Here is a 136,427-nt window from a genome sequence, read left to right as displayed (position 1 = left end):
CATTCATTCAAATCAGTCGAACCGAACCCAACGCCCATAGGTATGCTTCGGGTCCTATTCCGGGGTTCCAAGGGGCAATACTACAACACCGTTGGAGCGAGAACACAAACCGTCATGAACGCTGAGGATCAAGCTCAACAAGATCTTGTTCTTCCGTAACCCTCACGTTGCAATGCTTGAACGCCTAGACGCCAAAGAGGCTGCAGGGTTGGTCCCACAGACCAGCATTGCTTGTGGGTGGACGTGGTCGTAGTTGTGGTTGCGCTGACGGGCATGTGGACCTCATTTGCATTGCATTGTCCACCCAAGGCGGACCGTGTATGGTGATCATGGTCGTGCACTGGGGACCATCATCTCTCTCTCTCTTTTGTTGGCGTGTACCTCTTTGATCCTCTGGTAGATCAAACCGAAGACGGCGCGGTGAGAGAACACATCGACCAAATTGTAACGCCCCAAGTGCTATTTTGAATAAAGATAAGGGTCCAAATGGGAACCAGACTTCTGGGCTCTCCCCAATCCATCAACTTTTGTAGTAGCCATTGTCATGGTTCCTGTCTAATTAAGCCACCTTCGAGTAAGCCAACGTGAACACATACTGTCTGTTATTGAGGTTGGCCATGCCACTCGTGCCGCTTAACAGCCCCGCGAGTAAGTCGATGTGTATGTATTGTTTGCAGGCTGTTGTGTCTCTCCTATTTTGATCCACCCTGGCAGCTGTGTACAATAACAGGTGTCTCATCAGTAAGGCTTCTAACTTCCAGTAGTACAACACACAACAGTAGCTTCGGAATGCCTGAGTCAAGGGCATGGAGGAATGGGCATCAGTATTTGCAATCTTGAGGACGGTCCTCTGGCGGAGGCTTCAGGGTGTTGAATAACCCAAACTGGCTTGGTGATCGCGGCTCTGGCTGCCCGACTATTCCTAAGTGGTCAAAATAACTATGCTCGAACTAGTTAAGGTGGCAGCTGAGCTTCGAGTCACCTGAACGCACGGCGAGGGAGAAGTGCGATCGTGTGAGCTACAACTGGGGTTACTCCATAGGTAGCCTAATACTATTTGTACTTGATTGTGGGATTGTCTTTTAAGTGACTGCTGTCATAATGCAAGTATCGCAACGCCGAATTGTGTCATTGTAATGCGATTGTCAGTGGGTATAACGTCAACGTTGTGTTGGCACTGGAGGAACACGGCGGGTGTGGGAATTGCTGATGTCTTGTACGTCTAACTTGAAGGACTTACGATAACTTTTGACTGTTGCAGGCATACCAAGGCGGCTTCCTGTTCTCAGAATTTCTTCCAGATGAAATCGGGCCAGTCTCTAGGGTAGCATTCCTGTAGTTTATTGTGATTCTCCTACCTTGAGAAAGTGAGCGAGCTTAATGGCAGGCGAATAAGGGTCTTGAAGACCAGTAAATGCGGGTCTATCGGTCAAAGTAAGGTACCGATACTATCTTGGGAAACAAAAAAGCATGCTCTTGTGCACATGTCCAGCGAAGTACCTCTGGTGCATGGCTTTGTATCTTTTATGGGGTCAAGTCCCTTGCTTCAGTTGACCGTATTGATTGATTCGCCAGAGCGTCTCAAGTTAGGGCACCAAGCGGAGTCTGTTTAATACGACATTTTCGCTAGCGTACAGCTGCCATAAGGCCATGTTTGGGCTGGAAACCGGTTCAGTTCAGTGTTTGCTTGAACTTTTTTCCATGGAAGACAGGAGAAATCATGGATCGAGAACTGCCAGATTCTACACATGAACTTGCTCTTATTTGATGGTGTGCCCGGTAGAGTTTCTGTCATGGCCGGCTCCCGTAGCCACGACATGTTGGAGGGTTGACTCATGATATTACTGGAGCAAAGCATTTGTCGGAGGATGACGCTTCTGCGGGTAGCTGAAGCGTGACCTGATATGACCTGACCTGACACTTGGGGGTTATCCAAGACGGAACAGGGATGACCATCAACGCAGCATTGTGTGCATCGAATCGTGTGAAACGCGTTTTTCGACCTGCGGCGATACTCGAGTTTAAGCCACCAAGTTCACGGGAGCTATTGACCCAACATGAGACAAGAGAGCCTCATGGTAGATCTGAACATATTAGACCAGACCAGCAGCCCGACTCGTCCGAGTTGGGAGCAAGGTGCAAGGAAGAACAGTAGGGCCAAGATGCCAAACGGACCAAACAAAGATATGGTCATGCATTTCACAAGATAGTAGACAATCTTTGTGCAGCCTGTCGAGACTGCCACCTGTCGAAACGCTGTAACTGGCATAACAACATCATCTCGGGTTCTGTTCCAAATGGTGATCCACCTTGACCCATGCCAACTGAGTTGATCTTGGCCGCATGAGCACGGTGCAGACGTCGGCACTGGGCTCAAGCGAGAAACCAAGAACAAGGACTTGGTGGATAGTTCGGAAAGAAGCCAGAGCTCCCTTACTAGGACAGCAAGGGCCAGACACAGGAGGTAGATGGATGCTGGGCGCTGATTGGGTTTTGCGCAGGATCCTTGAAGTTGGGCAGATTGTTTTTATTATTAGGAGCCAATAGGTATGTCTGGTGGATGAGTTCCTTAGTTGAAAGACACAGCCCGCAAGAAGAGAGACAGCCGCCCGGACGACGAGCCACCAAGTCTTAAAAAGCAAGACTTGCATGTTTGAAAGCGCACATGGCTCTGGATACGTTGTGCTTATTGCAATCCCAGGGAAGCGCGAGGAGGTCAAATGCTAGGCAAGATTGCTCGGCAGAGTGGAGATAAATCCTGCAAGTGATTGGGGGGAAAAGGCGGCTTGGAGATCGATATTGAACATCGTTTCGAGACCCTGCACTGGTCTAGAAAAGAAAATCAGCGGACAAGAAACAGTGAAGGTTGCCTTCTATTTTGTCTTGAAGGGAGACCCGCACGATTGAGTCAGGGCGAGAGATGTGGCGCGTGTTGCTTGGCACAGTTTTCGATATAGTACACGGCCGAGTTCCATGGAAGCAAAACCGTATTTGATACGGGTAATTGAAATCGAGGGAGGATTTCCGTATTCAACAACGGGGCTCGATAGACCCAGCTAGCATCAAATAGCGTTGATAGTTGCACAGGCCTCTGTAGATGAGCTCAATTAGTCAAGGCGCTGGGGAGAAGATGTTCCGCGCTATCTTTAACAGTGATCGATGTCGTGAGTCCCAGGTTGGAGAAATTGGGGATTGGAGATCATGAAAGGAGCCGGAATTGCCCGTTAGGATGATAGACAGTAGCATGTATTGCGTGGTATGTGCTTCAGGCGATGGTGTTTGGACATGAGATCTGAAGCAGGAGAATAGACATCGTGTGGTTTAATTGATGGGGCCAAAACGGGAGTTACGGTGAGTTCCTTCTTTGACTTGACTGCCCTTCAACAGGACGGAACGGTAGAGGGAAGGATGGAAGGTACCGTCTGGGCGTGGGAAGGTACGGTCGAGTACGTGGGCCCTGAATGTGCTACTGCAATTTTGTCCGCGGCTAGCGTTGGTCGCTAAAGTAGAGTCAATCCAAATCCACTGGTAGCCGGCAGGTCGATGGGGCATCTGCAATATTAGTTCCACTTGTTTAATGCAGCACAGACCAGGGCATCACCCAGCAACAACAAGGAGTAAAAATTGGATGGAAGGACATTTTAGAATTGGTTGAGGAGAGACATTGAAACTTGAGTAATAGTTGCTGGGGAACCAAATGAAGGATGCGCATCATCTTTTGAGAGCCGCATAAGCAATGAGAGGAGGCTAATCCTTATCGTCCAGATCGATATAGTGTATCTCAAAAGATGGACGGGCTGTCATCCAATATCAATGGAGGAGATGAGAAGGATGCCCCTGCAATGACCGGCGAGTTGACGCGAGGGTAGCTAATGAAAATCTACCTAGCAGGCTACTAAGCCAAGGAGATCGTCCGTCGGTGCCAGGTGGTCTTGGAATCAGAGGCTCCGTAGAAGAGAACACGGTGAGGAGAGGAGAAAATAGAATAGTTGTGAATAGCCTCGTGAGGAAGATCAAATCCTGACATACTATATACCAATAGTGAAGCACAACTGCAACATGGATCGTTCTTCGTACGGCAGTACAATACAGTATTGATGGATACTACGAGATACCTACCTACTCAACATTTCAACTCGTCCACAGAAAGCTTGACAGTCATCTTTCCCCTAAAGTGCCCTACCCGGTCTTTAATCTCTTCACTCCCCCCTAATTCCCGCCCGCTTCTGCACACGCCCCGCCCTGACCCACGTAGTCAGTTTAGACCTGTTCACTGAGTGTGACCCTGAGTCTGCTAGGTACATTTTCCATCTCTGCTTGAGCAGGCTCTGATCCCTTTTTCACAGCGAGAGAGCAACAATAAGTACCCCAAGCCTCCCCGTTCTCTACATCCTCTCTCTCTTTCTTCCTTCCCCTCTACCTGCTCTTCAGCTCCATCTGAAACCCACGCCTTTTTTCTGGATTAACTTCCTTTTTTCTTTCCTTTTTTATACCAACGTCTTTGTTTGTTGTGATACCCAATCTCATTTGATACCCCCCAGAATCTTTCAAAATGGCCGAGGAACAGAAGAACATCGGTCTCCCCCAGGAGACCAAGCCCGAGACCACTGGCATCTCCGCCCCTGCTGTCGAGGCTCCCGCTGAGACCAAGCCTGTCGAGGAGACACCCGTTGTCGCCGCCGAGACCGCTCCCGCTACCGAGGAGAAGCCCGTTGAGGAGACCAAGCCCGTTGAGGAGGCTGCTAAGACCGAGGAGGAGAAGAAGGAGGAGGAGGCCAAGCCTGTCGAGGAGGGTCACCTGAACCACAAGGCCCAGGGCCTGAGCTTCCCCAAGTAAGTAGAAGCCCATATGCGAATGAGTCCGATGCCAAAGCTGCAAATCGTCCTATCGATGTGCAACTGAAAGCATTCGACTACAAACGTAACCCCTAAACAGGAGCAAGACGCTAACCGCACACCCCTGCAGGAACCTCATCCCTACCAAGGAGTTCTTCTTCTTCGGCACTGAGGCCGTTGAGCCCAAGACTCTCTCCCACTACCTGAAGAGCGAGAAGTCCGCTGAGACTGCTCACTCTAACATCGCCTGGGCCTCTGAGACTGGCAAGGGTCTTCTCTTCGTTGGTGACAAGAAGAACCCCTCTGGTGTCATCAGCCTGGTAAGTATTGGACCCACTATTCTCCAAATCTCAACTGCCGGCATATCGCAGCAAGCTAACCACCATATCCCCGCAGGCTGATGCCACTGAGCCCGAGATCGACGGCTCTAACAAGTTCCACCTCACTGCCAAGGGCAACAAGCACACCTTCAAGGCTTCCAACACTGCTGAGCGTGACAACTGGGTTGCTCAGCTGAAGCTCAAGATTGCTGAGGCCAAGGAGCTTGCCTCCATTGTTACTGAGTCTGAGACCTACAAGGCCACCCTGGAGAGCTTCAAGCCCGCCAAGAAGGAGGAGAAGGCTGTTGAGGCCCCTAAGGAGGAGACCGCTGCCGTCCCTGCTACCGAAGAGGCCGCTCCCGTCGCTGAGGAGGCCGCTAAGGAGGAGGAGATCAAGGACGAGCGCAAGAAGGACGTCAAGTCTGAGGAGCCCAAGCGCCGATCTGCTAGCCGCAAGCGAACATCTTTCTTCGGCTTCGGCAAGAAGGAGGAGGCTAAGAAGGAGGAGGTCAAGAAGGAGGCCGAGACCAAGAACGCTGACGAGGTCGCCGTTGAGACCCCTGCTGCTGAGACCCCCGCTGTTGAGGAGGCCCCTAAGATTGAGGAGCCTGCCAAGCCCGTCGAGGAGCTTCCCGTCGTTGCCCCCGTCGCTGTCGAGGAGCCTGCTAAGGCTGCTGAGGAGACCCCCGCTGAGGCTGTCCCTGCCACCACCGAGGAGAAGCCCCTCGAGAGCCCCAAGGAGAAGCCCACCGCCACCAAGCGCAACAGCTTCTTCGGCAACGTCTTCTCCAAGAAGGAGAAGAAGACCCCTGAGCTCAAGCCTACTGAGCCTGAGGCTCCCAAGGATGCCGCTGAGGCCGAGACCACTGCTCCTGTGATCCCTCCTGTTGAGGCCACCACTCCTCTTGCCGTCGATGTCTCTAACCCCGCCACTGTCCCTACTGAGACCACTGAGGCCGCCGCCGCTACCTCCCCCGCCCCTGAGGCCAAGAAGGACCTCAAGGAGAAGCGCAAGTCTTCTCTTCCTTTCGCTTTCGGCAAGCGTGACAAGTCTCCTGCCCCCGTTGAGGGTGAGAAGAAGGAGTCCCCCTTCTCCAAGCTCCGCAACACCATCCGTGGCAAGTCTCCCAAGCCCGCTGAGAAGCGTGAGGAGAACAAGGAGGAGACTGTCCAGGAGGAGCCCACCGAGGTCAAGGCCGAGGAGCCCAAGACCGAGGAGGTCCCCAAGGTCGAGGAGCCTGCTGAGGCTGAGAAGCCCAAGGACGCTGCCCCTGCTCCCGTTGTCACCGCCGCCGCCTAGAGGGCTTGGCGATGAACGTTACGACTCACTACAATGAAACAAAAATCCCACACCACCATACAACACGCGCATTGAAAGGGTTTGGGAATGGAAGGAAGGATCTGCATTTCTTCACAAGATACCGAGATACCCTGTCGAGACTGCTTCACTGATACCAATTTCCATAGCTAAGTTACTGAATATGAACGGAGGAGAGGAGGATGTTTGAGAAAAGTGATATCTGCCAACAGATATCACAAAAACACAAAAAAACTGTTATCATGGACTGGCCGACCTTGATGAGTTGGCTTGTCCGCGCCTTTGCTTCTTGTCTTTTCTTGTCTGATACCCGGAATGGAGATAATTAATACCTAATAATACAACTGCTGCGTGTTGAATAAACCTGTTGCCGTTTGTGAACTTGCTTGAGCTCAGTGAAATGTGTTCTTTTTTCCAATCTGTGCTATATATCTTGTTGCAACCAAAAGCGTCGCCTTTTCAACTATTTTCATTCTTAATGGTGCCGGACAAGGCATAGAAACTTCGCCTTGCTCTCATGAAGCCCGAATGGTATAATGCTGTACAGGTTGAGCGAATGGCATATAATGTGAAGTTTGTTCACGCTCCTTGGAGAATCTTACGTGTTTGGTAACTTGATATGTAATATTGTTGACAAAGGATCGGTCTTGTCCAAATATATGCACATGACAGCTGTAACTATCTTGACCATAGATCATTGTATACAGAAGGTAAGCCAGATATAACACCGGTCCATGTCTTGTCCGGAAATATCAGTCAACCAGCATCTACCAGCCTAGCAACGCCGGTATATTTATCCTCTATCGTATTTCGTGAGAATGCTCAGAGTATAATCCCTCTCCAAAAATGTTTTTGAACCCCATGTAACTCGCCCCGAGAAGTACTCACTCTTACTCGAGGGCCCAAACAGAAATGTCGCTATCATATTTTACAGTCAAATAATCTCGCGGGCTCGCCATCCCGCAAACCATCCAAGGTCTCTTTCCCCCTTTAAAAACGCCAAAACGGATATGAAGCAGATGCTACGTATAGCCGAATAATAGAATAAAATGTTGTATGTGGTAGTCAAGATATTATATCGGAAGGGCAGACCGTGCCTAGCCACGAGTGTCGAAAGATTCGTTAAGTTCGTTAGGCCAAGAGAATCATGGCCAGGGTATCAGGTGAGTCGATCGGTGAGACAAGCTATCTACAGCATCAAGCAGACACTGAAAGGTTTTTGTATTTGCCAACAAGCTCCTCGATTTTTGGCAGAAGCTCAGGGATCCGGAAAGGCTTGGAAATGACATCGTCCTGGCGCGAGATAGTTAGTAAGACGTATACATAGGATTCTCAATAACAACTTACAATTCCTGCAGCCTTTGCACTCTCGATCTGTTCCGGTCGAGCATAAGCCGTTACTGCAATAATTGGGATATGTTGCACAATCGTTCCCTCTCGTTCTAACTCCCGAATTCTTCGGGCGCAAGTCATTCCGTCCATGACAGGCATTTCCAAATCCATCAAAATGACCGAGATATCAACGCCTTCGGTTTCCTTTCCTGCCCAAAATCTTGATCGCTCGAGAGTCTGTAAAGCTTCTTTGCCGTGATTGGCAACAAAGGTATTGTTGCCACAGTTCCGCAACTGTCGTTGAAGAACCTTCTGATTCACGATGTTGTCTTCCACAATCAATACGTCGAACAGCTGGTTTGTTTCTTCGTTTGTTGTCGTCGCAGTTTTGGAGAGTTGACGGGTAAGCTCAGGCTTTTGTGGAATGCCTGGAGCGTGTGATTTTCGAGCGATCTTGAATGGCGTAACCTCTTCGAAGTCAGGAGGAGGGGTTAGAGAACGACGACACTTGATGTAGAAGCTGAAGCTGCTGCCGATATCACGTCGAGATGTAACGCCGATCTGACCGCCCTGCATCTCAGTTAAGATACGAGAGATGAACAGGCCTAGTCCTGAACCGCCATATTGAACATGTGTTCGTGGTGTCGCCTGTTGGAATCGTTGGAAGAGAAGCTTCATTTCTTCTTCGATCAACCCCGGACCGGTATCCTCAACGGTACAGTGAATGTTAATTTCCTCACCATGTCCCCACTCGTCTGTGTTGTTGATGTCGGTGACCGAAGCACGTTGATGATCAACTTGATCAAAATAAGTAATGCCCTTTCTGGTTACCTCAGATACATGCTTTGAAGCGCTGAGGCTGACAGAAATAGCTCTCTTCTCACGACCCTGCGTGAACTTGATGGCATTTGTCATCAAATTAATCAGAACCTGTCGTAATCTTGACGGATCAAGCTTCACCCACTTGATACCGTAATGATCGAAGCTCTGGTCCACATTGAATTCGAATTCAATATCATGAGCCACCAGTTCTGACTCAAACATCTTCAAGGCTCGTTGCACAACCCTAACAGGCTGTTCATCAATAGGCGTAACAGCCAATAGGTTAGAGTCCAATTTGGACAATGTCAGAATGTCGTCAACAATGCGCTTCTGATGGCTTGCGCAAAGGTTGATGGTGTTGGCAGCATCGAGACAACCGTCCAACAAATTTTCTACATCGGCTTTGATGGTGTGCGAGTCGAAAACCGTGATGTTGTTGGCAATCTGGTCGGCACATTGCAAAATTGCAGAAAGAGGATTGCGCATCTCGTGACTCGTGATATCGATAAAATTCTCCTGTTGACGCTTCATTTCGACTGCTTCTTCACGTCGTTCATTCTGTACCTTCTCTGCCCACTTTTGAGATGAGATATCGGTGATACAACCAAAAATCAGCTTGAGGTTGCCTTCTTGATTCTTTTCCGGATAGGCGCTCATGAGAACCCATGTGTCGATCGTGTTTCCGTCGCTTTGTTGACTGCACTTAAATCGGAATTCCACAGAAATGGTCACCTTTTCCCTAAGTAGCTTGTCCCAAGCCTCCTCCAACGCCGGCCGGTCCTCGTCTCGAACACTGTCCATCCAAGTATCCACCGAGTCTTCGGATCTGGAGTGCCTGGAGATCTGCCACCACATGTCGTTGCAATAGTTGATTTTACCTGCAAAATTGGCAATGAACATACCCACAGGAGCGAATTCAGCCATTCTGGTGAATCTGTACTCGCTCTCCACGGCTTCTTGTGTACGCAGGTAAAGTTGCATCGAAAGTTCTTGTCGGTCCAGCGCAGCAAGGCGAGCAGCTCTCTGGCCGCGTTTAATTTCTTCTTCGAATAGGACCACGGACGCCATTGACGTGGCGAGTTGACGGGACAAAAGGTGAATGAATAGCTTATAATCGTCATCGTAAGGTCGGCGAGGGTTGACACCCATGACGATGAATCCAATGACAGATTCGCCTGTGGTAGTTGGAATAACCGGGAATATCACAAGCGTTTTGGAGGGATCGCCGAAACCTCTCCAGTGAAGACCGTCGATCAAATGCATGGGAAGAGTGCCGTCTTCTTCAGAGAGGACAATTGGGACACCGCCCGCAGCCATGGACTGGCGCATATAGGGTGCAAAGCCATCGTCGGATTGCCGCATATCGAGGTGCGTAAGTGCTCCTTGGTGATTTTCTGGAGCACCGAGACTTCCTTCGAGGACTAATTGAGGTGAGTGAATCAAACTGCCAGAATGTAACGACGAAACCTCGCTCTCAGTATCCTCCCTCGCTGAATAAATCAAGGCAAAGGGCACATCGAACTCGTTGAATTCCAGTCCCTTTTGTACCTGAGGCCAGAAGCCCGAAACAGTAGTGGCTGCAGCTGTTCTCTCGCCAATCTCACGAAGCATGAGCATTCTTCTCTCATTGACCCGTCTGCGAGTGTTTTCGAAAGCAGGGTTGTAAAGTCCCATAATTTCACCGTTGCCGTCTACAAGGGGAACGATAGACCAGGAGAAGAATGCTTCCTCCAAAAATCCATGTCGGTTAATGAAAAGTTGATTTTCATGCTTCATTGTCGCTTGACCAGATTCAAGCGCGCTCTTAAACACAGGCTTGATTTCATCCCAAATCTCCGACCAAGCATCCATATAGCAAGCTCCCATCAGTTTGGGGTGTTTTTGACCAGCTAGGTCCAGATAAGCTTCGTTGTAGATGATCACAAACTGGGGGCCCCAGTACATGGCAGCGGGGTGTGGGCTGCCCATGATGAGATTAGACATGGATCTGAGGTCCGCGGGCCAATCCTCGATGGGTCCCAGAGGAGTCGCCGCCCAATCTACAGATCGGGCAAACTTAATGTGAGGAGGAAGTGAATCCGACACGGGTATTCTTGTCCAGTCGAATATCGATCTTGGTGCGGGCTGCGATTGGAAGACCTGATTTGTGAAATCGTCGGGATGTAATCTTGGTTCACCTCCCTCCATAACTGCATCAACATCGGGATTCCGTGTATCAAAATTAGTATCAAGAGGTTCGGCGTCACCAAAATAGTCAGGCGCATCAACGAGCTCGGCGTCAGGGGTGACTGGCATCCGCGGCGATTGTCCGACACTCCGCGTTTCTGAAGCAACCGTCTCATCGATAAGTGGTAGCGTGGAATTGGGCCTAGGAGTAGAAAAGCTGGCATGAGCGCTGACGAAGCGAAACCTTCGTCGTAATGTTGAAAGCGTCCATGTGATACCAGCATAAAAGTGAGTCGATGAGCCATCGGTCGATCCACGGCTTTTGAGCGGTGTCATAATCCATGACTTGAAGCGGCCAAAATCAGTTTCTGTGCTTGTATCCTCCTTGTCCACGGACAGGTACTGAAGCACTTCATGTGCCCCACGTAAAGAAGCATTGTAGTATAGGATGTGTAAACCAGCACGACCAGTATTGGCAGAGTTATCCAGGTCTATCAGAAACGTAGGCCTCTCGTCCTGCTCCAGGAATTCAATTACTCCCACACCTTGCAGCATCTGTAGCCCTGGAGGCAGACTGCGACTATCTGGAGTTGCAGTATGAGCTGGGACATCCATTGAAGAGCCCCAGCTGCCAGGAGTGCTTTCTGATCTACCAGGAGTGACAGAGTTTACACTTGCACGGGGCAACTTCAACGTTGTCACTCCGCCAGCCGGGTCCTCTCGCATACGTGAAAGCATAGAAACAGCAGGATCTGTCGCGGGAAAGCTAGCCGGACGATGGACATGCCTCGCCGGCGTGTGGGAGAAAAAGAGGGGTGAGAGGGGGCCTTGTTGCTTTCCACGTGCTGAAGGATCAAGATTGGCAGTTTTGTTAGGAAGTTCGACTTTGCGAGGTGGCGATGCCCCGGTGCGGGCTTTCTTGATGGGTGACGGGTGCATGACGGGTTCACCTCTTGTCGGGGCGGAGGGACGCTTCGCCGGAATTGGGGTCTGTGGGAGTCCTCGCGTGAATGCGCTAGGACCTCGCGGACTACCGGCCGTAGATAAACTCGACTGGTGAATAGCGCCGGTAGTCGAAGCTGTCGAGAAAGAGTTGACCAAGTCGGGCGAGGGCACGATGGAGGCCAAGTTGGGTAGGTTAAGGTCCTGCCGCCATGCTGGTACTTCTGAGGTTCGACGATAGTCGTTGGTGGTCCTGCCAGATGCTGCAACTCTGTCGTAAGCCCTTCCAACAGCGTTGTTCGCAGCAGCAAAAAGTGAGGCGCTGGTATTAAGCTCAGTGTTAGTAGTGTTGCTTGTGGCTGTAGTTGAAGTCGCAAATGTGGGTACCTCAGCCGAAGTAGAGGTAGAAGCAAAATAGTGATGTGGATGATTTTGATGACGCTGCTGCTGTTGATTTTTCTTTTGACCCTCCTCTTCCTGGTTGACAGAGTCTGCGTTAGGACGATTCGAAGAGGCAGAAGGAGATGAGGGAGAATTGAAACTAGAAAGCTGCTGCATGAAGGCGCCTGGAGAAGAGGACGGAATCGAAGCCCCGGAGGGACTGCGAGTCCTTGGCACCTAGTGGCTTTGGGCCTTGCGCAGCGGCCAGCAAGAGATCGAGATGCGACCTGGTTGAGGGGCGTGCCCGTGAGGTCGGGTGTGCGTAGCGCTGTACCGTATGCGTGGGAGACAGCGGGTGGTTGGCTGAATGAATGTGACCTGACTGTAACTTGTGCCCGTACTGTACCGTACCGTAAGTGGGGAGACGGAGCAGCGCAGCGCAGCAGCAGCAACGATAGCAACAGACCTGACAGTCCTGTGCTGGTTTTCTTTGGGTCGTCTGTCGGCCAGGTACCCTCTGCACGGCGCAGTTTACCAAGCCAGGTAAGTGTGAATATCCGTACAGTACAGTGAATGGTGAGAACGCCGCTGCGATGTCAGGTCGAAGGGGAGGGGAAAGAAATGTGACGGGGATCGAAATGGGCTATGGGATCAGAGGATGGAAATGGACACGGATGTGTTGCAGGGGGATTCGCAGCTAAAAGGTCGGCTGCACGGCGCTGTACGGACAGAATTCTAATATCGTCCGGGGGATGCTCCAGGGCACTTTCAGGCAGGGCAGGGCAGGACGTGACTCAGATGGGACGGGATGGATGCAGAACAACACATGTATATCTTTTGTTTGCTTTGACCGATCCAAATCAAGGGGAACAAAAGAAACCAATAGCGGAGAGGAACCCGAATAATTAAGTAAATTGACGGAAGCATTCGACCTTGTGGACTTGACGGAAACCGTTCAAGGTTTCGGAGTGGCGGACTCGGGTTCAAAAAAGGACGGGTCCTGGCATGAGATTTAAGGTAGGTAGCGTTGCGGCTTTCGAGTACCGGGGAAAAGAGCCGTATGTGATTGATTATGGAGCCCTGAAGTAGATAGTCGATAAAGAGAAGGCCATTGACGTCTTTATCAGCCGAGGACGAGGGCCTAGAAGGGATATTAGAATGGAGAGGTCATGTCTCAACGCCAGCAAGTCTCTACATACACGCAGATCAGAGGGTTGAAGAGAAGAGGTCTAATGCAGCAAGGTAAAGGTGGCAATAACTGAGATAAGTACTGCTTGTTAGTCTGTAGAGCTTAGGTAGGTAGTAGATATGGAGAGGAACTCCTCCGCATTTGTTTCTGGACGGATGATGGATAAGAAGAAGAAATGGTAAACGGAATTGGATGTCAAATGTCGTTCGTTGATTCAAATCAACCAACACAGCACGAGACTGACTGACTTGGATTAGGGGACTAGCCACTATTGATAATGACAAAAGGGGGAATTGAATCTATGACAGACATGTCTAGCCTAGAGGTAGAAAAGATCAACGTTGATCTCCTAATGCATCTTGAATTCAGCTTCAGCTAGGGCAGGCAGAGAGAATCAGTAAGCACAGGTACAGGTAACAACAGCGCAACACGCACAATACAACGCAGTACAGCACAGCACAGCCCAACAGCACATCAGAGCAAAGCAAAGCAAAGCAAAGCAAACTAAACTCATGGGCTTTCATAGAAACTGATGAACCGGGGTTCATGCTGGGGGTTATGGAGATTAGGACGGGGAACTGGCGTGCGGCGGCTTGCAAGTGGATGTCTTTTGGCTTGGCACCAAATAACCTACCCGCTTTCGAGGTCTAGGTCTTGAACTCTGCAGGGGAGTTGGACAGGGGTTCTGACCACTTTACAGTCGAGTACAGAGTACCTGCAGACCGGGTTCTAACCCGACGAAAACTCATGATTGTGGTGCTGATATCAACAGAATAGGTACCTAAGACTAATACGCGGGAAAGGAAAGAACCTAAGAAGGAAGGAACACTGGTGGTTACAGCACCCGGAAGGTTCTACAGAACAGCACCTTCTCCAAATCGAAACTTCGGTGGACATGCGCCAAGCTCGCCAAAACACCTCCAACTACGAATTTGGTTCTGAAGCTCTCCCTCCCTAAATAATCCGCGATCTGAACTGTCTCCACATTGGGTATGCGACCGGCCTCTTTTCTGGCACACAGAAACAGAATAAACCAAACAGATATCAGACCGGCCCTGGTCCGTCCCGCTCAAGACCGCCTTCGACCACTCACAAAAAAGACAAGGGCAGTCGAACAAGCTTTTGACTTTTGGTAAATCTTGGCTGCTACTGGTTCAGCTTCACCAGACGCAGGCCTTTCTTTTCCTGTTCTGTCGATCCTCGTCGTATCGTATCGAATAGATCCCGACTCTACTTGTTCTCGCGTGATTCGTACCTCGTCGTCGGGTTTTATCGAGATGGGACGCATTGATTGCAGAGAAGCGGATGGATAGACGTGCTTTACACCAGAAAATGCACGATGCCTTCAAAGATCCCTGTTTATTATAAACATCAACGGCGGCGGAACCATCGGTGCAACCTCTCGGCACCAATATTAGTGACCTTGGCTGCTTCGGCTGTCATTATAGGGTCATTCAATACGATGCAAGGATGCTGGTTCTTTCACTCCTTTCAATCCCACAGACTATATCAGACTGGAGGCTTTTGTGTTCTCATTTCACTTATTGAATGACTTGTCGCAAGAGTCAAACAGAACAGCCTCAAAAAAGGACCCTGAGGGACGCTGCAATGGCATTGGTAAAACCTGTCTTTGAGGCTGACAGGGGGTGGGGTGTTGGAGCAAAACGAAACTACCGAGGCACGCATTTCTTATTGCCGCAGTTTGTAACCTAACCTCTAGCTCAAGGTACGCATATGTCAAGAAAGGGGAATCCGTAAAGAGAAGATAACGGAAGTCCAGCCCAAGCTTCGAGGACGCGAGTGTCATCAACTAATTAAGAGAGCAGCTAAAAAGAACCAGAAAAAAGAGCGAGACAAAAAAAAGTTCCCGATCTAAAGCAATGAACGACGGGCAAAATGGTTGTGGAACGGATGCGTGGAACTCACTCTCCCACATCAAGAAATACCCATGACGATCGGCGAGGTCTAGAACGGTCTGTTTTACCACGCTTTGAGCCTTGAGAGCTTTCAAAAGGGCCCCATCTTGTCGCACGTCCTCAGTTGAACCCCCCTGTCAGAGATCCAACTTGTTCACAAGCGTCTTCAGAGAACACGGTCTCGAAGTCTGACCCCTGGTTCTTGGCTGCAAGAGAGTCTGACCTTGAATTTTGGCTTCAGAAAACGTCCATGAATTGAGCCTCCGAACGATTGGTGATATTGAACTTAAAGCCGAAGCGGGAACTTTTTACCATCTGGTATCCACGAAGTACGTAATGTTGAATCTGCTTCATCATCCGTCACTAATAGAGTTCGTTCGGCCGACATGGTGTCTTTCGTGCAGAATAATTGTCCGATCTATAGCTCAAGCTCAGACTGGACTTGGAGCTGGAGCCCCCACGGCTTTAACGGACAGAACAGAACACATGAAGCGCCCAGAACTTCCCAATTCCGAAGCGGTGTGGATCCTGTCGCTTGGTGATTGTGGTGAGACCACTGACTGGACTGGACTGCTTAAAATACAGTCATCAATCAATTCTTCTGACGGGTCGTTCCCGTTCAGCCACTCCGTTGATGCCGTGACGGCGGAGCTTCCACCGCACCAAGTGGTGATGTGACGTTGTGGCTGGTTCAAGTGCATTCTTTACCTTTCGCTGAGTTTGGTTTTTTTTTTCACGTTCGTGATTTCGCTTAGTCACCGACTCTTGGCATTCATGAGAGCTGTGAGGGAGCTGGGTCTCCTCCGTCGTTCGTTTGAGTACTGGAAGTATGCGAGCTGCAACAAGTGTTAAGGGTCTCGTTCAGGCCAACAACGGTGATTTTTCATGAACTTTTGATCGCAGGCAATTTCTTCTGATCTGTTCTCATGGCCAGGAAATTGGTGAGATATGTAGAGGTCTCAATGCATCCCAAACCAAACTTGAGAACACTGAGGACAACTGGGAATACCCTCACTCAGAAAAAAAAGAAAAGAAACAAGAGGTCCAGAAGCCTGGATTGACAAAATATATCAAGCCGAGATATTCCAAGTACAACTCTTGACTTTACGGTTGTGCAAGAACGTCATTGCTGCTACAGTTAGCCGCCAGATGACCATTTCACATTTGATGACTGAGGCAGGATCCTCATTATACAACATCTTAGTGCAGCTGTTTGACCTTCCTCATGGTTCAATTCACGGCTGATGGTTGTATGTTGAATATCACAACTGATGCCATTTCTGCTATCACTCGACTGATAAACAGTAGCAGGCGGCTAAAACTTAACAAGACTGGCCATGAACCAACATATGGATACAATGCAAAAATCGGTTCAAGCCGTACTTCCGGACGGGAAGATCACATCGGATTCGAATCTGCGAGCACTTGAAGGCAAAAGATGGCGGCTTAAATCCCTGCTGTGAAAGCAACCCGGACTCTGGAGGCACATCTTCAACTATACAACTCGCATTTTGATTGGCCAGTCAGACTCATGAGGTTGCAGTTCCAACCTCGTGCCCAGCCAATCGGGCCCTCTGGTCAGCATCGCGCATCTCACCATATTCCACCCGGGCGCTTAACAGAGGAGACGAGTGGTGATGGCCAAGCAACTCTGCAACACCATTGGCTACGCTTTAGATGCTGGTAGTGATTGGCATACTGAGTGTCACTGCAGACGCCCGCCTCTCGCCTTTTGGTTGCCGCTCACAGGCCCTTTTCACACGGCATCACACTTATTGCAGTGGTAAGAGCGGTTTTCTTCACAGGCCATGAGCCTCTCACAGCTGGGGAAACCCTTGCGGCCCCCTCACTAGTTTACTGTATTCGTATGCGGTTCCCTCTTCAGCCGATCCGTCGCACTTTCGCTGGCCGCCTTGAAGGCCCTTAAACGGCTGCCCACCCCCGACCTGGCCACCTGAACGGCTTCTTTTCATCTTCAACTGAAATCTAAAGCTGCAGGCCAGCCATAGCGAGGAACAAACTTGAAGAGCTTCAACTACTCATAAGGCTCTGCAACGATATCGCATGTGTAACCAACTATAGCTGCTCCGCTAGCAGCCAACGACGAACGAAACAACAGTCAGCCACCTGAACAAGATCAGATATACAACATCGACAAGATGAAGCTTCCCATTTTCGGCCGCTCATCTCAGGAGCACATGGATAAACCAGCAAAGTCACGGACGTATAAAATTCTCTTTCGAAAATGGCCCCGTCCAGCGAGGCTAGCAACTTGGTGGTTGATGGTTCTTGAGTTGCTCGGAGTTGTGCCCGCCCTGGTCATCTTTGGCATCTCTCAACCTGATCTCTACCGAAGCGATATGTGGAGGATTGGTTGGGAGCATGATCCTCCGCTCAATTCAAACCCTGCCATGATTCTTTACGCATATGCCAACCATCGACCTCTGCCCAAGGTTGCCCTGGTCTGGACAAGAACGTAAGTTGCCTTGAAAGGCCATCACATGAATACTGTATAACATGAACAAGGTTTACCGACTTCAATGTGGCCATCTCGGTCATCTCGCTCTTCTTCCTTCTCGGCAAGCTCACAGCTTTTATCATGAGATGCTGGTACCCGATCTTTGCCACTTTCATCAACGTGAGCTTGGTCGCTCTCTACACTGTCAGCACCTACGGAACTATCGGACCCGACTTTGCCGACCCACGATATCCTGCACCCGTAGCCTGGTACTACCGTATTGGGTGCGACATCTCAAAGCGTTATGGAAAGTACAGCAGCTGCATGATTGCCAAATACTCACTTGTGGTGTGTGTATACATGCTGTAAGTTGCACTTTAAGTAGATGAAATGGAACTGTACTGACAACTGTGTAGCGTTGTTTATCTATGCAACCTCGGCTTCTCAATCTACGCCCTGCTTCCTAATAAGATTAACGATATTTCTGACGATGATGAAGAAGAAGAGGGATCCACGACTTCGGAGCCGAAAGAGAGAGGTGTCTGGGAAATGCACAATATGAAGACAGCTGATGCTCAAGCGATGCCATACACTCCCCGAACACAAGCGTTCCACACTTTGGATCGCCAGCTGCCACTACGGGCACAACAGACCAGATACAGATGAACGAATATTGAGGGATAATGACTGGAAAATGTCTATGGCTGGACTACTATCCTTAATTAGCATGTGGTGTTTGGAGTTTGGGATGATATGGAATACCAAGAAACAATCTTTGAGGCCCAATGAGGCACAACTTTCATACTGTTATATACTATTTATCTATCTAGCTTGAAAAGACAAGCATTTTCTAAAATGTATCAAAAAGATGTCTCTAAGTTTCAGGATAACGGACACAATGGGCCCCAGGCTGCTCTACATTATAGTTAAACGGCCATCCCACTTACAAGCCAAGGGTTTGGATAAGTTCTCATGATCTATTCTTATGATGCTCTTATTCTTTATTAAATGATAAACTAAGCTTTATTATATCCTTATCCCTATGACTGAAGAGGCTTACCCATGCCTCCATATGTAATCATCTTTGTAATCTGGTACTCACTGGTACCGTACAGAGATCCCTCACGACCGAAACCACTCTCCTTAACACCACCGAAGGGCGCAGCAGCATCGGAGATGAGGCCAGTATTGACACCAACCATACCCACCTCCAGAGACTCAGCGATACGGTGCACACGCTCGAGATCGCGAGAGAAGAAGTAACCTGCCAGTCCGACCTCGGAGTTGTTGGCCATCTTGACGACCTCCTCTTCTGTCTCGAAGGGGAAGAGACCAGCGACGGGTCCAAATGTCTCTTGAGAGGCCATGTCCATCTCGGGAGTCATGTCGCGGATGACGGTAGGGGCGTAGAAGTTGGAGCCAAGATCGTTGAGTCGCTTGCCGCCAATGGTAATCTTTCCACCCTTCTTCTCAGCGTCCTTTACATGAGCCTCGACCTTGTCAATCGCCTTATCGTGAATCAGAGGTCCATGTGTGACACCCTGGTCGAAACCGTTTCCTACGCTGAAAGACTTGACCTTCTCGGTGAACTTGGACACGAACTCATCATAGATACCGCGCTGGACATAGATTCGGTTAGCACAGACACAAGTCTGGCCTGAAGATCGGAACTTGGAGGCGATAGCTCCGGCCACGGCAGCATCGACGTCGGCATCATCAAAGACAATGAAAGGAGCATTGCCGCCAAGCTCCATAGAGAGCTTCTTGAGAGTACCAGCTGACTGCTTCATGAGAAGCTTGCCAACTCCGGTAGAACCGGTGAAAGAGACCTTGCGGATGGTGGGGTCAGAAGTAAGAAGCTCGCCCAGCTCAGGAGTGTTTTCGTGAGAAGTCACAACGTTTACGACACCCTTGGGGATCCCTGCGCGGTGAGCGAGTTCGGCGAGGGCTAGTGACGTAAAGGGTGTCTCGGCGGGAGCCTTTGCGACAACTGTACATCCTGCGGCCATGGCAGGTCCGATCTTTCGGGTGATCATGGCAGCGGGAAAGTTCCATCTAGAGAGGTCAGCATCTAACTTCAAGTAAGAGGCAGGCCGTCTTACGGTGTGATCAGACCACAAACTCCAACAGGTTCCTTGATAGTCCAGACACGGTTTCCGGGCACCGAACTGGGGATTGTATCGCCGTATACTCGTGGAGCCTCCTCGCTAAACCACTCGAGGAAGTTGGCAGCATAAGTTGTCTCGCCCTTAGCATCAGCAATGGGCTTTCCATTCTCCCATGTAATAATTTTTGCGATATCCTCCGCGTTGGCGGTCATTTCGTCGTACCAGGCGCGCAGAAGCTTAGAGCGCTCACGGCCTGTCTTATTGCGGAAGGAAGGGAAGGCATCGGCGGCTGCGCGAATGGCTAATTGAGCGTCTTTGGAATCGAACTCAGGGCAGGTACCAATGAGATCGCCGGTGGAGGGATCTGCAGTTGTTAGTATGTGATGATACAAAGAGGTAGCGATTGAAGCGCACCATTTACTTTGAATGTCTTGCCCGACTTGGCCTTGACCCATTCGCCGTTGACGTAACAGACATCCTGCTTGAGAAGAGAGGGATCTTTGAGCTGGAGATTGTTAGTCTGTGTTCAACTAAATCAATTGTGAGCAGTCAGTTACTTGCCTTTGGAGGAGAAGCGTTGGATGATTTTCGCGTAATCATCAAGGTAATAGCTGGGGACTGTCGCAGCGCACCTCGCGCCGAGGGAGCAACAAGACGTTGAAGTAGAGCCATCTTGACTATCTACCTAACTGCCAATTGAGATTTTTGCAGTCAATTAATTCGAGATATCAGCAGTCAAGAAGGCCAGGCTATAATTATTGACTGTTGATGAAAGGAAATGTAATGACAATCAAGTTGGTTTAGTGATGGCGGGGTGACGTCTTGTTAAAGCTACCCGCCCGGTTCAGAGCTTGTGTGGGGTAACTCCCGGAGCCGGCATCTCTAATCTCGACACCAAAATCGGCTCCGGCAGAACCGGTAACGAGAGGCACGGCCTGTTACTGCCAGTCACCGAGAAATTCTTTTACAATGAGTCAGTATATCACATCTTTTTGCCCTTGCTACCGTTTATTAGCTTCCAGGAGTTTTGACACCGGCAATCGCTCAAGGTTTCCCCATATTTTAATGATTGACCGGGCCGTTCATATCGACAAAATAGGCAAGTATTCGCGAAAGATAAGTTACCATATGAAAATGTAGTAAGAGCGCAATTATGTTCTCCATGCCATAATTATTAGATCCTGCGTGCATATAGTTGTTAGGATACTGGAGAACTTGGCCGTCAGAAACTCAAGAGATGAGATATGTCTCCCGTGCGCAGCAGATCGGTTGAAGCCAGTAAAAGTATCTCGACGAACACATCTTCTTTTTCGACTCTGTAAGAAGTCTCTGAAACTAGCTTAAACTACGAGTTACTTGATTAGTTACTTTTGTTATCATGGCTGAACTCTGAAAGATGTCGGGCAAGTCCATCATGCTCCGTAGCATCAATCGTCAACTCAGCCTGAGGACTGACAGTGACAGCGGCAAGGTTTCCGGGGTTTTAGCTTTTCATATTACTTGTTTATAGTAATTGGCAGTTGTTTCAGTGATATCTCAATCGGTGAGCGCGTGGTGGTGCTTCGGACCTCCCGGGGCACAGAGCGTATATTCCACAACAAACAACACCATCTTAACCAGGTCGTGTGGTGTAGTGGTTATCACATCTGCTTTACATTCCTATGTAATTCGCAGCAGGCCGCAGGTTCGAACCCTGCCACGATCAGAGACGTGTATGATGTGGTGTTGTCTTGATGAAAGCATTCATATCATCCTTTTTGGCCACGTTGCTGAGTCTGCGGGGTACACCAACAGGGTGGTGTAGTAAGACTAATTGTGGGGGCCAAATGCATATGAATGTCGAATACAGTTACATAGAGCAGCTCAGAGTTATGACAAGAGCCAAAGTCTGAACTTGATTGGTTTGGGCTGTGGGCTGTTGTCCAACGATGAGTTGCTGAAGTCAACTGGACAACTTGAGTGGATAGCCATGTAGCAATAGACTGAACATCTTCCTCTTCGCCTCTTTTTTTTTTTAATTTTTTTTAGAGAAGAATAAAAATGTTACTGATCGCATGATCTACTAATATGAACTTCAATGCCATTGTATTCTTCCATCTGCTTCTGTGCTGATGATATGTTTGGAACACCTCCACTTACACTCTTGTCCTAGAATAGTATGTCTTATCTTATCACTAGCAGAACCCACCATCGAACTGACGTCGTGCAGGAATTTCGATCTTGACCAAGACCTGCGAAATACCCGAAACTGCTGTATCTGCCACACATTCTTTACAATGTCACTCTCACGAGCCAATGCACCTCTAAGGACCTGTCTGCGCCAGCTGGTGCGCTCAGAGGGGTATGTCCCGTCAAACATTGCTTCACTACGACCTCACTAAAATCATGCAATTGATCAACTGACAGTCAACTAGACCAGCTCCTCTCCGCTCGATAGCCGCCAGCCCTCGCGCATTCAGCACATCTCCCTCGCTTCTTAAGAAGCGAAAGATCACGGCGCCTGCAAACAGCCCCAACACTGCCAATGCGAAGGCGGCTGCGGGGTCTATGAACAAGGCTGAGTATGACACCGCAAAGGTGCCTATGCCTGACCCAGAGGATCCTCTCGACTTTACAGCTGTTATTGCTGCGTACCAACCCATCGATGCACACTTCAAGACTCAGCTGGCGGGTATGATTCATGGTGGACGATTTAACCCTACAAACTTGGGTTCACTACCCGTGGCTGTCAAGGATGAGGAGGGTGCCGATGCTACGTTTCCCCTCAGAGAGCTTGCTCAGGTTGTTCCTCGATCTGGCCGAGCCATTTCACTACTGGTCAACGATAAGGAATATATCAAGCCCATTATGTCAGCGGTTCAATCGAGCAAGGAATTCAACCAACAGCCTCAGCGATCAGAGGACAATGAGCTCGAGCTTCTTCTCAAGGTAGAGCTAGAACGCAAGGACGATGTCGAGCGACGAATCAAGGAGGCTGTTCAGCAGTGGAAGGACCGCATCCGCAATGCTCGATCACGACACGAAAAGACCCTCAAGGACTGGAAGAAGTCAGGCACCGTTCTCCCTGACATCGTCAAGAAGGCCGAGAAGGAGCTGCAAAAGGTGCAGGACAAGAAGATGAAGGAGATTGACCAGGAAGAGGCACAGACAATTCGTCAACTATAGATGCACAGACTGGGGTTGTAGGATAGATGCAGAATATTTGTAGTATTACATATCGTGACAAGTGTACACTGATCCTAAGATCTAATACAGATTTCTTTTAAGCGCGAGCCTTTCCACCTTTACCACCAGCTGCGCCCTTCTTTTCCAGAAGCGACGTCAACTTTGTCTGGAACGAGTTGACGTCGTTGGTAGAGTACGTCTCAGATCGGAGATGCCATGAGCGAGACACTCCAATGGGGTCTGATGCGAACTTAGGGGTCTCGTGCTGACCCTGGATAGCTCGCTGTGTGATGACCTGACGAATAGACTCCTCAGTGTCGGTGATGATGGGACCGGTAGACTCCTTGCCTTCGGCCTTGAGTTTCTCTTGGAGGTGCTCCTCAGCGGCCTTTTTAGCCTCTGGGTCGGCGAAGAAGCGAATACCACTGGATTCGATCTCGGAGGCGTAGTATCTAGCCTGGAAGGCATGTGGCGCACCGACGTGGTCTGCTGTGCCGAGGACGCTTAGGTTCTGGAGAACGGTGGCTGACTTTCCGGAGATAGTGCTTGGTGCAGCAGGGGCGAATTCGTTGATAGATTCAATTGTGAGGGATGGTCTGTACTCGGAGCGCATGCCGAATCGAATGCTGTCGTCGAACGACTGCTCATCGGGGTCCAGTTGGTTGAACTCGTTTCGGTCCCTGTTTCTATCCTTGTTTTCTTCATCGTCCCTTCGACCACCGGTTCTTCCTCCTCGGCCACCGCGTCCACCACGCCCACGGCCACCACCACCACCACCGCGGCCTCTACCGACAAAACCGCCTCGGCCTCTTGTCATGGGCGACCCAGTGCGAACAGGCGAGGATGAGCGATCTCCAGCTGAAGATCCTCCCCTGCCAGCGAATCCGCCTCGTCCACGAAGACCGCCACGAAGACCACCACGACCCCTCAGACCGCCCCGGCCACGCATAGGCAAATTCTTTATATCAAGGACCTTGGGACCACCAGCCTGAGCTGGACGGGCGGGACGAGCGGCCGGCTTCGGGGCGCTGGGACCATCGGCAGCCTGGATCTGTGAAGTCGAGAATTGGCGGGCATAGTTTCGGAGAGCATCCGAGGCCTGCTCGAGCTCTGGCCTTGTCCGGCTGCACACCGAACGGAAGGCGTGGCGTTGCATTTTGGCGGTGGTTGTCTGATGTGGTGAAGCTGATTGTCGGTAGTTTAGATGATCAATTTTCGACACCAAGAATTCGTGACTAAGCAGAGACACCCCGCATTGGCCAATCACAACTCTTGGCAGCATCTACACATGAGTTCACCATTTACCATGAAAGAAACAAGTCATGAGGAGAGAGTATATAAACAAGAAACAAATTACTAGAAATTGCTTGTAATTAATTCCTGTTGCTATGCACAAAAACCAAGATCCCAGATCTTGCTATAAACCCATGAATAACTCTATAGGATTGTACCCTTCCAATCCTCCCATCAATCAATCGACCGTTTACAAAGTGCGCCAAGCATAGGCCAATCGTTCCCAAACTCCAAAGCGTATACACAGCGGCGCTGTTCTGGGCCTTGCGCGCCGTTCAGCCATCTCAGGCTGTATGTTCAGGACAGTTACGTCCGTCACTCGGAGCAGAGACCATGACCTTTTACGGCTGTCACACCGTGATACTTGGCCACCGCGTGTTGAATGTACTTGTTCTTAGTACGAGGCCACGTGTGTAGACCTTATTCATACTCTAATTAGAGTTGATCTGTTTGTTTTGCGCTGTTTGTTCTGCTCAAAGATGACAGCATTTTCCGGGTTGCCCTCGAAGTGCCGTCGTTGGTGTAAATGAATGTTTCGTAATGGAGAAAGCTGGCATAAAAAGTCGGATACGTATTTGCGATATGTACATCATTACATGCTCTGAGGCTGGATCATGGCGGGCTGTGAAAAGTTAGTAGAAGCTCAGACAAGGATTAACTTTGTGACATACTGGACTGTTGAGCATATGCTGGCGCTTGTTTCGGCTCTTCTTGATATGGCTCTTGAGAGCGCTCGAGTCGAGAGGCTTAAGCAGCTCAAAGCTACAGAGCAACTCGGCTGATACCGACATAACGGCGCCCCAGTTATCAAACTCACCGCAGTACTAAGCGCGTTAGCCGTTGATCGGGGTAATCCGGGAGGGAATGACTTACATTGGGGGCACTGAAGACTGTCACCAAAACCCTATCGTTGAAGAATTCATAGCCATCCTCAACCACCATGTGTGCTCGACAGATAAGATCAAAATCGTGTACTGCCAAAAACTCCGTAATAACCCGTTTACCAAAACAATAACTAACGCCTCTTTCATTTGCTTCCCAATCTTGCTCCATGTCTGCGGGGTCTGACCAAAGAAGATCGTTGAGCAGTCCATAATCGGGGACATCAGTAGGTCGAGCAATGTTTCGGATGTCGTCCATATGAACTAGCGCTGGTGACAATCCTCCGTGAACACAGAAGATCTTGCCGGCGACGATCGCGGCAATAGGAAGAGTGTTAAAGCAGTCAATAAACGTCTTCCAGATTTTGACATTGCACCTTCGCTTGCATTCATCGTAAAAGCCGTAAACTCGTGTGACGTTGGCGCATTCGTGGTTTCCTCGGAGGAGGAAAAAGTTCTCGGGGAACTTGAGCTTGTAGCAGAGGAGCAGCAGGATAGTCTCGAGCGACTGCTTTCCTCGATCAACGTAGTCGCCAAGGAAAAGGTAGTTTGAGTTGGGAGGGAATCCACACATCTCGAACATCCGGATAACATCGGTGTACTGTCCGTGGACATCACCCACAACCTTGACAGGCGCATCCAACTCCAACAAAGCGGGCTGCGACAAGAAAACTTCTCGTGCTCTCTGGCAGATAGCAACAATTTCAGCGTTCTTGAGACAGACGCTCTTAGTAACCTTTCCAGCGTAGCCCGCATCCAAGAGTCTCTTAATGAAGTCGTCGAGATCGATATCCTTAATTTCAGACATGGCGACGTTGGAGTTGCCCTCAACCTTGGACTCATCAGACGGACTAGCGTTGACTGGGTTGATGGTGTTCTCGCGCTTAACCAGAATCGACTGTCCTGGAGCTTGCATGTGCGCATTGGCTCCAGCATTGACAGAGGGAGGCTGATCCGAAACGTGATCGACCTCTCCCGATGCTTGCGCGGCACTAACATCGTGGTTACCGCCTTTGGTGTTACCGTGGACGGGAGAAGGAGGAGGCTGGTCCTCCCCGACGGCGGAATCTGCAACGGCCGATTCGGATGCTGACATGTCTGTTCCGGCGGTGTTGAGGGGAGGGAGCTCGCTACGGCTCAATCGGGACGAGCTTGAACGTCCATGCCTACTGGAACGTCTTTCCTCGCTCTTAGATTCGGTCGGATTTTCGCCGTTGGACAAAACCCTTGAGTTCCTAGGGCTGTCCGACTTGCTGCTGCTGCGGATCTTGGATCCTAGGGAACGGAACGAACGAGAGGATTCCTTGGTGTCAGACCGACTAAAAGACGGGTAAGACTGAAGAGGTCCATCAGGCCCGGCAGAGCCCTTGGAGCCAGATCCGCCTTGGCTGGAGTTGTTGTTTCCCATGGTATTTGTTGCCCTCGACTATGACCAACGGACGACTCAAATTCAGGCTCGGTTGGTTGTTGGTTGGTAAGAGGCGGGCGGACAGGCGATGGGGTCCGATGATTCGTAACAATTCTTGGCGTCGACGCAGGTGAGATATCGCCGAGCGGTTAGGTCAAGGGAGGTGTTACGGAGGGTGAAAAAAGCGATCGAGGGTTAGGAAGAAGGAGGAGCGGCTTTGACTCCTTGATGCGTCCGTTTTGGGCAGTTTGACAAGATGCTTCTATCCGAAGCACTACTGTAGATAGTTACTTTTTTGTTGTAATCTTCAAGATGGTGTTGAAGTGAGTCGGCGGGTGGGTTTTGCGGCGGTGATGACGTCGTGGGGAGGTCCGTTAACGCCGGGATGAGGCCGGAGAGGATAGAAAGCGCGAACCGAAAGAAGATCGGAGATAGCGCTGAATGATCAAAGACCGAGTCGGAGGATCTAGAGATGGTCCACGTTAGGGTGACTCACTTTCTGAGAATGAGATAGAAGGTGAGTGAAGAGAGTGAGAGTGAGTGGGTGCAGAAGTTGCGGCGCATACAGCAGTAGATACCGTAAGTGGGAAAAAATAACCACAGTGTGGAGGATGAGAGATGGAGAGTAGAGTAGTAGAGTCAGAAGAGTTAGGTAGACATACAAACAAAACAAACAAAAAAAGAATTGTCGGGTATAATGGAGGTAATTGAGTAGCTGTTGTTTAGGTCGAGACTAACAACAAAAGCAACTATGATAAGACTGAAAAGTCAGATTGCCAAGGCGTTTTAAGGGCAAAACGTTGAGCGTCGGGGCGTTGGCGCAAGATGGTATCGGTATCGGTAACGGTATAGGTATAGTATGGATGATACGGCACAGGTAGAGAGGTAGAGTAGAAGTACAGGTGCAAGGTGCAAGGGTTCGTAATGATAAAGGCGATGTGAGGTGAAGGAAGCAAAGATAGGAAGGATAAGTACAACGGGCGGCGTCTATTCAAGGCGGTTCTCGCATGCGAATGACGTCGATTGGATTGAGTAGAGCAGAGCAGAGCAAAGCAGAGTAGAGTAGAGTACAGATGGCAAGGTCGTTGATAACGTGAATGATCAAGTGTCTGTATTAGACAATCAAACAGAGATACACAGTCAAACAGACGGTGATAAAGATAGAACCAATTGCGACGGGATGAGGCTCTTGTCTGGTGGGAAGAGAGTTTGTTGCAAGAAGAAGAAACAACAGACGAGACAAGTGTGTTGCAAAGATGAGATAGCTAAGGTAAGGTAGGTTAATAGCTAAGGCAGGCAACTACTCTCTCCACCTTTTGGTCCCTACTATTTACCCCAAGAAAAAGCCAAGACAAATCCAGAGCAAGGAAGAGTAGGTAGAGATAATGGACCTTGAGTTGAGGCCGGTCGAGAAGCGAAGCTCACCTCACCTACAGTGTCCACTCGCTACAGTAGAGTAGTAACGCCTAGAGAGACGAGGAGAGCGTATTATTAGCGGAACCGGAAAGGTCGAAGCGAAGCGAGTTAAAAAGTGGCGGCTCAGGTTCAGGCTATGACAATTAAGGTTCCACACCTTTTGTCAGTTTTCTTTTTCTTTGTTGTCAAGATAGCATAGTCGTCTGTGAAGTTGATATGTTCATTGACATGGAACTGAGAGACTGTACTACAGAGGTCACAGAAAGACTTCAACAACAAATACGACAGACCAAATCAAAACAACCTCCGATGAGAACCACTAAAGCCAAGACTTTGCTCGTCCGGGGTGGTTTTCTTTGATCGGCGCCCAATGGAGGGGAGAGCTTCAGTAGTGCGAGGTTGGGTTGGGTTGGCTGTAAATAGACCACACAGCAGGGGTATGAAGCAATTAGTCGCCTTGGTTGATACGTGCGAGGGTGAGTGTCAAGGTTAAAAAAGAGCCAAGACCCGATAAGAGTAATTAACACGCGTTAACAATCATCGGTATTCCTCCTCCGCCAAGGTTATGAAATCGTCCCATCGTTTGGTCTCGGGACCTGAATCAGTGTCTCGACAGATCAGATCGAGACTGTAACAAAGATAGACAGATCAACAGGTCATAGCATACATATACAGCACAGTACAGCATCTAGAGCTTTGATATGTAACGTCAAAACTCAACCCCTGGACGTTTGGAGTCAACCGATTGGCACGTGCAAGAGCTTGATTCATCTCGACCATTCACGATTCATTTCTCTGAGAAACAAGTCAAGGAACTCGGTCAAACGGTCGGACTCAATACAAATCAGTTCACATATCCATGTCACTTCCTAGGATAGCATACTATCCTACCTGACAACTCGATATCAACCACCACAACCAACACCACTAATGGCAAAAAGGCCAAGACTGAGACTACGAGGCACATGTTCAACCCCTCACTGTCAATCTCTTTTCTTCCATGACCGCAGAAATCAACATAATGATGTATCAAATTACTCCTCCTTCATCCATTTTGAGGCCGCCGTTTTCGCCTTCGTAGTGCGTCAGTAGCTCGCTCGCTACCTGCTCGGTATCACCATAACACAGACTTTGTGCTGTGACAGCTGACCATCCCTCGTGCTCCTCTCACCGAAACCCACCCCGCGTGGTCTTGACAGCCGCAGCCGGTCTGCGGCACACTATTCCTCTTCTGTGTAAAGGTGAATTGAGTTAGAGAGTACTGTGCATTTCACAACGGTGATACAATTTCGTGTAAAGAAAGACGTTCTGATAACTAACAACTCTGACATTATTACCACGACTATCTCCCATTCCGTGAAGTGTGCTAACTTGGTTTCATGTAAGTTCGGACGGGATGTTAAAGCCCTTCTGCTTTTTGCTGTCCCTAAATGGTGAGATGCGGTGCCTCGGGAAGCATTCCTAGAGCATGTTCATTCTGTTGCTGAATATCACTTGGATCGCATTGCCATGCTTCTTGTCGTCCCGCAGCCTCCAATGATGATATCAGCTCAACGGCAAACTACAGAGGCCTTGCAAAGGACCATCGTATCTTCGTAGTTGCAACCATCAGAATTTCCACTCTTTCTGAGGAAGGGCGACACGATGAAATCAACAATGGTCTGAGAAGAGAGTGTCTCGCTATACGCAAGAGCCTCCATCTTGTTGGCATCGAATCGCACTAGTCCCTGCTTCGATGGAACACACAAGCGGACCGCAAAGAACGCCTTAGACTTCATGAAAATCTCATCGAGTTCCAGCGCGTTTTCAAAAATATCCAGCATCCCCTGAAGGAAATCAATATTCGACTTGCTCAAGACTATGTTGCAAAAGCCTTTCACTTCATCCAATTCTCCCCTCACTATATTCTTCAGACTCTCCGGGTCACGTCTAGAGAGGTGTCCGAGGAGAGAAGCACCCTGAATAGACCACCTTGCAACGTGGTGGATACTTGATCCTGGCAGTCCAAAACGATGGATTTTGAAGGCATGGTCTGGGGAGTCATCGTCAGATTCCTCCTTGAGTATAAAGGTTATCACTTACTAAAAAGGTCTAGTCGAAGGATTTTCAAGCCTTGGACATGATCACCACCCCAAATTTGGCCTGACCCTCGGAAAACTCTTTCGCGCACAACAACCCATAGATAAGCCTGTATGGTCCATTCTATGTAGTCTTCATCGGCCAGCAGGCTCATCCAGTGGGAAGCTATGGTGGAGAACCGTATTTTGGTGCGATCAGTAGTTGGTAGGATGACGGGACATTTGGCCAACGCTTTCGCAAGGGAACGGATGTTGTAGTCGAGCTGCTTCCATTTGTCTTGAACATCGTCGTCTGATACCTTTACTGACCCTGCCCAGTCGTTACCGTCGCTGATGCGCTTGTATTCATCGCGCTCCTTGAGAGCTTTTGCGAGTCTGGAATCCGACTCTTTCAATTCTTGCTTTAAAGCCATGTTTTCTGATTCGAGTTCCCGGCTATGGTGTGTAGCTTGCTCAAGCTTGCTTTCGAAATGCTTGATTTGATCGATCAAATGTTCGTACTGTTGGTTATCAGGTTGGTTGCCTGTAGTCCTCACGAATGGGTTGATCCTGGCTGAGAAACGCTCGAAAACAGACCTCTGTGCTTCAGCAGTCTGCTCAGAATGTTGCGAAAAGGAATTCACTCGTGCTTGCTGATGATTCCAGGGTTCGTTCATTGGGGCATAGTCGGAGTAGGCCACATTGTGTTGCATACCCATGTATTGCAATGGCGGGTTTGCATGGCTTCGCAGGTCAACTGAATGTTGAAATCCAGGACCATAACGAGCGTTCGTAGGTACAGTAGTTCCAGGGTAGAAACCTCTGTCAGTTCCTCGTTGTCCGGATGCCATCTTTGTGATATTCCTGCTTGGTCTACTTGAGACAAATGACTGGCATTGTCGTCTGTTCAAAGTTCTCAGTTAGGGACGATTTCCAAATGCCGATGCTATAGTCGCAGGTAGGTTTGAGGCTCGCAAGACTTTCGCAGAGAGTAGAATCCTTACCTGTTGTATGAGAGTTCAATCAATAGATATTCACAGGGCGAAAGAAAACGCGGGCGTTTACTCTAAGAAGGGTGGATGCAGATAGGAAGAGAACAGCCACCGAGAAAATAAAAGCAATGCCAGTACTGCAGGCAGACATCTTAGCAGTAGGAAAACTTTGGTTAATGTTACCCCTATTGTTTCCTTTAAGAATATCTATGATTTTAGTGAATCACTGTGCGGCAGGTTCGTCAATATTATTTATTTTTATGCAACTGGCGAACACTGTCGAGAACTGCCAACACTGCAAATTAAAATTTTCCTGTATTTGACTTAATCACTCGCTGCCTAAATTTCCTTTCAATGTTCTTTTCTTCTCCTTCTTCCTCTCCCATCTTCAGCTTCTTCTTTCTTCACCATCGTCCCTCTTCGTGGCAGTCATCTCCTCTTCATCTACCACTACTACGACGACAGCAAGACCACCGGCAGCATGGCTGCGGACCAACCTCCACGAGATGTCATCATCATTGGCATCGACTTTGGAACTACGTAAGTCAATCATGTATTCGAGAAAATCTAGTGCCTAACAGTGTTTGGAGGTTCTCAGGTGTCGCCTGGTCGTACTCCAAAGAGCCCGACAATATTGAGATCGTGACCAGCTGGGATGCGGAGCTTCATTCTTGCTCCGATAAAGACAAGGCGCCCTCCCAACTGTACTTCGATGAGAAGAACATGGAAGTCAAATGGGGGTACTCGGTTCCTCTCAATGCTGAACCTCTAAAGTGGTTCAAACTGTTCCTACTTGACACCAAAGACCTTCCAGCTGAAGTGGCCTCATCAACTCACTTGCAGGAAGCTCTTCGAATTCAGAACGAAACCAAAAAGAGTTCTGATGATATCATTTCGGCTTTCCTCCGTAAACTCTGGAACCACTCGATGGAGTCCATCCAAGATGCTCTGGGTTCGGATGTGGTGGAGCAGTCCAAGCTGCACGTTATCATCACCATGCCAGCTATTTGGCCCGCCTATGCACAGAGTAGAATGAGAGGAACTGTCCGGGCTTCAGGTATCCTTGACTCGCGCCCAGCAGGCGCCACTAATCTTCGCTTCATCACTGAACCAGAGGCCGCTGCTCTCGCCACCCTCAAAGACGCTGCTAAACGATCGACCATCCAGGTACAGTACAATACGTGGCATTCTGGAGAATAAGTAAGCTAAAATACTCTCAGGCTGAGGATACTATCGTTGTTTGCGATGCGGGGGGTGGCACGGTTGTAAGTCCATCTTCAAGCCGAACTGTTCCCTGCTTACATGCAAAAGGACATCATCAGCTACATGTTCGAATCTACAGGCCCATGCAGCGTCAAAGAATGTGTGAAAGGCGACGGTGAGTCACCATAGCATACATCGACGCACTCATCTTCATTGTTTCTGAGTGACTGACCTGCAACCAGGCGATCTTTGTGGAGCGCTGTTCCTAGATGAAGGATTCGTCGAGCTCGTCAAGACCCAAATCCCCGATGGCACTTGGGACATGGTCAAAAAGTCTGATGAGAAGAAGTTTCTCAATGATCAATGGGAGCACGGCATCAAACACCAGTTCACTAATCAACAGAAACTCTGGCTGGTCGATCTTCCTGATGTCTGCAACAAAAGTTCATCCAAGGGCTTGAAAAGTCGCACAACTTTGGAGTTCACCTCGTAAGAATGGAACATATAGATGATTTTCGACTTACTGATTTTGTTTATAGTGGCGAGATCTTGTCTGTCTTCTCCCCAATCGTGAGCAAGATTGAGGCCCTGGTGAATCGGCAAGTCGATGCTATTCAACAGAAATACGGCAAGGCACCCAAGGTATTTAATTCTTGAATATTTAACTACAATCAATCGTTTAACTTAAATATCCAGTACATCGTTCTTGTCGGAGGGTTTGGTCGCAGCCGATATCTCTTCAACCGCCTTCGGGACCGATTCGAGCCAACTGTGCTGCAGTCACGCGGAACCAAACCGTGAGTATTTGTGCTTCGATAAGCCAGGCATCTGTGTTTCTTCATGACTAACAACAATTTAGATGGACTGCTATTTGTCGCGGTGCGGTCATCCAAGGTCTTATTCAACAGGGCCTCTCTACCACTTTGGGGATGACTATCGCATCACGCGTCGCTCGGATGAGTTACGGCATCAAATACAAATGCACATTCATCGAAGGCATACACGATGCTTGTGACAAGGTTTGGGATGAGAAAGAACTGGAATACAAGGCCGACAACCAAATGAGATGGTTTCTCGAAGAGGTAAGCGAACCAGGAAGATGCGGAATGGTTCAGAACTAATGTGCCACAACTCAGGGTGAAAACATCTCCTCCAAACGGTCGGTTCACCATAACTATCACCGTTGCTACCCAAAGTCGAGCAGAAAGTTTCAGCGAGTTTCAATCAAGATCTTCTGCACGACAGAATTTCCTCCGCCTCCAGTGTACCGTGCTTCGGGATCTATTCGACTACTTTGCACGGTCGACTGGAACAAGCAGATCGATATCAACACCCTGCCCAGGTACACCAACCGCAAGCAAGAGACTTTCCCGAGGCTTTCCTATCGGATCCAGATGGATTGTGAAGATGGGACTGTGAACTTCGCGGTCTACTACAAGAATAAAAGAATGGGCGCTCATGATGTTGAGGTTCAGTTCAACTAGGCCATTGAGGCAAGTATTCCGGGGGTGGTTGGCAGATGATCGGATCATGAATGCACTTGGCATACTGCTTTGGAGAAAGCAGCCAAGAGGACACGTTAACCCATGGGTATTGGGGGTACGATAGTAAAATGGATTGTGTAAATAAGAGTTTTGTAAGAACTATGCACTTTAGAACGATTATCGTGAACATAAGTCATGATCTCCATCCATCGGTGACATTATACCAACAGTTCTTTAGACATCGGGCGCTTTTGCTCGACTGCCAAGTCCATAATCTCAAGGCCCAATGTGTAGGCAGGTTAGCAATAGAAGTGAAGGAATTAACATGGTCACTGAGGTTGTGATAACCAGCTAGCTGTATATGGAAGAAGGACTTTGGGTGTTGAGATGAGACTCCAAGTCAGCGGCGTCCAATACATTTGATGCGCTTGTATGGGTCAGCTTAATTTTCGCAAGGCCTGCCTGTAATTAAGTGCGAGGCAGAAAAAAGGAATTCATAGGATTGCCATAGGATGATGCCGAGACAAGATGTACCGCGGCAGGTATGCCTCTTTATGGCCATATAAGCGAAGAATGTTGGCAATTGAGTTTGACGTTGAAATAAGACGCGACGCAGATAATCATCGGGATAATGTTCAATGTCAACGGGCCTAGAGGGCGGTGCACGAAAAGGATTGATTATTAAAGTGAAGATCTCATTATTAACATTGGGCTGAGCGAGGCAAAAAACGCGGCAGTTCTAAAATTAGATAGAGTATGTTCTGAAGCTACCCGGGACGAGACTAGCAATGGGCTGTGTGCTCTTGGGATGGAGTGAGGCTTTGCTTTGCTAGTCAGGCCAGGGGAAACGTGTTTCGTGAAAGATGTCTCTCGTTTCGTAGTAGTCACCAATTCATAAGGCTGTGCGATTGAGAAAGAAATGGCGGGCATGTGTCTCGCTTGTTTACGTTAGTAGAATGTCTGTGAGTAAGATGGACGATGGATGCTGACAGTGGAGGAGGAGGAGCGGTTCAAATGTCCATCCTTGACCGTCAGTTTATCTGTCAGCCGCAGCCCAATTCAGATCCAACGGGAGCTTCCATACCATCCCATCCCACATCCCACATGCAATTTGTCACTATAGTAGCGGTAACTCAATCTCAGCTCAACTCAACTGAGTGCAACTACCGGTGAATATTATGTACTTTGGTGATGTATTGTATTGCGTTGTTCGTGTTACAGTACTACAGATAGTCCCACTTGATTTGTTTGTCTCTCACATGTTGATCAACTGGGGAAAAAATCCATCGTAAAAAAAAGTGGTGGTGGTGGAGGTGGATCGAAATCCTAGCAGGTGTCGTCAGCACCAAAATGTATTGCTGTGCATTCAGGGTCCTTGCGTTCTTTTCGTTTGAGTCTGCAAGGATCATCAAGACCCATGCTAGGTACCTATTGGGCTGAGTTGAGAAATAATACGGAACAGTGAATTACCGTTGGAGGATAGGATTGATCTGATGGAGCCATCAATGTCATCATGAGCATCTCAGCGAAAACGGAACTTCTACGGAGGCTCCCTGTCTATCAATCAAGGCTTGTTCCATTCAATGGGTTTCGGCTGCCGGGCCAATGACATGATCGTCATGCTGATCGTTAAGATAGAGAGTTTGCATATGGATGTTTACTCTCTTTTCTGTCACTACTTGTGTCCTATTGTCAGCCAACATACCATCTGATTGTCTATTCTTCAGCCGTTCAGCTAGTACAGCCTGATCGGAGCAAATGAGAAGCTGCGCCCTCAAGGTTGGACAGAGTGAAAACAAAAACAAAAAGGCAGCGAAAGCTTCAGTGGCTGAGCGGCGTCCTAATGTCTCCACTGTGACCTTTTTAGTGGGAACCTGACCTCAAGCTGTAACGACCTGAACCCGGGCTTGGGATGGGAGTCGTAAGCACGACGCCTCCAACACAAGGCTTACTTTTTGGACACTGTACTCCAGCACAAAAGTCTGTATAGTTACAGTGTGTATCTCACCTCACACTATAACCGATCTCAACTGTCCGGGGTATCGACGCTGCGCCACTCCACTCCTCCACGTCAAAGGGCCAAGCCAACCACCCCCTCTTCTTACAGCTCATGGATGCGGACCTGATGCTGCTGGGCTTGGGTTTGGGCGTTGTAGGACGGGCTGTATCACTAAAAACTAAACGTACCTTAGTGCTCACGCCCAGCACCAGCCCTGGCTTCAGCTTTTTATAAAACCACCGCTCTCTTCCTCCCTCTTTCTTCTTGCTGTATCTCGTCTCATCTCATCTCACCTTTTCCCTTTTTTTATGTTCGCGTCATCTTACCTGTCGCGTTCTGTTCTACTCACTCGAATAGAGTCATTCGCTTATAATAGCACTCGTTCGCTGCTAACTCAACTTACGTCATACCGATTCGACCTCCGATATCGAAAAGACGTTTTACAAAAACATCCCACCGCATAATCAACAACCACACAAAAACTCAATCTTACAACCGCAAACTATAATCGAAAATGGGCGTCGGTCGATTTTTCTGTGTGCTATTGCCGTTCGCACTTACTGTCGGCTCCATTATCTTCCTCCTCGTCGGTGCCCTCGCTGGTGTCGCCGACAAGTCTCTCTACATCTTCCGAGTCGATGTTGAGAACCTCAGCATCAACCCCGCCGATGTCGACAACATCGTCGACAACCTAAACCTCGACGAATTCAAGGTCAACACCCGTGATGTGCCCCAGCTTTTGACTCGTGCCGAGGATGGTGCTCCCATCAAGGATAACATCACCGCCAAGATGCTCGGTCTCGACAAGTACTACGACATTAACCTCTGGGGTTTCTGCAAGATCGACAAGGATGGCAAGCGAAAGTGCGAGGAGCCTGAGTTTGACTGGGCCAGCAAGTCTCTCAACACCTCTACTCTCGTCGGTACCAACAAGAACATCGCTATTGAGCTCCCCGATGAAATCCAGAGTGCTCTCAAGGCCTTCCGAACTGCCACCAAGTGGACCCAGGTCGTCTACATCGCTGCCTTCATTGCTCTTGCTGCTGAGATCGTTCTCGGAATCTTCGCCAACTGCTCTCGTATCATGTCCTGCTTGACATGGGTCGTCGCCGGCCTTGCTAGCACCCTCGTTATCGGCGCCGTTGTTCTGTCTGGTGTCCTGGCTGGTACTGTTGTTGGTGCTGTGGAGGCCTCTGCCAGGTTTTATGGTGTCCAGGGTCACATCAACGGCCGATTCTTCGCCTGCGTCGCTATTTCCGCCGCTTTCGCCCTTGGTGCCGGTCTCTTCTGGATGTTCACCATCTGCTGTTGCAAGCCTGAGAGCCGATCCGACAAGAAGAAGAACCGCCGATCTGACGGCGAGAAGCTCCTCGGTGGTGCTGGCAACAAGCACGGCTCTTACGCTCCTCTCAGTGACGACCACGAGATGCAGACTGGCTACTACAACCACAACCAAGGCCACTCCCAGTACGGGGCTCCTCGCTACCCCGCCGGTACTGCTCGTTCCGATCTCGCCTACGAGCCCTACTCTCACCGTGCCTAAACAGGCGCGCGAGTAGTTCTCACGACATGATTCTCTAAGTTTTAACTTAACCTCTGATGATTGCATTAAAGGCGTTCTGGTTTTTGGTTCTGGGAATGAATGATAGGATATCGTTTGCTACAGTACTCATGCTGTTATGAACTGTTTTTGTTTATGTTTACGGCTCAGCAATGGTCGTTGGGAGATATCGGTGAAGGGGAAGATGCCATGGAAAGGCATGATACCCAAAGTTATTATTTTTGGTTGGGCAATGGGATGAACATACGTAGCTTGATCTTATACTCGCCCTTTTTATCGTTAAAATACAAACAAATTACTTCATTATCTGTCTCATCATTGTTTATTGTGATTGTTGTGACTGTTATGAATTAGGTGAAAGCTTCACTCGTTATGGGTCATTGATGAGCAATTACTAGAACCAGTCCAAAAATTTTCGCTCATGGCTGACTGAACCCACACCAAACCTCACTCATACAAGTGCTCAATTCCTCTCCTCCACTTGACTCATCCCAGTAGCAGTGAGAGGTTACATCAAAATACACATGTCTTGGAAATATCAGTGAACGTTTATTGTAATTTTCTTTTTGTCTCAAATTTTGTGGCCATGACAGAGGTAAGTTATTGTGCTGCCCCTCCCCCGCTATCATGAGCTCACGCATCCATAGTCACGCCTTACCCGGGGATTTTTCCAGGGTCCCATCACTTCACTCGCATTCTTCAAGGATGCAGAGTATCTTCTCGCTGGCGAGGATACTCATCTAGCCCTCCATGATCTACGACTTGGGCATGCTGTCCGTGTAGGCAGTGTCCGCGTCTTCTCAGCCCAGCCTATTCATGGAATTCGTCTATTGAGCAATGGAAGGGCACTCGCCTGGGGCGCCGCGCAGATCGCTGTTATCTCGAATATTGAGAGTCTTATTGATGGATCAGATGACTCAGTGGTGGTGAACAAGACTGCTGCTCCAGATTGGGTCTACGATGTTGCGCCGTCACCATACGATGACTCTTCGGCGGTTCTTGCCACAGCTCATAACGAGGTTGTTCATCTGAAATTGAACGGTGAGGATGCTCCTGTTATTGGTGCTGTTGTCTCGCCTTCACGACCGATTCTTTACGCTGCGAGATTGAAATGGCTAGACCAAGACTTTGTCCTCATGGCGGGCGGTACCATCTTTGGCGAGATTTTGGTATGGCGATGTCATGTTTCAGAGAGCCGATCTGAACTTCTCGCCATTCTCAACGGCCACGAAGGATCCATTTTTGGTGTTGATATCTCAGAAGAACTACCTTGCGAGGATGGGTCGACGTTGAGGCTTATTGCCAGTTGCAGTGATGATCGTACGGTGAGAATCTGGAATATTACCGGACAAGAAGGAGGACACGAGAAGAAGCACGACTTCGCTGCACCAAGAGAGACTGGCTTCGGATCAAAAGCAGGTCTGGATGAGGGTCCTAGGGCCGAGGAGCTGCGACCTGTTGCGACTATTATGGGCCATTTGTCGAGAATCTGGGGTATCAAGTTTGCTACTCTGACAGAAGGGCAGACACTACCGAAAGCCCCTATGTCCCTTTACTCCTTCGGAGAAGACTCTACCGCCCAAAGGTGGCAGCTCAAGATCGATATCTCGCCAGAGAAGGTATCCGGATCTTTAAAGCACATCGAGACATATGCTGTGCATGATGGCAAGCATCTCTGGGCACACGCTGTGGTCAACCGAGGAGACCAAACACTCATAGCGACGGGAGGAGCTGACAGCAAGATCTCGCTCATCACCCAACCTGCGTCTTTGACAACTTCTGGGTCAACATCGATAGACGAATTGAAGGGACTTGACTTCCAGGATGTTGCAACCGTTTTGCCGAGTCTTCGCGAGCTCAAGCCTCTCCGCGCAAAAGAAATATTCAGCCGTTACGATTTCATCTCTGATGATCGTGTGTTGGTGACGACGAATTGGGGGCGGCTCCTTGTGGGTGTTTTACAACCACATCTCGAGTGGGAGGAAATCGAGCTGGAGGAAGAAGTGAACGCTGAGTTTCAATCATGCTATACACTCAAGACGATTGGCGAGGGAGCAGCTATCCTAGGAACGACCAGCGGCAAGTTATACTATTACTCTGAAGCCCAAGGAGTTACACTTATAGGCTCTGTGCCCGGCAAGATTTTCAACATCTCAATATTATCAACTACTGGCGAAGGACCTACAGAGCTTATTGTTCACCTCCACGGCACTTCGGACTCCCAGTATTTCTCTATCGATTGGCGCACAGGGACTGTGGAAGCCACGGCAGATATCCGTGGCATTGACAAGAGATTCGTTGCCATCTCTGCCGCCCGCTTCAGGAGTGACCTGATCGCCATCGGATCACGACACGGCTTTATCTCAATATTGAGACAGACTGGCAATGAATTCCGTCCTATTTTGGACTTCAGGTTCAACACACGAGACGCCATCACCAGCCTGGTCCCTCTGCCAACTACCGAAGGACAAGAAGCACCTCTATACTTCCTGGCTACAAGCCGAGATACCAAGTACAGAATCTACGAAATCGAAGACCTTGGCGAGGAAGTCCGCTTGCACCTCCAGCATGAAGTCGCTGCCCCTTCTGGTGCAGACATAGAAGGGGGTTGGTTCACACAAGATGCGTCCCCCGAATTGATCTTGTACGGCTTCAAGAGCAAGAACTTTATCGTCTGGAATGAAACACGACGCGAAGAGATCGCTTCGATTGACTGTGGAGGTGCTCATCGGACATTTACCATTGCACATGATCCTGTTGACCACAACAAAGTTCGCTTTGGATACACGAGGGTCAGCAAACTTTACATCTTCTCGCAGCACACGCCGATGCACCGACCGCTCAGGTATGGAACACACGGCAGAGAGATTCGGGGTTTGAGTGCAAATGGCCGATACATTGCGACCGGTGCGGAAGATACAACTGTGCGCATCTGGGAGTATGAGGATCAAGAGTCAGGAAAGAAGGACACTGGACTACGATGTGTCGCCTCTACAAAGCTACATATCTCAGGTTTGCAAAAGATCCACTGGGTTGGAGATGACTACCTTCTCAGCAGTGCTGGCTTTGAAGAGTTCTTCGTGTGGTCAGTTCGAAGACTAGACTCACAGTACAAAGGACTCGGTATCCTGTGCGAAGGTATTCTTGACGACAAGAGTCCTGCCGCGGATCTTCGAATCATGGACTTTGACGCTTGCAAGGACGCCAACGGAAATATCATCATCACCATGATCCTGTCCAACTCGACCTTGAAAACATACCGATACACTCCAGGAAAGGGCTTCCATCTTCTGGCTCGCATGTCGTACACGGGAGCTTGCTTGACACAGATTCGCTATCTCGGGGTGGACGAAAAGGGCCTTTCGGCACTTACAGCTTCTACCGATGGACATCTGACTACTTGGGAAGTGAACTTTGATGAGCCCCTGGTATCCAGTCATGTGCTTGTCCAAGTCGCCCCCGTGCATCAAAGCAGCATCAAGTGTCTTGATCTCCACCCCACCCCAGAGGGCTTCTTGGTTCTTACAGGTGGCGATGACAACGGTCTCGGTGTCACGACCCTCGCCGCCATGTCAAACGAGTCGGGTAACCGCAGATACACAACCTCGAGCCGTGGAATAGTGCGCAAGGCCCATGCAGCAGCGATCAACGGTCTTGTGCTTGTGCAACGCGAGGCGGAAACATTCGGCATCACTGTCAGCAACGACCAGCGCGTCAAGGTCTGGAGTGTACAGCCTGGCAAGGTGAAGCTGGTAGCTGATGCGTATAGCGGTGTTGCTGATCCTGGCGATATCGCTATCGTGGGAGAGAGTGATGGTGAGAAGCTCAAGGTCGTGCTTGGAGGAGTGGGTGCTGAGGTCTGGTCATGGTGAGAGATTGAGTTTGGCGTTATTGGGGGCTTGGAGTTTGTTTAGATTTCATGTGAGAGATTTGGCTTGTGGGGATGAAAAGTATCATAGAATGTACGGCCTTGATGTTTTATACATGGCGAGTTTATACTCGGTTCGACTATGCTATCGCTGTCTTATTTCGACACTCATGATCAGATAAATGAGGAGGCTTTTGCAGAGGTGATCCAATGATTCTACCACGTGTTACTTCTCAAGAGAACCCAAATGTGTCGTCTCAGTGATCTGGTTGGTGAAGATAAGTGTTGGGAGATAGGGGAAGCCGAACCTCCACAATGGACATATGCTTCTGCTTGGTGTTGACATTACTGTCTCGGATGAACCTGATTCTGGAGAAACCTTTATTGGCACAGAGCAAATGTCATAGCGCATTAGCTCAGTGGTTGATTACTGCTCGCCTATCTCGTCTCTATCTGTTTGTTGTATCTACCTAAGCTGCGATTATGGACGTATCCCTTCTCCGGCGTTGAAACGCCACCGTGGATAGTCTTATCAGAGTTTTGATAATATAACTTTAATCGAGTATATGAATTATATGTAGAATCTGCTGGGACCGGTCCATGTTACTTCAATTATTACTCTAATCTAATACCTTCTATATCTACAAACACTTCTACCTATTTCATCTCAGGTCTAATCACTCAAAGACCAACTATCTCCTAAGCGACCACGACGACCAGTTCTTCAACTCAACCTCTACCTAATATGTTCCGGTTTACGACATACCCAACACTCCGCTCTACACTCAGAGTCCTACAAACACCAACACTTAGACAAGCAAGACTGTACCGCACAAAATCACAACCTCAGAACACAACTACCGAACATACCTGTACGAACGAGCAGAGGATACAACTTCCGTCGAAGCACATCAAGGAATCATTCGCAGCATCGGGGAAACAAGCTTGTTACGATGGACTTTTTGACGTGTGGCTACTGGCGTTTCTCAACAATGTGTCGAAGAATGCTTCTGGGAATCCGGCTGTGGGGATTTTCAGCAGACATTATCCTAGGGTGTTTTTGAACGAGGGAAAGTAATATGCGAGTGGTCTGTGTATTTGGCTGCACTACGGATATAATCCACAGAGACAAGTACTTTTGTCGTTGCCAGGATAGCGAGGACATGTATCAACATTCCACTTCTCTACTCTTCATATCGCTAGTGGTCGAGACATGAGAGAAACGTGGTATATCTGGGATAGAAGTGTCTAAGCTTAATCAGAAGTGGAGCAATAGAGAAATGCCAAGACATTTCTTGATATGTCGCAATTGAAGGTCCCTTGCATTCTCAAGATTGTCCAACGGTCGAGATCGGCAAACTACAGCCGAGGAATCTGAGAATTAACCGATATAAAGTGACAGGACCCAAGTAATCCCGTCAATCAAAGCAGGTCAGCGCAATGACTCTGTTATAGAAGTGTTTCGAGATTCCTCGCCAAAAAGCACCAGCCAAGTGACTGCAATTCGGATTGAGGGTAAGCATAGGGCTGAGCCAAACTAGAAACAAGAATTAAATTTGGAATTGGCGTTTATTGTTTCGTTTGTCATGTCTCATGATTCAAGTCTAGACCTTGTGGTTGTGAAACAGTGTCTGTCTGTCTTTCTTTCTCTTGATTCATGTCTCTGACCTGATTTCTGGGAATGTGGGCGCATTGTCGCGTCCCGAGAGATAGTATAAGTGATACACTACACTTCGGTTCGTTGTAGATCGTGATAATTAGAGAGAGAATAAAAGGGTCGGCAGTTGAAGATAACAGCATCGAAAATCCAATTGCAAGGTTCCATCAAGTTGATTGTGACCCCAGGAATAATGACGCAAGTGGGCCCTTTCCTTGTCGTACCTGCATTAGTGCGAGAAGGACCCAAAACTGAAGCCCAAAAACCAAGGAATTAAAAAGGGAAGGAATGTTGTTGATGGATCGACTATCACGAAAGAGAAAAAACTTCTTTCATTCTTCTTGCCCGGAGAAGAAATCGCCGGATGCAGTTGCCTTTTTCTACCCTGTCAGTCTTGGCAGTTGCACCAACAGACTCCACTGGCCCAGGCTTTGGCTGTTTGCAAACATCCATTGCATCTCCCTTGAAATTTTGTTCAATTTATTCTGCAGTGCTTCTAATATAAATTTCAGGCCAAAGCTCGCCTTTTTTTTTCCTTTTCCCGCTCTTCAGCTTTTGCCCAACGTCACTCTTTGTCTCTTCAAGCTGTTGTCATTCTTTTCTACAAATAGTCACTCTTTACCCAACGCCTACACTCTTTACTCGACCAGAAGTCGTCTATAACTACGCATTTTTTACTACTACGACTACTATCACTGACTCTATCACCACCATCACCATGAAGTGGTTCACTCTCGTTTTTGCTGCTTCTGCTGCTTTCGTCACTGCCTCGCCTATCGCAAGATCCTCCATCTCGCCAACTGGACCTTGCCCCGAAGTGAGTACCACAAAGAAACGCATAACTGTACCCAAACTTACCAAGTCTTCCAGTCCAAAGTCGATGCTATCCTCAAAGGCGAAATGGATGCCTCCGAGTGTTGCTCGTACGGCAAATGCAAAGGCGATGTAGTCGTCTCGGTTGGCTAAAAAGCCCACACTCTTTACCAGCACACATATGCACACACGCATGCATGGAAGATTTACGACGTTATGACAAACACCACTGGATTACATCCATACATATTTCCTACAACTGAATGATAACCACCAACGAACCAAGAGAGAATCCGACTCGGCCTGCAAAGACGGGTTTTACATACGGTCTTCTATCAAGAACATGTAACGGAGAGGACAATCTGATCGAGCTGTCCTGTGGTCCACCTGAAACTGTTTCGAGATGCGCTAGACGCTGCACGACATAGTGAAGAAGCGGTTGGATTCAAATTAAGATCATGTACGATATTGAACCCATTTGCACGAAATGCAGAAAAGGTTCAGTAGCTGGGAGGAATGGTTACGATTTGTGTTTACGCTGCAGATAGTCAATACCTGAGCTGAATGTGAAACGATTCCCAATTTACCGCCATCTTATGCTGTCCGGAAACAGTATCTTCAACCCCCGCAATACCGCTATGACCTCTTGGGGAAACCTCAAACTAAACGGAACAGACAGTGACATTCATGATCAGAAGGATATCAAACGACAGAGACCCAAAGTGCCATAATAGTAGAGACGAATAAGAAGCGACAATCGTTGTTGGTGATGATGATCGACTTTGGTGGAAGCGGCCCGCAGCCAATTCTGATTTGTTATGCACAGTTCTAGATCTCATCAGTTGCTGCCGTTGATCTTGATCCTGATCCTGATCAACACAGTTCATGAGCCTTCGGAAAGTGACGTGAGCAGTAGCAAGTAAGAAAGCTTGAATAGCTGCTTAACTACAGTAGTTGGCCAGTCTACAGTAGGTCTAGGTTAAAGTAGAAGCTAAAAAGCGGAGTCAAGCTCCGAGCCTAAGGAAGCGGAGTCGATCTTGATCCGGTCCCTTAGTTGAGGGATCGTAAGGCGTTGCGTAGAGTGACAAGAGGAGGTGGTCACGAGGGGGCAGTTTTTGGGGCTGGATTGAGCTACGACATGCAATGACGATGTTGCTTGTCAGTGGGAGAAGGATGCTACCATTGAGTTGAGGGGTACAAATACTGGGTTCTCATTGGAGAAGTGTGCTATACCGGGTACGGGGTTTAATGAATGATTTCTCTTCCCCAATTCTGTCATTCTCTACAAAACACAATTTGCCTCGGATGCTGCAATTGTCCCTTCTTGTAAGTTATATTGCAACGTCGAATACTTGGTTCATCGCCATTCACCTGATGTGATCCATGGATGTTCTGATATCGTATCCTTCGGTTGGTCGGGGATGCGTCGGTGGGGCATCCGTGTTAGCAAGGTCCCATCAATATCGATTCTCAAAGTGTGGAGCGTCCAATCCGCTCTCACTGTGACTGCAACTAACTTGGACCCAAGCCCTGTAAGTACAGGGACATGCACACCACCAGAGGCGAAGGGTCATTGCAGAGGTTCAAATCACTCAATCATCTATTTGGATATCATCTTATGATATATGTTGTCTCCGGCAGTTGATTCAGACAGTGAGATGGATATCAGATCAAGTCCAAGATCATTTCATTGTCTTCACTGCTGTACCACGCTTCAAACACTGCTCCAAGACTCCCCTGATCGTTCAGCCTCCAAATACTCCCCAAAAGGTGTGGAACAGAACCTAACATCACGTCACGTCAGAGGCGCTTTTCTCTCCGCATGCACATACAACTCAAGGTTGATTGATGCATGCAACAGACACCTCCGACTCCCAATGCTTCTTGCTTCTTGCTTCTCCTCGCACATCACGAGCTTAGCTTCTCGGCTACCCTACGGAGAATAAGCATTCATCGACGATTGCCGCTGCAAGAATTCAAACCCATCCAATCCAATACGATGGCCTGATATGACACGACACCAGGTTCAGAAGCTTAGACCCCTTCAACGGTTAAAGCTCACGGACATTGTGCAAAAAGCAATTGCTTGGCCTATTAAAATTGTCAATGGATCTGTCCGAGAAAAGCCCCAAGATACCTTGTCTTAAGTGTCCAGGGGTATCAATATCGTTCGTAACTCGACGTCCTCTTCAGGGTCCATTTATCGTCACTCTTTCCAGAGAGAGGCACCGAGTAATGGATGGATGGGTGGATGGCACAGAAGCTGAGGCGTTGTCGATGCCATCCGTACAGTACATAAAAGTCTAGGCCAGTCCAAAAATTGAGTCTTTCCACGATACCTCTCTACCTTGCTGCATCTCCATGTAGGATCAACCATACGTGACAATTGAGTCGAGGTAACCCAAAACAATTGATTGGGTGATTCAACGCCGTCTTTGTTCCATCCAATTTATGGTTCCCTTACCCCAGCTTTCACTCTTGCTTCAATTGGAAGTCTCCATCCACCATCCAATCTATTCCTCTTAAGCTGCCTTAGGCTCGATACTTTCACCTTCACCACCATCACTTGGCTGACACCATCTTTTAAGGCGCCCCCCTCTTCTTCCTTCCAGAGGATAAAAAAAAACATATCAATATCCTGTTTCCCTCATTGGCAATTTTCTTTGATTCCTCTCGCCTTACTGTACCTACAGAGCTTTGTGGCCATCGTCTGTCTTACTGTACGGCCCAAGTTAGCGTCGACTACTCTACCGGTACCGGCCTGGCTGCCGAGGCGACGAAGTTAATCGCCCGCCCAGCTACCAGCTACCGAACTCAAGCTAGTGGTTCTACGGATAGCTCTCCCCAGATCACCGTCAAGTCCCCGCCGCTTTCTTTTCTGAGACCTCCGCCAACTTCACATCTACTGTACCACGTTTCCAGATCGAGTTATCGCTCAACACTGGTAGACCTTTTACGCAACATATCTTTTCTGAAAATCCAGGTAAGACCTTTTCAGTTAATTTCTGTTCATCCTTTTCTGTGTGACGACGCTGCTTCGCTCAAAGCATCCATCAGCCCGTCTAACCGGCGTTGCGTTGCTCGAGCCACCAAAACCCCCAAGCTTTCCGCAAGCAAGCTCTACCCAGTCACCAAAAGTATCGGTACCTTGCTCTAGGGCTTTCGCTAACGCATCGTTCTCCAGCTTTGACTGGCAAATGGACTAGGGGACAGAGAGTCTCCTGCCTCGCTCGTAGCTCGCCTACCCCTCAGCCCAGTCCCGTCCCCTGATCAGAAGATCACATCAGTCGGGCTCTGAGGCTCTCCCCACTTCGGTACTCTCCACAGCTTTCTCCTCGCTCCACCTTCTCTTATTCATTCATTCATCATAAAGGGTTGTTGCGACTCTACGGATAGTCTAGGTCAATTTTCCTCCTGTCCTGTCCTGATCTGTTCTTCTTTGTTCAGTCAGGCCAGTCAACTTTTGCGACGTAGTCCACGGCGCGCTTACAGCTAGGAAGCCCCCTCCCCTGCTGCGCCGCCTAATTACAACCTAAACTCCCAAAGCTTCTCCATTCAAAGCTTCCGCGCCACCCTGGTACTTGCTACTAGGTGCGAGAGGAACGGCAGTATTAACTGGAGGTTCATACCGCCCAGTTAGAACCTGGTCTCGTGTGAACTGAATCCCGTCTCGACAACTCGAACACTCGGCGCATTATATCGCATCGAAACCTAAGAGCAGCCACGACAACCAGCCGCCAACAGCGACAGAAGCAGCAAATACCTATCGCGACACAACACAGCACTGCACACTACAACGCTGTTCCGCGACACGCGACACCCATAACTATCCCCTCCTCCTCCCACGCCTCTTCACCAAAACCATCTTTACCCACTACCGCCTCTTTGCAGCGCGCCGCTGTCATTCTCCCCCGCCTTCCGACTGCATTCCGCAAACTCTCTCGGGCTCTTCCCCCGTTCCCTCATTTGACTTGCACACCTTGTGCCCGCCCGTCACCAACTTTCGCGATCAACCACCCGCCTTGATCTTCAACAAGACTTCTTGATTGTCTACAGGGGTCGACGCAGGTTTCAATCTGAGAGTTACGATACAGGCCTTGTGATCGCTAATTGTTCGCCACCGCCGCCGCGCTTCTTGCCTTGTTGCCGCCCCCGGTGCAGCATTAACCCCGCGTCACTTTGGGTGTCGGACTTCGCGCGCTGCTTTCGAGCTCTTTCACTGACAATGGGCCACGATTGAGTCTCCTTTGTCGCTACAGCCTATATCAGTTCTCACGCAGCCCTCACTCCCACGGGTATTTATCTGCGCCCTTTATTCTCATCCGACAACTTGAATCTTCTGTTTGCGCCTGGGGTTAGACGCGCTGGTGTTTAGATATTCTGTCGCCTTCTTCCAAACTAATCATCCACCTTGGCTCAAGCCGCACTGGTATATCGCAACCACACATCTGCGACTCTACCGACATTGCAACCCAACAAGGCTGCATTTCCCCGACACCGATCACTGAATCAGTGTCATTTTTCCTACGTTTCATCTGTTTTTAACGATCTAGAATTTGGCACGTGTAACGACCTAGTCTTTAGATATACTTGAGATCTACATCTCTGGTAAGTTTCACTTGTTGCACTGCAGCTAATCTGGGTCATTTTGACCAAGATTCTGCCTCATTTCTCAGGTCTCCTTTTATGCACTCTCTTTCTTTTGGCACCATTATCTGTATTTCCTTCTCCTAATTTTAGAGGAGCCACTTATTTGCCGTTTTTCATGACACTCTATTCATTGTTGAGCGCTCCGCTAATCATGTGCAGTTGCGTTTATTACTTCTCAAAGAATCCTTTACAGCCTACAGCTTTATTTCGGCATCGGCTTTGTTTCTCTGCGTCTTTCGAAACACGATCAACTTGTGCTAGCTAATTTGCCGTAAAAACCCAAAAGCTCTCAAATAGTAGAGCAATATCAACCAGCTGCTTTTGTGATTTCAAATTCATACAGAGAAAGAAACACAGGCAGTGTGTGTTCTAAACAATGAGCTCCGGTTCTCTCAAAACAGGGCCGTCTTCAAGACTCGGTCAAGGGTCTCATCCCACCACTCCAGGCAACAACCAGTCATTGCTGCTCGATAAATTGCATGCAAGGACCTCTACGCCCGATTCCGAGGCTCTCGCTAGTTCAGACGACGAAGGCGATCATCGATACGAATCTGCGCAAGCAACCAGCCAGCTCACATCATCTCAACCACCTAAGCCCGTTCGACGACCTTCGTGGTTAAACGAAACCTCTCAAACTCTGGGTCGTCCTCGCAGAAGCTCAATTGCTAGTAACTCAATGTCGCCAACGACTTCGCATCCCAGCACGCCATCTGGTGAAGCTGGTGCTGGAGCCTGGGGATCTCACTCAACTTCATCCGTGATGGGTAGACAACCAGGCGCATCCGCTTTCCCATGGAGTGGTACTATCTGGAATACAGATCGTAAAGACCCCCCTGCGCGGCTCAGTGAAGTGTTGCCCTCACCGACATCAACACTGCCGCCCGGTGGCGGCAACTCGTTCTTTAACTCGGAGATACAAACATCTCCAGTTTCGCGAGACCCTGTCCCTAACGCTCAAATCCCGTTTGCTATTCCACTCCACCCCACTCCTAAAACGTATCGATCGCAGTCTTATTCCGTCGGGCAGCTTGACCCTGAGAGCAATGCCGCGCCGCCTTCGATGAGCTCCTCGGCCATGATGGGACGTGCTCGCCACCCTGCGCTTCAACATCGACCCTCACGCCCTAGTATGCTGAGCGAGATGGCCAACGACGGCACAATGCTTGGCAAGGTCAAGGAAGTTGAGGACGATGAGGATGAGAGCCCGAGTGAATCGATGCAAAATTCTTTTCATCAGTCCTCAGATGCTAAAACAATTGAAATGCTGGCACGCGAAAACGCCATGCTACGCCAACAGCAGCAACAGCAACAGCAACAGCAACAGCAACAGCAACAGCAAACGCAGTACAACTCCCGCATCAGACCCCGCGCAGTCACTGGTAACTCCTACACTGGAAACGGCTATTCCTTACGGGAAACGGTTCCAGAAAATTCCGATTACGCTATTGATGAGCTCGATGAAGCAAACGAGTCTGGGGACATGTTGGCCAAACGCGCAGCGAACAGGCGCATGAGTGAACTTGGAGCGGGTTTCCGTTCGCCTTTTGGTGATAACCGAAAGGCAGAAAACGCCCACCTCAAGAAAGCTGCCCTTGGCTGGTCCAGCTCTCTCGGCTTTTCCTCTTCTGACATCTCGCAGAGCAGGAGACATTCTTTTGCTACATTGCCCACTCGACAAGGCTCTATCAGCTCTATTCCTGATTCCGCACTAGAACCTTCCGCACTCGACATGCAGCAATCTCAGGATTATCCTCCGGGGTACCCCGATCCTGCCTCTTTCGGGGCCACTTCACATGGTATGCTGGAGCGCGAGACAACTGTGGATCCTTTGCTAACACCAACAATAGCTAACCAGTATTTTGGTGGAGGGGCCAACATTGGAGCGAACATGGGGAACGCCTACCAGGCTGGTTATGCCAATCAGTACGGATCTCCCTATGGTTTGCCCAACCCCTATGGCAACCGCGCGCCTTCTCCCCATCGCAATGTTTATAACATTGCCCAGCCCCGCCACAACCAGCTCCTTCATATGGTACTGTTCAAGTGCGCTCGAGCCGATGTGTTCTATATCCAAGAGGGCACTGGTCTCAACGTCAAGCCTGGTGATCTGGTGATAGTCGAGGCTGATCGCGGCACTGACCTGGGAACTGTAGCTAAGGACAACGTCGATTGGCAGGCCGCCAAAGACCTCAAAGAACATTACGCCGAAGAGCAGTACAAATGGCTCATGATGTACTCTCAAGGTGCTGCTGCCGCGCAGGAGGGATCTAGTGCAGGTCTCCTCGCCTCTTCCACCGGTCTTCAAGGAAGCGCGGTTGGAGGCATGGGACCTCCCAGCCAGCACCATGCGCAAGAGCCCAACGCCGGTGAACTTCGACCCAAGCTCATCAAGCGACTCGCCCAAGCCCACGAAATCCATGCCTTGCGGGACAAGGAAGGCCAGGAGGCGAAGGCGAAGCGTGTTTGTATGCAAAAGGTCAAGGAGCACGGTCTTAACATGGAGATCCTTGATGCTGAATTCCAAATGTGAGTCTTTCCACCATTCGTGAACCAAACGCAACTAATATGGTTTGTTTTAGGGACTGGAAGAAGTTGACTTTCTACTACTTCGCTGATTCGTACATCAACTTCAATTCCCTCGTAACAGATCTTTTCAAGATTTACAAGACGCGAATCTGGATGTCTGCTATCAACCCCGCATCATTCGCTAGTCCTACTCTTGGTATTCAGGCCCCTAGTGGTATCGGCCCTGGTGCTGTGAACGCCAACCGTGGTGCGGGCGGCAATGATCGTCGCCAGAACCAGCAGGTACAGGAGCCTCATCAGGCATCTGCCTTCACTCCTGGAGGCCGAGATGGTCGCGGGTACCGCCCAACCTTCAGTCAACCATTTGGCAACGAAAATCGCCTTCAGCAGCAACAGCCGCAGGCATCTGGGTACCCTCCCTCGAACTATCCTTCGTACCAACAGTTCGGTAGTCCTTTCACTAATCCCCGAACCAACCCTGGTTATGGTCCAGCTGCGATGGCTTCTCTTGAGGGTTATCCCGGAGCAGGTGTTCCCCAGCTTGGAGAATATCAGCCCATGCGTCAGCGGTTCCCTAACCCTCAGTCAGGACCAAGCCCTGCGCCTCACTCTCAGGCAACTTCCCCTCTAGCCCCTCAGAACGACTGGGTCGGAGGATTCCAAGGTCTTTCACTCAACACACACTGATCGTGTTGCCGCATACGTTTGGCGACCATGAAAAGTCTCTTCTCAATTCGCTCCTTTGCATCAAGACATATCGCAGCAATCTCTTTTCAATGGAAGAGAAGCAGTTGATATCTAAACAGTGGAGTTGTTGGCCAGTCTATCAGATTCAGAAGAGTCAGGACTTGCTTTTACTGGACTCAAGAAACGGATATTTGCGTGTGTGTTTAAGTATCGCATTAAGATTCCGGCATTCCCTTTCTATGATTTATTTTTGGGCGTTTACAGGCAACTCTCTTTCAACACTCGAGAAGTACGAGATTGCTCAATAGCTGCTTTCTATTTCGATATCGCTTTGTTCAGGATCAGTGATCCAACGGCCGTTTACGACAGGGAGTAGGGGAAGAAGACAAGACGACACGGATGGCATGGATATTGCTTTTACAGGTTGAGATTATAGACAGAAAGACCTAAGGGTTTCGCATTTAACGCTGTAACTAATATGCGATGAAAAAGGGACACTTGGAGATATAGCCGGAATCATGTATGACAAAGACTTCGTTTACTATTCATCTGCTTTTATACGTTTGCTGTTTTCTTTTTTCCCCCCTTAGTTGGGTTTGCTTTCGAGGGTTGCGTGCTCGGTTCGAGGCCTGAAAATGAGACTCTGTATGTGATAGATTAAATTGGAGCTCAGGTATCACTCATACATAATCGTTTCCCACAATGAAGCCGCAGATCTGATTGTGAAGAACGTGTTCCAAGAGAGACGGGTGCCTGCCTGTACAGGATGCTGTGTGTAACAGCTGACTTTTAAGAGGAAGGTGCGGGCGACTCTTGATTCTTGCCAACCTTTGGTAAGAGCGAGGGCGCACCTTCCCTCCAGCCCCGGAGTATGCCGTTCTCTTCCCAAAAAACAAACAAGACATTCTTTCTACACCGAGTCCAACCTATCAATTATCTGAGTCTGAGCACTTTTCTTTCCCGGCAATTGTCTAGAAGTTTCACATTGCATCTCAACATGCCTCAAGCTCGCAAGAGGAAGGCGTCAAGCATGGGTAGGCGCTTCCTCATCCTCCACCTTACAGTCAACTAAATATTATATAGAAAGAAATGATCCCAAAGATACGCCTCCAAAGAAAGCAGCTCGTGCGCGGAAGCCGGCTGCAACGACGACGCAACGGAAAGGCAAAGCTGCTGCCAATAACTCCACAACTACAAGGGGAAAGCCACAGCAAGGCAATGAGGCGAAGAAGAATATTCAAAAGCAGGCAGATGATCTTATCAAGCTGATTGATGAGGGGATCCAGACACGAACGTATGGGGTTCCTGGTGCTCGCATAATGAACATGCTAACTATAATAGCCCTCGGCTCGACCGCAATGCAATCATGAAAGAGTTCCCTTCGGGCCTTGCCACTGTTCTACCTTGGATGCACTCTACGCCAGCTTCAGCAAAGAAGATCCCAAACTACTCACAGCTGATGCTGAAGGCACTCGACAATCTGCGTAGCCACGTCGATGCCTACGAAACATTGGTTAAGAAAGATACCGGAATTGAAGTGCCGAACTGGATGCGCTGGAGACAAGATGCTAAAGACATGGAAGATTTGAGCGAGTGTAGCCTTGAGATGGTTACACAAATCATCAATCACATTGTCATGCCTCACATGTACGAACTCCCTACCGAGCCTGAGGAGACTGAAAGTGGCGTCGAGGAAGTAGCATGGGAGTTCATCAAGGAGGTTCTGCCTGAGACGTCTGACGATGTATGGGGGAATCTTGCCCAGGGTCATTTGAAGGCTTTTACAGAGCTGTTGAAGCTGTTGCCGAAGGAAGTGGAGAAAGAGGAAGAGGTTTGTTTGGAATGAGCTGTGTGAGCTACAATCTGGGTGTACGGTGCATCTTGGAATTTTTCCGATGGAAGTGAGAAAGATTAACTATATTGATCGTCGATCTGTAATAGAGAGAACATAATGGGATTCAAGTAGATCGTTCTTCAAACATGGCTTCCAGCCAATCACGGCACGTTTCTAACTGTAACGATCTCGAACAGTTCTTCGAGTGTCAGCACGTGACTTGTCAAAGCACAGACCATGTTTTCAACGCAGCCCTGGATGAGTAAGCGGGCTAGCGCATCGCTTAACCCACAGGCCACAATTTTCCACAACGGAAACTGAGTTATCGGTGGTTCTTTTCCTTCTTGAAAATCTTCGACATCCTACTAACCACCAGGACCTCGACCAAGCCGGTATGTGAACCCCCCATTCCCCCTACCAATTCTCCTTCTTGCAAGCCTTTTGTTTTTCTCCTTCAATTCCTTTCGCTAACCTTTACCGTTTGCCTCGACAACAGCCAAGATGGGTGCCCTCAAGTACGTCGAAGAGCTTCAGAAGAAGAAGCAGTCGGATGTCGTTGCCTTCCTCCTCCGAGTTCGCTGCTGGGAAGTACGTTAAACCACAACAAACACATGCACAAGATTTCTCTCCCCTGTGGACGGCGGTCAACCTGCTCTCGATCTCTTGTTCTCTCGCGTGTTCGAAACAATCGATTTCTGGGTTTCTGTGTGGGATGTTTTTTCCAAGACTCCACAATTGGATGAAAATTCTCAGAACGAAAGAATCAGCACATTGTCAAACAATGCGTACGCTTGGACACCGATGAAGAGAACTCGAGACGAAGCAGGCTGGTTTTATACCCCGTCTCTGCTATACACTCGTTGAACATTTGCTGAGAGTGCATCAATATAGCTCCGTCAATTGAACGTCATCCACCGCGCCTCTCGTCCTTCCCGTCTGGACAAGGCTCGCCGCCTCGGATACAAGGCCAAGCAGGGCTATGTTATCTACCGCGTCCGTGTCCGCCGTGGTGGCCGCAAGCGCCCTGCTCCTAAGGGTGCCACTTACGGTAGGTTTTTTCTCGAAGCTCCAAAGTGAGGGAGTCAGATTCTAACGTACCACCAACAGGCAAGCCCACCAACCAGGGTATCAACCAGCTGAAGTACCAGCGATCCCTCAAGGCTACCGCCGAGGAGCGTGTCGGCCGCCGCTGCGCTAACCTCCGAGTCCTCAACTCTTACTGGATCAACCAGGACTCTACCTACAAGTACTACGAGGTCATCCTCGTCGACCCCCAGCACAAGGCCATCCGCATCGACCCCCGCATCAACTGGATCGTCAACCCCGTCCACAAGCACCGCGAGGCTCGTGGCCTTACCGCCACCGGCAAGAAGTCCCGTGGTCTCAACAAGGGTCACCGTTACAACAAGACCAAGGCTGGCCGCAGAAAGACCTGGAAGCGCCACAACACCCTCTCCCTCTGGCGATACCGATAAACAGCTCGCCCCATGCTATGGGCGGCTGGTACGTTTGTTGTTTTCGCATTACGGCTGTCTGGTTGTACGCGCGATTTCGATTTGGGAGGGTCTGGTTTTGGCACTGCATGCTTGGACTCTGGGGAGTCGGGAACCTTATTCGGTAGCACAAAAAATGGAATCAAAAGTAATTCCAATTTCATGATTAAGATTAACAATACCTACGGTTTCCTGGCTGAATACTGCTCTCTGATATGTGATGTGACACTGGCTGTGATTCAATGATGCGACATCAAACTAAATAACTACTGCAATTATCCAATGCCTTCAAAGCCTTTTCTTCTGGTCTTTTCGGGGTCTTCCTGTTACTGAAATTATTTCTTTTGCTGCCCCTCATATTGGAAAATGTTGCACTTTGTGGGGCTAACTATTCAAGATCCACTCGCAAGCAACAGTCTTCCGTTGCTGTTCCTGGCAGTCCATCATTTCAGATTTCATCTGATCAACGGGTACTTCCTGTCTCCTTCTGCTCCTCAATCTGAATCTCTTCAGCATAGATTAAATACTTCACTACTTCAACATATAAGATAGTTGATTACCCTGCTGCAGCAACTTCTTCGGCCGTTACAATTCTACTGGACTAAACCTCAACGTGTACTTGCACTGCCATCAAGTGTCTTGGCTCTGAAGCATTCATGAAAATTGTAAAATTTTGGTCTTGTTTCATCAATAAGGTCTTGGTAGATTCTATTTTGTGAAATTGATGTGGCGTTTTGGAATGTGGCTTGACCTCCAATTAATTAAGCGCGTCATGTATCTGTGTTAGCCGCGTCTATCGTAGTCACTTAACGCGTGACTTGCAACCTACCATCATCAAATAGATCACTAAACCAGAAATAATAGAACACAAGTGTGTTTGTTGAATCACGAAGTGTCGGATTCTTGTGGCCTTGTCTATTTGAGTTTCTAGTTGGGTGAGAAAACTTTGTAACAACTGCCTATCTTACTCGACCCATTGCCTCATACCTCTTCTCTCACTTACACTGCACTTTCATTCACACATACACCCATGTCTCATATATCATCGTCCTCATGACAGACCTTCTCCAAATCCTCCCCTCCTTTCCCCTTCGACCTTTCGCAGCTCTCATCCCAACAATTGAGCAAAATGCGCTCTCGACAACAGATCTTCTCACTCTTCATCCTGCCGACATCGCAAAACAGACGCGCCTCCCTATTCTCGATCTCAAGCGCCTCATAGCTGCGATACAAGCCTCTCTCTCCGACGATCTCAGTGCGCAACAGCCGCTTCTGGAACCTGAACTTGAGCCTGGTTCTGTGCCGGAGAAGAATGTTATTAGCACTCTTGATGATGGTCTTGATGCTGCGTTAAGGGGCGGCGTGCCTGTGGGGGTAGTGACTGAGTTCACCGGTGAGAGCGGCGCTGGAAAGACTCAGGCCTTATTATCTCTCTGTCTAGCCGTTCAACTTCCACCTCCTCATGGTCTAGGTCGCGAGGCTCTCTACATCTCAACAGAAGCCGCAATGGCAACGAGTCGTCTTGCTCAAATGCTCAAGCATAATCCTATTATACAGCAATACGACGAAGATGCTCGCCCTTCGCTCGACGCTATCCACAGCGCCGTGACTCCGGACTTGGAAACACAAGACCACATTCTCGCTTTCCAAGTCCCAGTTCTATTATCCCGTCACAAGATAGGACTCATCATCCTCGACTCAGTGGCCGCCAACTACCGCGCCGAATTCGAGCGCCAGGGTTCTCACGGCTCTAATATGGCCGCTCGAAGCGCTGAACTCGTCCGCCTCGGCGCTCTTCTCCGCGATCTAGCTCGCAGGCATAATCTTGCCGTAGTGGTAGCCAACCAAGTCGCCGATCGTTTCTCCTCCAGCTCAACACCACGACGCGCACCTCCTAGAAGCAGTGGTGTCGTCTACGAGAGTCCCCTTGCTTCACGTAGTATGCCGCCCCCTTCATCTACAAACCTCCCCGGTACACCCTCATCATCATTACCTTTCGCTTTACAAGACCCCGAAGGCCCACCACCGCCTCCGGCATTAATGCTTGATCATCAGCAGCGCTGGTTCACAGGCTGGGGTGATGATCCTCACGCATCTTACTCGCTCAAGACGCCCAGTTTGGGTCTCGTTTGGTCCACGCAGATTGCCTGTCGGGTTGCGCTATTCAAGCGACCTGTTTATGGGCGCATAAGACAAGCTGCGCCGATAACTGCGGAGGATGACTCTGACTTGGCGGCTCCAACGCTAAGAGGATGGCGAAGATGGATGAAGGTTGTCTTTGCGCCACACGCACCCTCAACAGGCCAGGGGCTACATGGAGCAGTTGAATTCGAGGTTACGATGGGGGGACTAAAGACTGTTCAAGCCCAAAAGAAGAAGTGATAGCGATATGTTTGTATAAAATGTGGAATAGCGATATGTCTTGTCGCGTCTACACAGTTGTCAGGTTATGAGACATTGGTGCAAATGCACGTGCACGAATAGATATAAAATAAACAATATGATACCTCTCCTAAAAATAACTATGCTGTGTATAAGGTATACAAGTTCCTAAACTCCATTCTTATGCATATCTACACCGTGCAGCCGTTCATTACCTGGGATGGGGAAACTCGTCATCCATCTGGAGTCGTACACCAACGTTCATACTGATAAGCTCCTGCACAAGCAGCTTCGCTGCGTACGGCATCGTCATCTTGGTAACCTCCCTGGTGCTCTTGCATGTGTGACAGTAACCCTTGTATCCGAACAAACCACATTGCTGGCAAATGTCAATCTCGGTACCATCCGAGCTGATCATAAGTCGTTCCAGCAGAAGTTGAGAAGCACCGTAGGCGATCAGACAATCACGTTCCATTTCTCCCAGACGCAAACCACCGTCTCGCGAACGACCTTCTGTAGGCTGACGCGTCAAGATAGCTCGTGGACCTCGAGATCGAGAATGCATCTTGTCCTGCACCATGTGCTTAAGTCGCTGGTAATAGATGGGCCCATTAAAGACATAAGCTTCTAACGGTTCTCCAGTGATACCGGATGTGAAGTAATCCTTGCCTTCCCATGAGAATCCATGGTCGACCAGCACTTGACTCATCTCCTCCAGTGGGTGAGAGCGGAAAGCATCACCGAAGCCATAATCAGGTCGACCGTGAACAATAGAAGCTTTTCCTGTAAGACACTCGAGCAGCTTGCCGACAGTCATTCGGGAGGGGAAACCGTGAGGGTTCATAATAATGTCAGGGCTCAACCCGCTGTCCGAGAAGGGCAAGTCTTCCTGCTCTACAATAATACCCACAACACCCTTCTGACCGTGACGAGACGAGAACTTGTCTCCCAGCTCGGGTCGTCGAGTCTGTCTGGTCTGGACCTTGATGACCGTAGTATCCTTCTCAGTTTGAGAGATCATAACCTTGTCGATGTACGCGGGATCTGCGATTCGGTAAGAGACGGACGAGTCGCGGAACTCGCCGGGTCCGCGGTCCAGTCCAATACCAGTGCTTGTTTGATCGAGTGGCGTCTCCTTCTTGACCATAGCTTCGCCGCTGTTCACCTTATAACCAACAATTGCCAGGCCGTCGTCGTCTAGAGCCTCGTGCTTAGCGATGCGACGTTTGATCTTGCCTTCGCCTTCGTTCTCAGGATCTCCGATACGTTCTCTGCGTCCGTTGGGGTATTTCTGCAGTTCCGTAGTGTATTTTCTGAAAACTTGACATCGGCCAAAACCTCTGTCGATTGACGCCTTATTCAGGACCAAAGCATCTTCAATATCGTATCCTGAGTATGACATGACAACAACAGTGGCGTTTTGACCTGCGGGAAGCTTGTCGTAGCCAATAAGTTGAATCGTCTTGGAAATAACCATAGGTCGTTGAGGATAGACGAGAGTATATAGCAGAGTATCGATACGGTTAAACTGGTTATAGGCGATGGCTCCAATAGCCTGTTTACCCATAGCACATTGGTAGGTGTTTCGAGGCGATTGGTTATGGTGAGGGAAAGGAATCAATCCTGCAACGGCTCCGAGGACAGTAAATGGCTCGATTTCCAAGTGAGTGGTACTCTGAGTCACTTGGTGTTCATAAATGGTGATGAGTGCGTCGTTCTCCTCGTTCACATCAAGGTACTCGACAATTCCTCGGTTCAGGAAGTCGTCGAAAGTGGCCTTACCCATCTGAAGTAGTCGCAAATGCTCGGGCTTAAGCTTCTGCTTACCGTTCTTAACAATGATATAAGGTCGGCAAATTCGTCCTTCATCGGTAGCAATATGAACGGCGTTGAAGTGGGTATTGATGTTAATACCAACAAAGGGAGAGATCCATCCTCTTCGACGCATCGTTCTGAACTTTTGAGCAAATCGTTTTGGATATCGAGTCAACGCGAACGGTGTACCATTCACATGGATGATGTAGCTCCCCTCCCGATGCATCTCAGCACCAGAGAAGTTGCGGATAGGCTCGACACCAGCATCAAGTGTGAAGATCCATCTTTTGACAGGCTCTTCGTCCACATTGGTGGTGATATGAGTCATCAGAGCCAAGTTCTTTACCAAACCACAGGCTTCACCTTCAGGCGTATCTGACGTACAGAGCATACCCCATTGCGATGGTTGAAGCGCACGAGGACCGGAGACCTTTCGTGTTTTTTCGAACTGACTGCTAATTCTTGTCATCATGCCAAGAGCAGCGATATAACTGAGTCGACTCAGAACATGGGTGACACCCGCTCGGTTCATATTGAAACGTTTGACATTCCAGTTTCCGGTCTGAATGGCGCGATTGATTCCGTAACCGATGTTGTTCGCGTGGTTGCTAATCATATTGACAGCATCGAGAGGGACAGCCCTATTATTTTTCTTGAGAAATTTATCGATCGACATCTTCACGTTGGTGGTGAATTGCTTGAACAAATCTTCGAACAAAAGTGAGAGAAGTTGACCAGCAAGCTCAAGTCGCTTGTTTCCCACGAAATCTCGGTCATCCACGAGCTTAGGGTTGTGAGCAGCAATAAGAACCCTTCGGGTCATCATAGCCACATAGATAGCCTTTGGATAGAAATCGAGTCCTTCGATGGGTACGTGAGCAATAACCAGGTTAGCCAGAGCATCAAGCCCTTCTTCGACGTGGTTACGGCGAACCTGAGGACCAAAGATTCCTCTGCGAGGTGCCATCTTGACTCTGGCTCCGATGTACTCCAAGGCTTGGTGCTGGGTGAAAACACCGACCTTGGTGGCTTCGTCAAAGTTTACAAGGAATTCGTCCTGGTATCGTCCATCGGATCCTGCCACGAGCTGCATGATTTCCATGTCTGACAATCCACCCAGCGCCTTCAAGATGATAACAATAGGAATCCCCTCAACCAAAACGTTGTGTGTGAGGAGAATCCTGTCCTTTTTCAGCGTAACGTAGGTTTTCGATTTTCGCTCGTGTGTCGAACTGGTGACCGAGGCGGAAATAATGTTGTTCTTCTCGTCTGCTTCGACAATGATACGGTTCTTGCTCAGCTGCTCCTGGATGAGAATGACTTTCTCTGTTCCACCAATAATGAAATAACCACCAGGATCAAGCGGGCATTCATTCATCTCCTCCATCTGTGTATTGTTCGCTTCGAAAAGGCGGCATATGGAACTCTTGAGCATGACTGGCATGCGTCCGAGGGGCACATTCTTACGTACGATCCTCTGCTTGTCTCGGATGTATTGAATGTCGACGGAAATTGGTGCAGCATATGTCATATCTCGTAGGCGACACTCCATGGGAGTGACTTCGGTGTGTGATTTTGCATCTTGCCAATCTTGACGCCGGGGCTTGTCGACTCGAATGTCTGTGAACCTGTACAGGCGGTCAGTATGATGATTTCAAGTCACTCTTTAGAGAACATACTCTAGCCAAAAGTTGCTGTCTACTTCACTTCTGATCGTTCGGTTGGCGCGTACAATGTCTTTGATCTCCTGCTCGACGAAGAAGTTGTATGAGTCAATGTGCCTAGATATTTAGTCAGTAACTGCAGGACACGACAGGCTTTCGCTTAGACATACTGCTTGACAAGACCTGAGGAGAAAATTAGTGACGAGACTCTTGGACCGGATCGACATTCTTACCCTTGACTTTGAGGAAGGCGGGCAAGAGCTGGAACTTGTCTTCCTTTGTAGAAATGGGATCTGTGAGCTTCTTGCCATTGTAGAATGGCTCTAGGAGAGCTTCGAAGCCATCGTCGACCGTAGGCATCTTGAATGTCACCTAAGAGCGCGCATCTATGACGGAAGATTCGGGGCGTGTTTGTGTTGGCGCAGACTGACTACTTTTTTTCTGCGGCAGCTTGCGATAACTACTAAGCTTTCGCAAAAAGTTCTTGCCCCGCGGTCATAGGTGGAGCCGACTCGGTCGGTTGTGCCACGGTGGGGGACGAGCGCGCTGTGATAAGATAAGAATCACGTGTGTCTCTTCGACTCAATGTAAAGATCTGAAAGCCTTACTGTTGGTCTCGACATTGGTCAATGGATCATAGCAAGTTGCGAGAAACACAGAACTGCTAAAATCATTAAATACATCTTAGATGCTTTTCTCGTTCTCCAATTGTTCGTTGACCACTTCATGTATAAACAGAGACAATCGTCCTGGCAGTTGAGCTTACCCTATAGTTGCTGTGAAACTAAACGTTGAACTCAATGTCCTATTTATCTACCCCAGACAGTCAACGTTCGGGTGAGTATAATTACAGTGATACTTATTGCTAGATCTAAGTGTAAGATCACGCACTTGAAGCAGAAGTCAACGAGGTCAAGGCAACTGTCGTTCGCGGATCCAGACGATATGACCATGGGAAGTCGGTAATAGTAACCTATGTTGCGAAATACCAGGCATAAACAAAGTATATTCATTGGATAGCTGTAAAATTAGAACATAATTCCCTTCAACCTAGTAGTAAATGCTCTGCCACCACATTGGATACTGAAATGACCAATGTATTGCGTGAGTAATTTACGTGGCATCCACGACCCTCGAACAATACAGTAGTTTGAACTTGATGTTAGGTATGCCACGAAACCCGTCTTGTTTGAGTGGTGAGCCCATTACAAAGAGTTTCAGTCATCATTTCAAATACACAGCAATTGCAGTATCATGGGTGAAACTCTCACTTATATTCAGCGGCCACAGCGGGATAAACCACCAACATCATTCTTGGCGCTGGCAATTATCCCCCTACAGCAAGTTGATCGGACCCTGACTTCTCGAGTTACGACGTAGTGAGGTGGGACGGCGAGGGGACTAGGTAGCTTGATGGACCACTTGTAGCGGCAGGAGATAAAAGTCGGTGAAGGGGAGTCTCTTCACAGTGAGGGGAAGTCGAGCGAATACCAACCAGAAGAACAAACAGCAGCAGCAAGTGGTGGTGGAATTTGGCGTGTCTCGTGGATGCTATTAGTTCGTATAGTTAACTACTGTTATCTATCCACTGTTAGGTTGATTTCAGACAAGGTCTTTTGTCAGAAGCGTCTGAGCTTAAGTAGGTGGTACGGGATAGCTGACCGTCGGAGTCGGCTACGAGTAGCAAGGCCTAGAGAAATGATCATATTACGGCTTTAATTATGCAACGCTGGGTATTGTTCGCCATTGCGTAGGAACAGTTCCTGATAAAGATACTTGCAACTCTGTCAATCACAACCTACCAGTAGTGACGAAACTACAGCAGTACTAGTTGTAGACTACCTTCATGTGTAACAGTGCGGTCGAGGTGGATCTCGAACCAAGCCGAGGGTTTTATATACCCCCAATATCGATTTCAAACCAATGCTCCCGTGATTTTGCGGATTCTACCATGGTATGGAAAGCTAATTGGCTTACACACCAGCGACATTCTGAAGGTGCTACCGCGGAGGTCAAAGGGAAACATGACGCCAGGTGCAACGCAGACCAAGGTTATGGCGGTCCAGCGATCGGTTCCTGGTCAGGCTCCATCAAGCAACGATGCGAACCCAGCATAGAGTCACGCTCCATCAGGCTGGGTCCTCACAGGTAGCTGTGATAAGCTCTGTAGCCTGTTGAGGCTGAGGTCGAACGAGCGTAAGCCCGTGAAGCCCCCGTGTGAATGAAGTTTCGAAAGCGGTGAACGAAACTAACAGACCATGATCGTCATGTGTCAAGTGTTCGTGGCGGATGGCTGAGGGCTCAAGGCACATATGTTGTTGTAAACAAAGTGGCGATGCCTATGGCCGTTCAGTCTGTGACGAAATCGTGGGCCTGTTAGGTTGAACAAGCTCCTACGCCTGGGAGTTCCTGGTCGATGCATCAAGGGCAATCTGGGGACGTGTTAGTTTGACTTCTGCAGTTCAATATGGGTTTTTGGGTGACGTGCAGGAAGGATAACAGCACTAACCAATCGGCGGCGTAGATTGAAAGTGACTGGGATGTGCGCTTGGTCCACGTCTTGCGTGCCTCTGGAGGACAAGGGTCCTGAGAGATATCAATCGCTTCCACTTCCCTTGGAGGAGCGCGGTCTGTTGATGCTCATGTCTTGGTTGTTAAAGATCTCGTCATCCCCACACCTGCTCTGATTGACGATGAGTGGGCACCTGTTGCGTACCTAGTTATCCTAAGATGAGTTTAGAGGAATTGTCAAGTCGCAAGCTCGGAGAATCCAGGCAATGGCGGCTTGCTATAATCTTCTCGAGGTTGAGCGAATTGATGGCAGAGGGACCCATCCCAATCAGAGAGAAGGAACCCAAGGCACGACATAAGCTATCCACTGGCAGGCGTGATCTGAAGTCTGTAGCTTCCTGTTGTGGGGGAGAAGCTGAAATGTAGGATCCAATAGCATCTGCGACTATCTCACCTTCCTTCCCTGCATGTCTCACAGCTTGCAATTCGTTCTTGCCTCCATTAGCTCAGGATATCAACGAGTGACGATTTAGTGCGACACTTGCAGAGGTCAGGAGGGATAAAAACTCCGGTAAACATTCACGGCTAAACAAGCCTGGAAAGAAAGATAGCGACCCCGACTGCTTCTCCATCGAGGTAGGGAAGGTATGGAAGCTACCAAAGCCAGGGACCACCTATGATGCATACCTGCCTACAGTAGGCAGCTAATCCCTGCAGCCCTCCATGCTCTGTCAAGCTGTGGTCCCATGCAAGATTCGACCCGAAGTTGTCATCCATATCTTTGACACCGGATAAAACGATTCATCTACAGACGGTATCACACGAACAGAGACAACTGGGAAGGAATAGCCAGAATTGACATTAATGTCTCAACATACGACAGGCCTCAGCACATCTTCTGGCCTTGTACCACGCTTTTTAATGCCATAACCCACCTTGGAAGATATTGTGTGGATTCGGACGAGAATAGCCCGAAGTGTTTCTTACTATGGTGTCAAGATATCGGGCCTTGTCTTGAGCACAAGCTTCTTGTAAAAGACTGCGAACTTACTACGAATTGAACCCTTTATTCAGTTCATTCTGGAACGAAGCCGACAGACCAATAACACACCACTATTGCTAGTCGATGTGCCTAGCCGTTGAACGAAGTGGACAATGTATCCATCCATCCATCCCTCCGTCCCGTCCCCTGGCAGCTGGAGAGTTGGCTTTCCATGGTGCCTGATTTGGGTTCCACTGATGGTCTTGTTAGTGGTTCTCTTGGGCGCGGATGGATCACAGCTACGTCTGCAGCTGTTCTTGTAAAAGTTTCATGTGTCTTGATTGTGTTCATACCCGTAACTACAGTACGACGCTGGCGTTGTTGAATTCAAGGTTGCGGGTTGCCTGAGATGCATATCTACTGTAGTCTGGACCTTGTGGTGAAGAGCTTCAACCCATGTCGAGCGAGATAGCCCCTGGCCAAATGACTGTTGTCAGATACTTCGATATTGGCAATGAGATCTGTTTATATGTTTCATGTGTTGTCAATCTCTAATACGCAAACTTTGTTGTAAAGAGGGAAACTTTACAGAGGTATATTCCCCAAATCCATAATTGAAACCTTGTTCGTTCCCTGCAGTTCTTTGCCGTTTCTGGGGGTGTGTCCTCGTTCATGCTTCATCCTGGACCTGTAACTGAACCCTGCGTCTCGGTGCTTCAACGACTTGCCTTTTACTGTTTGCTAGGCCCTGTCTCGTGTCCACAGCTCCCCACGTCTGACGCCGACCGACCTTCAAAGCCGAGCGCCAAACAGCCCGCCTTAGGCCAGGTTCCCATTCTTCTAGTGAGGTCCCATCACCGACTGGACACTTTTTTCTTCTTCTCTTTTACTATCAACCTATCCTTACTCTTCTATCCATCGATCGCATCTCGCGCCGTCCCTCCCTTTCCTCCAGACCAGCCTGTCGCTCCTGGCTTTCCAGGGCGCGCTGTAAGAGAGAGAAAGCGTGTAAACCGTACGTTGTACAGATACGATACCTGGCTCCAGCTACCTTACTCGCTATATTCCGCTCTTATTACCACCTAAGCAAGACACGCGCCAAGTGTCCGTCCGTCGTTGTACATCCGATTGTTTACTCCCACCCACGCACTGAGCGTCATTTCAAGTCCAGGTTGGTTCATCTTTTTTGTCCAGAGCTTCCGTCTCTGGTTCGTCGAGGCATCTCGAGGAAGGAAGCAACTGTACCTCATTCTCCCCACCCTCCCGTCATTCTCGTACCTGCCCTCTCCAGCTTCCATACAAGGTCGTCCATCTATAGGCGCGTCGCCTACCTTTTCATAGCATGAATGTACTATCGAATCTTGGTAATCTGCTCTTGTCTGTCTCTCCTGTCCAGTCGGATTATGTCGTCTACTCCCTTTTTCGGCCAAGGGTAGCATAGCGCGGCGAAGACAAACACCTACGCATCCCGACCTTCCACCGACATAGCGCAGGCTGGTATTCGTCCAGAGCATACATTTGGCAGATGTCCGTTCACATCGCGGCACGGCACGCCTACTGGATATAGATCGCACGCCCATGCTACCTTAATTCCGAAGATGATGACCCAGACGAGTCCTCGCAGCATGTCGCCGGAAGATAGAAGACAGCCAGGAACAGGATATCAAGATGAGGATGCGTATTCATATTATGCTCTTCCTTTTCTGTAACCATACATACTAGCACCGTTGTCGTCCTCAATAACACCATCTCCCTCACCCTACCGTTTCACTATTGGTACTATTCCTAGTTGCACCATTCCGAATTCAATACTTTAACTTCTGAGCTCTACTCTTCTTCAGGTCCACGAGAAAGTCCCTGTGGTTCGTGTGGCTTGAAGCTTCATCATCCCTTTCAAGTCAACTCGTCTCCCCCCATTCTAAACGTCCTACCTTTCCCTATGTGTTCTGTATACAGTACGGATACAGTCACATGCTACCTATCATCAACCTGCTCGAGTCCACAGGCCATTTCAGTTCTAGTCGAGGTGTACCAACTCAGCGCCCACGAACCCCCTGGACTACCTACATTACCTGTAGGAACCCAGTCCCAAAGGACACCCCCCATTGCCAGGGCCATATCCACACTGACCACGTCCACCCCGCCTCTCGACAACGTTCCATCCATCGCCTTCGGCTCTTTTTGCTCTTCCTCTGCCTCATCTTACATCTTATACATTCGCGTTTACTAATACTTGTCTGTTTCTCTCATGTCTTTAGTGTCATAGACTGAGACCGCTTGCCAATTCGGCGTGTACTATCTTGTATCTATTAGCCTGCTATGGACGAACTGCGCTTTCGCTCCCAGCAGTCCCCGCGGGGAAACGACCCGGCCATGCATTCGTTTGTCTCACCTCCACGAAATGCCTCCAGAATGCCGGCTCCCCAAGCCCAAGCCCAAGCCAACCCTCACGTCGGAGCTCACGACCATCGATCTGGCCTTCCCCGCCGCTTCACCACCGATTCTGGTCGAGTCCCGACACTATCTACCCTGGGTGCTCAACGAGTACCAGAGCCTTCCCAGGATTATAATGTGAGTAGTCAAGATATTGAAGATTTACCGCCTGTTTGGCGCCTCGAGACTCCCGGTGACTTGCTTCCGTGTCAAGATATTTGGTCGCCAACATGTAGTAATGACAAATGCTGATATAATGGTTTATAGGCAATGCAGAAGGTGCAATTGGTACGTTCTGGAATCGCTTTCCTGTCCTTCATCACATAATCCACCGAACGTATCCCATGTGCAATAACACCGATGTCCGAGCGATGCGAAACCTACCGACATGAACTCTGATCGTTGACTAATGGCAAACGTAGATTGAGAAAAAGAAGATGGAGTACGAGCGAATCAGAGAACAAAGGCGGCGCTTTGAGCTCGAGATGCAAAAGTTGGACCAGCAACAACGACGAGAGGCTTTGGAGCTTGCTCAGATGGAGGAGGAAGTGGGTAGAATGGGTGGCCACCAATCTGAACCTACAACACCCCCAGAATACCGCGACAACTCTGGGTTCCCTACATTTCTGTCACGGCCGAGTCGATATTCCATGTCCAGCTTGACCTCCCCTCCAGGTCTCTTCAACCGCCCCATCCGATCTGGTTCTCAGCTCGCCTCTCCCCAATCTGGTATCAGACAAGCGCGATACGGCTTTGACGACACCACAACCCAAATGCCTTCGCGCTCTGTCCCAACTACACGTCGAAATAGCGACGACGAAAAGGAGGAGGCCGTTCGACAGGACCCTAGTAGTCATCGTTCGGGCAATGCGTAAGTGAATAAGCTGCTGTCGTATGCATTTGTATTTCGTGAGCCCGCATCTTTCCAAGCGGTGATTGCGGTTGGCCTCTGAAGTCAGGCGGTCCAGAAGAGTCTCATCAACGAGTTGGCATAGAGATGTAAATCGTTACGATCTAGGATTTTGGTCCTTAATTCAGGTCGCAGACAACCATAACAGATCGAACTTTGTTATAGCGAACGGGTCGATTTGGAAACCGGGCCTGCGGACTCTTCTAAGCTTTATCACTTTTCTCTACCCAGTGGGGAAGGGAGCCCAAGGCAGTGAATCACTCTCGGTTCGGTTCTTGAGGATATAAAAGCTTCTAGTTGAACCTCTGCTTGAGTCCTAACCAACTCTTCTTCCACTCAACAACACTTCTCACAACAGCACTTCTCATTCAAGCTACCTTTTCCCTTTCCCAATTGCTTCACTGAAAAAGAAAAGAATTTTCGAAAAGAACCTTTTCGTTAGCATCAGCTCAGATTTGATTACTGTATTGCAGTATCGAGCACGCTTTCGCAACTCACTTATACCAATCACCCAGAAGTTTCTCTACAAAGCATTCAAACAAAGCTAACCATGTCTTCTAACGATAGCATCAACCGTTACTCTATGCCTGTGACACGTTCGCGTACTGGATTGTACGACGTCGGTCTTGATCAGACGAACACTACTCGTTTCCTCTTTGGCGACGAGGATTCAAATGCACTGGCCCACAGTGTTCCCGACGAAAACTTCCCGACTCTTGTTCGCCGTGATGATCAGATGGTGAGTTCAGTTTTTCATCTTGTCTGTAATTTTCGTCCCAAACAATCCTCACGTTGCCATTCTCGAAAAGCTGGCACCGCGGGTACTGGGAGGAGACTGTCTTTCAGAATTTCATACAGCTTCTCTAAGTGCGAGACTCACAACTGAGCTCCACATTTCCCCCGAGGTGCATCTTCACCGGAGCCTCTCCCCTTACCATTGACCTATTGCGTCTTCAACATTTAACTTTTTGTGTACAATCCTATTCTGCCTCCCTGGTCAATCTGTATTCTTTGTCCCTTTATCATTGGGCGACTGCGCAACAATACTCTGAGCTCCTGTTCGTACCCTCGAGCGCCCCACCTTAGAATCTATGTTGCTGCTATTGTTGCTTCATTGTCTGAACAGCAACCCTACGCTCAGCTCTCTGCATCCTCGGCCGCTTTGGATCTTGCCCTATCACTTCTCCTCAACCCGAAACGAAATATTCCTCTATATCTTGGACCTATCTTGCTAACCATCGCCGCGCTCAGCAGAGTCTCCCTTCTATCAACGGAAGCTCCAACATTGTGAGCGATCTTGTTGGCCTTGCCTCTCGACCAGCCTCCCTCCGCCACTCCATTGACCTCAAGTACATCTCCGAGAACGCTATCGAAACTGGTTCTATCATGTCCTCCACTGGCAACGGCAACATGGCCACTCCCCCCAAGCTCCAGAGCTCGTTCTCTTCCAACGATGTTCCGACTGTCAAGAGCCCCGGAGGGTCATCTTCAAAGGCCAACACTCACGCTCAGCAGCATTTCCACAACCATAATGCTAGCCTTGGCCGCATTCCTGCTGGTGCCGTTCACCGTGGTCACAGTCGCGAACTTTCTTCAGACAACACTGCTGTTAGCCGCGAGCAGCCCTCCTATCCCTCCATCCAGTCTGCTCTGCAGGCCAGTGCAGCTCCCTTTGGGCCTAGCACCACAGCTCCTGCCCCAACATCCGTGGGCAACAACACTCCAGGTGGCGCTCCTACCATGGGCAACAACTTCAACAACAGTGGGTTTTACCCCATGAACGGCTACGGTGTTCCACAGGGCGTTCCTCAGGGTGCTGTTCCTCAAAACCACCCCCAGGGTGCTACCCACCAGCCCGGTGCCTACAATGTGAATATGCTTGCGAATAGTATGCAGCAGATGAACATGAATGGTGTCAATGGTGGTAGCATGTACCAGCCCCAGAACTACAACGGGTACAATGCTGGTCACTATAGCCAGGGCAACCAGCCTCGAGACAGCCAGGCCCGCGTCATGCAACATCGACGACAGCTTGACAACGAAGGTTAGTGATTTTTGGAGTGACTATGTGTACCTCGTACTGATTTCTTCATAGCGATGTCCCGCTACCAGAACGTGTCCCTCGAATCCTTCCAGGGTCAAATCTACGATCTTTGCAAGGACCAGCATGGCTGTCGCTACCTCCAAAAGAAGCTCGAGGAGCGCAATCCCGATCAGGTTCACATGATTTGGAACGAAACCAACAAGCACGTCATTGAGCTCATGACGGACCCGTTTGGTAATTATTTGTGCCAAAAGCTCCTTGAGTATTGCAATGACGACGAGAGAACTACTTTGATTCAAAACGCTTCGCAGGATATGGTCCGCATTGCGCTCAACCAACACGGCACACGTGCGCTCCAGAAGATGATCGAGTATGTCAACACTCCTCAGCAGATTCACATCATTATCGAGGCTCTTCGTTTCCAAGTCGTCGAGCTCATCCAGGATCTCAACGGCAACCATGTCATTCAGAAGTGCCTCAACAAGCTTGGCTCTCTTGACGCCCAGTTCATCTTTGATGCCGTTGGCAACCACTGCGTCGCGGTCGGCACTCACCGACATGGCTGCTGTGTTCTTCAGCGCTGTATCGACCATGCATCGGGCGATCAAAAGCTTTGGCTCATTCAGCGCATCACCGAGCATGCGCGAATCCTTGTTCAGGATCCCTTCGGCAACTACGTCGTTCAGTATATCATTGACTTGAACGAGCCTCTCTTTACTGAGCCCATCGTCCAGACTTTCAGAGACTGCATCACCCAATTGTCTCGACATAAGTTCAGTTCCAACGTCATCGAGAAGTGCCTGCGCTGCTCTCTGCCTCCCTCCAGGGATCTTATCGTGGATGAACTTCTGCGCGGACAGGAGATGGAACGCCTTCTTCGCGACTCTTTTGCCAACTATGTCATCCAGACAGCTCTAGAGTATGCAACCCCTTCTTACAAGTACCGTCTTGTGGAAGCTATTCGCCCAATCTTGCCCCAGATCAGGACCACTCCCTACGGTCGTCGTATTCAAGCTAAGATCTCGGCCTTCGACAACCGTGGCAGCGCTGCATCCAGCGGCCAAGTGACACCAGCCGATAACACACAGGGTCAGATCCCTCTCCGGGCTGCTCACTCTCGTGGCCTCTCCGGGAACGGACCTATTCTGCAGGGCAACGGTATTCCTCCCAACGGTCCTATGCCCGCCATGCGCCAAAACATGCCTGTCTACTCCCCTAACTCAGCCATGAACGGCCAGGCTCCTACTGCCGGTGTACCTGTTCAGCAACCTCACTATGGACAGGCTCCTGGTAGCTTCACCCCCAACTCCGCTTCCAACGGCGCTGCTAAGGGCAACGCTGGCCCTGATACTCCTGCCACTGGTAACACCAATGGCAGCGCGGGCAACACCGGGGAAGCTAAGTGGGTTTAGACTGACAAGTCTGAGAATTAACCTGCTTGTACAGTGACGCTCATGACGGTCTTCAGTGGTGCCGTGGTGTTGACACCGCTATGATTCACGATTTTCCTTTGATCTGTCTCAGAAACTAAGCCAAAAGGGCGCAGGCCCAATTCGATCGATTGACACGACACCCGCCAGAGTTGGTCGTGTGTAACATTATCAAAATGGCGCTACAGGACAGCCGCTTATCCTGACGTCTTCACTCTGGTATGCTTTGCTTGGGAAGAACGGCAGCGTATATAAAAGGGCAGACATCACGATTTGGGCGTGTACATGTATTTGGATCGCTACGATCACAATCCTCGGCATAGACGATTTTATCCTATTCGGCTTTTGTTTTTCCACTAGCTATTTGCGCTTTCGACTAGGGGCAACGATTCATGTTTGGGTTGTATGATTTCAGGGACTGCTGATTTATTGCTTTCTATATGGGGCATGAGAGATCCTTGTGGGTTGGCCGGCAGACTGGCCTAGAATGAGAGAGAGAGAGAACGAACACCCAAGCCTGTATCTAGACTAGGTCTTTGAAATTCAGGGTTCCCTATTATACTTGTAGCTTCCGGCATGTGAAGTCCACGAATTATAATGTGCGATGACATGTGAATAGCTAGCCAAAATATTCGACTAGGCTTCACCATGCTATCGCATGGCCAAAAGCTCATAAGTCATCGCAGCACGGACAAATGAGAGCGGAAATCTATCCCTTTCTTGTGTATAAGCACCGGCGATGTTGGATCAGTAGCCGTATCATCCAATCGTTCATACCAAATTGGCGTTCCTTTAGATAAAGGCGAAAGCATAGTTTGTTTTATCTGTCCAGGCGGTGCTTGCTCCATCTCTTGTATGTCTTTCAAAACCTGCACAATCAGCCTGGGTCTAGTTGATAGAATGGAGTCAACACTTAAGACACACGAATTCGCTCTGAGCGCCAAGGAAATTGCACATTTGCCTTATTCGAAGTTCTACCTATTCTGATATAACACATGAGCCCCTATAACTCCATGCACTATCCATGACCACGCTATGCTATGAAATATGTATGATTTAATGCTCAGTAATCACTCAATCTCAACTTCTTTCCAATGTCGCGACGACGAGCCTGTGCGGCAGCAGCTCTCTCCGAGGTGCGACTATCGGAGGATTCAAAGTGCTCGCTGCGAGCCTTGAGGGCTTGCAACAGCATGCCGGCATCGAAAAAGCCATCTGAATGTCATGTTAGTAAACCATCCACAAGAAATTCCAAGGATGGGTAAACTTACATCCGCCCATTTCATCATCTTCACTAAAGGTACTGCTCTCATTTGTTGGTGACGTGGTACCAGTGGCTGAGCGCAAGCTTTCAACTGCAGTAATAGGCCGTCCTCGAGATTTGATGCGATTGAGAAGTTTGGGACGTTCTGTTTCCACCTCACGAGCACGGCTTGCTTTGCCGATAGACATCTTGCGGTTACCAGCGCGAAGGACACGGCGGATCTCTAGGAGATAACTCTCGAAAGTGTCGACAAATCGCTTTGTCTGACGATGTTTGCTAGCAACGCAAATAGCAAGTCCTTCATCCTTAATAATGTACCCAATACCAAATCCATCGCCCGACGTGGGACCGAAGCCGAATTGGCGAAGGGCAGGATTGCCACAGTTAGAAGTCGAAAGGATAGTGTTGTTAAGCTTATCCCATCCAGCATCAGAAAACAGAGCTGGGAGAGGGGCTTGGTCTCGCGATCTAGAGTTGACGCTGTAGCCACGATCCCGCGTGGGCCTCACCTCGACGCCATCCACAGCAGGGTGTGAATCCTGCGCAGGACTGCCAATAGGTGTTCCGGCCTGGTCAGAGTATTCATCACCAGGGCTAGAGTAGCCGTTGCTGTAATCAAGGTCATCGTCCAAGCTTCTCTGCCAAACGGAGAACAAAGCGTATAGGTGTCGGTCACAGCCCTCGGCCTTTGCGCATTGCCGGGTGTTCGCGGTATGCTTCTGGCAAGCCTTCCTAAGCGCCTCGATTTTGGCTTCAGCAGGGTTCTCAGCCCAAAAGGCCTGGACAAAATCGACCACTTCTTCTGAGACCGTCCTGATTGCTTCTGTTCGGCCATGCAAGAACATCTTGGTCATGGCGGGCTCATAAGTACACTCCACACGGCCATAGAGCCCATAGTAGGCGGCCTGAAAAGCCATCTGAACAAAAGCATCCGGCGAAAATCCCATCGATGTGATAAAGTTCTTACCATAGTGGCTAAAGTCCAATGTTCGGAACTCGTTCTGCTCAATCAAATCGGCCAAACGGGTCTCGGCGAAGCGAACAGCAACACTGAGCTCGGGAATCATGTCCCATTCCAACTTTCGCGGGGTAACACTGACATCGCCAAAACTCTCGGGATCGCGCTTAGATGGGTCGGGGCTAGAAGAGGCCCAGAGTGAAGGGGCCATACCGTTGATGGTGCGGGCGAATCGAAGAATAGTGTCGGTATAAACGTCACTGGCGAACCGTAGAACTGTATGGCCGTCGACGCCAGTGTGTTCGAAGTTGATGCCAGCACTTCCGTTCTTGCAGACAATAATCTGGAGTTTATCGTACCACCGGTTTGTGCAAGTGCCAATCTGAACGCCCTTCTCAATCTCGCTCGTGCCACAAAGCATATTTTGGCAGAGCGCTGCAGCATCAGCAGGCTCGGCGTAGTCCAAGCAAAGAACAAAGAGAGCTGAGTCCACGATTCCCAGAGAATCAGCATTGTTGGAGCCTGGCTCACTGGTCAGAACATCTCGCAGGCCGGACCAGACCTTGCGGTTCTCAGTGCTCAATACTCCCAGTGCCCCCTTTGCAGCATCCTGGATCGGAATTTGAGTCGCATCATCGACGATAGTCTGGAGGTTTAAGGTGATATCTTTTTCGCTCATGATAACATCCGAATTATCGTCCAATACGTCAAACCAGTAAAATTGGCCGTGGCACATGACGACAATGTGTTTCGATTCAGGATCTTGTTCGATTTGACAACCTTCCTCAGTGGGTACTCGAGCAGTTCCAAACAGCCTTGAGAACTGGTACATGCAAAGAGGAGTCCCCTTGATCTTGTCTGGGGCAAGTTCTTCCTTGCGTACGGCACGGACAAATTCAAGTGATGAGACGACCAAAGAGGCGGCACGAGTGACCTGATCGTTGCGAGCGGGGGTCGGATCATCCTCCAGGAGGAAGAAGGGGTTCAGATTGAGAACAACAGGATTGTCGAAGTTGAGGTAAGAGTCGTACCCTGTGGATGTTAGTATATGGTTGTCAAACGGGCTTGGTGTTACTACTTACAGAACTGTTCGATATAGCTTGTCTTTCCCTGGGCGTATGTCTTCAACTTCTCCTGCAGCTCGGGGCCATCACTCTTGAGAAACTCGTTTACAGCATACTGTGTCTGCGCATGCTCCCGCGCTGTTTGCAGCGGCTTTAGAGCTTCCAGGTACTTCTTACAGCTGGATTCTAGCTCGGGAATGGGAAGTTTTGGCAGTTTGTCTTGGCCTGCGAAGGTGATTCCACCATCCTTCCTTGATTCACTGGCCATTGGATAGCGTTTGTAGTCGCCGTTGAGTCTTGGGGGAGAATTCCGTCGTGGTTGAGATAGTTCAGGGATGTCAGGCAGAGTCCGAGGAACAGTAACGCCTGCAGATGTGGGTGTAGAAGATGGGTCAGAGAGCCTCTCTCCAAGAGACTGGGGAGGAGTGAACGTCCGAACTTGAGTCATAGTGTTAGTAGGTAATGTTGGAAATCGAGTCTAGGCGTAGATAGGTGACACGCTTGTGCTAACGTTGAGTCCGCGAAGAGCGGTTCGGTAGAAATAGTGACAGTCTTGTTGAGGGTAATGGTATGGCATAGATAAGATTGTTTCAAATGGGAAGAGATGAATGATTGATAACAAAGGCCAAGGCAACCCAAATGAGAGGGCATATGGCTCTGATATAAGCCGAGTATTGTGACCTCGCTGACTTAGACAAGAGTCAAGTGGACCCTCCACGCACCCCATAGTGTACACACCTTCTGCAATGCACCTTCACCCTCTCTGTATGTAGTTGATTGGGGTAGCCGAGACTCCGGTAAAGAACCTGGGGTCAGGACAGCCGGGAGACATGATAGGGCAGAAGGGCTGAGTACACGGGTTGGCAATGGTGAAACTTTTCCGCAAGCCCGATACAATGCACTCGGTGCCGAACCGTGGGTTCAGGGAACGTCTAGGTAGAATAGGCCAGGCACAGTAACTTACCGAGATTGAGATACGAGGTTTGATTCAAAAAAGCGAGAAATCGCCGAGTAACGAGGACCGGTAGAACTGGAGTCGGTGCCGAATCTGGAGACCGTAACGCGATGGTTATAAGAGGATACGGCTACCATGATATGGATGAGGCTTTCCAGTAACGCACCTTTAAAGAATAACCGAGCGGCGTGCAGAAGCGAAGCAGGTGCAGTACTACGTAATAGGCCAGAGGCGCGAACCGTTCGCCACAAAGTCTTATCCGATCTGAGTGTTTGGGTTACCGTTGCGGACGATTCCCGAACATAGAGTATTGAAACTAGAATTCGGACGACGGGATGTTCAGAATACGGTTGCGAGCCGCAGCCGTGACGACAAGGAGAATTGATAGAACCAAGCCTAGAGCCAAGAGGATCCACTCTTGAAGCAGTTTGGGGTATATCGAGTGCTTTTGAGTGGCCGGGTATTGTAAATCATCGATGCTACCGCCCAAGCCGTAACGGAGACTGCCCTGGTAAAGCCTCCTACACCAAAACCCCAAACCCCAGATTCTAGCCTGCAATCAATGTGAGGGGTCCTTTCACGTGGCAAAACAGCATCCTTGCAGTCTGACTGTATCTCTTTCTGCCTGTAGGCATCCTCGAGCTTTCAAAAAGAAAAGATCGAGTACCACTGTCTAATCAGTCTGGCGTCTTTCATGTGCAGGTTAAAGCTGGTTTATGGTTCATGGAGGGGACGGCCCATAAGCATCATGTGCCACAATCGAAGTCTGGGCTGACGATGGTCAGCCAGGCACGTTCTTTAATCATTTCTATATTCTTCGAGCAATCTAAAAGTCGATATGCTTTGCGCACAGAGGAATATTCTGCTTGCGTTGGAGGTGCTAGGATATTTGAAATATTTCAGTCGTTAGATTTCATCTGTAGCAGTATATCCCATCTCGGCAGTATTATCGTAAACAAGACATTGTGAGTAGATACTGGAAGGTATGCCAACTAGCTGCCTAAAAGAAGAAATTGTGATGTCTTTAGGTTGGTGGCCTGGGCACATGTCATAAGCAAATGACAAGCCAGAATAGGATCAGTAGACAGGCAGCTCTGGTCTCTTGGCATTTCCGAGGTTCAAAGGAGCCGGCTGTTGGCTGGTCCTGTAGCGAAGAACAAATCGAGGATATTGTCATATTGTACAGTATATGCGGTTCTGCAGCGGATATAACCATCGGTGAAAGCCAAGGTTTATTTTCGGTTCGGTCCAAGGGACGACGATGCTGTAACAAATGGAAGCCGTAGATATGGAGGCGCTTCTGGGTTTCGTCATAACCATGGCCCCTGTTGTTCCCGTAGTGGGGGAGCAGCAATTAGAATGCGGGATCGTCGCAGCCAAGCGCACATATGAGTGGTCAATGAATTACTGTAGACCTTCAAGGGTCTCGAGGTTCTTGAAAGACAATAGACAGTGTTGTAGAAATTGTCGATTATTCAAGATAGAGAATCGGCAACAAAAGTGAAGAAGAGATGGAGACTTTGTACTCCTGCCCTAATTTGCTGTAGGCTATAGGAAAGCTCCTGCCTTGGTCGGATTTAGGGGAAGTCGGGCAAGTCCCGACCACAAGGACTTCCTTCCTTCTTTGCAGCTCAAACTCGTTACGCATCTCATCATAAATTTTATTTCGCCCAGCTTCCACCTACCTACGGTATTAAAGGGCACCTATCTTTCATGTGGTCGCAACAAGAAGTCTCGTTCATTGATCAAACCACGCTACTTGATCAGCCGCCCGGCATTGTTGTTATGCCTGTGCATGTCCTCAAAGGGCCGGGTCCGCATCGAGACGAGCTTCGGCTCCGTTGTAGACGGAGGAATGGTAGCCGTTCAGTCTCCCGCAACGCCGCCCTCAATATACCCAACCTTCCTTACCTTACAACGTACGCCTGCGATTGATTTCACATGCATATCTGATCAAAAAGAAATCAGTGATGACAGTTCAGCGATTTCCGGCAATTGACATAATGTTTGATAGTGTTCAAGGAAAGCATTATCAACCTTCTACTATGCAACGCCCAAAGATCACCGCCATTTCGAAACGAGTTCCCCTTTGATCACGAAAATTCCACATTTGTTTCTCGGATCCATGAAAAGGATTTGATGAGGCTCTCGGCTACCAACTGCCGGATGGCTCAATCCAAGTCATAACCCTGTCTATGTTCCTCTCATTGTGGGAGTTCATTCGAGCTGTCAGCAAAGATGGGTCAGTCTAACCGCATTTGGTAGTCCATTCGAATTGAATTCGGAAAGCTATGCGATGCGAGGGTCCTGCAACAACACAGCCCTACTATGTATAAGGCTCGCATCTACTAAACTAAACCGTTGACGGACAGATAATCTGACCGTGTTTCAATGACGTTGGCCCTTTGCTATTGGTTCTCACTCTTCATGTTCATCCCAAATAGGAAACCTCATTCGAATTGACCCGGTTCAAGAGATGATTGACTTACTTCGCCTTGTTGCCCCTGGTTGAACATACATGATCCTTCAGGATGAACTGGCTGGAGAAGGCGTTCAAGCCGAGAACATTGCAGATCCTTAATAGATAAATATATCCTGCTTCGCTTCCAACAACTGTTCCCAGTATTCGACACACACCAGTCCTTGAACACGCAAGTACCTGGTTCAACGTTCGACTTCCCAGCTTTCTTTCACAGCACTTCCTTGTTGAGCTGGAACAACATGATCTCGCTAGTCAGGAAGGCCATCAAGGCCAAGCAAGAGCGCGAAAAGACAGAATTCCCCTCTGAGTCCATGGAACTGCAACAGACACATCACGACGCACCCCAAGAAAAACAGCTTTGCCGGCATATGGACGCCTACGAGACTTCGACTGTAAAATGTGCTTCGTGTGCATCAGAGAAGAAGGCCGCAAGGGTATACCGATGGAAGATCATCCTCGGCCTTGTGGCACCTTTTGCCCTGCAAGCTCTCGACTCGACGATGTAAGAAAGAAGTTGACAGTGTCTACATCAAAAGCTAACTGAGTTTAGTATTGCAAGTGCTCTGCCGTGGATTGCATCTGATTTTGGGGAGGTTTCACAACTCAACTGGATCGTCTCAGCCTTTAATCTCACATCCGCAGCGTTTATCCCATTCTGGGCTCAGATGGCCGATGTCTTTGGTCGAAATGCATCGCTAAATGCTGCCATCGTTCTCATGCTTATCGGTAGCGCTCTCTGTACTGGAGCTCCCACTACTGCCTTTCCGGTACTTCTCTTGGGTCGCGGATTTCAAGGACTCGCTGCAGCTGGCCTAAATGTTGTTGTTCGCACTATTCTTGCTGATAAGGTTTCCTTGCAAGAGAACGCGAAGAACTGGGCCATCTTCTCGCTTGTTGGTGGAATTTCATATGGACTTGGCCCGGTTATCGGAGGTAGGCCATATCCAGTATCTCCAGATCTGCAAGAACATAGCTAATATGCGATATCAGGATACCTTACAAGAGCAGACTGGAGATGGTGCTTTGGTATCAACCTCCCCATCGCGGTTCTCGCCCTGATCGTTGTTTTCTTCGTCCTTCGCAAAGAACTCCTCGGTCCCCAACCTATTTCTGAGCTTAACGAAACGGCCGAAACTGGCAGACGTACTAAATTCATTGCACGACTTAAAACAGTAGACTTTGGCGGTCAACTTTTGTTCATTCTCGGTTTTGGACTTATCATCCTAGCTTTGACCTGGGGTGGAGCGACATATCCTTGGTCGTCACCCGCTGTCATTGTTCCTCTGGTTCTCGGAGTCATCTCTGCCGGCATCTTCTTTTATTGGGAATACTTACTAGCCCCAGGCAATATGATGGCTGAGAAGTTGCCTTGGCAAAGAGCAATGATCCCTTGGGAACTGATCTCGAACCGAGATATGGCTCTTCTGTTCTATTGCGAGTGTGCCACGGGTATCGGGATGTATGCAGTAAGTTGAATGCACTACCTCTAGGGTTCTCGATGATCTGACCTCTTTAGGTACTCTATTTCTGCAACATCTACTTCATTACAGTGAGGGTAAGTTAATGCATCTCTAAATTCGAATCATTATTGATTATGTTTGCAGGGATATGACTCTGATGAAGCCGGCGTGCAGCTTCTTTACTTTGTTCCCGGACTTGGAGGTTAGCTCACCAGATATCGCTGGGTGCATGAGAATATGCTAACAGTCTCTCAGTTGGTGTTTACATCTGCTCCTTTATGTGCAACCGCTGGCCTCGCATGACATTTCCTTCTGTATTTCTCGGTACACTTACTGAATCCGTTGGTTTGGGCGTTCTAGCGTGGGCCATCTGGGCCGATAAAGTGAGCGTCATCTACGGCATGATGGCTCTTGTGGGATGCGGAAGCGGGATGCGCTTCATGGCGTCGCCCCTTCACGGCATTGGTATCTTTCGTCACTTGCGCGCTTCAGTCATTGGACTCATGGCGGTCGCCATTCCTTTCGGCGGTACCATTGGTTTGACCATCATGTCTACAGTCTTCAACAATACCTCGGGGCTTGACTCTCATAGCGGGGGATTCGACCATGTTCAGTCCAAATCAGGGGAGGCGAATGAACAAGATATTCACCAAGCTAAGATGGGTGTTGTTTGGGCATTTGTTGCCGTCACTCCCCTTGTTGCTCTGGTATGTCATTCACGATCCTCATTATCTTGACATAAACTGACGTCTTCTCAGGCATTCCCACTTTCATGGTGTATCGGCAACGTCAAGCTTGGACAAGGGCCTCCTGGAGAGGATGGTCCTACGGATATTGTAGTGAAGGGATCTTATCTCCTCAAGCTATTACGAGGCCAGGAGAAGCTGAGGGTCGAGAAGAATGCTTACCGACTTAACAGCTCGCACAGCGGAGCGTGGTCGGGCAGTATAGCCTCGGAGCGGAGCGTTGACGTCCCAAGGCCGGTACAAGGTTCGCAACAGGTTTAGCTATTTGGCAATTGTACACGGAGGGAATTATATAGGCGGGGAACATTGGAATGGGTTGTTTTTATTAGCGTTTAGAATCAGAAGATACCATGATAGATTTCACTCAGCCAAGATCATTTCGGCCATCTGCTATATCGCTCCCGCTCTGGGTCCTACCATGTAGTTACTTGGACAATACTACTGAATTGGAAAAAAACAATAGAAGGAAACAATCGTAGCAGCATGGGGATTCCAAAAATCGTAGAGGTTCATATGACGTTGGATAAATATTACCGCCGGTAGAAGGATGAACCGTTGCATCAACGAATCACGTACGACGTATGACTTGGGGTAGTGTAAGTCCGGAAGTCAATCGCCTGACCTGACTTTTGACTCTCTCTACCTCCTGCCAGAAATCTCGCGGCAAAACAAGAATGCGTCTTTGTTTTCATTTCTTCTTGATTCTTCCAACTATCAATTCTCTCTGTGATTTCATCTGGGAGCTTTCTGATACGTAACTATTGTGTCGTACCGCACCTCTTATCTAGACAATTGATTGCTACACCTTTCCTCGACCGCCACCACCATGAGCGATATCGAAGTTGAAGACGAACAAAGCCCCAACCCAAGATTTTGGCTCGAGTTTCGCACTTTTGACGATGGCTTCTCTTCAAGATCCAGCTTACCGTCGTCAGCGCTCACCGCATTTCCTCAATTCGCACAACTCCCGCCTGAATTGCGCCTGCGAATCTGGTCATTCCTCGTCCAACCCCGCATCGTCGTCGTGTGCTGTCTTCAGCGCGATGAGCGCCTGGACCAAAGACGCTATGAATTGAATCAGCGGTCACACGGTAGCTCAGTGCCTGTGCTTCTGCACATCAATCGCGAAGCGCGCTACCTGGGCCTGCAACACTATGAGCTTGCCTTTGGATGGCGCATTTCGAAAATACTCTCTGATACACCCGTCTCTGAGCCGCCACGAGTCTGGTTCAACTTCGACCTCGATTGCGTCTATCTAGCAGGTGAACTAGAAGCGTACGACATCTACGGGTTTAACTCGGCCATGGTATACTTCCTACGCCGGGAGGACACGCATAGGGTTAAGCATCTAGCATGTGTGCTTTCAGAGCTGGGCTACGCGGAGCAGGAGAGTGATCAGGTGTTTGGGTGCTTGTGGCATGTTGTTGATGGGTTTCCTGCTGCTAAGAGGGTGTTGCTGACGGTTGGTGAGGGGGATGAGGAAGCATTGAAGGGGAGTAAGTTGAGGAGTACAGATAATGTGATGCAGAAGATCTGGAACGGGTTTCTGGGTGGATCTGCGAAAGAGAACAGTTCGAGGATGGCGGATAAGTCGATGGTGATGATCGAGGAAGAGAATCTACCAGAATTCGTGGCAAGTCACTAAATTGGGCAAAGAGGACTACCCATGAACAATATTAATACTAATAGCTGCCTCTCCCGGAGGTCGGTCACCCGGAGGTCAGCTGAGTGGGTTGAGCTGATAGCGTTACTATACGCACCAGCTAGAGGCAAGCAGGCAAGTTGCGAACGCAACTGGAGGTGTGGGGGCTCGATAACCTTGTTTGAAGGGGAAATATTCTAGAACTCTATTAAGTCTTTGTAGTTATTTTTATCTCTTCGTGGGACAGGTTTGGGCGGATCCATGTTCGCAACGGTCAGACATGCAGATGTGTTTAGGCATGGTCAGTTGAGCGACCTTGTAACGGCCGACAGGTCTAGTGGCTCGCCCGTCCCCAATCAGCAAATATATAAGTTTGATTGAGACTTCAGACGCCTTTCTGGCTTGTTTGTATTATGTGCTACTATCGTTTACATCTACATGCTGGTCATGGTAGGGTTGCTTTCAAAGGTGTTTAGATGGTGATGGCTTCAGGTTAACTGACCCTCGGAAGACATGACAACGGGCCGTTAGATCCAGTTTCCCAACACGGAAACCATCATGTTCGTGTCATCTCGTTTCGATCTAACGCATGCTAGTGCAAGGTACAGCTTGCAGTAGAATCGGCAGACCTGGAAGTCTTCATCACGATGGACGACGGTAGCTTCACATCGAAGCTCCAGGGTAAATGCAAGTCAGAAGCGAATGCTATGCAACCAATCAAACAGTCGAACGTGCTTGGAAACCATTATGGAGCTAATCATGACATGGGGCCCCACATGAACTCCAAAAGTTTGGAGTATGCGTCGCCTCCGACTAGGATTAGAAGCTGAGAGGCAACAGAAAGAGAAGGAAGTGGAATAGAGAAGACGATAAGATGAGGCGAATACGCAATTACAGACAAGGGAGTGACAAATGTGTTGTTGTTATTGTCAGATTCTGCCTGTAAGGTACACGAATCGTCTTTGCCTGCCTTTGGCGCCTTGAAGAGTTTGCAGCAGTGAAACCTGAAAACCCAACCACGAACTCGCAAATACATTGACTACCTAACACAGCAGAACAAAATCAAACCAAATCAACATCGTCAGGGGTTTTCTCGGTTACCTGACAGACACCCCAGACAGTTACTCGTTTGGGTATCAGGGGCATTCGGATTACTACGCCACGCCTCAGCCCTGGGGCCCTGTGAGCCCAAGTGGATGCGCAGAGAGTCGTGGAAGCACTAGGAAAAGAAGTGATACCATTTGCCGTTGCGAGAAGAGACGAAAAGACAACAACAGAAAGAAAGAACCCACTTCGGTTCGGAGTAAAAATATGGGGGTTGACGAGTGATTCGAGATCCATTTGCATGCAACAGCCCAACCGACATCGTCAGAAGCAAACTTGAAGTCAATTGGAGTTGGGTTTACGTCTTACTGATTCCAGCCTGATGCTATGATCGAGTTGAGACAAGACCAGTAAGCAGTGGCCAATCCTCCGACAGGCTGTAGACAGGCAAGACAGGCTAGATAATCCATTCAACAATGCTATCGCCTCATAATGATACCTACTTGAGAGTCCTCTTCAGATTCATGTACCTGAATAACCGACATAGTGCAGTTGTTAGCTACGTGGACATTAGTAGCACCAAAACCAACACCAAACAAAAGTAAATCAGGCAACCTGCATCGCCAATGCACCTAATATAATCCAATCACTTGATAGGTACGTTCAAAGTAGCGGTAGCCAGCGCATTGTTGGACACCAAGAACAAAGCAAGGCATCCATCCATCCATATCCGAAACCCAGTATCTGTCCGATATCTCAATGACAGCACCGTCGTACGATAGACATCGATACAGTACAGTATAGTAGAGCTAGAATATCAGAAAATTTCATTCAATTGCCACAATATAGCACAGTAGAATATTTTCAAGATCGTCTAATGACGTTCGGTGATGGAGAGGCAACCTAGAGTTTTCGCAGTGCTAAACCCCAGGGAGAGAAGAGCGACAGAGAAAAACTGCAGCACCAGTTGAGGAGGGGCAACAAGAGGGAGCTATCCGGTCGTTTGGTGGGGCAAAGTATTGGAAACTTCTGACTGGGTGCAATCTAAGGACGCATCCAAAGTACTCTCGACTTTGAGCTTGCTGACCCTTGCTCGGATGCCCCGCGCTGGAAATTTTGGGAAGCAAAAAGTTTATGAGGACATGACATCAGTGAGATCCTCAAGCGAGTAGAGGCTGAGAAAGAGAATGAGCGAGACAGAACATAGCAAACAAACGGAAGCTACGGGAATAAACATGAGATTTCTCGCTGTCAGTGGAGATTTCGGCTGCTTCGCAAGCACTCACTCGCCTTCAAGAAGCAGCCAGAATCAGATCCAAGATCCATCTCGACACCCATCGTCTAGGAGACGGCCTACGGGGTCGCATATTGCAGTTTTTTTAGTGGAGCAAACCCAGATCTGCCAGGTGCACGCAGCTGCTAGACGCTTCTTCAGACCCCCCCATTTGCGGCTTTGCCTCTCCAAACACACCCCCCACTAATGCCTAGCAGCGCCCAGAAAGCGGTAGACGCCCCTGCAACTCTCGAGAAGCTCTCCAAAGTGGGCTCCTTTGGAACAGCGCAGAACCGCATCGAACCTTGGCAGCCGCCTTTATTTAGATGCTTTGCTCAACTGCTCTTGCTTCCGTCTTTCTTTTCACATCATCATCACAATCCAAATACCCTTCAAAAGACTTCAAATATCACGATCTCCCTTTGAAGCACACTGCGTTTTCTTTTCCTTTTTTCTCTCTACGCCATAATCTCTCTCACCTACTCTACACATTAAATCACATACACATCACACAAAATGGCTCCCGCCGTCGGTATCGATTTGGGTACCACGTACTCTTGCGTGGGTATCTTCCGTGAGGACCGGTAAGTTTTCTTGACATCTCAGATCTATAGATCTGCCTATTTTTCGCTTGAGCAAGACACTAACTTTTACCCCAGATGTGATATCATCGCCAACGACCAGGGTAACCGAACTACCCCCTCATTCGTCGGTTTCACCGACACCGAGCGTCTGATTGGTGATGCCGCCAAGAACCAGGTCGCTATGAACCCCCAGAACACCGTCTTCGACGCCAAGCGATTGATCGGTCGCAAGTTCGCCGACTCTGAGGTCCAGGCCGATATGAAGCACTTCCCCTTCAAGATCGTTGACAAGGCTGGTAAGCCCGTCATTGAGGTTGAGTTCAAGGGCGAGACCAAGAACTTCACTCCTGAGGAGATCTCCGCCATGATCCTCACCAAGATGCGTGAGACTGCTGAGTCTTACCTCGGCGAGACTGTCAACAACGCTGTTGTTACCGTCCCCGCCTACTTCAACGACTCTCAGCGTCAGGCTACCAAGGATGCCGGTCTCATCGCCGGTCTCAACGTTCTCCGAATTATCAACGAGCCCACCGCTGCCGCCATTGCCTACGGTCTTGACAAGAAGGTCGAGGGTGAGCGCAACGTCCTGATCTTCGATCTCGGTGGTGGTACCTTCGATGTGTCTCTCCTCACCATTGAGGAGGGTATCTTCGAGGTCAAGTCCACTGCCGGTGACACTCACTTGGGTGGTGAAGACTTCGACAACCGTCTGGTCAACCACTTCGTTAACGAATTCAAGCGCAAGCATAAGAAGGTACGTACGAGTTAGCATTTTTGTATTTGATTTTTCTAGTATAGTATTTCTTTTGTTTTATCATCGCAATAAGGTATCAGGTATCGCAACGAAACAATCAGGTGTTTCAATGAAGCATCATCACCCGACATCATTGTCTGGTTATTACTGGCGCTTGTCTTCTTTCTACCATTCCATGGTTACTGCAGCTCGACATCATCGACTCAAGACACAACAAGACACCATCATGGCGCTCTTCTGGTAAGTCCTGGCAATGCATGGCACTCAATGATTCTTCAATATACTGACTCTTTACCAGCTCATCATTTCAAGCCTGGCAGCTATTCTGGTACTATTCCTGGCTATTACTGGTCGTGTCCACTGGCATGGGATGACTCATTTTGCCTGAGGGTCGCTCCTTCCATGCGAACTTCTTGCAACTCAGCCCCCACCCTACCCCAACTCTGCACCTGCCATCCCAACCAGTATCACCAGTCATGACTGCCATACCTGCCATCCTTCAGCTAGCTCCTGCCAGCAATTGCCAGCAATCCTCAGCCCATGCCTTCCCATTGAAACAATATGGCACTTAAGGTCTTCTGGCCTGAGCATGGCACCCAGAACTTCTCTTCCCATCCTCAATCATCCCAACCCATTCGCAATGGCTGAGCAAGACACGTCCTCGACAGGCCTTACCAGACTCATTACTCTACTCTGCTGGTCTCACCTCTTTGTCCGAACCTATGTTCATCCCACGTTTACCGTTGTTGTTGATTCTTTCAGCACTCTCACTACTCTCTACGATGCTGCTCAACTCGCCTTCTGCCCTGGTCTACTGGACACAATTTGTATGGCCGCTCCGCCTTCTTTTGTCTGGTTCAAAAGCCTGTCCTCCTATATCCCTGGTAAGCTCTGGGGTATCTACGTGCTTGTGCTTAAGAAGCCTGGCTGTATTCCTGGCATCTACATTGGTTGTGGAACGGACTCTAGTACAGGAGTGTCTGGACGTCTCAGTGGTCATCGGAATGGTCGACAGTGTCCACAGTATGTCGACAAAGCCAAGCGAGATGGGTACACTATCACTCATATGGCTCTACTTGTTTCCTGTCCCATGCCCGCTCCAGCTGATCGTCCTCGCCTACGAGTTCTATTCCTACTCCTGGAAGCTGCATTTACTTGTATATTCTGGGCCCTTCGCCGCCGGGATACACCATATGGGATTGAACACTTGGCTCCCTGGTCTCAAGATCAGTATGCATGGGATGGCCTGTGTTCGCATAGTCCTATCACTGAGGGAGCAGAAGTTCGCAAGGGAGACCTTGATCTTAGCCCTGAGGAGCTCAACCAGATGGACGCCATCATCAAGGACAAGAACCGTACTTACCATGCCAACTACGGGAAAGCTCTTCGTGCCAATCCCACGCCTGAGCACATTGAGCGTAGTCGAGTCAACAATATCAAGCAACGTCCAGCAACCATCGCCCGCCAGCAGGAAGCAGTGGCCAACCAGACTTACCATTGTTCTGTCTGTGATGTGTCCTGTCGCGATGCTGCGATGCTGGCCCGCCATAACAAGACAACGCGCCATAAGAAGAAGATGGAAATGGGGGACTCTGATTATGTTTGCGAACCTTGCGATGTTTCTTTTAAATACCGTTCTGCTTTCAAAGCTCATCAGAAAACGAAGGGCCATATCGCGAAGACTAGAAGTAGCTAACTCGTACCAGGATCTTGGTACCAACGTCCGCGCTCTGCGACGTCTCCGAACCGCTTGTGAGCGTGCCAAGCGAACCCTCTCTTCTTCCGCTCAGACCTCCATTGAGATCGACTCTCTCTTCGAGGGTATCGACTTCTACACCTCCATCACCCGAGCTCGTTTCGAGGAGCTCTGCCAGGATCTCTTCCGATCCACCATCCAGCCCGTCGACCGTGTCCTTACCGACGCTAAGATCGACAAGTCCCTTGTCCACGAGATCGTCCTCGTCGGTGGATCTACCCGTATCCCCCGTGTCCAGAAGCTCATCACCGACTACTTCAACGGAAAGGAGCCCAACAAGTCCATCAACCCCGATGAGGCAGTTGCCTACGGTGCCGCTGTCCAGGCTGCCATTCTCTCCGGTGACACCTCCAGCAAGTCCACCAACGAGATCTTGCTTCTCGATGTCGCCCCTCTCTCTCTCGGTATTGAGACCGCTGGTGGTATGATGACCAAGCTCATCCCCCGTAACACCACCATCCCCACCAAGAAGTCTGAGGTCTTCTCTACCTTCTCCGACAACCAGCCTGGTGTCCTTATCCAGGTCTACGAGGGTGAGCGTCAGCGCACCAAGGACAACAACCTCATGGGCAAGTTCGAGCTCACTGGTATCCCCCCTGCCCCTCGTGGTGTTCCCCAGATTGAGGTTACCTTCGATCTTGATGCCAACGGTATCATGAACGTCTCCGCCGTCGAGAAGGGCACTGGAAAGTCCAACAAGATTGTCATTACCAACGACAAGGGCCGCCTGTCCAAGGAGGAGATTGAGCGCATGCTCAGCGATGCTGAGAAGTACAAGGAGGAGGACGAGGCCGAGGGTAAGCGTGTCGCTGCCAAGAACGGTCTTGAGTCCTACGCCTACTCTCTCCGCAACACTCTCTCCGACCCCAAGGTCGAGGAGAAGATTGAGGCTTCCGACAAGGAGACCCTCACCGCTGAGATTGACAAGGTCGTCCAGTGGCTCGACGAGAACCAGCAGGCTACTCGTGAGGAGTACGAGGAGCACCAGAAGGAGCTCGAGGGCAAGGCCAACCCCATCATGATGAAGTTCTACGGAGCTGGTGGTGAGGGTGCTCCTGGTGGCATGCCCGGTGGTCCTGGTGGCTTCCCTGGTGCCGGTGGCCCTGGTGGTGCCCCCGGCGCTGGTGGTGACGATGGTCCCACCGTCGAGGAGGTCGACTAAATTCTTTGATACCCCAATAACATCAGTCTCGACTTCTAGAGCAGTCATGTATCCATGGGTACAATGCGGAGGCTAGTGGTTTTTCATGGGATGATGAGATTAGATTTTCTATTTTTGTTTTTGCGACTTTCACGGTTATGAAAAGCTCAGGTGGTTTACACTCATGTATTTAATGAATCAATGAATCAAACATTCATAAAAAACTTTTGCCTTCTCCATCGTGACATAATTCGGTCAATTACCATCTCAGGTATTAGAAGAATTGTAACCCAAAAGCATAAGAGACCAAACAATTTCGTTCCTTTATGTAAATTTAGGTTACTACTTGGGCTACAGCTTAGTCTAAGCCTTAAGGATAATTCTTTTGCTTCCCCCGCCAGGTGTCAGTAATTTGAAAATTAGAAAAAACCATAAAGGATGAATTTGATGTACAAGTTGAAGACCATACCCAGATTTACTAAGTTTGATCAACTGCAGTACAAGACGAACTCTGCCAATTATCGACATTCAAATCTTGCTTACGCCATGCAGTTCTGTATGATACTTGTTAATCATCAAAGACTTGCGTGCGAGTTGTGTCAAACAGCCCAAGACCACAGATGGGTCATATGTCTAATTTGCTGCAAGAGTTTCTTTCTGTTAATACACTATGATAAGTTCGTTATTTAATCATCAATCGACTGAGTAAAAAATGTCCCCACCTGCACCTTCTCCCCTCTACTCTCCCACACATCCTCACTACTCGGTTTTCCTGGTCCATACTTTGTAAACTCCTTCGCGCGATAGTGCTCCTTCACAGCCCTCTCTCGCTGCTCAGCAGAATATCCCTTCGCACGCATACAGAACCAAAAGTCATCCCAATGCTCGCTGCACGAGCGCATCTCTCCGTAACGGTATACCGCTGTGAATTGGCCGCCCATGGAGTTGCATCCCCATGCTTGGTCGAAGGCTTGACGGCAGGACATGTCGGTGGGCAGGAGGGCTTCGGAGAGAGCGTCGCGGGGTGGGATGTTGGAAGGTGTAGGGGCGGTTGAGCGGGGGGACTTTTTAAGGGCGAGCCATGATAATGGAGAGGAGGAGGAAGAGGAAGACTGTTGTTGTTCGTCTTGTGTAGGTGTTGGTTTGTTCTTTTCGGCTTCGAAGAGCTCGAAGAATTTCTGAATTTCGGGGTCGGTATTCTGGTTGGAGTTGGAGTTTGATGAGTGTGTTGGATCTGAGACTGAAGTCGAGGTAGTTGATTTGGTAGAAGGTGTTTTCTCGACTGGCGTCGCTGTTTTATCCTCCTTGGAAGGCGTCGAAGACCATAGCCAACCCATTGTGATGTTGTGTAAGTGGTAAGAAGTACTCGGAATATCTTGAGGTTGATGCTCTTGATCCCAACGTTGCCGAAAGGCAATATTATTTGTGGCTGTCGATGAGACCGGAGGAGTTGCCTTGCTGATCGTAAATCCAACAGTAGATGCGAGTGATTCAATCTGGCTGAGTTTCGTACTGCGAGCGAAGTGGTTTGTCAATTGGATTTTCGAGATTTGGAGAAGATGCGCCGCTAAGTTGAAATCTATGGGGGAAAATAGATCTGCCGGGGTTCCGAGATCATGACATGATAATTGTTACCAACGGTACAGTTATGGCAGTTTGCAATGTAAATTAAACTCAATCAAAATATGTAATATCAAGTCAGTATCAGCTGCAGGCTCTCATCGAATACCGCAGCAATACGAGTAAGGTTGGAGTGGTTAATGGTGTGTCGCAGGTAAGGGAGCATATCATGTAAGTTGGGAAAGATCAAGTAGCGGGGTTGGTATTTTTTTCTAATTAAGCATAAAAAATGATACAATGATTTCGTCTCTTAGGGTATATAGACTAAATCATCCCGTCTCTTATGTTCTCATTTCGTCTTTTATACACTAAAATTCCTCGCTGAGAAGCTTCTTCAGTTTGGTCATCTCCTGATCCCACTTGGCGATCTTAGCCTGACTGTCTTCAAGTTTGCGAAGCAAGAAGTTGATACGACCGGCGGTCTCTCCTGGCTGCTTAGGCATGGTGCCCAACAAAGCCAACTCATTCTCGACCTTTTCAATTGAACGAGCCTCAGCCTTGGAAGAGTCGTTGAGAACATCATAATCCATCTTGGCGCGGAGAACACGATCCTCGAGGAGGACAGAGAAAGCTGCTTGGTGCAGAGGTTTGCCAGCTGTAATGGTCATTGGGCGGCCCTGGTGAGTCTTCACGGCAATGAGCTCCGCGCTGACGAGGCTGTCGATGGCAGCATCGGCATTGGAGGCAGCTGCCGGCGCGGCGGAGGAAAATGGTGCGGAAAGAAGGACTTCGTTGTAACGCAGCTTAGGGCTCTTCGCAAGAGACTTGATCAAATGCCAGGCCTGTTGAGAAGAAAATTTTTTGCCCTCAATATCAGATGGCTTGCCAAGAAGGTAAATCCTAACGATGTCGGTAGCTGTCTCGGAAACGATTTCGTCCATAGCCTGCTTGGGAGACTGGCCAGTTCTAAGGCGTCGAGCAAGAAATTCCAAATCCGTAAGACGGCCGCCAAGTGTATCAATGCACTGGTCGAGCTCCAACATGTTGGGTCGTGGGATAGTTGTCTTTGGTGGTGCGTCGTCACCCAACTCCTTTCGTGCCTTCTCGTCGGCAGCAAGTTGATCCTTTAGACGGCTCAGAACAAAGTTCTTGGCCACCTCGGGTGCGAGATCACCAAGGGAAACGGTACGGAAGAGTCGATCAGGGAGGGCCTTGTCAAGAGGCTTCGAGTAAGCTGAATCAGTGGTAAGGAAGATAACATGGGCGACATTGTTCTGGACTACAGTGGCAGCCCACTCAGCGATTTTGTCGTAGATAATGCTGTTCTCCTCGCCCTTGTGGAGGAAATTATCGACAACAACGACGGGTCTGCGTTCGGGGTGAGCTTCCAACCAAGCATCTTCGGAAAGCCTGTAGTCACTGTCTCTTTTGCTGCGCGAAGAGACAGCAACATCCTTGAGGGCGCCGGTAGTGGTTTGCATTATCTTGTTGAGTTGAGATTCGAGAGTTTCCGAGAAGCCAGCCTTGACACCAGTGGTGCTCTGAACAGCAAGGTCAATCATGCTGCTCATGCTGTTTGCCCAAGAAAAGACAGGACGATAACCAACAGCCGTTGCTAGACGCTTGATGGTACCTGCCTCTCCTCTTGCCTCGACGATACGTCTGCAGTCAATCTTGAGCACATTCTTGCGACCTTCCAAAGCCTGATCCATTACCATTTCAACCTTTCCGGAGCCTTTGGGACCTGTGACAACGATAAAAGTGTCAGAAGTCTCATCAAGCCAGCCTTGCACTTGTACAATTGCGTCTCGTCTGTGGTTCCAGACTTCCTCAAGACCATCTTCACTCCTCGATTTCTGTGAGAGTCCGAAATTGCCGGATTGTTTCTTGAACCACTTGTAGACACGCGAATCCTTGAACTCCAGAGAGTGCTGGATATGAAGCTTGATGAAGAATTCTCGGATCGGGTCAAAGATCAATACTGAGAGACCGGCAATCAGGGCAGCGAGAATAGGAACAACAATACGAGGATGGTTAGTCAACCAGTTCCAGATGCTGTGTGCCTTAACACGCTTCTCAAAGGATAGACGAAGTTTAGTCCCTTTGCTGCCACCTCCCAAGACCTCACTCACTATAAAGCCATGCATACAATTGCGAGCTGTGATCGCATCCCTTGTTACAGGGAATTGGATGTGGGCATATCGTGGTGTGATCTTTGAGTCAGTGGGCTGCGGGGTAATATCTGCAATCTTTCCGTATTTGCGGAACAAAGAGTAAAGTGTCTCTTCGGGAAGCTCTTCAGGAGTAATGCCAGGAGATGGAGGAACGAATTCGATTTTGACAAAGCTGGTAGGGTACCTATACAGGTCCTCTAACCAAGGTGTGCCTTGTACAAGACGAGCGTTTACAGGACGGAAGATGGAGAACCATGGTTTAATCGGCTTTTCTCTCAATCGCTTTCCCAATTGAGCTTCGATCTCGGCAGGATCTATGCTGGAATCATATTTGAACTTGACATATGCGCCTCCATCTTTGAGGCGTGGCAGGATTTCGGTGACTCGGATAGGTAGGTCTTCTGGGATGGCAGTCTTGACGAGGCGGATGGGGTCTAGGATTCCCAACGAAGACGTCTCGAACCGTCTTAGAAGGTCGGAAACGTCGTGGTCCGATTTCCAAGGACGGACAAGTACACTGCTGAGCTTGAGAGGGAAAATATTGTCGAAGAAGAGGATGGCCTCATTGGATTCTGTCGTGATGTGACCACTCTTGTCGGCCCCTTCTTCCGCCGAGGAAGCAATTGGGGGGTTCGCTGCAAGGTCCCCGGGGTTGGCAGTCGTAATCCACACGCGATTACTTCCAGTTTGATTCTGGTGGTGTATTCTTCCTAGCCGTTGTCGAAGAAGTGATGTCGCGCATCTTGAAGTGAGAGGGGGCCGCTGGGTTGCGAAAAGCGCCGCCCTGGCAAGGCCTCGGCTTGGAATCATCATGAGAAGGTTTTAGTGCCCCAAGGGCTCGATGCCCATGCTGTGAGGATTCGAACTGAGGAGAAATTGTGGAAGATCTATGTTTATGTTGTGGTGGGACAATGACTTAGCTGTCTCAGTCTGCACAGCTAGCTTCCCGTGATGAGGTCATTGTCCAATAAAGCATTTTAACTACCAAGGTACGGATAGAATTATCCTCTGCTACATAGGGTGCTCAAATAAAGTAGCCTAAAAGCTAGCCTAAGCTAGCCTAAGTTTTCCGAGTTATTTCGTCTCTTATGCTTTCGGCGGCCAATTCTTCCAATACCCTAACGGATGGCATAAGCTGTTGCAATAATTTCATCTCTTATGTTCTGAGGTAGGTTCTTACCTACGGAAAGCGCGCTAAGGTGAGACAGCTGAAAACGATGAACCCACCCATGAACACTCAAAGCAAGGACTCCTTGTGAAGATCAACCCCACTATGCGCGGAGAAGAACGTGGGACATTCAAGAGGAAACACGACACAAGATAATGTGGGACATTCTCTGCACCTGCAACAGTTCTGCATTGAAATCATCTCATGAATGGTATACAACTAACTCACAAAGCGCCATGAACCGTACATGAATCATAAAGCCGGCCAACAAGATATACTCCCATCAGTGGATATTCCCCTTCCCATACTTTTCGCCAAGGGATGTCCTACAAAAGGGTCCCCAACAAGAATGGCCTTTGATTATGCTGCAAACTGATGGAGCAGCACGAATTTCTATTTATTTCCCAAGCATGATGTTGCTATTCTTAAGCCATCATGGATAGTTGTGACTGATCTGCTTCTACCGGCTGTGCTGATATCTCACATCCTTGAGTAAAGAAGATTCGTGAGTCTGTGTCGTAGTCATTTGTTATGCTGTAATAGTTTCCTATTTACCATTAGTAAGAGCGGATATTAAGAGCGTATAAGGGACATACCTCTGGGAACAAACCACATGCCTCCAGCACTGAGGCGGAAAGAGGCCTCGTTCACAGTAACGAGCACCTTTCCAGTATGCACAAAGAAGACCATGTGCATCTTACGCGAGTTCTTGGGTCGCTTCTCAGATCCAGCAGGTAGATCAACGACACCAGCACCCAGAAATGGCGTTGTGAGCGTCTTTGCCATGCGGAAAGATACATTCTGAACATCTCGTGTTTGAATCGCGGAGCCTGATATGGCGATTCGATCATCCATCACTTCCACTGGCTCTTCGTCACCAGGGGGGTTCCTCTCATGCTCTGGATCCCATAGAATGACTTCGCCGTTGACAACACCAGGATCAATCTCCCACTCTTCGGGCTCGACGGTTTCCACCTCTCGAACAGCCTTTGACTTTGCCTTGCCTGGGCGACCTCTGGACTTGGCTGGTTTTGAACGCACTTCCTCTACAGGAGCACGGATGACCTCTTTGATGGTTGAAAGCACGAAGCGATCGCGACCAGAAACATCCTTGAACTCCTCTTCTTCCTGAACCACCTTGTCGCCTGCCCACCAACTGAGCGGCTTGAATGAGTGTCTTCCAGATCTTGTCGTTCGTACTTCCTCGGCATCGTGTCGCACAGAGACAAGACCACGCTTTTTGGGTAAAGGAGGTCCACGTTGAAGCGCTGCGAATGATGTCTCCCCGACATCGTCCGCAGCATCGGCTGCCGCTTGCGCCTTGGGCTTTCGACCAGGCCGCCCTCTTGGCTTTGCCTCTGGTTTTGTTGGAGCGGTCTTTGATGGTACAGGTTTCGTCGGTTTCGATGGTTTGGGTGCTTCGGTACGTGGCTTCTTGGTTTGCCTAAGGGGCTCTTGCTCTTGTTCCGGCTCTGAAGCTTCATCTTCCTGCTCTTCAACCTCTTCTTCCTCCTCCTCCGGCGCTGGTCGTTTCCGTGATGCGGGCGCCTTAGGCTCCTTTGGCTGAACAGCGTTCTTGGGTTTTCTTCCGGGTCGACCTTTAGCGGGTTTAATGATCTCCTCTTGCTCTTCCGGCTCTTCCTCAACTGGCTCCTCCTCAACCGGCTCTTCTTCGACAGGCTTCGCCTTTGGCGGTCTTCCGCGTCGCCCTGGCTTTTTAGAAACTGCGTCTGTTCGCTCTTGGTTGGATTTGGCTGATGTTTTGGTGGCCTTTGGTGGAGGCGCAGGCGCCGGCTCGGACTCTGCTTCAGATTCCGGTTCGGATCCAGGTTCTGATGAATTGCCGCCCATACCATCTACCAGTTGAAGCGACTCATTGAGCAGGTCCATGTTGTCCTCCACCTCGTCGTCACCTTCAGGCGCATCTTCCGTCTCCTCGTCATCCTCCTCGTCATCCTCCTCGTGAGTTGTGCCATTGACTCCATTAGCCACAGCCTTTCCGCGACCCGGGGGTTTTTCTCCAAAATCGATTTTCCTTGTCACGGTGTTATCGCGCTCTTTAGGACCAGGTGATCGGGTTGGCGAAGAGAGGTGTTCGAGATTTGGATTTCGTCGAGGAGAAGACAGCAGTGTAGTCTTCACAGGCGAGCGACTTCGAGGTAGAGGAATGATGTTTCTCCTAAGTACAGTCTGAGGACCTGGTCCAGGATCTAGAGTGGTGTTAGTCATTGGATCTTATTGCAGCAAAGCTCAATAAGCTAACTTGTGTCAATTTCCATGTCCTCGCTACCTTCCTCATCATCATTGTCCCCGCTTTCGTAATGGTCGTTAACTTCATCGTCGTCGGAGTGTCTCGGTGGTGATTCTGTTTCTTTGTTGTCTGGCGAAGAGAGGAGGTCGTCAAGAGGTTGCATTCCATGCTCGTCGCGATTGCCTGTGTCTACTAGTGTGACACCAGTTTTGCTGGGGGAAAAATTAGAATTTTGTTTACTGCGTCGCATCGAAGGCATCTCCGCGATTGAGATGCGCAAGTCGACTTACCGACCACGAACACCCAGAGCATGGAAAGCTTGCGGCTCAGCGACTTCGCTGCGCCTTGGACCACCGCGAGGGGCCATTTTGCTTTTTATGCTGTGATTAAGTGTATCGTATTTCAACTAGTTGCGCAGTATAGTCCAGAGTTTTCTTGTATTTCGGAAAGTTCTGGCGGTGGACTATACAGTTAGAAGTGTCAAAAATGTGACGCGACTGGTGACGCGGGTGGTTTGTGTTGTTGTCGTTGGGCGACTTTTTAGCGGTCGCGAGTAATTAGATGAAGTGGGCTAGGAAGCTGGGGGCGTGTTTGGAGGGTCGCATTTGGCCCGGCCCAGTAAGAGCGCTGGACTGACACAGTGGGTTAAGGTATCATTCAGCAAAACCGGTGACTAAACCCTTTCAGTAGGGCTTTTGATGTCTCTCTGGTTGAGAAAGGATGGTCTCGAGAACATCAAGAATCCAGTCAAGTTATAATTATCAAATGTCTTCAGACAGCAGGTATGTGTCGACACTTGAGGCTTCCTGCATGTGGCCTACTTTGTCATGGCTCCGTATAAGTGCCTTGATTTTTCAAAGAGCATACAATGTGAGACGCAGCTTTGTATACTGACATTATATAATGGAATAGAAGTAAGCGTTATGTCTATCATGATCTAAAGTACGGCTATTGAAGATGTCAAAGATGCCGTCCAGTATCAATTTGATAGGATATGGCTAATACCTGGAAAAGTGGAACCCAAAGTGCTTAACGCGTCCAAACGCGTCTCCTAAAGATATATCCCATCCTCAACACCAACCAATTTCTTTACTTTCGCCTCCAGGACAACCACTAATACCACAACTGCCAATTGACCCAACTTCGATCATCCAAACTTCACATACAACGCAAAACCACTACTGAATAATAACGACTCCCAATTGCATCATGACAGACTCACCGGCCGAAGACGTCCCCGAGACAACCCGTCCTTCCTCCGGAACCTATATTCCACCCTCCGTCCACGAAACAGCCCTTATTGCAGGCTCATCATTCACACATATCTCAGCCGTTCCTCCATCGCTGCTTCCTACCGATCCTTCAGACCCATCTTCCGGAACACCATGCTGTCTCGGTGTTGACGAAGCTGGCCGTGGCCCCGTCCTGGGCCCTATGGTCTACGGCGTTTTCTTCCTTCCCATCTCCCTCTCCGACTCTCTTCTCCGCGAGACACACCACTTTGACGATTCAAAGGTCCTGAAACCTGCTGTGCGCTCTGATCTTATGCGCACGCTGTGTACGCCTGGTTCAGACCTCTACGAATCATGCGGTTGGGCTACGGCCTCGTTGTCGGCAAGGGACATTGGTGCGAACATGTATCGACCTACAACTGCGTACAATCTCAATGCTCAGGCTATGGACGCCACGGTCGATCTGATTAAGGCTGTGTATGCTCTTGGTGTCAATCTCCAGGAGATTTACGTTGATACCATCGGTCAGCCCGCTGCCTACCAGGCCAAACTGCAGCGTGTATTCCCTACGGCAAAGATCACTGTCGCTAAGAAAGCAGATAGTCTTTACCCTTGTGTTAGTGCTGCCTCAGTTTGCGCAAAGGTCACTCGCGATGCCGCGCTGGAGGTGCTATTTGAAGCGAGGGCAGATGAGGAGGAAAGGGGTGGTGAGGGAATGGCTTGGGGCTCAGGTTACCCATCTGATGGAAACTGTGTAAGCTGGATGAAGAACAACATGCACCCTGTATTTGGGTGGGGTCCAGAGTGTCGGTTCAGCTGGGGCACAGCGAAGGATATGCTCGAGGGCAAGGGAAATGGCGTCAAGGTCGAGTGGCCACCAGAGGACGATGGAGAGACAAGCAGAGTCACTGATTTCTTCGTCGCGGGAGACAAGAATAAGGAGTCCTCGGAATTGGGCAATTGGTTTGGTACTCCTGCGGATTTGGAAGCATTTTAGATACCCCTGTAATCTACAAAGGAACAAACTTGGTGTCAAGGATATATGCATCATGGCGCTAGTGTAAATGGAACATTTGTTATTTGGTCTTTTTTATAGACATTATATCCTATTCGCTAATCATATCTTACTCGGTCTGGAGCCACTCCTTACGAACTCCGACACATCCTTTTTAAATCAAATGTCATCAAGGTCGTCCTTCTCGGCAGTCGAGTTGTTGGCCTTCCTTCCTCGGCTATCCAAAGTGTCCATGCTGATGTTATCGCTGTCCTGGCGCGCAGGCATGCCAACAGCCTGTCGTGCGGTATCGGAGTTGGCAATAAAGTCTCGGAGCTGCTGCTTGGCAATCTCGACACCCTGTGTCATGGCAGCATTGCTCATCGAGAGCATGGGACCGAGCAGATTAAGTTTGTATGCCACATATGTACCTCCAAGAATAACTAGAATAAGGACGCAGAGGAAAGGATTTCGCAGAACTAGAAGAGGTCATTAGTACAAGCAAAATAACAGCCATATGCAATTCAAACTTACCAGTCAAGATCTCATTCCAGCCGAGAGCAAGTAGCAGGCCGTAGAAGTACCACGGAACCTGAGAAACTCCACCAATGGCTCCACGCTTGGCCTCGACGTACACTCCATCCGCGGTCTTCTTGAATCGTACAACAAGATCCTGGCGCTTGCCCTCGCTGAGCACAGTCATCTCCTCTTCGAGACTCTTGCCATCTTCCTCATCGATACCACCAATAGGTACCAAATCTTCCTCATCACCAGCCTGAACACCGCTGGGCTGAGGTCCAACAAATCCTGGCAGGTCAGGAGGCCCATATGTCTCTGAAAGTCGGAACCTCGAAAGAAGAGGAACCAGGGTGAGGGTTGACTCTCTCGCCTTGGTGTAGATACCCTCGATATCGTCGCTAGGTCGCCATATTCTTGGCACACCAGCCTCGTCATATCGGAACTTGTCTTCGAAGTTCTCTCGGAGCTTCAGCAAAATATTGCCCTCCATAACCTCTTCCTCAATCTTCTCGCGAAGGGCGTTCCAGCTCTTTCGGCGCAGTCGCCATGTACCAATGTCGACCTCTTCGCTGGTGGCATCGAAACTCTTGGCACGCTCAGCAAATCGAACCTCAGCCTCCTTAACGATGCCTGTGAAGACTTTCCAAACTCTGTCCCAGAGATCCTTTTCGGTTTCGGGCTTCTCGCCAGTCTCGGGGGCACCAGCACCGCCTCGTCCGCTGCCAAGCTTGTTGAACTCAAGGCCAACAGCATCGTTAAGTCGAGAACGGACCCAACGCTCAACACGAGTCGCCAGTCGTCGCATCTCCTCCTTTCGCAACTTAGCACTCTCCTCGTCGAGTTCCTTCTCAAAGAGCCTGGACTGCGACTCGAAATTAGTCCACGCAACGCCCTCAATCAGCAGGCTCTGCGCCTCAACGCCAAAGATATCCAGTGTCTTTCGCTTCTCATTGGCAACAATCTCAGCGAATTCGTACTGGCCACCAGCCTTTTGACCAGCCTTAACCTTGTTGGCAACAGCCTCGCCAAAGGCAGCAACACCAGCCTTATGAGCAGCAGCCAGCTGGCTTTGGTAAAGAGCCTTGAGACGAGTATCGATCTTGCCCTCAAGCTCGTGTCGCTTGCGGGCGTAGACGCCCTTGTGGTATCGGCTAGCTTGAACCTCGAAAGCCTTAATGCACTTCAGGCGAGCGTCATTTCCGGCCAGACCAAGGTCAGGGAGGACAGTTGGAATTCCAAGCTTGGAAGCTTCGCTCTGCTTCTCCTCAAGGGGTGCAATGACCACATCGAAGTCGATCTGAACCTCTCGGGAGATCTCGTCACAACGGAACTGGGCAAGGAGCTCCTGCTGAGTAGGCAGATCCAGGTCCTTGTTGTTCACGATCTGATCCCAGATACCCTCAGCATATACGGAGAAACCATCGGCAGGAATGCGTCGGTGGTACTCAGAGAGGAAGAGACCGCCCTCGAGCTCTTGGTCACCGTGCAGACCAGGTTTGCCGTGTCTGTGGCCAGCTGTGAATCGAGCTCCGAGCTTCTGGACCTCCTCGGTGAACTTATCAGCCTGGAGAATCTTGTGGGGCAGAGCAGCGAAGCCGAAGTCGAAGTAGTCTTCGATGCGTGAACCCTCCAATCCCTGAGGCTTAGAGATAGACGACCAAATCTTGGTCAAGTCCTGAATCAAGGTTGTTCGAAGGTTACCGAGGGGAGTGGTGCCGAGGTGATCGCGGATAACGAAGAAGAGTAGAGATCGAGGAGTTGATCTGGACAGTGTTAGTTAGTAATCGCGCATATATGGGCTATCATGAGTGGTTTGGCTTACTGCTTGTCCTTAAGGAAGAGCTGCAGGTTGACCTCAAAAACGGTCTTGAGAAGACCCATGTTGGCACCCTGGTACAAACCAACCTGGTGCTCCCAGATGTTGACGATCAGGACCTCACTGGTAGCCAGCGCAAAAAGGGCACTTTTGCGCTCAAAGTCCTGGTCCTCACCACGCTCTCGGCCGTCTGTACCCTCAACATCCATGACGAGGATGTTCTCCGACATTGGGGTGCCTGCGCTTGTCTCCTTCTTGTTCTTGGACATCCAGATACCCTTGGTGGTTTGGCGACGCTCGGTTTCCGACATGACGGAGAAGTCGGTGCCAAAGAGGTTGTTGAGCAGGGTGGACTTTCCGGTGGACTGGGAGCCAAAGACGGAGATGAGGTGGTAGTTGAAACCCGAGTCGGCAACATTGGTTACTTGGAGATACTCGTTGATGTGGGTGCTGCATTGTGTGTTAGAGAGGCGTCATGATGGACAAAATGGCGGAGAGAGGAATTGTTCTCTCAACATACTTGAACTCCTTATCCTCGTCGATAACCTGGACGCCATGCTCATAGCTTCCAGCCCCCGGCGCTTCGCCGACGGCAGAGAAATGGCCGTTCATGGTATGCGATTGTTATATATATCGAGAGGTGAGATGATGTAGGTGTAGGTATGGTTACTCGAGCTCTGGGAGGTGCATCCGTGGAAAAGTACGGGTGGCAACCCTCGATAACTGTGTATGCTATGTTATTGTGACAGTGTTATTGAGAAATAGATGGAAGAACCACGACCTGGTTTTGTTTGTATATAAGAAAGAAACAAAAACAGGATCGAGAGTTGTTGGGGCGAATAAAGAGCAGTCGGACGACCAAAAGTTGTGACCACCTGGACAAGACAAGAAAGAGACCTGATGGGCCAGATCCTTGTGACGAGATCCAGTCCAATTGAGGTACGTACTTTTGGTTAGGACATTTGTTAGTAGAGGTTCCACTCTTTAACCAAACCAGCCTCCTTTATCACCTATCAACTCCTTTTGTATGCAGGTAAAGTCAGGCCCAAGTCAGGGCATTTGTTTAATTAACTGGAGTCTTTCAAGATCCATCCCTGCCACATGTTCTGCATTCAACGGCTAGCTGACTTGTTGTGTTTAAAAAAGGCGGTCACACCTAACAAACGGCAAGCAGCTGCCCTTGTACGTCACATGCCATCTGTTGTTCTCTCTGGTCACTGTGACGGTCTTCTTTTGAAAACATGTGCTTATGCTTACGTACGTGCTCAATAAACGAAGGTAAATAGTAAGGAACATTTACCCAGTAGCGATTCTAGCGGCATCGGACCTTTGTCATAGCGGATAAGCTGATGAAGCTTGAATCATATCACTCTCAGCCAATCAGAAGCCTTCCGCTTGAAGGATGGATGTATGTAACACCCCGCCGAGGGGCATCGAGGGGAAGGAGCTTGATAATGATATGAGCTTTCGATGATACAAGTTCAACGACAACAATACAGCTCACTTTTTCTTTTTCAACTTTCACATAATTCTGATACTAAGAAACAACCGCCAATATGCTGATCAAGGAGTCTCACGTTGATGTTCCTGTCGGTGCCAATGGCACTATGCGTAATTCTCACTCTCATCTCATCAACTCATGATACAAGACTTATATGTGGCCAGGTATCTTTGTCTTTCATCCTACTATTCCTGGATACCCCAATGCGTAAGCTTTGTACAGTCGCCCTGGTCTCTTACATACTGATCATTCATCCAGACGATTCCCTGGAGTGAGTCTCTTCAGTGAGATCTACCAAGGTAAGTCTTGAATTCACAACTCCAGAAAAGGTCCATCTTCAACACAAAACTCCAACTTACACCTCTAGTCACCGGACCTGTGGCTCGCTTCGCCCGTCAAATCGCTGGACAGGGCTATATCGTTGCTGCCCCGTCATCATACCACGACTTCACAGGTCCTGAGGCGCTCAAGTATGACGCCGAGGACACTGACCGCGGCAACAAGTACAAGATCGAAAAGGTAAAGTCAACTTACACCATTCTACTCAAATATCCCTCCTGCTAACTTGAATCAGACTCTTGAGTCTTACGATGCCGACTCTTATGCCACCGTAGACTATCTCCTCTCACTTCCCACTTGCACAGGACGCATTGGTTCTACAGGCATGTGCCTCGGTGGTCACCTTGCCGTCCGCGCTGCTGTAAGTCCTTTTCCTTCATGATACCTGCCTCAACACTCACGCTGACTCTGTACCCCAGCTTGATCCTCGCATCTCTGCTTGCGTCGGTTACTTCGCTACCGATATCCACTCCCGCACTCTGGGTCCTTACGATGCCCCAAACACTTCTTCCACTGCTCCTCCTAACAGCAACCACACATTGGATCTGTTCCATAAGTTCAAGGGCGAAGTTGCCATGATTTTCGGAGTCAAGGATACACACGTCCCTGACGCTGGCCGGGACCTCATTCGTGCCAAGCTCCGCGAAGCTGGTGTTGTCACGAGTTTCTACGAGTTTGCCTGGGCTCAACACGCCTTTATTCGTGACGAACTCAGCAAGGGTCGCTACGATCCTGCGATTACCAAGGTCTGCTTTGAGGTCCTGCTTGAACTCTTTGGTCGTGTTTTGAAGACCGATTTGGGAGCCAAGGATGGCGATGTGCCACCACCTGAGCATGTATGTTAAGTCAGAAGTCATTGACTATCAAAGAATAAAAGACTATCTTGAAAGTATATGTAAAAGGTGTAATAATAATCTATTTTCTTTACTTCGTGAAAAAATGAAACCTGCTGTCTTGCAAGTTATGGCTGACCTCATAAACCGGTACACCTGCCCAATCTTTTTATGCGAATAAACCAATCTGAGTGGTAAAAAACGAGATGACTGCCCTAGTCTCTCAAGTACACCGAAAGCCAACATAGAAAATTCCAATCCAAACCCATATGGCCTCTTCACTATTACTACTAACAATACATAATGCTCAGCCGTTACAATTCGTCCGTCTCACTTCCAGGTCCACTAGCGCTGGGGAGCGGGAGGTGGTCCTTGAGGAGGTGGTCCGGATGGTCCTTGACCAGGTCTTGACAGAGGGTTGTTGGTGTTGTATTGGCTGTTGTTGTTGTTGTTGCTGCTGCCAGCATAGGGTTGGTAGCCTGTAGAGCCCCGCTGGGAAGCTGAAGGAGCGAGGTTGGAGTGATAGGGTGTCGAGCCCATGCCAGTCTCAGCCTCCTCGTCGAAGGCACCATACTGAGGACTGCGAGCGCTGCGAGGGCTTGCTTGGGTCAGTTGGATACTAGTGCGAGGAGCTGTCTCAAGCGAAAGTGAAGGAATAGCTTCACCAGCCTTGCGGCGGCCGCGAGTGCTCTCACGCTTGAGATCCGTGCGCAGGTTTTCAATATCTCTGTTACGGTGCATCTCATCGTCGTGAGAGCCCAGCGTGTGGTTGTCGCTGTTATCCCAGACACCAAGGCCAGCGGCAGGAGGACGCGAGTTAAAGCCTTCAGCAGCCGCGGCCTCAGCTTCAGCGGTGTTCTCCTGCTTTGAGGTTGGTACCATACGAGCTTCGTCAGTGGCCTTGGCGGCCTCATCACGGCTGTTCTTGGCAAACTCATCGGTGACAGTGACAGAGTATGAAGGGTTGGTAGGTCCACCGAGAGGCTCACCGCCACCACCAGGCGCAATAAGAGGAACCTTCTTCAGAGCCAGGGCCAGAGCACACATGAACTTAGAGCGACGGCTGGCACGGACAGAGTCGTTGTGCCAGTTGGACTTGTGAGCGATGGTAACATAGAGCAGCAGCTTATCGAGGTTACCGACACCGCCGACGCTAATGCTAAGATCGGGCTGGAAGTCACGGGCGTTCTCGGGCAGACGGACGAACTTCTCCATCTCAAGGCGGAGCAGCTCAATATCTTCGAAAGATGTGTCGAATGAAACGTTGACTTCGATAGTCTCGTGCATGGACTTACTACGAGAGATATTCTCGATCCACATGTTGTTGAGTTGAATGTTGGGAATCTGGACGGTCTGCATAGTGTCAAGGCGGTGGAAGACCGAGTACAAGAGGGAGATCTTGTTGACGACCATCTTGGTGCTGGTGATGTCGACGCGGTCACCGACATCGTAAGGGTGCTTGACGAACAGGAAGATACAAGAACCGAGGAACTCCTGGGCAGTAACCGCGAAGATGAAAGAGAGTGAAAGAAGGGTCGTTCCGGCAGTGGTGAGAGTCGCGATGAAGCTGCTCTGGAAGAAGGCGAGGAAAACAAAGATGACAATCAACAGGACAACGACGAGGAGAATCTTATCGAAAGCTTGAAGAGCTTGACCGATGTCCTTCATACCCTCGGCGATGGCCTTTCGCTCGACACCAATCTCGACCGTCTTTCTAACCATCTCGTCGAGACTGATATCACCGTTGTCATCACCATCAATCATGAAGAATGCCTCCTCAGCCTCTTCCTTGTAAGCAGGTCCGAGAACCTCGTGGAAATCCTCCTGAGTGAGTGATTCGTGACCCTCAACGACGTAGGACATCCAAATACGACGACCCATGGCCTCTGATGACTTGGCCTTCTCAAGAGCTTCAATAACGATGGAGTGAGCCGAGTTGGGGTTGAAGACTTGCTTTCCAGCGATCTCCGAGGCGAGGTTACCGAAAACGGAGGCGACCTTGTCTCCAACCTTTCCGACCTCTCCAATGAGTTTCATGGGAGTAGCAGAGCCATTTCGCTTGTGACCCTTCTTACCGCGGAGCAGCACCTCAATGCTATCGTTGATGACGGCATCCTCATCGGCAAATTCTTGACAGTGAAGAGGGAAGAGAGTTCGGGAAGCATCGAAAAGAAGTCCAAGAAGATGAACCTCTCGCTTGGACTCCCTGATACGGTTGGCGAAGGAGCGCTGATGGTATGAAATACCAATGAGTTGCACAATTGCCTTTTCACCAAGGAAGACGGCGGATGAAACAAAGAGAGCGCCCAAGACACGACCCATGGTGCGTACCCAAGGAACATAAGTCTTGCTTCCATCCTCATTCTGCCATAGGTTCTTGAAGGTGACATAAGAAGCCAGGGCCCAGAAGAAGAAGGAAAAGGGAAGGATAAGGTTTTGAAGAACAGTTGCGTACTTGCGAGTGCCCTTGCTGACGACTCCAGTAAAGAACATGAAGATGGAGGGCAAAAACCAAGCAACAACCTTGGCAGCCCAGCACGACAACCACATAATAAGAACCCAAAGGAAGATCTTGAAGAGAGGAGGACCGTCATCACCAGCTCGGTCGCCATCGCTGGCGAATTTACCAATAGGAAGGGCGTCCTTCTTGCCAATGGCAGCCAAGACAATTAGGGGAATGGCCAGGAGAAGACCGACGGGAACGACGTATACGAGGTATCGAGTGACGACAGAGAAGCCAATAATCTTGTTGTACAGTTTGCCCATTGCGTTCAATGAAGCATCGCCATCGGTACCGGTGCGGGTGAGACCCTCGCCCATTCTTCGTCGACGACCGCGGTGTCCTGGGCCGCTGTTGAGATTCTCCTTCTCGGTAGGGGAGCTATCATCGGGACTCGAAGGTTGGCCCATATCGGCTCTTCTGCGGCCGCTGCTGCGGACAGAGACATTGCTCCTGACCGTAGTGAGCTGAATGCCTTCCATTTCGTGTTCGTTTGAGTTGTTGCTGTTGCTTCCACCAAGAGGAACAAAGCCTGAATGAGAGTGGCGCGAGTTGCGAGGTGATAATGAGACGTGGTGATTAACCATTCTCGTACGCAATTATATATCGAACTCCTACCGGGGAGCCGAATACTTTAAGAGTGCTGGGGAAGGTTGACTAGCTGAGTAGCCCGAGTCGAGTAAAGGCTGATGATGAAACCGATAGTGGTTTTAGGATATGAAAATCGGGGAATGCTAGACAGGGAGTGAGACGGCGGTAGGATATCAAATCCTTAGGCGCGGTTGATCTTCTCTTGTCGAGTCTAGTGAGGTACAGTAGGGGGGAAATAGAAAAGGGGATAATTATCTATCTGCTGGAGACTGGCTCGAGCTAGATGATGCCGAGAGGCGGGCTGGGGCAATTGGTGAATGCCGATGATGTATGTAGTGGATTCAAGGAAATAAATGCAGACAAGACGCTACAACAATCCAATCAGTAGGTACCCGTTCTGGATATTCTCGCTAGGGCGTTTCTCTAGGATGAAGAACGAGGGTAACTGTATGATCTGCCGTCTTCTCCAGCGAAGAACGAACAAGAACAAAACAGGTTGGCGAGTGGTTGGTGCTACCTAGGACAGACAAGAGCTGATGGGAGGAAGCGAGAGAGAGAGACAAGAGCAAGACTAGGGAAACAAACAAAAGATGGGAATGGGAAGCGATCTAAAAAGACAGGATTAGAGAGCGAGAGGGGATGCCGGGGTGGTTATAGGGAAACTGGAACGAGCGTCTGGTGGAGAATGAAGAAGGAAAAGAGAGAGATGTGAAGGAGGAAGATAGTTAGAGCAGAACTAGAGACCAGAGGTTGAAGTCAATCAGTCGTCCATCGACGAACGAGATTTCGGGGATCATGGATTGGGTGGAGGTTCCCTGCTCCTTCCCTGTCAGTTCTTGGCCGGTGCTCAAGCTCGTGTGAGTGTGAGATATGGACATAACACTGTGTTTAACACTGCGCTACAGTGCTAGGTCTGTTCTATTTGAGGTTTGTCCGCCTTGCCATCCAAGCACATCCTAGAAATACCAAGCCGGGACTCACAAACCGACAGTCCCGTAAAGGTCTGGCTCGCGAAAGGGGCGCCCGTGGGTTCATGTTTCTTTAAAAAGTTTACCTAGTCTCCATCTTCAGTGCTTCCACCAGACCACAGTCCCAGCGGGCCGTAAAGGTCAAAGTCCCTGAAAAGAAGGAGGCGATTATTATCCACCGACGGAGAGGTGAGAGCCACTTGCTCAGGTTTTTCTCCCCTCTCTCTTTCTGTTTCCAGCAAAGTAGCCAAGATCAATTGATTTCTATTGGGTCCTTCCAGGGCCTCTCTCCCCTACGGCGCTGGAGCACAGAGGAGAAGAGCCCTACCAGCTGAAAAAGGATCCGCGGCAGGGTCCCCAGACACACTCCTTGAAGTTTTTTTTTTCGTTCGCTCTCTTTATTTTCTTTTTTTCTTTCATCTGCTGTGCTGCAATGCCGACCTTTCAGGGGCATCCGGCCCCTCCCAATCGAGCGTCGTCCTCCAATGGCAGAACAGCAAAACAGCGTTTTTCAACGCCGGGCCAGGGGGAGGCGCCGCCCCCGGCAGCCACAGACAGCCATTGACAGGTTGTAACTGCCCCCTTTGTTTCACGTCTCCCAATCGGGCTCGAGGACTACGCGGCCACTACGAAGAAAAATTATTAGACCCGACCTCATGGTGACTGCAGGTTCAGGTTCCCTTGGCTAAATACAGTGCCGCTTATTCTATAATCTAACTTGACAGCCTTTTAAATACTGAAGGATCAGACAAGACATGGATCATCTAACGATGGGCTTATACGAACCGAACCAAACATGACCGTGACAACGGGCAGGCAATTAAATGCATGACATTTTCCCTATGGCATATTTAAGTTTACTGGTCTTTACTCATGGTCCGGGTATCAAGAAACAGCCCATCATCTTACACCGCAATGCCCACGGACAAGAACATCTTTTTCTCTATGAGCACACGACATGCCATGGAACAGAGACAAGCAGATACGAGAGATCAGTCAAATCATCGGCTAGACAAGATAATAATAACCATATCTTCTCCATATTTCGTTCCACCTTTTCCTTACCCACCGTGAAAAGCTTCGTCCTTTCCTACTAAACTAGACTAGAATAGACAAGCCCAGCGTCCAGCTCTTCTCCCATCATGGAAAAGATGGACACTTGAGATCTCGAGTGGTCCATCTCCCGATCCCGCATCGGGAGCTGACGTTTGGACTTTGGACTGTAGAACACTGTATAAGGTACTGTCTCAAAGTCTCACAGCGTTCGTTGGTGTTGAACTTTTAGGACAAGTAAGCTGTTGAGCAGCAGCGACATCATAAAGACATCTTATTCGATGTTCTATATTCGTTCAACTTGCACATGTAACGGCGGCTCAACAACTCCTACACTAATGATTAACCTTTTCGACCCTTCAACGGCCGAACTTCCCCTTTGTGTTGTTGAAAGAGCCCGGCTAACCCAACACGTCTTGGGACATCGTTTGACGCGCAATTCCCGCGATCAAAACAAAAAAAGACAAGACGAAACAAACCAGCCACTTCCCTATTTTCCTTCTCGCAAGTTCTAGCGTATGTGGTTACGCCGCTAACAGAACAGGAAGGGAAAAAAACACGAATTTGTGTTGATGGTTGTCAATACCTGTGTAAATCTGATCGAATAGCATTGACAACAATGCTAAGGGAAAACATTATCCATGACGCTCGCCATGGGTCTTTAATGCTTCGACCTCCTATTGGCATTGATGATGTGTTTTCTCGCTGCTAAAATCTTGGAAGTTTGTTTACCAAGAGAATGATTTCTTGCTCAATGGGCCCATCTATGTTGCCACTGGCTGAGAAATAATAGCGAACCATGGCCACGATACAGCAATGATTCAGCTGCTACAGAAGCCCCTGCAGACACGAATCGACCGGCGTGGATACGCACCGTTCCAGTTAGACTCTGCCAGCGTGTCGTGTCAGAGTTATGAATAAGGGTTGGCGATGAGAAGAAAAAAAATCAACGCTCACTAGTTTGACATCCGCATTGACCTCAGGGTCAATTCCAGTAAAAACGAATGTCTAGACTTTGTTAATATTTGCTTCTTTTTATGGTTTCATAACGGTTTGCTACTAATTGTCGTTCGTGATGAGAAAGTTCCTCCTGCATATGTGCAGATGAATATGAAACGCTTCTCACTGCTGCACTCTCCTTTTCTGCTCGCAATGTGACACTTGATTGGGGTTCATGGACGAATACTGTACTGTATCCTGTTATACTGTACTGTCAGGGTCCCTGCGCCAAGGTTGTCTTGCTGTAATGCAACCCTTTGACCAGAGCTTGACTTTATGTGTGACCGGAACTGGGACTGAACCTGGACCTGGACAATGACTGGAGAGGACCGACAGTTTGGGTCACAAGATCTCGCTTCAAGTAACGACATTTGATACTCGTAACTACAACTTCAACTTCAACACAACCGCGAAGGAAGTAACAGTGAATATTCACATTCACATTCACATCCAACATCAAATTCACAACGGCTGTCATCCATTCCAGACTCCTCTTCTAACCGCTGAACCCTTAATGTCTCACTAATCCTCCCACAGTATCCATACCACCAACCTCTTCCAGGAAACATCTCCACGTCGTAATGTCGATCTCATCATTCACCTAGAATCCACGCTCGTCGATCATCTCAAAGCTTCGAGCAAGAAAATGCAACGTGATCTGATCGATCACCCATCCCCCGGAAAAGCTTGGCCGTGCTGTGCTGGTCAATGTACTGTAATCCAGCTCCGTACAGTACTGCAACAACGCCCCCAGCTCGTATCGTATTGCAATTGTGTCATTCAATATCGGGTATCGAACATAGATCGCGGTTACGTGAAGCGAGATGCTCATGTGTCGTCACCTGTAACACTTGTGTTGCAATAGTAGGCGCGCGGCATAAACACCATGACGTTGAATGTGCCAAATCTCCCAATATTGTGCTAGTGATTAGACGCCTAAACTCTGCCTCGGCAACTTTGTCAACTCTTCCTAATCCAGAATGTCAACCGCGTTTCGGGCCATCCTCGCTGGCCTCTTTCTTCCATCCCAAATGCTGATCGCTGAACAGCAAAGTGGATATTGTCGATCACCAGTCTTGTTTTGATTTGTTTCTTTCGCGGGGCCCATTCCCAGTCCCATTTCAGTTGATGACGGAATTTCGGGGTCTTGGTCTTGCCAGAGCCAAGACGGTCCGTCTCAATAGTCCAGCTCAGCTCGCTTCTCGGATTCCACAGACCACATTCGGAGCCGCTTCACGACGTCACCGGACAGTTACTAAAGAGCTCGGCGCATTTCCACTTCACCTTGGCCCTGTTGGATTTTGATGAGTAACTCATTAACGACCCAGAAGATAATTGAAGGTGGCAGGCAAAGAACCTCTTGGGCCACTATCATAATGACTTGTTCATCTCCCTGACGTCACATCATTAAAGATGCCCAATTCATTGACTAGCGTTAGGGGAACTGGGGGCTTCATCTCCGTTCAAATAAAAGACATTGATCCAATATCATTTCGCTTGCTACTTTCTCGTGCAGGGTATCATAAAGTGCAGTGCAGTACAGTACAACCAACAGCAGTACTAACCAGACAGTTGTTCCAAACCATGTTGTCCCATCTCAAAAGCAAATCCATAATCAAACGCCAGAGTCGTTATATCACCCGCTCCACATCCAGCCTCATCATCTTGTCGTCTGAACTCCTGACGTAAGTCCAATGTTGTCTTTCAGCTCGACTTTTGCTTTGTCGTTCTCATATCCAAAATCGCTGCCGTGGCTGTCTTCCGGCTCTCCAACAGTATCGAACTGGTATAAGGGATCCAACCTGGCCTCTCGCTGGAATAAGATCCATCTCCTGACCCACCAGGGAAGGACTTGAGTAACTTGGTATCTCACAAAGACTCGTGTTGGCACTGCAAAGATGTAATCAAGCTCCTCCAGCGTACGCTGCTTTGTCTCAGGTAAGAACAAGAAAATCATGAACAAAGCAACAATGTTGAAGCCCGCATACATCCCGAAAGCTCCAATGGCATGCAGCCTGGCCAAAATCAAAGGGAAAGTGATGGACAGCACAGCAGCCCAGAACAGACATGTTGCTACAGCCCATGACATGCCCACTTCACGATGTGACAAGGGAAACACTTCTGCTGAATATGTGAAAGGCACAGGTCCCTCTCCAGGTGAGTAAAAGGCCGCAAAGAGGTATACAAAGAGGGCCACCAGTGCCATATGGAGTCCGCCCGTGCCCGGAATCAAGGTACAAAGACCTGCTGCAAGCAATGTCCATGCCATCTGGGGGAATGTGAAGAGCAACAAAGATCGTCGACCAAAGGTATCTATCGTCCAGATTGCAGGCCAGGCAAAGACGAAATTTACCAGTCCAAAGCCCATCGACGCCAACAGAGCCTGGTTATCACTGGCTCCTGCGTCTCGGAAGACACTTGTGGAATAGAAGGCAATGATGTTAATTCCACACATCTGTTGGGCAATCATCACAACAAATGAAGCCAACGTGGCGCGACGCACACGGGGTATCGTAAAGAGTTCGATGAATCGTTTCGCATAGTTTCCTTGGCCGATAAACTCGAGCTCAACTTCAAGTTGCGCATGAATATAGTATAAATCGCGGGCGGCTTGTATCGGATGGTTTCGTAATCGTAGTAGGGACTTCATCGCATCGCCGTAACGGTTTTTCTTCATGTACCAACGCGGGGATTCTGGGCAAAGGTAAATTAGGAGCATCAAAGGCACGGCTGGTATAAAGGCCGAACCCAATTGGTATCTCCATGCATTGTGGCCGATTTTCGTAACGGCGACGTTTGCACAGGTTCCGAGGAAGATACCAAAGGCCGTCCACATCTGCCAACTCATGACAAAGGCACCTCTGATCGGGGCAGGTGAGTTTTCGGCAGCAAAGATGGGAACTATCGAGCTTTGTTAGTTTCTACACCCACAGCATGCTCTGGGGGGTATATAAACAAAGGGGAACGTACCTGTCGAGGCTTTGGTACCCATTCCAATACCAAGGAGTATACGACATGCAAAAAGCTGCCTCCAATTATCACAGAAAGCACTTCCAAGGACAGGCCAAAGACAAAAGTTTGCCGAGAAAAATATAGTGCCGCGACGTCCAAAACGTGAGTTCAGGGGATCCGAAAGCCAACAACCAAAGAGAGCTGTTCCGATATATGGAGCTGAGTTAACGAGACCGACGAGTAATTTGTCATGTATACTGTCACTGCCGATGCCAAAAGCATAAGGAAACTCGAGATTGGCGCCGTTTGAACCTGTCTGATCCCAACCTTGTACGGCAGCACCGATAGAGCATGTTGCAACGGTCAAGTACAGAACAAATGGGACTCGCCACTTATGAAGAATCTCGTCTCTCAGTGCTTGAATCTCTTCGTCGTTAAGCTTTTCGTCTCCTTCGATATCCTCATAGCCGGTAGGGTCCTGTGCGACAAGAGCACCCTTACGAATGAGAGGGCGATAATGGTCAAGGTCTTTTTTACGGCAGAAGTCATCTACATCAGCTAAGAGTCTTGCTCGAGGAAGTCCCCAAAGAGGGTTCTTGATTCTTTATTGATGTTAGTATTGAAGGATGACAAGAAAGTGGTTTTAGTGGACATACTTGGCTTCAACATTTGCATGCAGGTTAACGTAAGCTTCTGAGGGACGCCGTGCATGTTCGATCATGGAACTGGAAGGATATTCATTGGTAGTTCTTGATAGACTGAGTTGGAGAATTGATCAGCGTTGGGATCGACAATACATCAGCATGGGTAGAGTCCATACCGTTCTACATCGTCTTCGCCGCGATTCGGCGCCATATTGGGTAGTGGACGGACCAGTTAGCAGTGACGCGATGGTGATTGACTTGAATATGAGATTGAACAGGCGGATAGAAGGGCCGTTGCCCAAGGGTGAGAAAGTCGAACCAGCAGAGAACAAATGGTTGTTCTTGTATAGCGCTTGATTTGCTGGTGAATGAAATTGGCGTCAGCTAGATTGATTGTCGCGACCGTTGAGATGAGATTAAGTTGATGAAATGACGATAATTCCTAACGGGTGTCGTCGGGCGATCGCCTCTCGAATGTGGGGTTGGAATGAGGATGAGGCACAGTCAAAGCGAACCGAGAGCTGTCTGGTGGTCGCAGGAAAACAGGATCGGGTGGTGAGAACCCTTAATCAACCGGGATCAATTGCTGAGGTGGTTTTCTGATGATTGAACAGAGGAGCAGGTCGAAAAGTTGGAGGAGGCGAAGTCGAAGAGTAGAGTTGAGTCGAAGGATCCAGACCTTTGGTGTTCGGTTAACTTATGCGACGAACTCAAAGGTTGCCCGTCTTTTGTGTCGTCGGAATTAGGAAAGAGTCAAAACTGAGGGGGCGACACTCGAAACTAATCGGTGGCGGCGAATTATTCTGGAGCGCATCGGATATCGAGTCTGATACAGATCTCAATCGATTAATGATAAAGACACAAAGAAGAAGTCGAGTTACAATAATAATGGAACTGGGAAAGAGGATGTGGAATGCGGCTGCGCTTTATTCGGGGCTTTGGGGCGCTTGAAGATGGGGAAGGAAGGACCAGGGTCTAGTCTAGAGTTGGGTTCGTCAAGTGGCAGGGGGGTCAACAAGAAGGAAGGAACTTTCAAGTCTTGGCCAACGAGTAACAAAGAAGATGATTGATGCTCTTTACTAAAAATCTAGGTATACTGTTATCATGATACTCATTGAACTCAGGTAACAACACATGCCTTTTGATGTTCTCTGCTGTTCTCCTCGTTGTAATCCACTACCCCAGGTTTGACCCAGGATCGATCCATCGTGCATCTCCGCAATAAGATACCAACCCAGTTCAGTTCAGGTCAGTTCAACCCTAGACTCAAAGTACAGTCCAGTTGCTATGATTGTACTAGACGAGACTCTAATCTGGAGACAGCGAAACAACAGGATACATGAATCGTCTGATCAATATCACGAAAAGCACATGGAATACTCCTTCATCTTCAAACAAGGGTCCCTTGTCTCGCTTCGGTTGTCAACTGTCAGATGAGAAACAACCATCCATCTTGAACATCTGCGCCGTTCCTCTGCAACCCAACCTGTTCCTTTACCAACACAACTTGAATATCATGACCCGTTTCGAAAGACAAGTCAGTGTTGGTGGTATGATGCTTTACTTCAACCAACACAGCATCGTACAATTCCATGTCGGTCTCGTGATCAAGCAAGACCCTAGAAACTTCTCTGTGACGACAACTGGTGCAATACGTAGCATTGACTTGAACGGTTATTGATCTGCGTACCAAATTGCCGAGCCGATTCTTTTCTGCATCTGGAATCCTTCATATGCAAGAGACAAGGAAGACCAAACCATGATGCTTAATTCCGCAGGTTATTAAGTTTTTGGTTTCTTGGATACAGCATGGATCTACATTGCATCCTCCTACTCTCCGAACGGATTCCGAAATGCAACTCTCGAGGGATACCCGTGATACTGATCCAACAGCCATTTAACATTGGCATTCATCCTCTTCTTTATAACGTCTCCGACACAGAAACGTCTTTCCCTGTTGGAGATTAAGCTTTACCCCCAGACTTTGATACGGCAATGGCTGCTTTCTCGGGCTGCTTGGCGTGGCTTCAGCTCAAGGCAGCAGAATTTCCAGCTTCGTGAGTGGACGTTGCAGGGTAACCTCATCTCCACCAAAAACGCCCAACACCACGGTTGTATCTCACGATCAAGACCCCTTGCCTTGTTTTGCAGTTGCTCCAGGTTATCCGTCTCATCGGTTGAGTTCATCTGTGACATTCCCCGGATTCCACATGTTTTTCGTTAAGATCCTTCCACTCGTATGTCTGTCCAATGACGAGATGGCAGTATCAATCACTTGCACCCCCATGACTAGGCTGACAAATATCATGAGAGAAATGTTCAGTAGACAATAAAGACAGTAGAAACAATTTTACGTTCTTAAATGCAGATCTTAACATTAACCTCACGAGCTATCAGCCCTATTACACAAAGTTCCTACATACATCCCACTCTCGCCGAACCATCAGTCACCTCAATGACGAAGTAGACTTTCTAAACCATCGCGAGTCATAACGAGACTATAGGTTGCTTACACCTACTTCTCGGAGTCGCCGTTGATAGCTTCTACGTGCCGCATCTCAATTAGGATGGTGATAATACTCTATCTGATCTGTCATCCTCCGAGCGATCCGAAAATTACATAACCACTAGAAAAGATACTGTATTTGACCTAGCGACCGATGGCTTACATATACTGGTTCTACAAGGAGACAAATCACCCATTATATGTTAAGTTCACCGCTACTTAAGACGAATAGATAGCCAAGAGATAGCCATGAATCTGCTGTAAGAACTCAGTTTCCAATATGCAGTCATCCAAAAAGACACATACAACCAATCTCATAACACTAAAAAGCCAAGAGAGATAACGCCATATAATACTAATTACTACCTAAAGAAATCGCACCAACGCGCTCAATAATGCTTCCATAAAAACAAAGCAGGGCAAACCGAAGAAAGGGTATCATCTCCTGGGCGGTAGCTTCAAAGGATCCGTCACCTTGGTTTTCAGATCCGTAAACTTCTTATCCTTCTTGTTCATCGTCATCAGCAGATTCTCATATTTCGTCTTCCACTCATTCGCCGAGAGTCTCGCCTCTGATTCTCCAGACGTGGAATCTGGGCACGCATCTCTTTCTTCGATCAGTTCTGCTGGCACTGACAGCTCCATATGATACGTGCCCCTGAAAGGCCCGAAGCCGTATGTCCATGCACAGCCATACCTCATTATGCCGTCCGCAACTCCCAGGCGCTTGATCCTGCTCGGCTCGGTCACGAGGTATCCGCCTCCTGCAACGGCTGCGAGGTTGATCAGGAAGGCTTGCGGCGATTCGGCGTTGTTGTACATGTCTTCGAGAGTGCAGTTGGTGATTGCCAGGGCTTCGTTCGTCGTACAGGGAGTACTTGGGTTGTCTTCTGCATCTAGAAAGTTCGCTGCAAGACAGCTGCGAATCATGTATGCGAGAACTTCATCAACATTTGTTCGATCCTCAATTCTTTCAAAATAGAACCGGGGGACGTCTTTGGGATACGACATAGTGCCTTCGTTTTGGGTTTGTTTCTCACTCGCCGCCGTAGCTTCCTGCGCAACTAATGAGAAATGTGACGGCGGAATACCGCTATGTGCTGGATGCGGAAGAGCTTGAGGTTCGCTGGGTTCTCCGTTGATGACGACGACTGGTGGAGGAGTTGCGAGTCTTACACTGCCAGAAGGTCGCTCGGGAACTGTCAAAGATATACTTGGCCGCGTAGGCCGTGGTAAAACAGGAGGCGGATGCGGCTGTGATGTAATCGACGGGATCGAGATGGAATCATCAGAAGGTCCACCATCTGTTTTAGGGGCCGTTGAAACTGGGGGAGTGTAGATGGGGGCGACAGGTTCGGACTCGGCTTGATCTGTAGTAGTAGCAACGGACGTAAGTCCAGCTGTAAACGGTGGTAATGATGTATCCACAGGAGTCCGGTGCATCGGCGGTCGTCCTCTAGGTTTAACGCCGCCGTTGGCAACTCCAGGTCTCCAGGCCGAGGAGACATTCTTGGGACCTCTACGCTGAGCAGTGAGTTTCGGCTTAGACGGAGTCACAGCGGACTGTGGTTCGAGGGCATCATCCCAGAAGGAGTTTCGTGAAGTTGGTGTAATGGCAGACTGCGGCCATCGGAACAGCGGAGTTTGCTGGACGTCACTTGGTGTCCAGGGTGCACCAGTTAATCTCGATGGATCTGCTGACATGGGACCGCTTACGCCGTCAACAGCTGACGATGGGGCAAGGTGAGATCTCTGGGTCTGAGCCTGAGACGGTGCGGGAGATAGAGAAGTGGCTGTGTCATCGTCTACTGGACGTTTTCGACCTCTCTTTGGTCGGATATGGGGGAACAGAGCCCTCAGGGCCATGTCATCCTCAAGAGCCACGCCATCCCGTATGGGCTGGCTGGTAGGGTTACTGTCGGTAGGGATCTTTGTCCAGTAATCATTGGGTATATCCATAAGATACTCGAAAAAGGCCTTGACGTGCATGGAATTCATCCATTTCTAGCTCAGCCCTATTAGTGGGTATGCTTTAGGGGTGACCAAACACATCATATCACATACCTTTAACCTAACTCCATACTGTGCCACCTTCTGGTTGCTCTCCTCCTTATCGGGAGGCTCAACTCCAAGCTTTGTCGTCAGCTCGGTCCAGGTGCGTATCTCATTGTTGTAGAACTTGCGGACCAGCTCATAGATGGCAAATGTGTTGAAGGCCTTGCCTCCGCTGCGAGGAGGGTTACAAAAGGCCTCGCGTAGACTGTCTGTAGGTGTAGAAAGGGGGACTGCTGGGTTGCAGAAGAGGATGAAGTCAACATAAGCGTTCTCGATCGATTGCTCCGAGACACAACGATCCGGAAGTCCCGGGCGTGCGACCACGAAGCTTTGGTCCGAAGACGGAGGCGGAGGCGGAGGCGCAGCGGATCCCGATCCGGCCCCCGATACTGATACGCCGGACCGCGGTGGAGGCTGAGCCGGAGAAGGCCGAGAATTGACAATGGCAGGCGACGACATTACGAGTTCATCTCTCAATTAGGACTGAATCGAGGAGAGAAAGAACGTAGTCTTTTTACATAGTCGAATTGTTCGTTTCGTCTCATGTGAGAATTGGGGGTAAACAGAAACAGAAACGAAAACCAAACAAAAGATGAGACATGAATAGAATAGCCGATAGTTCCAGCAGAAGCAACGACGAAATAAGGATGACTCAGGGTAACATCTAATCAATAATACTGAAGCTTGATTGATGCAAAATAGTTGAACGTCTCTTCACGATGGACGCGACTATGAGAGGAGGTAAGGCGCGTTGAGTTGCAAATTAGGTCACCAAGCGATGGAGCAAAAGGGGGCTAAATTTAGCAATTGGTCCAGGATGAGAAAGAGGAGGGAGGAGTCGCAGTCTCAGTCTCAGTCTCTGCTTATTATTTTGGCACTTGCACTGTAGATCAACTATACTAGGTATCGTATGACGGCCGTGCACATAATAAATAATCACTGTCATAATTCAAGCTTCTTCTCAACATTCAATAGACTTCTAACATGCCTCGATGCTCATTCATGCTTGGCTTTAATAAAATCCGTATAATTCCCGCCAGACTCACTTTATTGTTCTCATTGGCTCGCGCATAAGCTAAAGACTTACAAGAATGCTTTGTACAGTAATCAAATCTCTTTACTAATCCGACCTCATAACGTACGCCCTTTTAATTGATGAGTAGCCAACGGTTGTGCATCTCGAGAATGGCGTGCTCAACTACATACCATTTTATTTCCAAATTGGGTACGAGATGGTCAATTGCATCATGTTCGATTTCAAATCCATCTCTTGTGATGATGGTGGATCTACCAGCGCAGATGAAGATATAAAGAGCTGTATATGAAGCATGTATTTTCGAAAGCATCTAATCAAACAAATATTTAATCTCGAACAACATCATTCCATTAACAACAGTTTACTTTGGCCTCTTGCTATAATTGATATACTCAAGCCATACCATCTGTCTATCGACTACTATCTCAACCTCTATAATGGCCATCTCGTCAACCATCCCCCGAGGTGACGTCAAAGCAACCCTCAACTTCTACAATCCTCCAACCGACAACTCCGCTCCCTTCAACTTCGTCGACACTCCCCCCAAGGGACAACCCCAGCGTAACTTCACAGACAACCCCCAATCAACCATCATCCACGACATCCGTGGTCATGAATCCGAGTACACCTTAGACCACGATGCCTTCCAAGTCATCCAGGATGTTCCGCCCTCTCAAGAAGCCGAGTTTGTTGACGACGACTCCATCAAGTCAAACTACTATCCTGAACTGGAGCAGCTTCTTCTCAACAACGTCGCTGGGTCCAATCGTGTTTTCTTCTTTGATCATACTATTCGGAGACAGGACCCTAATGCTGCGAGGGCGCCGGTGACTCGTGTGCACATTGATCAGACTGCTGAAGCTGTGGCCCAGCGTGTACGCAGATACTTTCCCGACGAAGCAGACGAGCTTCTCAAGCGACGCTATCGTCTTGTCAACATCTGGCGGCCTCTCACTAAGAGACCTCTTGAGTCTTTCCCTCTTGCGGTTGCGTCCTCTGCTTCTGTAGAGGATAAAGATATTGTGCCGGTTGAGCACCGCTACCCAGATGGTTACCGTGGCTGGACTGCGGCTATTCATCATAACCCAGACCAGAAATGGTATTATCTCAGTGGCATGAAGGGGAGTGAGCGGTTGTTGTTGGAGTGCTTTGACAGCGAGTCACTTAAGCCCGGTTCCAAGATCAAGGGCCGTGTACCGCATACTGCTTTTGAAGACTCGAGGACTCGACCTGAGGCAGAAGGTCGTGAGAGCATCGAGGTTCGCGCACTGGTCTTTGGTCCTTGAACGTGTTCTCATCACAATGATAGGGGGGGAACTTGTTCACAGATTTCTATGATGGCATGGTTGCTTATTCAATGTCGCTGTAAATTGATCCAATCTCGTATTCATATTATGAAATAATAAGCAGGCGTTCTAATTCTATTCATCAAGTCTTTTCACTCGATGCCATTGTAAAAACGTAAAGTCAACATGATTCCCTGGTGCTTCAGCTCATTCCTTGCCAATAAACCCTGAGTACCAACACTCTTGTCAAATCAAAGAGTTAAACAAATATCACATCGTCCCTTGATGCAGCTTTTCCTGAACTTCGTAAAGTTAGATGCCGTCGTAAGTCGAACGATGCTACGCCTATGCGCCGCGCTTGTAATAGTATAAAAAGACGTCGTTCATGCTCGGTGTATAAGCAAATGACTAGTTCTTGCGTCCCTTGCCACGAGTGCTGCTGCTTCCCTGACGGCTCATAGCAACTCCGCCGCCGCTGCTCTGGCGGCTCATGGGCACTGCAGCACTTGACAAGGCTGCTACCGAAGTGGCTGCAGTAGCATTCGCAGGGCTAGGCTGGTCTCGCAGGCTGCTGATGGCAGGTAGTCCAAGTGAATCGCGGACCTGCTCAGGGTCTTCTCGAGGAGCGCTGGTAAAGGCCACATATTGGGAGTTCTGGTAAGGCGTTGCCACAGCTGCAAGCACCTTACGCATTCCAGCTGGGTTATCGAGGTGAGCTCCGGGCTTGTGAGCAGCATCATACTGCTTGAAGTAGCCCATAACCGACAGGTCAGACATGATGTCGTCATTAGACAGAGGAACAGGGAAGTTCTGATCGGCAGTACGAGGGTAAGGTTTAAGGTATTGTTGAGGCACGGGAGGGGGCATCTTGGGCGGCTCCTGGGAGTGCAAGATGTCTAGGTTGTTAACTTCAAAGTTGGCAACCCCCTCAACTCCCAGAATCTTGTCGTCAATAAAGTTATGGTTAGCACCGCCACGGTTACTGCGAGTGGCATGTGAGACAGAACGCTCCATTGCGGGAGCAGAAGGCTGAGAATCAGCGTCGTGGTCGTTGGCATCGCCGTTGCCAGAGTCACTATCTTCCGGCGAAAGGCCGCCACCGTTCACGCGATTGCGAAGAATGTATTGATGCGCAGCCAAGGCAGCTGTGTTGTAGTTAAGCGACAGCTCCTTATCCGTGAATAGCTTGTCAATACTGTAGACAGGACCGTTCTGCTTGGCAGCAGCGCGAGCCTTCTCAGACTGCCATAGAGGAGTTGTGTTGTGGTTGTCGAGAGCACGTCGAGTCGGCGCAGGGGAGCCGTCGTCGTCGTTGGCGTTTCGCTTGCGTTTCTTGTTGTCTGAGTACATTTGCAAGTCGTCGGCGTCCTTGCGCAAACGTGTGGCTCGTTTGCCGTGAGGACCGCCGGGACTGGCAGGGTTGGTCAGACTGAACTGATTCGGGTTGAGCAGTAAGGCATTGGAGTCGTTGATTTCCAAAACTTCTTTTTCGCGATTCAATCGGTTCTTCTTGTGGGTAAGGGTATTGATTAACCGATCGCGGAGAGTGCTTGTAAGAGCCTTGTGCTCGCGCTTTGCGGTTTCGACCTTGTAGGCATAAGTGTTCTTATACTCTCGAAGTCGTCGTTCGTATTCATTCTGTTGGTGCAAATGGTTAGCGAAAAAACATGACTGCGTGGCGTGCGGCGCCTTCTTACCTTGGATTGTGTTAATTGAAAGTCACGAATTTCGACGAGATCCTCAATCTCGGCCATGAAGTCAGAAAATCTGATACCTGCCATGTCAAGCAGGCTTCGTGCATCTTCGGCGTTGACTGGAGGGCCTTGAGTATTGGTATGTTCCCGTTGAAGCTCGGCGATGACTTGAAGAATCTTGGGGTCGTAGGGATCGAAGCGCTGCACGAGATTGATGTCGAATTGGATCTTCTGTAGCTGATCGCGATATGTCATGTCCCGCTCTCTGTGGAACTTATCGGTCATGCTGGAGAGTCGCTCCATAAGAGCCTGTCTCTTGCGATCTCGTTTGGAATGAGCAGCAGGAGGGGGAGAGCGTCGGTCAGATCGACCGCCCATGTTAGTAGGGGCCGCTGGGTCGTTGGCGGCCATTGCGAAGTGTTATGGAATATGTGTAAGTGATTTTCTGTATAGCGACTGCTGAAGTATGACTGAGAGAAAAAGAAAGGTTTGAGAGAGGGAGAGTCGTGATCTCTCGTGGCTGTGTGTAGAAAGACGTAAGGGTGGAGGAAGCAAAGAGTGCAAGCTGAAGAAATAGAGCTGAGAACAAGGAAAGGTAGGGAGGAGGTAAAGTCTAAGTCAAAACGATAAAAGACTTCTCTGCACAATAGAAGCTTATTGACTGAGTGAACAATAGCACGGACAAACGAGCAACTGTCAGTGCTAGTGACGTACAATACAATACGATCCAGTGCAGGGAAACGAGGTAGAATAGAGTGTTTCTATTGTCTCGGCTCAAACTGAGAGACCGAGAGAGATGGACGCAGAGGCATGACCTCGCTGCGGCGCCTGTCTAGTTGTCTTTACCGCCTTCCAGAAGCGGTAATTTTGGAGAATAGTGCCCCGGACCGATCTTGTAATGCTGTAAGTGGAGTGATTGGTTGAGCCATTAGACGGTGCTTAAACAGTACTTACACAGTTAAAGCTAGAGTGGAGCTATTCAGTTGAACAACAATTAAACACAGTAAGACATAACAGGGACAGAGTAGTTGTTCACATTTTAATTAATTTTCTAAATCTATTATACCGTTCTGGTAATCCCTTCAGAGACCTCCTCTAAGCTTGTGTAACTGGCTAATTAGACCAAAACCACCTGGTGATTTGGTATCTTCCACCACAGCAGCATCTCTCGTGACACTTCCCTTCCGTGATCGCGACTCAACTTTGCCCTTTTCCTTTGTAGCCTGTTCCATTTCCCTCATTAGATCCCGATGCTTGTCTTCCACCATCTTAGCCAGACTCTCTATAAATTTGTTCCTGCCCTTCTCCTCTGCTGTGTCCTTCCACACCAGTGAAAGCTCCTTGAGCTGCTCAATTCTCTGCGCCGCCTTCTCAATGCCTTGAATAGGGTCCTCTGACTTGTTCAATAGGTCTGATATCTCATTCCGGATGTTCTGTAGCACTTCTTTGCCCTTCTCTTCCGAGCTCTGCTGTGCTGAGCCAGGTTCCGGTGCTGATACTGATAAGAAGCCGGAACTAACTGAAATTTCTGAGGGTGGGAAGACAAATTCCATAGCATCGCCGAAGGTTTTGATGACTGAGTCCAGCCGTGATCGTACGAGCGTCAATGTTTGTAGCTGTTTGAGGAACTCCGGGTCATCTGGGTTTGCCGAATCGCTGCTAGTGCCAGCGGCAGTTGTTGACGGTGCCGCGCTCTTGTCTTCCTTGGCCGCAGCAGCCGCAGCGTTCTTTGCCTCAATAGCTTCTTGCAGCCCTTCCGGGACAAACTTCTTGATGTCGTCCTGAAGTGTCTCGTTCATCGTCTCCTGCAAACTCAAAGTCTCGCCACGCAGTAACTCCACCTCGTAAGCCAAACGGCTCCCACTTCTCAGAATGTCATCGGTGAGATGTGTGAGAGTAGTTGATAATCGTGAAGTCTGAGCATTAAGTTGCGAAATAAGAGTCTGGGCTTGTGTGGACAGTTCAGCAAGAGGGGCAATATCCGACCCTGTTCGACCAGGTACAGAACGCTGCTGCAATGGCGGCAGGGTCGCATTTAGGAAAGTTGCGGGATCAAATGTTGGGTCCAGGAAGTCTTGAAGAAATTCGTCTGATGTATGAGATGACTTTGGCTGGATAACGGCCCTGGACTTTCGTCTTGTGTGTCCTGGTCTGGTAGCGGCGCTGCTGGTAGCCCGCCGGCGGCCATTTTTCAATTCGGAGGCCATTCTCTATGTATCTCTGAGGAAAAGCCAGTCTCTTTTGCAGGAATTAAATACGTTGTTGGAAAGTTGGCTTAGAGAACTCAAGGGGTATAGTTTAGTAGCTAGCTTGAGTGAGCTACCTCTAAGCTGGCCACTTTGACGGCGAATGCATGACCTAACCGATGATAACCCGGCTACCCAAAACCGCCTGCCCTCCACTTACAACAATCATCATTTACTTTGGCGATATACTCACCCAACTGAACTTCATACCATAGAAATGAGTGAATCTCAGGAAGAAATGAAAATCGATCCCTCCAGAGCCCAGACGCTTGTCTCTCAGCTCAACTCAGTCAAAGAGCGTCTTGCTACAGTAGCAAACGGTCGAAATGTATGCATGCATGACACTCACACTTCCAACTCTAGAGTACCCTGGCTTACACATACATCAACCAGGTCCGACTTGTAGCTGTCTCAAAGCTCAAGCCTGCAAATGATATCCTAGCCCTTCACCAGGCTCCAGCCTCTCATACTCATTTTGGCGAGAACTATGCCCAAGAGCTGAGTCAAAAAGCGGCTCTTCTCCCCAAAACTGTTCAGTGGCACTTTATCGGTGGTCTCCAGTCGAGTAAGATCCCTGACTCATACTATCTCATCGCACCACCAACTAACGCATCTCTTTAGACCACTGTAAGACTCTTGGAAAGATTCCAAATCTCTTCTGCGTCTCAAGCATAGACACCTCCAAAAAGGCTCAACTTCTAAATACTACACGCACCAACCTTCTCTCTTCGGAACCCGAGCTTCCCAAAATTGGTGTCCACGTTCAGGTCAACACATCTGGTGAGGAGTCCAAGTCTGGCTGCGCCCCTGGTGAAGAAACCGTGGCTTTGTGCCGTGAGATCACCGAGACGTGCCCCAGTCTCCGTCTGCTTGGTCTCATGACTATCGGCGCCATTGCTCGGAGTAAGGCCACCACCGCCGAAACCGAGAATGAGGATTTTGTCACTTTGAAGGAGCAGCGAGATCTCGTGGCTAAGGAGCTCAACCTTGACCCAGAGAGCCTGGAGCTGAGCATGGGTATGAGCGAGGATTTTGAAGGTGCCGTCCGTCTAGGAAGTGGTGAAGTTCGTGTTGGTAGCACGATCTTCGGAGAGCGGCCTGCTAAGGCTGATGCCAAGATCAAAGAGTAACATAACAAAATAGCGTAAATTGAAAAAGATTCATATTGCCTATGCATAAACACCCATCTTCTAGGGCATACTCAATCACTGTCACCAATATGTTGTTTGCGTAGTACTTCATTCAATTTACAGCAATAGATCATGGTATATGACAATTACATCCTCCCTAATAATCACTCCCAGCGGCTTAGTCGCCTTGATCCTATTCAGGGGTTATACAGGGAGCGACAACGCAAGCAACTTCTTAGCCAGCAAAGCACCGGCTTCAATTGAGCGCTTCCTCCGGTTCTCATGCGAGTTCCCCAACGCCCATATGCTTCTTGGTATTAAGACAACTTCCTTTGGCGAATTATAGAACATAAACATCATACTCGCCCACTAGGTCACCATCACATTACGGAAAGAGTCCGAAATCTGTTCTCGTGATGGTGGCTCAAATCGTTCCGGCGCTGTCGAGATGCCTGCAGCAAGTCGTTCCTGCATGTACTTCAACAACACAGCAGGGACAGAATCATCTGTGGCACGAACGGTCAAGCGGATCATCTGCGAGGGGTTAGAATATACAATGCGATATAATGACACGAAGTGGCTTACCTGTTGTCCGTAGTTTGGCTCCAGTCTCATCAGACAGCCAAATTTACCCCCCTGGGATGTATGAAGCACGCTTGCGCCAACAACATTCTTTGGGTTGGGATCCACCATGTCTAGCACACGCCATCTAAATCCCTCTACTGTTTTCGTGACAAAGCTCTCTGTGAGCTGCCTGTCACCCTTGCCATTGACTCCGAAAATGGCTTGGGCCTCTCGAGGTGCACCACCAATCTGCTTCCACCTCTTGAAAAAGTCCTCAGCTGTAAGCTCTGCCGGGTCCATAAACTTGTGTATCGCCACAGGAAGCTTCAAAGTCAGTGCCTGAAGGGCACCAGCCAGGTAGCTGATGCGTACAGTAGGGCATTTCTCGAAGATCTTCTTTGCCTCGAACATAACAACTTGTTGAGATTGTCCACCTTGTACGATGGTGCTATCGGGAAGGTTTTTAACATCCCAAGTAAGATTGGTTTTCTCGTTCTCGTCCAAATCCAAGGTTGTAGTGAAAGAACTCATCGTTGCTGGTGTCTTGTTCTTGAAATAGGTGATCAAGCAAGCCATTTGGCCGCGGTATTCGGACCGAACGCCAATCTGCAGTTGACCATCCTCGTAGAGAACGCCATCCGACCGAACCAGCAGTTTATTAAACCCTTGCTCCCATCCTGGTGACAGATGAGCTGCGCTGGCCAGATTAGGGGCCTTAAGCATCTTGGGCTCGGTGGGCGAAGGTGCGTTGAGGTCCAGACCAGCCAGATCGGCAACGCCATTGCTGTGGCCGTTGACACCCGTTGCAGCCGCGGTCTGGCCGTTCGTTTTGCCGTTCAGTGGCATGTTGGAGCTGAAAGTCCTCTTAAGTGCCCCAGTTCCCATGCTAAGTTCCCTGGCATCGGCATTGGCGTCTTTTCCTCCCACCACCCAAGTCCTTCGGTCGCTCGTGTTTGCATGTTTCTGGTGTAATCTCGACAGGAGCGCAGATTGTCTTTCGGGAAAGGGTGGCATCTCATCGCAGACTGTTCGGAGAAGATCGTCCGTTGGCATGTTCACAAGAGTCAAGTATTCACAAGCTCTTTGCTGCAACTCCGAGTCCAGGTTGTGGCTGTGGAATTCGAACACGTGAACAAGCTGAGGCTTGATTTCAGGGAACAAGTTGACGTATTTGACGAAACATGACAGGATCATCGCGCGAGTGCTCGAAGAGCACGCCGTGAGTTTGCCCTGAAGGGCCATGAACTGTTCGATGGGACTGCAACGAGGTTGGTCGGCAACCAGATGACCGAATTCTCCGAGAATATAGGCACCGATCTTGACGAGGGTTTCATGACAGTGGTCACCCTTGACATACTGCAGCGCATTCTGGGCTGCATACACTTGCAGTTCCTCGTTGTTTGTCACGATCTGGGTAACTCGTTGCCAAACTTCATCACTGACATGGTCTCCGGCCATGGCAATAAGTCGCAAGGAGATGTCAACATACCACTGCACATCAGTAGCGTACTTTTCCGTAAGAATGGCGATTTTAAGGACCATCTCTTCTCGGATGGCAAAGTCGGCGTTCTGTAGATACTGCAGCAGCTCACCAACAATCACTTGGGCGTTAGTTGCATCACACATACTGTAGAGCAAATCCAGACCCTTGCGACGAACACTGATATCCCGGTCCTTAAGCGAACCAAGAATTATTTCTTGGTGTTGTTTGATGGGATCGAGTGTCTCGGCGCGTGCAGCCAGATGCGTCATGGCCTCCAGGCCCAGGTATCTGACATTAGTCTCTCGGCTCTGAATAAATTTGCCCAGCCTTGTGGAAATTTGCTTCATCAGACCATGCTCAGTGTCCAAGTGGATAATAAGGTTAATGGCTTCGAAGAGCACGGCGTTCTGGGCGTTATTTTGCTGCACGTTCTTATTGGTCTCCATAGCTAGATTGAGAATCTTCTGCAAGGATTCTCGAATCATGTCTCGAACATGAGTGTCCTCTGGGAATGGTGTTAGTGCTGCTTTCCATTCTTCGTCGCAATACCTCAACTTACCTGCAGGGGGAAAGTACTGCAGAAGTCTGAGCAACTTGATCTGTAGCCAAGGGCAGGGAACCTTGTAGTAGAGGTAGTCTGTTGTATATTCGCCATCGACAAGGATGCGCTTCAAACGGGCTGCTGCTTTAGCATATGCTCCTTTGTATTGTTCGAGATTGTCTTGGGCCAAGGTCATGACAAGAGATGTCACTGAAAGCGCAACACCAAGGTCAGAGTCGTCCATCAGATGAATAATACGCTCCGCCCATTGTGGCGATACGATGTCTGGGTGCTTGCGATATAGTCGGAGAAGTGTCAAGGCTGCCTTCTTCTTGACGAACGATTTGGAGGTCCTGTATATCAGCGGTCAGTATTTATCTCGCAGGACAGGGGGGCGCGAGCGCATACGGAGAAATCAGGAGCCTATGGACCTCTCCATTAAGAGCTTCACCCATTTCTCGGCTTCCCACGTTCGCAATCGCATGGAGGGCGAGACAGTTGAAGAGCTCGTTATGGTCGAGAAGATCCTTTCGAATACTGTTGACGACAAGATGCAAGAGCTCGTGTTTCTCGTGAAGGAACAGCGTCATGGCCAAATATCCGATCTGCTTCTCAGAGTATTTATTCGCCGAGATTAGATTGACGGCCTCGAGGTGGCCGAAGTCGACATTCCAACCCAGAATATAGATGTATAACAGCTTGCAGACATATTTCTTCTTGTGGTAACCGCTGAGGCTACCATCCTTGAACTTCTGTCGAATGTTGGCCAGTTCCTTATTAATTCGCTTCTCCTCGAGCTCGCGCGCTCTCGCATTTCTTAGATCAGCGATGAACTGGACCAAACCACGCATATTCGCATTGCTGCTACTCGAGCGGCCTAGAAAGCCGGATCCTGAGCTCGACATGATGGGCGATAGGGTGTTCAAGCGGTCGTGCGGACAGTTGTAGAGGACCCCTGATTATGGAAACAATACGGGGGTTAGTGGACTCGGATGAATGGTTCGGCGAGAGGTCTATAGACACGGTAGGTGATGTTGAAATATCTCCAAAACAGAGTGTAGTCGCGCTCTATCGCAAAGATCGCATAGTCGGCTCGAATTGTCCAGACGGCTCACGCGCCAGACATCGATTGTATGTCGATGTGATGGGAGATTGCTCGTTGGAGGGGCGAGCTAAGCAAAAGATGCGGTTGCGGGTGGTGGGTGGGTGGTTCTCTGCTCTGTGCGGTCTAATTGTTAACTTAGGAGTTGCGGAAGAGGCCCGTGGGCTAGGGAACGGATGAGTCGGGGACTGACAAGGGCTGTCACAGGCGAGAGGGTATTTATTGTACGTACTTCAGGCTGAAGAGATCACTGCAGCTGATACTCAAAAGACAAGAAGATGAGGCCTGTCGAGATTAATGAATTTGGTGCAAGAGGAAGTGTGTTCTTCTGTCATCCCATACTGAGGCCAATGGCTTCTAGCCTCTGAGAAGACTCCTGTCTCCTGCCTCCTACGGGTAGTTACCAAAACTTCCAAAAACGGTTTAGCCCGGTGGATTCACATATGGCCCGTGCATCATCCACTTTACACTGCAGCCAGTAGAGAGCTTCCATGGAGTCAAACAAATCCATCATGACTTCTATTGCATCAGCACTTTTGGCACCTCGTCTTTATATAAAGCTGAGACTCATCTTTCCTTTAAGGCTCGAGAGTCCTATTCAAGGTTTCTCACGCAATGTCATCATGTAGAATTCCGTCATTGGCCTTGCGCTGCAGTCAACCAGCTCTGTCGCGACCAGCCAACCTCTGTCGTCCCGTCGCAAATCAACGATTCTATGCTGTTCAAGCTGCTGGAGCTCCCCGTTTCCAGGTCTTCAATCGACGCACAAAATGGCTTCAGAAGGAGCGTGCAGGCATGAATGCGGAGGAAAGTCGCGAAACCGATTATCTCAAAGATGAGGTTGCCATTCGATTGTCAGAGCGGCTTCTGGTAAGTATACATATTTGAAAATATTGCATGTATCTAATTCAAGTCAGGATATCAAGCGTCACTTCCCTCGAGTGCTGGATCTGGGTGCAAACTCTTGCAATCTCGCGCGAGCGTTGGTTCGCGATAATCCTGATCCTGATCCCAATGCGGTTGAGTCGCCGCCACTATCAACGCATATTGACGAACTGGTTGCTGCTGATTCCTCGTATACACTCTTACATCGAGATGCCGATCATGAGTTCAATAAGAAACTCAAGATCACTCGGGAAGTTGTAGCTGATGAAGAGACAATTCCTTATGAACCCTCCTCATTCGACCTTGTCATGAGTTCGCTGAGTATTCATTGGATCAATGACCTACCTGGTATTCTCACCCAAATCAACCATGTCCTCAAGCCTGACTCGCCTTTCATTGGAGCTATGCTTGGAGGCGACACGCTCTTCGAGTTGCGAACATCGTTGCAACTAGCAGAATCAGAAAGACGAGGTGGCATGTCTCCTCGAGTTTCTCCTTTGGCTGATGTCAAAGACATTGGTGGTCTGCTCCAAAAGGCTGGCTTCAAGATGCTGACTGTTGACATTGATGATATCATTGTTGACTACCCTGATATGTTCGCTCTCATGCAAGACCTCCAGGCCATGGGAGAGGGCAATGCGGTCATTGGAAGAGAGATGGGTGCGATCCAACGAGATGTTCTTCTCGCTGGCGATGCCATCTATAGAGAACTTCACGGTAACCCAGATGGGACTATTCCTGCTACCTTCCGAGTTATTTACATGATCGGATGGAAGGAGGGTGAGAACCAACCACAGCCTCTAGCTAGGGGCAGTGGTGACATAAACTTGAAGGATGTCTTGGAACAAAAATAGGCTAGGCTGTTGATTTGTGTAATGTAAATAAAGTAACACCAATGCCGTGGTATACGCAGGAGTTTCTCCGCGACTTCTGGCTGAAGGTCATCGTGATTCTATGTGTTCTTGACCGCTCCTATGCACGCATCTGTCCTCTAGACCCTGCGCCAGTCTGTCATTGTTCGGCCGATGCATCCCAAACCAGCGACCTCAACAACCTTCTCATGCCAGCTCAGAAGCACGCTCATGGCGGCAGTTGCTGGTTCGTTCACACCGCCAGGTCGTCCTCCCATCTGGCTGAAGCCTCCTGTCGATTGGGGTGTAACCTTGTTCGGTGTTCGCGAAGCTGTTCCGGGGTGAACCGTAGCCATTCCCTTGTAACTTTATGTGGTGTTAGAAGGTCAAATTATCCACGTGCAGGAGTTGAGACCTACATATACTTCATCAGAACATCCAGACACTCGGGGCCTCCATCAGAACCGTAGATGCTCTTCAACAGGGGGGACATATCGCTGGCCTTGATCGACTGAAGAACCTCAATAATGGTGTGCAGATGCGCATCCTGTAAGCGTGTTCTCGTCAGTTCCACGTCTCCCTCGTGCTATCAAGCAGTACTCGTTCTCGAGGTCGTGTTGGCGTACCTTGGCAGCATCTGTTCCGTTGTAGACAGGAGTCTCCAAGCTTCCCCTCAAAGCTCCCTCAGCATCCCCTCCTCGCAGTAGCTGCCTGATCTGTCCAGAAAGCTGTCGCACTGCCGCCTCGTCGATCTCGGGCTGTGGGGGGTGGAGGGTGGAGGTGTCGAAGTTGACGCTGGAGTCCTCTTCCAGAGCGTCGATGTTAATAGTACGCCAGGCGTCGCCCAGAGTGGCGCTCGTGTGCTGTTGGATGATTGACATGTTGATCAACTTTTTGCTCAAGTCGAATTGTTCTGTTCGGGCGTTGTAGGCTTGTGTTGCTGTAACGGGCCTGTGATCGGTAGGAAGCTATATCGGTGTCGGCGTGGTTGGATATCCAAGCTGCGTCAGCGACGGCGGGGTGGAGGTGAGGCTGGGGTATGTGGCTTGAGTGACACGCTGGAGCTCTCACGTTACGTGGGTACATGAGCTCTTTGGTTTTTAGTGACTAAGATCTGGCTACAGTGGCTCTTATAGTGGTCTTTCACGCGCTATCATGTACTCTGCTATCTGGGCACGAATGAGTTTACATTGCGGAACAATAAGACTTTATGGTTTAATAATTCCATGGTAAAATCTAGTACCTTAGTAGATAGGTAGGTGTCCTTGATTTACTCTGTCGCTACACTGTCTTCTTACAGCTTATCAAGTAATGTAGCTGGTTCAGTTTTTTGTAACAGCAAAACGACAGTGCATGGACAACGAGTTCCAATCTCTTTTCTTGACACCCTAGGTGCTAATGCTTGTAACCTTCTAAATATCTTGATTAATGGGAAGTCATTAACTGCGCAATATGATATCAGGAACTATGCAAAAAAGTTCCTAATGGTCTATCCATGGAAGTGATCAATGTATCGTTGGATGCAGTTCCTACTGCAAGGCAGCTCGGCTACCCTAAACTTAAAGGCTTACAATGCGTTGCAGGATAGTATCATCCACCGGAGTGCCTTCCTCTCTCCGGGCACTTGCTGCATCTAAAGTATGAGCAGAGTACCTTCCTCTCTCCGGGCACTTGCTGCATCTAAAGTATGAGCAGAGTACCTTCCCTAACGAGGAAATAGGTAGATTGATAGCTGACTCTGGGATACTGTAGCCTTACTACTTATCCCATGTATTATTCGATTTCCTACCTTCCATTCTCTACGTGAACTCATGCAATTGACTCACCATACACCAAGCCATGCCTATGGATCATTCACCCGCCACCCGCTACATCAATCCATCGCAACGGCTGAAAAGGCCGCCTGGAGGTTATTTGGGAAACGCCGTGCCGTGTTGTCTTGAACCTCTTCCCCAGACTGAAATGTTGTCCCATCGAGTAAGGTTTTTTTAGGGGTCAGCTCTATCGAGTCAGCCTCTTCGGGCTCTGCATAGTACTATGCTCAGACGGCGACTAGACTATCACGACTCGTGGCTAATTACTGAATAACGCAGATCAGGGATGTGTTCAACAGCTATTACTGAGGCTGGGCGCGAGATACACAATCTCGATAGCGATCAGCCGGGAGCACGGCAGGCGGCCAGTAGTGGATCGCTGCTCCTCAACGCATTCGAAGCTTGACTCGTGGCTTGCTTGTCCTATCGACCGGGGAGCATACCCGGCATGAACGACACACACTCTAGAACAAATACTCTCACAGATCATCCTTCCAGAAGGTTGCCTACCTGGTCTGGAAAAGAGGCCTCTCCTGTCCCCACAGAAACAGTTCATGGGCATGAACCATGGAGCATGGCTCTTGGGACGAAATTTTTGGAAATTACGAGGCGACCCGGCACGGACGCGCTGCAATAGCGGAAGCGGTTCCCCGGCGACACGAATACTGGTACGTATAATTTCATCTCAAATTTGCAGAGACCAAAAAAGATATGAGGCTGGAAGACACTCATGAGATCAGGTCACATTAAGAACGTTTTGGTGTATTCTCAACAACTGACAGTCTGTTTGAACAGTTACCAGAAAGAAAGAAAAAAGCACACGAGTATGCCAAGCGAGAGCCAATATACACCGATCAAATGACGTCTCACGTTTTACTTCTGTCTTTGCAGGTACCCATAGCTGATCTGCGATACATTCGCTGAGGCTTCTAGAAGCAGAGAAGTAATTGTCCATGTCGCTAGGTATGGACCCAGCCCAACGCATTGCCAATCCGATAGGTGGATATCCAGCAGCCCCGCCAAACATGGTGCCAAGAAGGGTCCTCATCTTGTTCCTGGTACATACAAAGAGCCGCAACAGACAAAAAGTACGGATGATATGTCGTCCGTGACTAGCCAAACTAGCCCAGGAACCAAATGTCACTGGCTTGATTGACTGACCCTAACATGTCAGCCTGATCTACAAGCAGCTGCCCTGTTCAACAAAGCCGGCAGCGATAGTTTGATAAGTCAGATCAATAGCACGATTCTGGGTGGCATTAGCTGGTCCAGGCATACGATGTTGTTCTCGCATACGGTCAAGGACACACGTGTCAGTCTTCGCATCACTGTATTGACATTCCCACAAAATGATACCCGATGCAGGGTCCAGAGTCAGGGTTCTGTGGTGAATTGAGCAAAAGAACAAAGCAAAAAAGCCTCTCTGTGCTGAATGTTACAACGAGTAAAGAAGGCCCGAAGAGATTCTTGAAGAAAAAGTACAGTCTTCATGGCGCGATCACTCGTGGGTTGGGTTCTCATGCTAGTTGAGGAACGAAATATTGAAGATAACTAGACCCAGCTTTGGCTCTAATACCACATGGCAACTATTAATGACTTTCCAGTCTTGGCAAGTCACTCGTCAGCTAAGCTTCAGCAAGCGATGAGCGTCACATGACACAAAAAGGCATCGCGATCGCATCTGTCAGATGAAACTCCAGCGCGTTCTCTAAACCGATCGACTGGTATTGGCTCCAGACAGAGACCCTTACGGTGGATGCGACTGATGAGGAAGCGGATGAAGCTCAGAACGAACGACACCGACCCCTGTTTCAAGTGCGAATGGCGTTTGGAAATCGACTAATGCAGGAACGCCGAAGGTCTGCTGGGGCTTCTCTGCGGCACTACGGTCTGCGTAAAACGCCACAACGTGTGGGCTGCGCTAAGGCGGATGTGCAGCGACCTACCCCTGAACATGCAGGACGGAAGTTTGTTGGAAGTTCTGGCAGTTCATCCCAATCCATGAATTATCCCCACTTGATGGGTACTCCCAAATTGGGTTGACTCAAGTGGAGCTTAGACAGAGGAGGCATCTGCTCGTGAGGAGGACGGCACGCATGGCTAAACCTAGCTATACAGTGTTCTTTTGTCGCCCGTTCGAAGTTGGCACGGTCAGAAGTACCACGTCTGCATTGAGTCTTGTGTGGAGTTCTTTGCAAGCGGTTTGGCAGGCTTCTGGAAGCCTTCTACGAAGCCCCATCGGCCCGCTTTGACTTCAACCCATCACATCGCTACGGTAATCGAGGCGTGGGCATCCTGCAAGTCGTCACAAACGTGGCAGCAAACGAACAAATTTATGATCAGAAGCTCAAGGCTAACAACTCGGCGGCGCATCTGTTCCATGAGCGTTAAGCGTCGCACAAAGGCATCAAATGGCTGATGAACCGATGAATGTGCTCTCGGCGAATTATGGGATGTGGCATATCTCTCTACCTGCCACTCTAAGAGACGTTGGCCCAGTGTTAGGCGAGGCCGGCAAGACTTCCGTCGCATAAGATACACAAGGATGAAGCTTCTTGTGACGCCATGATTCCATGGCAGTCACTGACTTTACGACGTCTCAACTAGCAGCAGCTGAATATGAAACAGTTTTATCACATTGGCTCCAGACAGGCAACTTCGACGATTCGCATAAGACAGCAAGTATTAAGGATGCTCGATCTCAAAGAGAAACATTGTCCATATTTATGATCAGAATATCAACTGATCTAGGCACCGCTACAGCCGATGTGCACAGTCTGCTGTATGTCGGGCGTCGCCGTGCATGACCGGACAAGCGATGCTTAAGCTGCACCGGGTCCTTGGGATTTAAGACCATAAGCGGGGCGGCATTGTTCTGACAAGAGAAGCATCAACATGATCCCACCGAGGAACTCCCACGCGGCAGTTATGATACAAGGTGACATGGCCAACTGCTGCAACGGTACCCTTTCTTACCATTGCATGTCTGTCAGCTAACAGCCGCATTTAAGCTCGATATTCGCAGAAGCTCGGGTATCCGATATTCTCCAAAACGGAAGAGAGCTTCTAATACCTACTATACAATGGACGATATCTCGGTAAATGGTCTGTGTGAAACGCACCGATCCCAAATCAGACGGGCTTAACACCAAGCAAACAGTAGCTGTTCATGAGCAGCAGGCAGTTCAACAAGAGGACATAGGAAACATCACTCCGCGCCTATCACGGCAATCGTTTAAAATCGAGAGTAAACACAAGAGCAACTCTGCAAAGATTATGATACGACTTTGTATGTGGTATTCGGATGCAGCACAGGAATAACTGCATTAAGATATTTTTATCTTTCGAGATTGAAATCTATCATTGGATTTATTTGAGGCATCGGATCTACCCGAGAGCTTGAAAACCGAGAAGCTTCAGGTATTGACTAAATTAGCCATTTTGTCTATTTTAAGGCAAGGTTAATGAAGAAATAGCAGCAAGACGTCATTGTCACTTGTGGCATTGACATATTGCGATAAAGCGACAGAGCACCACATGGCCTTTCCAGTTAGAAATCATGCGCTATGAAAGGATGGCACAGGTGCGACACAGCTTCCTTTACGTGCTACTGGGCACAGTGGCGCGTTATGCTTACCGCGCTCTGACATTACATGATTCCATCCTGCAACGAGATGAGACAAGAGACGTATGGATGCTGAAGAATATTCCTACAGCATTCTGTTGATGACTGATTGTTCGGCACATACTATGATTGGTGTGACGAGGAGTCCTCATCGACGTGGAATCTGGTACGATTAAGCTTTCCAGCACCCAAACCCGGCAGATAAGTTTCTCAGAGTGCCAAATTTTACCAGACCAATGGGTATGTTGAGAAAAACGAGACAGAAGCTGGTTCAAGATGGGAAATCAAACAGACATGTCCCAAATGGGTGATTGCTGGAACAAGCAGACTGGGATAATATGGGTTGAGTTATGACCGACTGAGATTGAGAGCACCGAGAGAACGGCGGACCCCAGCCATGTCACAGAAGTGCCAGAAGAAACTGAATCGACGCTCGTACCGGGCGGAGAGTGTACCCCATGAATCAGCATGATTGTACAGTACAGTGCAACAGCACGGCGCTAAGTACCGTTTAGACCCTCAACCTGACGTCGCCAGCGCGGACTGGCTTGGCTGAGCATTGGGCTCGGCCAGTCCTGGGTCCATTACGGGGCGCCGGGAGGCTCCCTGAAGCGCTTTTCCTCTTTCTCAAGGTGCTCGTGGTCATCATCTGGTGTAATAGCAACTAGACCTTGATGAAGACTGAAGGAAGAAGACTTGCTGGGAGTTACAAAAAAACAATTGTCGACATTTACAGTTCTGTAGCTCATATTCAAGTGGGCTCTAAGCTTAACGGGTTGTCAACGTCACAAACATTACGCCAACACCCGAACGTAGCCAGTTACAGAAGAATAGCACTGTTTCCTGCAGCCGGAGGCACCAAGGGACGAACAAAGCGGATCTGGGGTGCGATGTGTGGACGACAGGGTGTGGGAAAACGGTCTGAGAGGGGGTGATGGCCAGGCCAGGTTGCGACTTTCCAACCTCCCGGAGACATTGCACGCCTTGCAGCAATAGCAGATCCCAGCGGCTTCTCATCCCTGTGACCCGGTGGCCTGGGTGTCCCAGAGAGGCGAGACGAGTGTCTAGCAGAGGTACTGCCATTACTTGGAGTACCGCACCGTAACTTGTCATGGATGGGCGCTGCTCGGATCAGCGCTCCTTAGAAAGTCATGACCTGGCGGCTGGGTGCCGGGAGACTACTGCTTCAACCCATGCTACGTTAATACCCACAGGCGTCAAGCGAGGGAATGGAAGGTCAAGAGAAGCGCGCCCTGAGTTTTAGAAGCCCGAGCTCATTCTTTGATCCCCATCAGCCACGAACGGATCCCTCGTGGAGACATGCATAGGCCCTGGGAGGAAAGCCATGAAACATGGTCCAGCCCAGGTACCGGCGTCGTCTCTCCTTTTTTTTGCTTTGGGTGGCTCGTCGTTTTTTGTCACCCCTCCGAGACGCCCCCCCCCCCC

General features: G+C 49.2%; 38 protein-coding genes across 38 annotated transcripts; 20 read left to right on the top strand and 18 right to left on the bottom strand.

Moving 5' to 3' along the window:
* Positions 1-4,552: 4,552 nt before the first annotated feature.
* On the top strand, positions 4,553-6,456 carry FIESC28_08856 (uncharacterized protein; the record flags this gene model as incomplete). Its single annotated transcript, XM_031162993.1, has 3 exons — positions 4,553-4,833; positions 4,937-5,156; positions 5,233-6,456. The coding sequence occupies 3 exons, from the start codon at positions 4,553-4,555 to the stop codon at positions 6,454-6,456; spliced, it is 1,725 nt and encodes a 574-aa protein (XP_031012975.1).
* Positions 6,457-7,671: 1,215 nt separating this feature from the next.
* Positions 7,672-12,294, bottom strand: FIESC28_08855 (uncharacterized protein; the record flags this gene model as incomplete). Its single annotated transcript, XM_031162992.1, has 2 exons — positions 7,672-7,767; positions 7,822-12,294. 2 exons carry the CDS (start codon positions 12,292-12,294, stop codon positions 7,672-7,674), a joined length of 4,569 nt encoding a protein of 1,522 aa, XP_031012974.1.
* Positions 12,295-17,381: 5,087 nt separating this feature from the next.
* On the top strand, positions 17,382-18,346 carry FIESC28_08854 (uncharacterized protein; the record flags this gene model as incomplete). The annotated part of the gene is made up of 3 exons (XM_031162991.1): positions 17,382-17,698; positions 17,749-18,045; positions 18,097-18,346. The coding sequence occupies 3 exons, from the start codon at positions 17,382-17,384 to the stop codon at positions 18,344-18,346; spliced, it is 864 nt and encodes a 287-aa protein (XP_031012973.1).
* A 374-nt stretch (positions 18,347-18,720) lies between these two features.
* On the bottom strand, positions 18,721-20,460 carry FIESC28_08853 (uncharacterized protein; the record flags this gene model as incomplete). Its single annotated transcript, XM_031162990.1, has 4 exons — positions 18,721-19,735; positions 19,783-20,152; positions 20,203-20,286; positions 20,346-20,460. The coding sequence occupies 4 exons, from the start codon at positions 20,458-20,460 to the stop codon at positions 18,721-18,723; spliced, it is 1,584 nt and encodes a 527-aa protein (XP_031012972.1).
* A 1,604-nt stretch (positions 20,461-22,064) lies between these two features.
* FIESC28_08852 (uncharacterized protein) lies at positions 22,065-22,953 on the top strand (the record flags this gene model as incomplete). Its single annotated transcript, XM_031162989.1, has 2 exons — positions 22,065-22,129; positions 22,203-22,953. The coding sequence occupies 2 exons, from the start codon at positions 22,065-22,067 to the stop codon at positions 22,951-22,953; spliced, it is 816 nt and encodes a 271-aa protein (XP_031012971.1).
* A 97-nt stretch (positions 22,954-23,050) lies between these two features.
* Positions 23,051-24,109, bottom strand: FIESC28_08851 (uncharacterized protein; the record flags this gene model as incomplete). Its single annotated transcript, XM_031162988.1, has 1 exon — positions 23,051-24,109. One exon carries the CDS (start codon positions 24,107-24,109, stop codon positions 23,051-23,053), a length of 1,059 nt encoding a protein of 352 aa, XP_031012970.1.
* A 729-nt stretch (positions 24,110-24,838) lies between these two features.
* FIESC28_08850 (uncharacterized protein) lies at positions 24,839-26,535 on the bottom strand (the record flags this gene model as incomplete). Its single annotated transcript, XM_031162987.1, has 3 exons — positions 24,839-24,868; positions 24,918-25,070; positions 25,120-26,535. 3 exons carry the CDS (start codon positions 26,533-26,535, stop codon positions 24,839-24,841), a joined length of 1,599 nt encoding a protein of 532 aa, XP_031012969.1.
* Positions 26,536-29,501: 2,966 nt separating this feature from the next.
* Positions 29,502-30,859, bottom strand: FIESC28_08849 (uncharacterized protein; the record flags this gene model as incomplete). The annotated part of the gene is made up of 2 exons (XM_031162986.1): positions 29,502-29,983; positions 30,034-30,859. 2 exons carry the CDS (start codon positions 30,857-30,859, stop codon positions 29,502-29,504), a joined length of 1,308 nt encoding a protein of 435 aa, XP_031012968.1.
* Positions 30,860-31,481: 622 nt separating this feature from the next.
* FIESC28_08848 (uncharacterized protein) lies at positions 31,482-33,687 on the top strand (the record flags this gene model as incomplete). The annotated part of the gene is made up of 9 exons (XM_031162985.1): positions 31,482-31,540; positions 31,591-32,167; positions 32,221-32,265; positions 32,312-32,378; positions 32,446-32,692; positions 32,743-32,845; positions 32,900-33,000; positions 33,063-33,285; positions 33,340-33,687. 9 exons carry the CDS (start codon positions 31,482-31,484, stop codon positions 33,685-33,687), a joined length of 1,770 nt encoding a protein of 589 aa, XP_031012967.1.
* Positions 33,688-36,200: 2,513 nt separating this feature from the next.
* Positions 36,201-37,229, top strand: FIESC28_08847 (uncharacterized protein; the record flags this gene model as incomplete). The annotated part of the gene is made up of 1 exon (XM_031162984.1): positions 36,201-37,229. The coding sequence occupies one exon, from the start codon at positions 36,201-36,203 to the stop codon at positions 37,227-37,229; it is 1,029 nt and encodes a 342-aa protein (XP_031012966.1).
* A 604-nt stretch (positions 37,230-37,833) lies between these two features.
* Positions 37,834-41,119, top strand: FIESC28_08846 (uncharacterized protein; the record flags this gene model as incomplete). Its single annotated transcript, XM_031162983.1, has 2 exons — positions 37,834-37,842; positions 37,895-41,119. 2 exons carry the CDS (start codon positions 37,834-37,836, stop codon positions 41,117-41,119), a joined length of 3,234 nt encoding a protein of 1,077 aa, XP_031012965.1.
* Positions 41,120-43,490: 2,371 nt separating this feature from the next.
* FIESC28_08845 (uncharacterized protein) lies at positions 43,491-43,738 on the top strand (the record flags this gene model as incomplete). The annotated part of the gene is made up of 2 exons (XM_031162982.1): positions 43,491-43,589; positions 43,643-43,738. 2 exons carry the CDS (start codon positions 43,491-43,493, stop codon positions 43,736-43,738), a joined length of 195 nt encoding a protein of 64 aa, XP_031012964.1.
* A 4,873-nt stretch (positions 43,739-48,611) lies between these two features.
* Positions 48,612-51,448, top strand: FIESC28_08844 (uncharacterized protein; the record flags this gene model as incomplete). The annotated part of the gene is made up of 2 exons (XM_031162981.1): positions 48,612-50,761; positions 50,815-51,448. The coding sequence occupies 2 exons, from the start codon at positions 48,612-48,614 to the stop codon at positions 51,446-51,448; spliced, it is 2,784 nt and encodes a 927-aa protein (XP_031012963.1).
* A 997-nt stretch (positions 51,449-52,445) lies between these two features.
* On the top strand, positions 52,446-54,757 carry FIESC28_08843 (uncharacterized protein; the record flags this gene model as incomplete). The annotated part of the gene is made up of 7 exons (XM_031162980.1): positions 52,446-52,482; positions 52,532-52,742; positions 52,790-53,279; positions 53,659-53,674; positions 53,779-53,870; positions 54,174-54,330; positions 54,390-54,757. 7 exons carry the CDS (start codon positions 52,446-52,448, stop codon positions 54,755-54,757), a joined length of 1,371 nt encoding a protein of 456 aa, XP_031012962.1.
* Positions 54,758-55,828: 1,071 nt separating this feature from the next.
* On the top strand, positions 55,829-57,157 carry FIESC28_08842 (uncharacterized protein; the record flags this gene model as incomplete). The annotated part of the gene is made up of 1 exon (XM_031162979.1): positions 55,829-57,157. One exon carries the CDS (start codon positions 55,829-55,831, stop codon positions 57,155-57,157), a length of 1,329 nt encoding a protein of 442 aa, XP_031012961.1.
* A 211-nt stretch (positions 57,158-57,368) lies between these two features.
* On the bottom strand, positions 57,369-60,996 carry FIESC28_08841 (uncharacterized protein; the record flags this gene model as incomplete). The annotated part of the gene is made up of 4 exons (XM_031162978.1): positions 57,369-60,600; positions 60,652-60,753; positions 60,807-60,819; positions 60,870-60,996. 4 exons carry the CDS (start codon positions 60,994-60,996, stop codon positions 57,369-57,371), a joined length of 3,474 nt encoding a protein of 1,157 aa, XP_031012960.1.
* Positions 60,997-66,541: 5,545 nt separating this feature from the next.
* Positions 66,542-70,928, top strand: FIESC28_08840 (uncharacterized protein; the record flags this gene model as incomplete). Its single annotated transcript, XM_031162977.1, has 6 exons — positions 66,542-66,700; positions 66,830-66,850; positions 66,985-67,433; positions 68,040-68,211; positions 68,724-69,516; positions 69,568-70,928. 6 exons carry the CDS (start codon positions 66,542-66,544, stop codon positions 70,926-70,928), a joined length of 2,955 nt encoding a protein of 984 aa, XP_031012959.1.
* Positions 70,929-72,009: 1,081 nt separating this feature from the next.
* Positions 72,010-74,680, bottom strand: FIESC28_08839 (uncharacterized protein; the record flags this gene model as incomplete). Its single annotated transcript, XM_031162976.1, has 3 exons — positions 72,010-72,161; positions 72,218-74,200; positions 74,251-74,680. The coding sequence occupies 3 exons, from the start codon at positions 74,678-74,680 to the stop codon at positions 72,010-72,012; spliced, it is 2,565 nt and encodes an 854-aa protein (XP_031012958.1).
* Positions 74,681-77,908: 3,228 nt separating this feature from the next.
* FIESC28_08838 (uncharacterized protein) lies at positions 77,909-80,136 on the top strand (the record flags this gene model as incomplete). The annotated part of the gene is made up of 7 exons (XM_031162975.1): positions 77,909-78,171; positions 78,220-78,602; positions 78,660-79,135; positions 79,186-79,224; positions 79,274-79,331; positions 79,385-79,836; positions 79,888-80,136. 7 exons carry the CDS (start codon positions 77,909-77,911, stop codon positions 80,134-80,136), a joined length of 1,920 nt encoding a protein of 639 aa, XP_031012957.1.
* A 565-nt stretch (positions 80,137-80,701) lies between these two features.
* FIESC28_08837 (uncharacterized protein) lies at positions 80,702-81,520 on the top strand (the record flags this gene model as incomplete). Its single annotated transcript, XM_031162974.1, has 1 exon — positions 80,702-81,520. One exon carries the CDS (start codon positions 80,702-80,704, stop codon positions 81,518-81,520), a length of 819 nt encoding a protein of 272 aa, XP_031012956.1.
* Positions 81,521-84,350: 2,830 nt separating this feature from the next.
* On the top strand, positions 84,351-85,652 carry FIESC28_08836 (uncharacterized protein; the record flags this gene model as incomplete). Its single annotated transcript, XM_031162973.1, has 4 exons — positions 84,351-84,418; positions 84,494-85,172; positions 85,361-85,412; positions 85,471-85,652. The coding sequence occupies 4 exons, from the start codon at positions 84,351-84,353 to the stop codon at positions 85,650-85,652; spliced, it is 981 nt and encodes a 326-aa protein (XP_031012955.1).
* Positions 85,653-85,812: 160 nt separating this feature from the next.
* FIESC28_08835 (uncharacterized protein) lies at positions 85,813-88,090 on the top strand (the record flags this gene model as incomplete). The annotated part of the gene is made up of 2 exons (XM_031162972.1): positions 85,813-86,676; positions 86,879-88,090. 2 exons carry the CDS (start codon positions 85,813-85,815, stop codon positions 88,088-88,090), a joined length of 2,076 nt encoding a protein of 691 aa, XP_031012954.1.
* Positions 88,091-88,755: 665 nt separating this feature from the next.
* On the bottom strand, positions 88,756-89,406 carry FIESC28_08834 (uncharacterized protein; the record flags this gene model as incomplete). Its single annotated transcript, XM_031162971.1, has 1 exon — positions 88,756-89,406. One exon carries the CDS (start codon positions 89,404-89,406, stop codon positions 88,756-88,758), a length of 651 nt encoding a protein of 216 aa, XP_031012953.1.
* A 591-nt stretch (positions 89,407-89,997) lies between these two features.
* Positions 89,998-92,613, bottom strand: FIESC28_08833 (uncharacterized protein; the record flags this gene model as incomplete). Its single annotated transcript, XM_031162970.1, has 1 exon — positions 89,998-92,613. One exon carries the CDS (start codon positions 92,611-92,613, stop codon positions 89,998-90,000), a length of 2,616 nt encoding a protein of 871 aa, XP_031012952.1.
* A 783-nt stretch (positions 92,614-93,396) lies between these two features.
* FIESC28_08832 (uncharacterized protein) lies at positions 93,397-95,589 on the bottom strand (the record flags this gene model as incomplete). Its single annotated transcript, XM_031162969.1, has 4 exons — positions 93,397-93,518; positions 93,568-95,181; positions 95,235-95,434; positions 95,513-95,589. The coding sequence occupies 4 exons, from the start codon at positions 95,587-95,589 to the stop codon at positions 93,397-93,399; spliced, it is 2,013 nt and encodes a 670-aa protein (XP_031012951.1).
* Positions 95,590-96,431: 842 nt separating this feature from the next.
* On the top strand, positions 96,432-97,451 carry FIESC28_08831 (uncharacterized protein; the record flags this gene model as incomplete). The annotated part of the gene is made up of 1 exon (XM_031162968.1): positions 96,432-97,451. The coding sequence occupies one exon, from the start codon at positions 96,432-96,434 to the stop codon at positions 97,449-97,451; it is 1,020 nt and encodes a 339-aa protein (XP_031012950.1).
* A 177-nt stretch (positions 97,452-97,628) lies between these two features.
* On the bottom strand, positions 97,629-100,395 carry FIESC28_08830 (uncharacterized protein; the record flags this gene model as incomplete). Its single annotated transcript, XM_031162967.1, has 4 exons — positions 97,629-97,927; positions 97,983-99,730; positions 99,790-100,233; positions 100,304-100,395. 4 exons carry the CDS (start codon positions 100,393-100,395, stop codon positions 97,629-97,631), a joined length of 2,583 nt encoding a protein of 860 aa, XP_031012949.1.
* A 944-nt stretch (positions 100,396-101,339) lies between these two features.
* On the top strand, positions 101,340-102,468 carry FIESC28_08829 (uncharacterized protein; the record flags this gene model as incomplete). The annotated part of the gene is made up of 6 exons (XM_031162966.1): positions 101,340-101,394; positions 101,449-101,491; positions 101,543-101,583; positions 101,652-101,803; positions 101,859-101,984; positions 102,043-102,468. The coding sequence occupies 6 exons, from the start codon at positions 101,340-101,342 to the stop codon at positions 102,466-102,468; spliced, it is 843 nt and encodes a 280-aa protein (XP_031012948.1).
* Positions 102,469-102,801: 333 nt separating this feature from the next.
* On the bottom strand, positions 102,802-105,438 carry FIESC28_08828 (uncharacterized protein; the record flags this gene model as incomplete). The annotated part of the gene is made up of 1 exon (XM_031162965.1): positions 102,802-105,438. One exon carries the CDS (start codon positions 105,436-105,438, stop codon positions 102,802-102,804), a length of 2,637 nt encoding a protein of 878 aa, XP_031012947.1.
* Positions 105,439-110,227: 4,789 nt separating this feature from the next.
* On the bottom strand, positions 110,228-112,374 carry FIESC28_08827 (uncharacterized protein; the record flags this gene model as incomplete). The annotated part of the gene is made up of 4 exons (XM_031162964.1): positions 110,228-111,468; positions 111,538-112,121; positions 112,176-112,244; positions 112,340-112,374. 4 exons carry the CDS (start codon positions 112,372-112,374, stop codon positions 110,228-110,230), a joined length of 1,929 nt encoding a protein of 642 aa, XP_031012946.1.
* A 2,733-nt stretch (positions 112,375-115,107) lies between these two features.
* On the bottom strand, positions 115,108-117,183 carry FIESC28_08826 (uncharacterized protein; the record flags this gene model as incomplete). Its single annotated transcript, XM_031162963.1, has 2 exons — positions 115,108-116,673; positions 116,734-117,183. 2 exons carry the CDS (start codon positions 117,181-117,183, stop codon positions 115,108-115,110), a joined length of 2,016 nt encoding a protein of 671 aa, XP_031012945.1.
* Positions 117,184-118,197: 1,014 nt separating this feature from the next.
* Positions 118,198-119,046, top strand: FIESC28_08825 (uncharacterized protein; the record flags this gene model as incomplete). The annotated part of the gene is made up of 1 exon (XM_031162962.1): positions 118,198-119,046. One exon carries the CDS (start codon positions 118,198-118,200, stop codon positions 119,044-119,046), a length of 849 nt encoding a protein of 282 aa, XP_031012944.1.
* Positions 119,047-119,454: 408 nt separating this feature from the next.
* On the bottom strand, positions 119,455-121,151 carry FIESC28_08824 (uncharacterized protein; the record flags this gene model as incomplete). The annotated part of the gene is made up of 2 exons (XM_031162961.1): positions 119,455-120,684; positions 120,744-121,151. The coding sequence occupies 2 exons, from the start codon at positions 121,149-121,151 to the stop codon at positions 119,455-119,457; spliced, it is 1,638 nt and encodes a 545-aa protein (XP_031012943.1).
* A 671-nt stretch (positions 121,152-121,822) lies between these two features.
* FIESC28_08823 (uncharacterized protein) lies at positions 121,823-122,947 on the bottom strand (the record flags this gene model as incomplete). The annotated part of the gene is made up of 1 exon (XM_031162960.1): positions 121,823-122,947. The coding sequence occupies one exon, from the start codon at positions 122,945-122,947 to the stop codon at positions 121,823-121,825; it is 1,125 nt and encodes a 374-aa protein (XP_031012942.1).
* Positions 122,948-123,203: 256 nt separating this feature from the next.
* On the top strand, positions 123,204-124,116 carry FIESC28_08822 (uncharacterized protein; the record flags this gene model as incomplete). Its single annotated transcript, XM_031162959.1, has 3 exons — positions 123,204-123,296; positions 123,350-123,551; positions 123,608-124,116. 3 exons carry the CDS (start codon positions 123,204-123,206, stop codon positions 124,114-124,116), a joined length of 804 nt encoding a protein of 267 aa, XP_031012941.1.
* A 369-nt stretch (positions 124,117-124,485) lies between these two features.
* On the bottom strand, positions 124,486-127,609 carry FIESC28_08821 (uncharacterized protein; the record flags this gene model as incomplete). Its single annotated transcript, XM_031162958.1, has 4 exons — positions 124,486-124,650; positions 124,702-126,668; positions 126,723-127,057; positions 127,113-127,609. The coding sequence occupies 4 exons, from the start codon at positions 127,607-127,609 to the stop codon at positions 124,486-124,488; spliced, it is 2,964 nt and encodes a 987-aa protein (XP_031012940.1).
* Positions 127,610-128,421: 812 nt separating this feature from the next.
* On the top strand, positions 128,422-129,545 carry FIESC28_08820 (uncharacterized protein; the record flags this gene model as incomplete). The annotated part of the gene is made up of 2 exons (XM_031162957.1): positions 128,422-128,676; positions 128,724-129,545. 2 exons carry the CDS (start codon positions 128,422-128,424, stop codon positions 129,543-129,545), a joined length of 1,077 nt encoding a protein of 358 aa, XP_031012939.1.
* Positions 129,546-129,682: 137 nt separating this feature from the next.
* FIESC28_08819 (uncharacterized protein) lies at positions 129,683-130,423 on the bottom strand (the record flags this gene model as incomplete). The annotated part of the gene is made up of 3 exons (XM_031162956.1): positions 129,683-129,908; positions 129,962-130,089; positions 130,169-130,423. The coding sequence occupies 3 exons, from the start codon at positions 130,421-130,423 to the stop codon at positions 129,683-129,685; spliced, it is 609 nt and encodes a 202-aa protein (XP_031012938.1).
* Between the last annotated feature and the right edge of the window lie 6,004 nt (positions 130,424-136,427).

The sequence above is a fragment of the Fusarium coffeatum genome (genome assembly GCF_003316985.1).
Source record: "Fusarium coffeatum strain FIESC_28 chromosome Unknown BRIP53273_contig_215, whole genome shotgun sequence".
NCBI classification, from domain to species: domain Eukaryota; kingdom Fungi; phylum Ascomycota; class Sordariomycetes; order Hypocreales; family Nectriaceae; genus Fusarium; species Fusarium coffeatum.
This window is presented reverse-complemented; position numbering and strand designations above follow the sequence as displayed.